At 42.9% G+C, this 121,896-nt stretch overlaps 2 protein-coding genes across 5 annotated transcripts; both read right to left on the bottom strand.

Annotated features, from left to right (window-relative positions):
- Nucleotides 1-5,212: 5,212 nt before the first annotated feature.
- On the bottom strand, nt 5,213-7,609 carry FAM170B (family with sequence similarity 170 member B). Its single transcript, XM_041731205.1, is given in 5 exon segments — nt 5,213-5,275; nt 5,277-5,473; nt 5,476-5,766; nt 5,769-5,885; nt 7,498-7,609. Coding segments are annotated over 5 exon segments (780 nt in total).
- Nucleotides 7,610-30,170: 22,561 nt separating this feature from the next.
- TMEM273 (transmembrane protein 273) lies at nt 30,171-71,044 on the bottom strand. 4 transcript variants are annotated; one of them, XM_041730465.1, is made up of 6 exons: nt 70,978-71,044; nt 44,014-44,067; nt 43,003-43,143; nt 41,756-41,786; nt 37,675-37,698; nt 30,171-32,313 (listed from the first exon to the last, which is right to left on the bottom strand). In XM_041730465.1, exons 1-6 carry the CDS (start codon nt 71,021-71,023, stop codon nt 32,289-32,291), a joined length of 321 nt encoding a protein of 106 aa, XP_041586399.1. In that variant the 5' UTR covers nt 71,024-71,044; the 3' UTR covers nt 30,171-32,288. The 4 variants fall into 4 exon arrangements, with proteins under 4 accessions (XP_041586399.1, XP_041586407.1, XP_041586396.1 ...); XM_041730473.1 differs by having other exon boundaries at nt 30,171-31,877; XM_041730462.1 differs by lacking the exon at nt 30,171-32,313 and adding an exon at nt 32,329-33,257.
- Between the last annotated feature and the right edge of the window lie 50,852 nt (nt 71,045-121,896).

The raw sequence follows: 121,896 nt of genomic DNA, 5'->3' as shown, positions 1-121,896 counted from the left end.
ATGACATATTTTATCTGATTTCAGTGGAAACACGTGCAGATTATTTTGCTACCTAGTTTAAGATACTTTATATCATATGAAGAAAATTTCTTTTCTCAGTTTTAAAAAATAACATTGGAGGGGCACCTGGGTGGCTTAGTCGGTTAAGCATCCAACTCTTGATTTCAGTTCATTTCATGATCTCAGGGTTGTGAGATGGAGCCCCAGGTCAGACTCCATGGCATGGAGCCTGCTTAAGATGATCTCCCCTTCTGCGCCTCCCCCTCTAAAATTTAAATAATAATATATAGTTGTTGTATTACATTTCTTTTTAGACGGATGTATTAATTTATAGTGATTTTCAAAAGTTGTGTAACCATCACTGCTTTCTGATTCTAGAATGTTTCCCTCACCTGAAGAGGAAGCTCCATACCCATGAGCAAGCACTTCCCAGTCTTCTCCTTCCCCCAAATCCCTGGCAGCCACTAATCTGTTTTCTGTCTCTACAATAATTTGTCTCTTTGCACATTTCATATAAATAGAATCGTGCATTATATAATGCATAGTGTACCTCATCATGTAGTATACCTTTTGTGTCTGACTCCTTTTTCTTAGCATAGTTTTCAAAGTTCATCTCACATTGTAGCATGGATCGGTACCGTGTTCCTTTATATGGCTGCAAAATATGCCATCATACGGATATACCACATTTTCTCAATTCATCATTTGATGGTCATGTAGGTTGTTTTTACTATTTTTTATTAGGAATAATGTTGCTATGAATATACATATACAAACTCGTGTGTGGACCTACATTTTCAAGTGTCAGAATTGCTAGGCCATACAGTAACTCTATTTTTTGCTTTTCGAGGAATTGCTAGAATGCTTTCTAAAGTGGCTGCACCATTTCACCTCCCTACAGACTAATGATGTTAAGCATCTTTTCATGTGCTTATTGCTCATTTATATATTTTTCTAAAGAAATATCTTTTAAATATTTTGCTTATTTTTAAATTGGAATATTTGTATTTTATTGTTGACTTATAAGAGTTCTTTATATGTTTTGGGTACTAACCCTTTCAGATATGTGTTGTGCAAGTATTCTCTTCCGTTCTGTGGATTGTTTTTCACTTTCTTGATAATGTCCTTTGAACACAAAAATTTTTAATTTTGATGAAGTTCAACTTATATTTCTCTGTTTGCTTGTGCTTTTGGTGTCATATCTAAGAGACCATTGCCTTGATCCAACATCATGGATATTTACACCTTTGTCTTCCTATAAGAGTTTTATAGTTTTAACTACTACATTTAAGTCTTTTTCATTTTAGTTTTCCCATATGGTGTGAGGTAGGGATCTAACTTCACTCTTTTGCATATAGATCTATACAGTTGTCCCAGCACTATATAAAAGATTATTCTTTCCCCTATTGAATTATCTTGGTGCCCTAATTGAAAAACTTCAATTAGTTATTATTTTCTGTTTATAAGTGATATTGATATATTCACTTTTTTAGTGCTGTCTTTGAAAGGCATTATCAGGTTTCCATAGTGTCATAAAATGATTTGCATCTTTTTCTATGGTTTGGAAAACAAAAGGTCTAAAGTGGTTCAATATCTAAAATGTTTAGGTCCCTTGAGCCTCCAGAGTGGTTCTGCTTACTCACCCTGATACTTCTCTTATTTGGTGGCAGTCCCAGGTTTCTGCAAAGTGATGAGTTTAAACCACAAGTGAATACTGTTAAGTTATATTTTAAGAACAAGTCACTATTTAAGAGTGATTTTATCTGTTCCTCCCCCCATCCATGTCAGCATTAGTTATCCTCTACATTAAGAGTTTGCTTACCCAAGGTTCCTGTCATCTTTCATTTATTCTGAATGCCCATCATTTTTTCCTGATCTCCAGCTGCTGCTACTTAATCTAAAGAAAATACAACCTGTGGAGTTGACATGTTTGCTTTTCTAAATACCTTGCATCTGTCTTTACACTAAAATTTTCTTCTCGGTGTGATGGTTACAGCATAGGCTTTGAAACTACACTGACTGGTATAAAGCCTGACTCTGCTGTACACCAGCTGTATAGCCTTGGCAAGGTCTCAGCCTACTTACCTATCAAACTAATCATAGGACCCACCTCATTAGATTGTGGAGAGCATTACATGACTTAATGTTCACAGGATATCTAGAGCAATGCTTGGTGCTTAGAATATCAAGGCAACATTCATCTTAAAGGCTGAAATTCCAGAGCCATGACTCATTTTATTTCCTTTGCACACTGATTTCTAAATAGAAATGTTCTCACTAGTGCTCTACTATTTCTGGCTCAGCTGCCTCCCCTCCTCTTAGATTGTGCCTGGATTCTCCCTACCTACTGAGCTTTCCTCAAACACCAAATAGCTTTTCTAAGAAGAGTTTAACAAGTAGGGCTATTGCCTCATTTCTTTTTCCTTTTTCTTTCTAAGATCCTCCCCCCTTTCACAATGAATTTAGAAAGTCTGTGATTCTGCTACATCTTGAAAATTGTGATAAGATGTCATCCCCATGGCTGATGTCCATTCTAAGATGATCTCATGACTTCCTGTTGCACTGAGGCTAGCAGAGAAAATGCATCCCACATGAAGTCCACCTAAAGGACCATGGCCTTAGCTAACCACATACACATTGATGACAACAAATCTATCTTCATCTCATGTAATACTCTTCCAAGCTCCAGATCTTTCTAACTCCCTTCTTGATATTTCTATAACAAATTGAGCTTTTTCAAAAGTGGACTCATTGGTATCCCAGTAAATCTTCTACTTTGGTTTTCCATCATCTGCAAATGGCACCAATATTTACTGGCCACCTATTTGAAAAACCTGGGAGTCATTCAGGACACAGTCCTCTTTACCACCCTCCTCAAATGCTTGCCAAAATCTCTCACTTCCATCTCTCAAATCTCTTAAGCTCATTCTGTCATCCTTGTTGCCAACAGTGCTTTCTCTCATCCACTCTTAGCCCTGCTCACCAGCCTAATTTTCTGCAAATGCAAACTTGACTTGCTTACAATTCCTCAAGAGCTCTTGCAGTTTTCAGTGGGGAGTGAGGGGTGGGAATTCAAGTTTTATAATTTTGTCTCCTAAGCCCTACTTGACCTAACTGCCCATCTGATGCAACAGAGAACACAAAGATGTTCTTGTCAAAGGCCCATTTCTCCATGTCTGTTCAGGATGCAGCCCTCTCTCACCTGCTTCACTGTTCTAAGATTTCCCCCAAATATGTCTTGAATGCATCCATTCACTCCCTCTTGGCATCTGACAAGCTTTATCCAAGCCACATTGTCCCTTGTCTGGACTTCTGCAATAACCTGTTAAGTGATCTCCCTACTTATTCCTTTCTTCTTTTGCTACTGTACCATTCCATATTTCACATACAACCAGGATGAGTTTGGAACATGAATCTGATCATGCTACATGCTACTTCTCTTTTTAAAACCACCTGCAAACAGAATCAGGCATACACTAAGATAGCATGATTGGAGAAGGCCCCTTTGAAAAAGTGACAAAGCTGAAACCTCAAGGATAAGTAAAGAGTTGGCCAGAAGAGTGACAGAGAAGGGTTTGCCCTCCACTTAGAGGAGAGAGTAAGTGCAAAGGCCCTGAGGTATGAAAGCTTGAAGCACATAAAGAAAGCTAATAGGGCTGGAACACGGTGAGTGAATCAATGAATGCTGTGAAATGGTGATGGAGAAGGTAGCAAAGCCTGGGCCATGGTAGCAAAGCCTGGGCTTTGGAGGCCATAAAACAGGTACTTCCATAATTATTTCTAAATCTGTATATATGGAGTCTATTTTTGCCCACCAGCTGTAAGCTCCACAGGGAACCATCCATGCCTGTTCACTGTCTGCTTCACATGCACAGTACAGTGTCTGGCACATAGCAGGTGCTAAATCTTTATAGAGTATATGAGGGGAGAAATATCTCCAGAGTTCCAACCAGGCCAAGTGGCTGGCAATTGCCCAATCGTCTTGTGGCATTCCAGCTCTCCCTGACATGAAGACAATTACTCAACCTAAAATGTCAACATCAAGAGTGAGAAGCCTGGGATCCCTGGGTGGCGCAGCGGTTTGGCGCCTGCCTTTGGCCCAGGGCGCGATCCTGGAGACCCGGGATCGAATCCCACATCAGGCTCCCGGTGCATGGAGCCTGCTTCTCCCTCCGCCTGTGTCTCTGCCTCTCTCTCTCTCTCTGTGACTATCATAAATAAATAAAAAATTTAAAAAAAAAAATTAAAAAAAAAAAAGAGAGTGAGAAGCCCGCTCTTACTAATTCTACCTGTTCTACCTCCAAAGGTTTGGAGGCAAACCTTTGTGAACATTGCCTCTTTTTGGAAAGTTTTCCTTGTCAACCAGTGTGAGTTTGGGGGGGCCTCGGCTGAGCTCCCCAAACCTCCTTTATGTGATTCACCCCCTTGCTTTGCAGCTGCCTATTCTATCTACATGTTTCATCAGCCTAACACACAGTGAGACATTCATGTATTTTCTCGAATGAATGCCACTCCCTGAGCTGGGGACAGATAGGAGTATGCAAATGAATTCTGTAACAACATTTTAAAACCTGTAGTTGACATATGAACTTATAGGTAGCAGGACTTACCCATATCCCATCTCTCTGGAAACCTGCCTGTCTCCAGGTGTCTGTGCTGGTGTGTACTCTGCAGAAATGGCAATTTCCTATGGCTCTGACCTAATAGCATAGTTCACTCCTTTAAACGTTGCCTTACATTTTCAGTTACTCAAGTTTATTTATTTTTTTTTCAGTTACTCAAGTTTAATCCCACTATAATAAGACATAGAACGAGGGCATTTGGCGGGTTCCTAACAATGAAAAATATAGGGCTGACATTTCATTTGCAGTTGGCTCTTCTGTGAGTCAGGACCTGCTTGATCCACCAACAAAAATAGAAATCCCTGTGGCCACATGCTTGCAAGCTTCAGATCTTGTGCCCATCATAAGAAACATTTGAAGCCCTCCTCTTTGGATTCAGGTTAGAAATGGATTCTGGTTGAAATGCTGTGCCCTTTGGAAGGGATCTTCCTCCCCTTCCCTTGTCACGGCCCTCCCAGCTCTAGCTCCTGCTCCCTTCCTTCCTGTCCCTCCTTCTCTGGCCCTGCCCCTAGAGTTCTGGTCCTGCTGGCTGGGGAAGGAGCAAACGAGGTGCTGGAGGTGAGGGCAGGGCTAGGCGCATCACCTCCAGCTCACTGCTTCTGCCACTGCGAGGGAAGCACCCCAGCGTGGGACCTTGAGCATTCACTGCCTTCTTGCAGGGCTCTGTTCCTCCTTGTCCAGCTCCTGCACTTGGCCCCCGGCCTGCCTTCTCTCCAGCATCTCCTCAAAAAAGATCTGACAGCTAAAGCCCTCTTGGATGCCATAATGGGCATGCTTGAGCAGAGCCTCCAATGTGGGGAAGACCCGACAGCAGGCCACGCAGCGCAGCCCGTAGTTTGTAGTGACTAGCAGTCCGGAGTGTCCCGCAGCTCCTGCAGGCAGCACTCCAGGGGGCCCAGCAGCTCCGTGTCATCCTGCTCTAGGCAGCAGTTGTTCTTGCTGGCTTCTAGTCCCCAGTGCAGGTCAGTGTTGGAAGCCATCTCAAATGAGGAGCCTTTCCTCCTCTGCCTCTTGATGAACTCGGCTTCACGAATGCGGGGCTTCCTGCTGATGGGCCCGAAGCCTGTCTCAGTCTCCCAGGCCATGGCCACTGCCTGCACCGTCTGCACGTGGGTGTAGAAGGCACACATGCTCTGCTGGGCCGTGAGGATGGAGAGCTGCTCCAGCTCAGCATCACCTGAGCCCTGCTGGCCAAGTAGATGTCCTCCTCATGGAGAATGGCCGGTCCTGGCCACAGAGAGGTCTCCTCTTTCTTTACAGCCCCTGAGAGGTAGAAGGACTTTTTCATCAGTGTCCCTGCAGGGGTCAGTACCACAACCCACCTTCAGGACCCTGAAACGGTGTAGGCTTCAGGGCCCCTGAGCAGGACTGTTCCCTCCTGTATCTGTTTCCTCATAAAATGGAGGTGACAATGCTTACCTTATGGGGTACTGATGAGGATCATATAATGCATGAATGTAATCACCAAAAACTCGACTAAGCCCCCAAAGACCATCAACTGGGGAGTAGACAGATTATGATTCATCCATACCCTGCAAGACTATTCACTGGTGAGAAGGAATGTGGATGAATCCCTAATGCATTCTGTTAAGTGAAAGCACCGTGGGTAAAGAGGCCATATAGTATAGGATTCCACCTAAATGATGTTCTAGAAAAGGTAAAGCTAGAGGGAGAGAGAAGAGATCACAGGTTCCCAGGAGCTGGGGTGGCCAGGGAACTGACTGTAAAGGGTCACAAGGAACCTTTGGTGATGATGGAAATATTCTGCATCATGATTGTGGTGGTTACACAAATGTACACTTATCAAAATTCTTCAAATTTGGGGATCCCTGGGTGGCACAGCGGTTTGGCGCCTGCCTTTGGCCCAGGGCGTGATCCTGGTGACCAGGGATCGAATCCCACCTCGGGCTCCCGATGCATGGAGCCTGCTTCTGTCTCTGCCTCTCTCTCTCTCTCTCTCTGTAACTATCATAAATAAATAAATTTTTAAAAAAATTCTTCAAATTGTATGCTTGACTCAGTTGTCTTCTTGTAGATTAGATCATGATCCCAGGGCCCTGGGATCCAGCCCCACATCAGTATCCCTGCACAGTGGGGAGCCTGCTTTTCCCTCTCCTTCCACTACTCTCCCTGCTTGTGCTCTCTCTGTGTCTCAAATAAATTAATAAAATCTTTTTAAAAATTGTACACTTAAAACTTATGATATTTCTGTATTTAAATTAATAGCTCAATAAAGCCAATTGAAAAAGCCACACACGGGACATGCTTTGGCCAGGCCATTCAGCCCCACCTTCCCCTTTGGCATTTGTGATGTATCTCTGTCTTACATGGGGAACATGTCGCCCTCTTCTTGAACATCCACTGTATCCCAAAACCATCTAAGTGCTTGCAATGTTTCAACTCTACTAATACTGAAAAAACCCGAAGGAATTGCATTGTTGTGATTCCCATTTGACAGATTAAGAAACTGAGGCACGGAGAGTTTGACGGATGAGCTGGTATCACCCTTAGGTGGCTGCCAGTGATCACTTCAGAGGAGTCTTCAAATTGATGTTCTAGATTAGGTTTAGTCAATTTAGTATAAAGGACTTTTTTATATTATTCTGAAATCATAGTATTGACATGGCCATTCTTGTTTCTCAATGCACATTAAAATATATAATGATCAACATTATTACAGTTCATCCCCGTACCTTCTGAAATCACCTCATGTCCTCACAAGGGCCCCAAGCATACCCGCCATCCATTCTTATGATCCCTGAACACTTTGGTAACAGCCCCAAGGGGTGACCCAGTGCCAGCTCCTCGCCCTCCAAGACCCCCCTCCCAGGGAACACACGTGGCAGCGACCCTGCAGCCCCTTCTTTTGACCTACCTGACCAGCATACTTCCACGCTCTCTTCTGTGGACTCTGGGCTGACCAAGCTGAGGGTGGCCCTTTCTGTTGGTGATTGTTCTCCCTTATGGTCTGTGAAGTGGCGTTTCATGATTGGACACCAGCACCCAGGGGACTCGATGCCCCAGCTGTTTGCTGAGAGTTGGCTTGGGCTGTGCTGAAGCCCTCCAATGGCCCCAGCCGGCTTCCTGCGGCTGCCAGGCACTCTGTGGTCACTAGGATCCTGGCTTTATTCTGTGACCTCATCAATGACACTAGCTTGTTCTGTGACCATGGCAAAGACTGACACCCAGCCTGAAGGCCAGGAAAGGCTTCCCATCAGGATCTCATTTCACCTTGGACCCTTTCCTGTCTTGTTTATTGTCAGGGACACAAACACAAAACACAAACACAGACACACATAAACATTTACATATGCATGAAGACACAAACACCTAAACATACCCACAAAGATGCTTATACACATATAAACAGGCATTTCCTCACACTGACATGCACATAATAATCACTTAGACACACATACACTCAAACATACATAAACACACAGATGCAGACACACACACATTCACACACATATAAACTCACATACACCCAAATTCACACACATTTTTACCTAATGATATACGTTCACACATGCATATGCAATAGTTCACACCACATTCACTTAACTACATGTGTGTATATTCACATATACACTGTCATCATCCAACATCAAAATGGGCCTCCCTCAACAGCAGATGACTGAAAGTATTACCTCCTCCTCATCCTCCTCCTCATTGTCCCACCCCTGCCTCATTTGTCTTGGCCCTCCATGGCCTAGGTCCCAGGCACAAAGGACACACCCCCTCAGGGCCTTTGCACTTGCCCTTTTACCAGGCACACCCTCCTCAAGCTCCTGTGGGCTCATTCTATCAGTCCCCTCTGCTGAAATAGTACCTGTCTGCCCTCCATCTCTCCCCCTTACCCAGCTTTAGTTTTTGCCCTCAGACGCTTTCAGGTCCATGTGCATATGCATAATGGGTTTATCTGTGTCTGTCTCTGTTCTTAAATGTAAGCTCCATGACAGGGTCCATTCAATTTTCCTCTGTCACATCCCTAGTGTCTAGAATAACGTTTGACACATTTACAAGCATTCTAGAAAATATCATCTAATCAATGAATAACTAAATACATTGGAGCTGCTGATGGTATTAGTCAAGGGCATGCCTACCTCGCAGAGTGGCCCTCTCTCCGCATCTCAGTTCTCTGCTACCCCAAGGAAGAATGGTTCCCACTCCATGACTATGGGTCCCCCCCCATGCTCCACTTGGACAAACCTCAGTCCAGACATGGTCACTCTGGCACACCTTCCTGCCTGCCACCTCTCTCTGCTCCTGGAGGTCCTAGTGTTGGAACACACTTCCTTCAAAATACTTCTCTCCATTTCCCTCCCACCTCTGCCCAGTGTCACCAACTCTATTCCTCTGCTTCCCCAAATCTAGACAGCTCAAAAAGCTAATGGATTGGAAATAATCCCTGTATTCCAAAAGTAACCCCAATGCCACTCATACACAGCCAGCACCTAGGAAAATGTACTCTGATGGAGTGATGTGAAGTCACACTTGTACCCACAAAGAGACAATGCTCCCTAGTTGAAAGAGGAAATACTGTAATTGTGTTCTCTCTTACCAGATAAATCCGGAGGTTTGCCTTATAAAAACAAGGCGGTGCCAGCACAAAAAAATTAGCAGATCAATGGAAAATAAAAGTAGTCCAGAAAAGGATCATATTATATATCTGAATCTTTAAAAGATTTTATTTATTAAACAGAGAGAGAGAGAGAGAGAATGAACAAAGGGAGGGGCAGAGGGAGGAAAGAAAAAAATCTCCAAGCTCAGACTTGAGCTCCTGAGTCAGGTGATCTCAGACTCACCCTGAGATCACGACCTGAGACGAAATTAGGAGTTGGACACTTAACAGACTGAGCCACTAGGCACTTACATATATTTGAACTTTTAAGAGATAAAGCAAATAACAAAAGTCTGGGAGTCAAATTTCAGTCAAATAGCTGAAAATTTTTATTCGCTATTCTTTTTAAACCACCATGGGTTTCACCTCATATAAAACAATTAGGAATATTTTCATATGGTACTAGGGCTGTGTTTTAATTAAAAGTGTGTAGAAAGAAAATATAAGTTAACATCCTAATTATAGGACCATTTTTCTGGACCGAAATGATCTCAATCATCACAAGCATCAGGGGTCCTTATCATCTTTTTTTAACTTCATTGCTTTAAAAAACCTTCACTGTTTCAATTTTCACTTCTCTCTGCTTTTTAGTGAAACTGCAATGAGCAGCTCAGTGAAGGAAATGAACAAGCAATTCCCAGGAGAAGGAATGCAGATGGCTGAGAAACAGAGGAGATGTTCAGCCCCACTCAACCTAACTATAATGAGGAAACTACAAATTAAAAACACATGATGTGCAGTGTATTGCATTTGCCCGGAAGACAGACAGGATTGAAAAAGATGGACCATTCTCTGGGCAAGTGAGGGCATAAGGAAGTGAAGACTTTTTATAATCTACTGGTAACAGAGAGCCTGCCTTTCTCCAAGGAAACTGGATAGCATGCACTGCAATTAAAAGTGGATGTGTTCTTTCACTCAGCCTTTTACTCTTCCATCTCTTTCCTGGGAAATGTTCATACTTCGTGCTATGTGCATGAAATAATACATAGAGAAATATTTGTTGCAGTATTATTTATAATAGGAAAAAAGGGAAACATTTCAAAGATCCATCAAAAGAAAAAAGTTACCTAAAGTACAGCACAATCAAACTACGGAATACTACACTACATTAAAAAAAGAAATCTATGCATACTAATAAATGAATTCAAGTGAAGTGCAAACAAAGCAAAATGCAAGGGAATTCCGCCTTAGTGAAAATTGAACATACTACCCTCTCCCGCAAAAGCCCCAAACCAAATCTTTGTTGTCTATGCATGCAAAACATAGGGGGGCATCTGAAGATAATCACATCCGCCCTGGGAATGGTGGTGACCTTGGGAAGAGGGAGAGACATTAGATGGGGCTATAGGAGATTATATATGCCAGAGGTGGCCACACTAGTGTATCTCCCACGCCACATGTTCTTCTTACGAGTTGACACTCCATGGAAGGATGGGATCCCTCTTCTGAAAGCAGGGTGGACTTTGTAGGCACCTCCATCAATTGAAGGCAGGAGAGTAATACTTCCAGACTTTCAAGGCTGGGTCATAAAAGATCGTAGGACCTCCTCCTCCTCCTCCCCCTCCCCCCTCCTTCTTCTCTCTCTCTCTCTCTTTTTCTCTCTCTCTCTGTTTCTCTCTTTCTGCTTTCTTTAGGACTCAGCCACCATGTTGCAAGGAAGCCCAGGCCACACGGAGGTGTTCCAACCAACAGGTCTGGCAGGGTCCCAGCCAACCAGCAGATATGCCAGTGAATGAGCCTTCAGATGATTCTGCTGTCTAGCCTTTAGGATATTCCAGCTGGGTCCCCAAACATCTCAGAGCAGAGACTAGCCATCCCCTCCAAGTCCAGCCATCTACCCTGCCTGAATTCCTGACCCTCAGAAGCCATGGGCAGAGTAAAAGATTCATCTTTTACTAGGTTTGGGGGCAACTTGTTACAGGGCCATCATAATTCAACTGATTTTGATTTTATCTGTAATGTTTAAATATGTTCTAGTTCCAATACCTCATTGACCAGCCTCGTTACCATAGTGCAGTGTCCTGGTGGAGCACCATGGTTCCCTAGGGACAACTGGGGAGCTGATGCCTACTACCCATCATCCATTCGGGTGTTTGTTTGCTTCCAGTATTCACATACAGCAGTTTCAAGGTTGTTAACCTGTATCCCTCTGGGAAACTGCTTTACTACCTACATTAGTGTTTATATGCACTTGCTTTTGTCTTTAGCCTTGCTTTTTCCACTCAAAACACTATCTTCCAGAGTCACATGACGCACCTCCTTTATTCTCCAGAATCTACATATGTTCTTTTTAATTTCCTCAGCAATCCTGCCAGATAGGGCATTATTAACAATACTTTATTGAGTGAGGTTGAAGCTCAGAGAGATTAGGTAAGGCTCAGGCAGGAGGGATGAGCTGGAGTGCTTACATCTCAGGCAGGGAGGTGGGGCTGCTTTGCCATGCTGTCCCCCTGCATTTTTTAAATAAATGCTACTGCTTGGTGTTTGGTTTTCTTTTTAAGATTTTATTTATTTATTTGGCAGAGAGAGAGAGAGCACAAGCAGGAAGAGAGGCAGGCAGAGGGAGAAGGCGAAGCAGGCTTCTCGCTGAGCAGGGAACCTGACATGGGGTTCTATCCCAGGATCTGGAATCATGACGCTTCCCCGACTGAGCCACCCAGGTGCACCTGCCATACTGCCTTAAGGCTATTTCCTGAGGGGCCACTTCTTGGCAGGTGGCTTAGAGCAAAGCCCCCCAAAGGTGTGCCAATACCCTTCACCCCCACGTGGTCTCTGGGTTGCTTCTGTCCACAGGAAGGCCCTCTTTCCCAGGCCCTCTCCTTGCTCCAGGCAGATACTTAGCTAAGTAAGGCCACCCATACAGGGTTCTTGCCCTCCCTCGGGGAAAAGAAGGGAAAAATGGTTAAGACCCAGGCCTGCCCAGCCCACTGTGTCCCAGGCCCTGAAGTTTTCCAGCTGGTTCTCCAGCCTTGCCAAGAACTTCTGTGCTCCACTGCCTGAGCCAGCAGGGATGGTGTGCAAAACCCCAAAAGGACCAACACAGCATTTTCTTGGAGCTCTGAGTCTTAGCCAACTCATTTCACACATTGCATGTAAGCCCTAAACCTCATCAAGAAGGTCTGGAGTGTTAACTTTTATTCTAAAATGTCCTCTTCCCAGCCTCGGTTTTCTCAGCCGGGAAGAGGCTGACAGGAAGTAAAGGAGCCACAGGCACGGCAGGAAGCAGGGATGCCACTTCTCCTTTCTCTTCACTTATAAGTCCAGAAACTGACTTGTGCCACAATCTCCATGATGGGGAGAGTCGGGTTATTCACCCCAGAGCCCATGAGTATCCAGAAACTGCCTGTCCACTTGGCCAACGAGCCTGACGGCCCAGCTGCTATAGGAAATGTTTTAAGCAGGCAGTGTTCTTCTCTTCACGCTAGAAAATAGGGCCCCTTGAAGCAGTACCAGCCACCTTGCTGCTGCCCCACAAAGAACTCCTGCGATCAGACTTAACACCCAAAGGAAGGGAGCAAAGCAGAGAGCTGCCCTAGATGCTGTTGGCCAGGCACAGGGTGGGCTCTACAGTGAGGAGTCTCTCCTGGTGAAGATCTATTCCAGGAATCATTGATGACTTCAGCCTTGTGCCAACGCTGCAGAGAAAGTGCCAGAAGATGTCTGACCATTTGAGGAGTAAAGAAGTACTCTCTTTTGAGTTCATTTTCTGTTGCTTCATGTAACTATTAAAAAAAAAAAAAAGGTGAGTCAGTGGACCACATAAGGAAAAACTCAGCCACAGAGAAATGTAATATAAAGAACTCTTCCTCAGGCTCCCAAGCAAGTGAGGAAGGGAGTTTTGCTTATTTTCCCTTCTTCGGCCTTAATAACAGGCTGCTGCTTCTCCGTGGTTTGTTTGGAGCTGTCTCAGGGTTTTGACCTTAACCTCAGGGCACCCACACAAATAGTCAAGGCCTTCTCTGTCATCAGGGAGCAGGGAGGGGGATACCCTTCAGACTGGGCCCCTGGGCATGTCCATGGCTGTGCTCCAGAGCCCTGCCTCCTTTCTTCCTAGCTCTGGTTCCATGGGATCTTGAATGTTCAATGAGATTTCTGGATGCAAGTGTCTTCTTCCAACATATGCTTCCTTGGAAGGGTGATTTCAGCTAGTAGGAAGGACAGCCCAGCTGGAGGCCATGTACATGATGACCCAGGAGCTCCAAGATCCTGGCAGCTGGCCACTCCCTGTGCATGTTCTTAGACAGCCACGCTGGGAGCTCTGGGGAAAGGACTGGGTCTTCCTTCTCTCTTTGTCCAAAATATGCTGGCCAGAGGTCACCCTGGACACAGGTCTCAGGCCACCAGCTGCTAACTCCTACTGAATGAACATTCTGGAAGCATGGCTCCAACTTGGAAGGTGAGATCCCAGGACCCCAAAGGCCAACAGAAAGTTTCCGTGCTTTCTAAGTGTGCTGGGCTTACTCCCATTCAGCCTTCGGCTCACCTCCAAGGCATTTGCAATGCATATGCTCACAGATAACTGGGATGCTTTATTTCCACCCCCACAATTAGAAGATCTATTGCAGACTTTCCTCTTAAGACTGGCTTCTTCCCATCCAGTCTGTGGAGGCTGAGAAAATTAAGGCCATTCCACTTTAAGTTCAGCGTTAGCACAAGTACAGCCATCCCAGGCCCCTGTGAATAAGAGCTGAACTTTACCTTACTTTAGTTACAGGAAGAAAACAGCTTACAGCTTAACCTTCTAGAAAGCCCCTATTAGAATGAGAACAGAGCTCGATGCCCTTGAAAGCCCCATATCAAAATGTAAACAGAACTTGAGGAATTGCTCCAGCCCTTCTGAAGATCCCCTAGACCAGCCTATAAAAACTAAGCTGAAACCCACCTCGGGGTCCAAGTCCCTGCTCCACTGTGTCAGGTACACTTGGACCCAAGCTCGAGCTTGTAAATAAACCCTTGTGTGTTTGCATCAGTGTCGGCTTCTCGGTGGTTTCTCGGATTTGCAATCTTGGGCACAACACAGTCCTCTAGAGAAAGTGTCTCTTCTGTGAGACGATACAGTTGCTTAAAGATGGTGAAGGTGTCCTGGGAGAGGCCAGTCACTGTTCCTTCCACAACACACCACCCAAAGCCCTATAGCTGATCCTAGGCCCTCCAGGAATGATTTCTGGCCAGGCCAAGTAGGCTGCAAGAAATTTCCCCAGAAAGGAATCTGAGTATAAGATTTAGGGACCTGAATATGAGGCCACATGGGTCCACTGCCAGCTGTACTCCATCAGGGCAGTGAGACTGGCTCCAGCCTCTCTCCACATTAGGGTGGGGTGCTTGTATTTTCCCTCTTCTTGTCCTTCCTTGATTAGATTTATGTCTAAATATTTTATTATTTTGATGCTATGTAAATGTGGAGGGCCGAGAAAATTAAGGCCATTCCACTTTAAGTTCAGCATTAGCACAAGTACAGCCATCCCAGGCCCCTGTGAATAAGAGCTGACGTTTACATTACTTCAGTTACAGAAAGAAAACAGCTTACAGCTTAACCTCCTAGAAAACCCCCTATTAGAATGAGAACAGAGCTCAATGCGCTTGAAAGCCCCATATCAGAACGTAAACAGAACTTGAGGAATTCCTCCACCCCTTCTGGAGGTCCCCGAGACCAGCCCTTATTCTAGCACCCAAGCTTGAGCTTGTAAATAAACCCTTGTGTGTTTGCTCAGTGTCGGGCTTCTCGGTGGTTTCTCGGATTTGAATCTTGGGCACAACCAGTCCTTGAGAAGTGTCTCTTCCTGTGCGACGATTCAGTTGCTTAATGATGGTGTAGGTGTCTGGGAGAGGCCAGTCACTGTTTCCTTCCACAAGCCCTTCTGAAGATCCCCTAGACCAGCCAGCTATAAAAACTAAGCTGAAACCCACCTCGGGGTCCAAGTCCCTGCTCCACTGTGTCAGGTACACTTGGACCCAAGCTCGAGCTTGTAAATAAACCCTTGTGTGTTTGCATCAGTGTCGGCTTCTCGGTGGTTTCTCGGATTTGCAATCTTGGGCACAACACAGTCCTCTAGAGAAAGTGTCTCTTCTGTGAGACGATACAGTTGCTTAAAGATGGTGAAGGTGTCCTGGGAGAGGCCAGTCACTGTTCCTTCCACAACACACCACCCAAAGCCCTATAGCTGATCCTAGGCCCTCCAGGAATGATTTCTGGCCAGGCCAAGTAGGCTGCAAGAAATTTCCCCAGAAAGGAATCTGAGTATAAGATTTAGGGACCTGAATATGAGGCCACATGGGTCCACTGCCAGCTGTACTCCATCAGGGCAGTGAGACTGGCTCCAGCCTCTCTCCACATTAGGGTGGGGTGCTTGTATTTTCCCTCTTCTTGTCCTTCCTTGATTAGATTTATGTCTAAATATTTTATTATTTTGATGCTATGTAAATGTGGAGGCCGAGAAAATTAAGGCCATTCCACTTTAAGTTCAGCATTAGCACAAGTACAGCCATCCCAGGCCCCTGTGAATAAGAGCTGACGTTTACATTACTTCAGTTACAGAAAGAAAACAGCTTACAGCTTAACCTCCTAGAAAACCCCCTATTAGAATGAGAACAGAGCTCAATGCGCTTGAAAGCCCCATATCAGAACGTAAACAGAACTTGAGGAATTCCTCCACCCCTTCTGGAGGTCCCCGAGACCAGCCCTTAAAACTAATAAGCTGGAGCCCACCTCGGGGTCCAAGTCCCTGCTCCGCTGTGTCCGGTACACTTGCACCCAAGCTTGAGCTTGTAAATAAACCCTCCTGTGTTTGCATCGGTGTCGGCTCCTCGGTGGTTTCTAGGATTCGCGATCTTGGGTACAACAGTAAATGCAACTGTTTTCTTAATATCTTTTACACAGTAAACCTTAGGTTTTTTTTTTTTTTTTAAGATTTTATTTATTTATTCATAGAGACAGAAAGAGAAAGAGAGGCAGAGGGAGAAGCAGGCTCCATGCAAGGAGCCCGACGTGGGACTCGATCCCAGGACTCCAGGATCACGCCCTGGGCTGAAGGCGGCTCTAAACCGCTGAGCCACCTGGGCTGCCCTGTTCCTTATTCTTGTACAGAAGTACAATGTTGTGCCCAAGATCGCGAATCCGAGAAACCACCAAGGAGCCGACACCGGTGCAAACACACGAGGGTTTATTTACAAACTCGAGCTTGGGTGCAAGTGTACCCGACACAGCGGAGCAGGGACTTGGACCCCGAGGTGGGTTCCAGCTTATTAGTTTTAAGGGCTGGTCTCGGGGACCTCCAGAAGGGGTGGAGGAATTCCTCAAGTTCTGTTTACGTTCTGATATGGGGCTTTCAAGCGCATTGAGCTCTGTTCTCATTCTAATATGGGGCTTCCTGCCACTGGCTTGGGCTCTGTTTTTATTCTAATATGGGGCTTTCTAGGACGTTAAGCTGTAAACTGTTTTTTTCCCTGTAACTGGAGTAACAGTAAACTTCAGCTCTTATTCCCAGGGGCCTGGGATGGCCGTACTTGTGCTAACACTGAACTTAAAGTGGAATGGCCTTAATTTTCTCGACCTCCATAACAACAGTTTGAATTCAACTTTGCTGATTTTTATTCATACTAAAGCTTTTTGTGAACTCTTCAGGATTTTCTATACATAAGATCATGTCTGCAAACACATGATCTGCAAGTACAGTCTGACTTCTTCCCTTTCAATCTGGATACCTTTTATTTCTTTCTATTTCCAGATCACCCTGGCAAGAAGTTTCGTCTATACTGAATCAAAGTGCTGAAAGCCAGCATCCTTGTCTTGTTCCTTATCTTCAGGGAAAGCTGTCAGCCTTTCACCATGGAGAATGTTGCTAGCTGTGGGCTTTATAAATGGCCTTTCTCATGTGGAAAAAGTTCCCTTTGAATTCTAGTTTCTTGAGTGCTTTTATCATGAAAGGATGTTGACTTTTGACTAATGCTTTTTCTGCATCAATTGACGTGATTATGTGGGGAGTTTTCCCTCCATTAATGTGGTGTATCAAATTTCTTGACTTTCAAAATATCGAACCACATTTTGCATCCCCAGGATCCCATCTAGCTTTGCTCACGTAGGGAGGTCCAGTTCTAACGGCCCCCGGCCCCCACTTGCTCCATATGATCATCATGCTCAGGTTGATGAAATGGGAGGAGCACACAGGGTCAGGGGGGCAGAACTGGACTCCAACACACCTGCAGTGCTTGAGGAATGAACAGAGGGTGGCTGGAACCGTGCACCTTGCGTCTGACCCCCATCACCTGAATGAGCCAGCACCAGGGGCACTGTGAGCATCCACTCCTGGGGAGGAGAGAGAAGCCCTGCCAGGGTCAGGAGGTCAGCTTCACTGGTTCACTTCAAGAGGGAAAGATAACTCTCCTCAGAAGCCATCTCAAGTCCCCCCCTGGCTTCCAGAAATTCAACAACTCTGATAAAGATCAAAGAGGAGGCTATATGAATTATATTTAGAGGAGAAGACTATAAGCATCTGCATTTAAGTTTTGCTTTATAGTTTTAAAACAATTCCCCAAAACTTGGAGATAACCCAGCAAGCGTATTATCATTTCATTAGACACAACACCTAATAGGCTATTTGCATAGCACGGATTCATAGGCAGTCGTACATCATAGATGCTGAGATATCACTGTATAGGCCAAAATTTTTTTTTTATTGTTTACCTGCCTTAGTAAAAGAGGTATGAAGGCTCATATCTGAACCATAAAATTATACACAAATGCAAATTGGCTTATTAGAAAATTCCAGGTCACAAACATTAGTAATGTGATAAGGAGCAGGCGCACTGTAGTACTCAACACCCAGCTCACAACAAATTAAATTGATCACAATAAAGCCCAACTAAGATAATTAAAAGGCAAGAATAGCAGCAATTGAAAATTGATCTCTCAAGACCTCACTGATGAGGTTCTGGAAACAAAGCATGCTTCCCCCAAATTGCCAGCTTTCTTTCTGCACAAGACACATGCAGAAGGAGCTTGGCTTCACTGCGTGAGAGCCAGATAATGTCTTCACAGGATCCCAATTTTAGTCCTTGCAAAACCTAACTAATACTGGACAATTTTCATATAGAAATGCCAAAACCAAAACAATTTATATTGCCAATATGTAGCCGTCAGTCAAATGTAAAACATGAAGTCGGCATAACCATGCATTACTCCTGCATAAAGTTGGAAAAGTGACTTGCATTTTCAACAAGTTCACGGACAAGATGGGCAACCAATGGTGGGCCAAGGCCACCTAGTTATGGCTAGTGATAGCTAATGGCTAAATCTTTCAAGAACTTTTTGCAAGCGAGTTGTTAAACACACTTCTTATCGAAATTAAACTCGTATAAACTTACAACTAAATAAATTATATTAAACACAAAAGTAATAAATACTTAAAACTCATCAATTCCTAATTATTTTACTAAATTTTATGGCACATTTGCAGCTTGCAATAGGGCTTGGAGGAAGTATTGACACAGTGGTAATTAGCATAGGGTAAAATCAAGGCCTCTCCTACCCCACCCCTTGTTGATCCTTTACTATCATACCACTGGGAGCCTCTGCAGACAACTGGTGGAACCCATAGTTCTGGCTGTGAAGACAAACCCACTAAGCAACTTTCCCCCCAGTCACTCTAACTTTCCAGAAGTTTCCACAGTACAGGCTATATCTTTAATTAACTAATTAAGTAATTATTTATTGAAATATAGTTGACATAAAATATATTAGTTTCAGGTGTACAAACTGATATGTACAACATATCGATTGAATAGTTATATACATTATACAATGCTCACCAGCAGAGATGTAGTTACTGTCTGCCACCATACAAATATTACAATTTACTGACTATATTCCCTATGCTGTATTTTTTCATCCATGTAACTTATTTATTTTATAACTAGAAGTGTACTTCTTAATCCCTTTGACCTATTTTGGCCATCCCGACTCCCTCCTCTCTGGAAACCTCCAGTTTGTTCTCTGGTTTAATGCAATATCGTTTACAATAGTGTCGATGTGAAAGGAACCTAAGCATCCACTGATGGGTAAAGAAGACGTGGTATATATATATGCAGTGGAATACTATCCAGCCATAAAAAAGAGATCTTGCTGTTTAAGATGGACAACATGGATAGACCTAGAAGGTATTATGCTAGGTGAAATAAAGTCAGACAGAGAAAGATAAATACTATTATTTCATTTTATGTATAATCTAAAAACAAATTAAAACCAGAAATAGACTCATATATATTTAGGTTGTATCTTAATCCCTCAGGAAAGTGCTCAGGACCCTCCCACCTGCACATGGATCACAATTTAGAAAGGACATTCCCATTCATCATTTTATGATTCTCACAGCAACCCAGGAATGGGGAAAAGAGTATTCGTTCCCCTCTAATAGATGAGGAACCCAAGCCTCAGAGGAGTAAGGGGGAGTTTTCTGGGTTTACACAGCCTATGGAATATGAACCGAGCTTTCTCCGCTAGATTACCTAGGTGAGAACATTTTATTTAGAAAAGGAGGAGGAGGGCAGCCCGGGTGGCTCAGCGGTTTAGCGCTGCCCTCAGTCCAGGGCCTGATCCTGGAGACCTGGGATGGAGTCCCACGTCAGGCTCCCTGCATGGAGCCTGCTTCTCCCTCTGCTCTCTCTCTGTATCTCTCATGAATCAATAAATAAAATATTAAAAAAAAGAAAAAAGAAAAGGAGGAAGAGGAGGAGGAGGAGGAGGAAAAATAAATACATACATACAAGGTAGACTGGTGGAAAAATGAAACAAATTTTCTGGCAATACATAGCAACAACTCGAAACTTGTGATACCATCTGTCTTGGAAACCCCCACTTTTAGATATTTATCCTTATGGAGGGGTGTGCCCAAATGTTGCTAGCTGGCTTTTAGTGCAGGTCATTTATACTCATAAACCCCAAAGGGACCCATGTCTCAATCAAGATTTTTGGGCTCAACTGATTGGTTTACATCAGCCTCACCTGGGAATTTGTTAGAAATACAAATTCTCGGGCTCCAATCAACTGTGGGCTGGCAATCTGTGTGTAAATAAGTCCCCCCTGTGATTGATTTGGGTGCCTAATAAATTCAGAGGACCCCTGGGTTAAATAAACTATGGGACAACTAAACAAAGAAATACAATGCCATTTATGAAGGAAGCAGAATAATATGTTCACAATAAAGTGAAAACATATGCCATATAATACTAGTTATGTAAAACACAGTCTATGTATATCTACATGTCACACACATGTAAAGTCTGGAATGACACATGCCAAAATGTGAGCAGCATTTATCTTTGAAAAGTAGGTTCCCCTATCCTCTTATTTTCTAATTTCTGTGCAATAAACACATAAGAAAACAAGCAATCAATTACTTCTAGGTTGATTTGAATACTAATGAAATAAAAATAAAATACAGGCTCACAAGCAAGATTTTGCAAGCCCCATGCCTCCTACCATCCATCCCTAGGATACTCCACACCAGGGCCAGTGGGTCCGTCCCAGGGCCTGGGGACAGCACCAGCTCCCCGGGTCAGGGGCAGCATTTAGCTAAAATGCAGCAAACAGGACTGGGATGAAGAGCAAACTCCTGCCCCTGTCTGCACAGGGTTAAAATAAACTGGCCAGAGAGAAGCCCCGTGGGAAAGACATGACATTTGTTTGTAAGGAAACATAAACAGGGGACAAATGAAGACAGAAATTCGGCTCAGTGAGAGCCTGATCAAAGCCAGCTGGGCCAGCCGGCTAGGCTGCTAGAAGGAAGAGCGCCTGCAGGGTGGGAGGCTCCCTGGGCCAGTCTGGGGGCAGGGAGGGGGCGCCTCTTGCTATGGGGGATGCCCAAGGGAGTAGGGCCTGGAACACAAACTCAGCCAGGCCAAGTTGGGTGTGATGGGCTTCAGGCGCTTTGAGACCTCAATTAGCCCTTCTAGTTGCCCAGAGGAGACTGTCCACCCAGATCTTTGTCTTCTCAGGCCTCAAGGTCGTAGAACAGAAAAGAGTCAGCATCTATTGCCAACTGTGTGCCAGGCACAGAGCAGGGAGTTTCATTTTGTCATTTAATCTTTGTGGTGGTCCTGGAGGAGACACCACCACCACCACCCAGCCCCCACCCTGCTTTCATTTTCCACGTCTAACTTGCCCAAGGTCAAATAGCTGCTAAGCAGCTGAGCAGACATCTGAACTAGGCCCACATCCATCTGCAGAGCACAGGCTTTCCCCATCATGGCAAGCCGGGCTGTCATCAGTGCCCCCCTACAGAGTCCTCCCAGGGCCCTCCCCAAGTCCCTCCCTGCTCCTCTGGACACCGTCCACAGCCCACAGTTCTTCCCCCTACTGCCGTCCACCACTCCTCTGAACACATAAGCCCCTCACAAAGCTGGTGTGAGCCTTGGGCTTGGCATTATTTCCACCCCATAAGGGTTAAGGCAATTTTGCAATGCTTATTTAAAATTGTGACAGGCAAACGCTAAGCACATATTATAAATCATCATTAATTTAAAGAGACATTTCCCATTGGAAGACAAAAGAGCCTTACAGATCTCATGAACAACAGCTGAGGCTTAGAAGTTACAATACAATGAAGTTTTCTCTCTTGGCCTTGGCCTCAGCCTAAAATACGACCTTTGGTAATTTGCCCTCATTGTTTTAAAATCATAGACCCAGGCTCCCCACTCAGAATCAGTGAGGCAGAAGGAGGGGTCACCTTCAAGCCCCAGATGGGGTCTGAGAGCAGGATCAGCAACCCCGCGGGTTCCAGGTGTGAGCCACCTCTGGCATAGCCCTGGAATCGTGTCTGTCCCTCCTCTCCTCCCTCATCATCCCTTCCCTCATCCAGGTGAGTCATTACCATTCCCATGTAGGAAGCCACTGAAAGGGGGTGATCTTAGCCCACCTGAAGGCACCTTGTGCCCATCCTGGCTAGCATCCATCTTCCTTTTTTTTCCTTCTTTTTTAAATTCAAGTATAATTAATATATAGTGTTACATTAGTTTCCAGGGTACAATATAACGAGTTGACACCTCTATACATTCCTCCGTGCTCATCAAGATAAGAGTGTTCTTAATTCCCTTTATCAGCTTCACCCCATCAACATTCCTTATAGGGACAGCAGAGGCTGAGGCTTTTCATGGCAAAACTTCTGAAATTTTGTTTTTAGACATTGTTTCCTCTCTAAAAAGTTTCATTCGTGGAAAATCTCTCTATTCTGGAGCAGATCCCCTTCTTGCTGTCCTGCTCTTCCCCCACCCCCTCTCTGGGGAAGTAGAGTCTGCTCCCTCAGCCTGGACTTGTTGCAAGGGGAGGCTCTCCCACAATTCAGGTGCACAAAACCCTCCGTGTGGTCCTCAGTGACTTTGCTCATTCTTTCAGGAGTAGGCCAGATCCATGGGAAGAACTGAGAGTGTCTGCTATCACTCCTAGAGGTTCCCATACTGATTTAAGACCCATCCCGTACCAGTTCCTCCAACTACTGGGAGTAACAGGCATCTCTCAGCTAGCTACTCCTAAGCCAGAGAAGAGGATGAGTAAGTATCACCTTGACTTCCTACTTGTTCTGCCTCTCCTGATACCCACAGGTCCCTCTGAGCCTGACTCATGCCCGTGTCTGCAGCTGCCTTCACAGCATCCCCACCTTCCACCCCACCCAGGCCCGGGCCTGTCCTGATCCTGTTTCTATCATATCATTGTCCTTCCTGTTACAGCGATCTCATAGTTCATTCTGTCTCCTTCTGGGCCTAGGGACTCTCTTGGCCAGGATCACCTGAGGACACCATCTCAGGTTGGCAAAAGCACTTTATATCTCTCTCACTCTCTACAATGGCAGCCTGGCATTGGAGGCAAAACTTGGACAAAATGATGAGAGAAGAAGGTGCTTCCATTCCAACATCAGGGTCAATCACCCAGAGATAACACTATTATATGTAAAACTATTACTCTGGCCATTTTCATGCTGGTCATCCCATAGACACACTATGATTTTAGGAGTAAAATTTCTATCTGCCCTAGAAAAACTCTGTGCCAGAAGAATATATACAAAAAAAATTCATTATGTGTGATTTATAGGAATAAAATCTTAGAAATTGCATACATTAGAAAACAGAGTAGAACACTGGAAATAAATTTAATCAATAAAAAAAATAGCAAAATACTTAAAAGGCAAAAAGCATTGGTGAGCATGTGAGGAAAGGATAGTGCTTGTATACTGTTAGTGGGAGTAAAACAATTTTTACTTTCAATCCCCCCCATGGTAACTAACCTATTCAGTTTTCCAACTTCTTTTCGAGCCAAGTATAGTCATTTAAATTGTGTGGGAAAACTGTCCATATTATCTAGATGCTCAAATTTAATACACTTATTCTATAAAAGTATTCTTTGTTGTAGTCTTTTATTATTATCAATGTCTGTAGGTCAATAACAATAAATATCTTAAGCACCTACTCTCTGCCCAGCATTGTTCTAAATTCTGGGAATGAAGCAGTGAAGAAGACAGACAAAAACCCGTGGACACAAAGATAAGAGTATAATATAATGTAAACAAGGTGGCAAATGCTGTGATGAAAAATAAAGCATGGTACCTGGAGAGACAGCTATAGAAGTGCTCTCTAGGAAATGTGTAGGCAGAGCTCTGAAGAGAGAGAACCATTTGAGTATCTTTCAGGCAGTAGAAATGGCAAGTACAAGGAGGCTAGATAGGGCATTTTTTAATTCTTGAAATTCCACGTGACTCTGTTTCAGTGCTACCATTTAACAACTAAGGATTCCTCTCTGTTCACCTATCTATTCGTTTTTTCAAAAAAAATTTTTTTTTAAAGATATCCTTGACTGCTCATTTCAACCTCAGTATTATCACAAATCCATTTCTTTTTTTTTTTTCACCTTTTTAAAAAGTTTTAATTCTAGTATAATTAACATAGAGTAATATTAGTTTCAGGTGTACAATAGAGTGATTCAACACCAGTGCTCATCAGGACAAGTGCACTCCTTAATCCCCATCATCTATTTTACCCATTCCCTTCACCTGTCTCCCTTTGAGTAACTATCAGTTTATTCTCTAGAGTTAACGATCTGTTTCTTGGTTTCTCTCTCTCTCTCTCTCTCTCTCTCTCTCTCTCTCTCTCTTCCATTTGCTCATTTATTTTGTATCACAGATCCACATCTACTGTCTTCTTGTCTTAACTAAAAGTCAGGAACTCCTGCTTCTTTGAAAATTTGGTATTGTTCTATGGAATAATGGACATGGGGGAGATTCTGGGTTCTGTTATCTTCCTCTGAAAAGTGTTGGTTTTTAGTCATTCTAATTGTGCCTTTTTAAAGAGTCTATGTTTTTCTATTTAGCATCCACTAATTACAGAGCCAAACTAACAGCCACAATTGCATATTCCTCCCCTGAAATCCAGCTTCTGTGAGAAAAGAACATCATATTATAAACATTCCAGCTAATCTGGAGTTCATTTTCTTCTTTAGCTAACTCTTACACACCAAGCTAATATTTCTCCTGCCCTAAATCAATCCAGGGCCAGAGACCACACCTATAGCCCAGAGCCCATCAACATCATTCAAACTAGCCAATCCTGAGCTGTTTTCCCTGTCTTGCTTCTCCTGTGGAAAACATTATAAAGGCTCTGGGCCATGTTTTCACCTCCCTTCTACCTTCAGACCAAATTGGTGTTCCCTGCTGTGGCCCCACATGGCATGGGATTTACATTCCTCCTTTTCTCCGGAAGAGTAAACAATAAATTTCATCTTCAATGGCACTGAACTCTTTGTGTTGCCACTTACCTTTATAAATTAAGACCTGGGAACAAATGGTTAGTCTGCCAAATTAAATTACTGCAAACCACCATGATTCCGTGGAATTTGGGTTCTGGGGTTTGTTGAGTGGGCCTATTTTGGTTCTGCCTCTAGTCCTGGTTTCCATGGAAAGCTAGATATGGTTACCAAGTGTATAAGGTAGAGTCCTCCAGAGAACTATACCAAGGTTGTGTGTGTGTGTGTGTGTGTGTGTGTGTGTGTGTATGTATACACATATATAAAGAGTTTTATTTTTTTGTAAACGATTCATACAATTATGGAGGTCGGTGAGTCCTAATCTTCAGGGTGGGCTGGCAGCCAATGTTGCAGTTCAGAACTAAAGGCTGTCTGCTGGCAAAGTGCCCTCTTGCTCAGAAAATAATCTTTTGCTCCATTTAGGCTTCCAACTGATTAGATGAGGCCCACCCACATCATGGAGAGTAATCTGCTTTTTTCAAAGTCCATCCATTTAAATGTTAATCTCATCCAAAAACACCCTCACTGGGGATCCCTGGGTGGCTCAGCGGTTTGGCGCCTGCCTTTGGCCCAGGGCGCGATCCTGGAGTCCTGGGATCGAGTCCCACGTCGGGCTCCCAGCATGGAACCTGCTTCTCTCCCTCCTCCTGTGTCTCTGCCTCCCTCTCTCTCTATGTCTATCATAAATAAATAAATAAATAAATAAATAAATAAATAAATAAATAACAAAACAAAAAAACCCCAAAACACCCTCACTGAAACATCCAGAATAACGTTTGTCCATATACCCAGACACTGTGGCCTAGCCAAGTGAACACATCAAATGAGCCATCATACCACACCCATCTGATTTGGCAGGATTTGAACTTCAAACTGCCTCTCAACTGCAGGGCAACCGCTGAAATCTCTTCTTAGTTCCTTTGAGACTTCCACTGTTGTTACCCATTGAGCCCCTTTGAATTTCACTGTGTGCGTGTCCAGTTCAGAAGCTAGTCAAGAATTTAAGGGGAATCCTAAAGCAGATTTTGGGTATCCCCCTCTAAGAATGCTTTTTTCTAGAGTTGTTTCCCAAAACTTCTAGCCACTCTGATTCCTATGACCCCAACCCTCTGTCTTCCAGGCCTAATGAGATAGCCACTCTCTACTTAAACACTCTGTGTACAATGTAAACTGGATGTGTCTTCAAGGGTAGAGCCAAATAAATGTGAACTCACCCACTTCTCTTCTTTCAAGAGTCAATTGCCCTCTGGCTTATGCCTGCCTTGAGTGGCTCATCAGTACCTCAAATAGTTGTCTTACTGTATTTTGTACTAAATTTATCATTGCTATTGGTAGGAGAGTTAGAATGATACACTACTCTATCATACCCAGTTTCAGAATCCCTTAAGAGTTGTTTTTCAAAGTATTTTAAGATTTCCAAGCTTAGAAATATTTTTGTACTAGCATTTAAAATTTTTAAAAATATGTCACTGGGGTCATTAAATGTAAAATGCATAATTTCAATCCTTGGTGATTTGAACTTAGACCAAGTTCTGCCAGAGGTGTTAAGAGTCATTAACCCAACCCAACTCCCTCCAGAAGGCTGATGGAAGGAGAGGTGGGTCAGCTACAGTAGCAGCAGGTAGTACCTTCTGGATGATGTGGTTGAGGCCACACAATATCTCCCCTTGGAGTGAGTCTACTGGTGACAGAGAGCAGAGCCCTTGCTGCCTGCCATAAATGCCCCATCTGAACATGTTAGGGGTAATCCTTAGACATCCTTTTAATTCCTTTTTGGTCAGCAGTTGTGCTTGACTCACAATTTGCTGCCAGTGCGTAAGAACCACCTTCTGATTTAAACTCAGGAATGGGGACAGCCCCAGTGGCTCAGCAGTTTAGTGCTGCCTTCAGCCCAGGGCAGGATCCCAGAGACCCAGGATCAAGTCCAACGTCAGGCTTCCTGCATGGAGCCTGCTTTTCCCCCTGCCTGTGTCTCTGCCTCTCTATCTTTTTCTATGTCTCTCATGAATAAATAAATAAAATCTTTAAATAAAATAAAATAAACTCAGGAATGGACAAAAAAATCCAAACCACAATGTATGGCTTCTTTATGGGTCTTTGTTTTTGATAGGAAAAATAATGGGCAGCTCTGAACAACATTTCTGGAGAGCTCAGGCCACAATACTAAGGGTTCCTGCTTGTCCACAGAATGAGCAAAGGTGGGCTCATCCTTTCTTGGGTATGGGAGGACAGTGGAGTCAGATCTACACTTGCCCCAAACGGGAGCCCGAGTATTCTCATGGTCTCTACTGCTGGTCTAACATGCAGAATGGTTATGAGATGCTAAACTGAGCAGCCCCATACTAACCAGAAACATCAGCTTTGTTTTATTTTAAAAAGAAAAGTTTTCCTTTTTACTGAACCTGCCAGTATAAGGTTGAGATTTTTTTTTTTTTTAAGATTTTATTTATTTATTCATGAGAAACAGAGAGACAGAAAGGCAGAGACACAGGTAGAGGGAAAAGCAGGCTCCATGAAAGGAGCCTGACATGGGACTTGATCTCGGGTCCCCAGGATCAGCCCTGGGCTGAAGGTGGCACTAAACCTCTGAGCCAGGGCAGCCCCGGGTGGCTCAGCGGTTTAGTGCCTGCCTTCGGCCCAAGGCCTGATCCTGGAGACCCAGGATCGAGTCTCACGTCGGGCTCCCTGTATGGAGCTTGCTTCTCCCTCTGCCTGTGTCTCTGCCTCTCTCTCTCTCTCTCTCTGTCATGAATAAATAAATAAAATCTTAAAAAATAAATAAATAAATAAACAAACCGCTGAGCCACTCAGGCTGCCCTAAGTGATATTTGTCAGTCATCTGGCTAACTATATATGAACAATGGTAAATATTAGTGAACACTTAGTTTATTGTATGATTATAAGCATTTTTATGTTAAAATTAGCTTAAAAGAAATTTATCTTCACGAGAAAAACGTGAAACTATCAGTTGAGGAACAGTCTGCAAAACCCCTGACCAGTGCTCCTCAAAACTGTCAAGGAGGGATCCCTGGGTGGCTCAGCGGTTTGGCGCCTGCCTTTGGCCCAGGGCGCTATCCTGGAGACCGGGGATGGAGTCCCACGTCGGGCTCCCGGTGCATGGAGCCTGCTTCTCCCTCTGCCTGTGTCTCTGCCTCTCTCTCTCTCTCTGTGTGACTATCATGAATAAATTAAAAAAAGAAAAAACTGTCAAGGCAAGTCTGAGAGGTCATCACAACCAAGATAAGCCTAAGGGAGCACAATAACTAAATGTCATGTGGCATCCTGGATGGGGTCCTAGTACAGAAAAGGGATATTAGGTAAAAACTAAGAAAATACAAAAAAAAAAACAAAAACAAAAACCTAAGAAAATACAAATAAAGGACTTTAGGTAGTGGTGTAATCAAATTGGCTCATTAATTGTGACAAATAAACCATACTAATGTAAGATATTTATTAATATCTAAGGAAGCTGGATGTGGGGCATAGGTGAACTCTCTGAAATCCCCTCACAACTTTAAGGACAATCTAAAACTGTTCTAAAATAAAACTTGGTTCAAATATATACATAAAGAAATGAATGTCTAAAAATGAAAACTTCCCTAATCTCACCTTCTCTGAATTTTATAATGAGTAAAATGTGACCAAATGTGTTTGCTGAGTGCAGACTACATGTCAGTGTTCTAAGAGCTTTACATATGTTACTTCATTTAGTGATGACGAAGATCCTATTAGGTAAGTACAACTATTAGCCCATTTTTACAGATGGGGAAACCGAGGCACAGCAAAGTTAAACAGTTTATCCAATTCACAAAGCAACATTTGGCTACAGAGCCTACAAACTCTATCATGTACCTAAACTGCACAGAGAGAGGATCACAAATGATGAGAAAATCATAAGTCAGTGGAAACTCCAGTACCATGAACACTAAGATGCAAGATATGCTGATGAGTGAGGCTGGAATGTAGGAGGCCTGAGCAACTGCCCCACTCTCTGTGTAGAGATGTACCACTCACTTGTCATCCAGTGATAACGTACATGTGAAAAATCCTATCCTTTGATGGATGATTAATTTATCTGACAAGTCTGAGATGATGACAAATGACTCCGAGGGAAAAGAACCAGTCAACAGAATGGGCCCTGAGCACAGCCCAGACCTGGCCCCTTTTAGACGTCATGTCACAGGCACCACCCCCTTTGCTTGTATCTTCAGGCTCTGCTCCTCTCAACCCCCGTTTGACTGAGCAACCCCATGCACAGAAAGAAGCCTAGAACTCCTCCAGGCTTACCCTCCCCTACTTTTCCCCCAGGATCCCGGAGCATATTCTGGAGCAATCTCCAACACATGTGTTTTTAATCCCAGTACCCAAGCATAAACACTTGCAAGCATGTGGGGTTCACTCTCCCTAAATGTATCCCACCCTTCCGTGCCCTAATGCTTGACACAGGAGACCAAAGACCAGCTGCAGAGCCTGCCCGAGGCTAGCACTCTCCGGGTCCTCCACATTCTACTCAAAGGCACCAAACTTTAGGAGCGATGCTGAGTCACATTCTCCTTCTTGATCAAATCTACCCACCAGTAATTCTTGACATCTTCGCCTCCAATCCCCATCCCAACACATCCACCCTCTGCATCCTTGCTGCCAGCACCCTAGCCCAAGCCACACTTACCTCTTACTTGGACTGGGCGAGGATACCAAGCAACACTCTTGGGACCCCAGAGTGATATTGACATGACTTATTTGAAATCACAATTACTCTCATATTTTATTTTTTTATTTTTTTAAATTTTTTTTTTTTTATTTATGATGGTCACAGAGAGAGAGAGAGAGAGGCAGAGACACAGGCAGAGGGAGAAGCAGGCTCCATGCACCGGAAGCCCGACGTGGGATTCGATCCCCGGTCTCCAGGATCGCGCCCTGGGCCAAAGGCAGGTGCCAAACCGCTGCGCCACCCAGGGATCCCTACTCTCATATTTTAATCTCCATCTGCTTGTTTGTCTACTCTCAGCTATTTCCACACTTGGATGATGAAAAGGCTTATCATTTATCAACTTATTCAAATCCCCATTTATTTCTTAAAATTCTATGATATGTATACCTTAAAACACACATAAAAGAATATATAGACACATATGCATTTGCTTTTTATGTATTGATTTTAATTTATAGGTTCAATGTAAATATATTTTACATTTATAGACATAGAAATTGATGCTCATTTTTTATTTGTTGATCTTGCCAGATATACCTCTCCCATCTGACCTTCTCCTCCTGTGGGTACCAAGTCCTGGAGGTAGAAACCACAGATATGCCCATGGACCCTGGCTGGCTGCCACTGGCTGCTGCCTGCCCCATCCATGTAGGGATGGCTCTTCCTTCAAGTGTTTGAGGATCATTGGTCCCTCTGCTGCCCCACTGGGCTGGGTGTTCGGCCTGCCAAGTTGGGCTGTTCAGGACCTGCATGTGTTCCAGGGGCCCCAGGGCCTACTAGGCTGGGAAGACAGGAGCTTCTCCAACCCTCGGCCTCTGCTACCATACTCCCAAACCACTGGGTGAGGCGGTCAGAATGGCCCTCACTCATGACACTGCATTTACACACACAGTGACCTCTTGTGGCTGTCTCCAAACACTTCCAAGTGCTCTTGCCTATTGGAACTTCCATCCCCAGGAACCAGGGAGAATATCTGTAGAGAGGGGCATCAGAGAGCTTCCAGTTGGACTTCCACAGAAGGAAGCCACTGTGCTTGAATTTGGGGTGGAAGCCAAAGGGGCCCATTATATGCGATCTCCCAGGGCATGTCAGACTTTATAACCCAAGGAGAGAACATTGGCTTCAGCATATTTCTTTGTTCTTCACCCAGGAAACTCTGTGTGAGGCTAAAACAAAACCTAAAACAGAACCCAGGAACAGTGCTAGGAAAATATATTGTGATGTGGGATGGAGGAGAGGACTCCATGGTTTTGTTGTATCTATAGAAAATGATTACTGAGAATCCTGAGGCATTCACCTTCAGTTTGTATGTGCCTTTGCCATTCAGAAACCAGAAGTCTTAATTAAAATGCTGCTAAAAGAAGCAAATCAATTAACAGATACCTTACAAGATGGTTTATTCTATATTACACACAGAAAATTGCTTATGAGTATCATGTTACCGCTTTAGGTTATCAGCTAACAAAGGCTTCTAATGAACTACGTTGTTATCAAGTCAGATAAAAGACACCCTGGGAATCCAGGCAAATTATTATAACACAGCACTTTGTTTTGAAATATTGCTCATCTTTCATCACACACAAGGAGAATAACCCAATCCAAAAAGAACCAGCCCACACAATCACCTGGATTTGTGTTTAATTGGAAAGGCAAAGAGTATTCCATAAGCAGCCCCAGAAATACAGGGTTAATAGTATAGGGGAGAGAAATGTTAACAGGGTCTATGCCACACAGCCTTAGGTTGATGACAATAATAAAAAGATGGGGGTTTCCTAAGCCTCTGCCAGTCATGTCCTCCACACGAAAGCCATTCACATTTGTACCAATAACCATAAAACTATGGTAAAAATATAAGAGTAATCCCTTACATTTGTGTAGATCCCTACCATTGGCACATCATTGGCTTTTTCAATTAATCCTTCATTGGTTCCATCATTGCAGAGCTGCAAGCCATTCTGTGGCCACTGACCCTTCCTCTCCGCCCAGCCCTCCATTTCTTCCTGTGGGAAGTTAGTCTTTCATTCATAAGCCTGGAAACTATCCCATAGTCTTCATGTCTCAAGAATCCTGAATATTCGCAGGGGAATTCTTATGGCAACAGAGAAGGTGAGGCCATCAGTTCTAGAAAATGATGCTTACCTGTTGATAGACAATAGTATTAAGGAGGTCGTGTCTTGACTTTCATCTCCATTCCATGAGCCATTTGCTATGGGTAGGTTCCATTGATATGGATACAATGCTACCACAGAATCATAAACAGCTCCACTATGGAGGACCAGGATAGACTGTGGATTTATTGGCTTCCATCCTTTCTTACTGCAGGATAAAGTGCTTGTGCCTCCATCTATGTAGTCAGCTTCTTGTGGAAGAGAATTGATATTTTCCTTTAGGACAGAAACACTGTAGACTTCATTCCATATATTACTTGCTCTGAGCATTGAGCTCCACATGAAGGTCCATCTTTGGAAGTTCAAATTCATGACATCTCTGAGACTGAAACTGTGGGAAATTGTCCCAGACTGCCCAACCTCTCCTGAAGAGGTCACTTATTTAGAGCTCAATCACTTCTGCATCTCTGGAAAGGAAGAGAACCATCAGGAAGACCTAAAGACAGAGTGATTATGCTCTAACTAATCATGGCATATCCTAATAGGCTTAATAGTGAGCAGCACACACTATTTAGTAGGTATGAAAGAATTCATTAGCTTATTTCAGCAAGGTGAGACATTTCCCCATGCAGTATAGAAAGTGTGTGAAGGCCAGTGGCTTCTAGGTTAAAGGGAGAGTTTTTAAGATAGAGCCCAAATGAGAGGTTCTTTTCTGCCTGCCAATCTCAAGCCACAAAACCTCACCCACCCTAGTGGCCAAAAGGGGAGTTTAACCCCCAAGGTTAAAAGGCACATCAGCAGGAAAATGCCACTTTATGTACTTGAAGAGATTGCACCCATCTAAGAAGATGCTACAGGTAACAAGGTAGATGGACCTTTGCAAAGGTAACTAGAAACTAGGTACATTCAAGTCTAAACTTGTGCTATTCCAGAAGAAGAGACTTGTCCACACATGGCATATCTAGCTCTATCTCTGTGTCTACCTAAAATTAGTAGCACAGAAGAAAAGATGAGGTCACCAAACCAGACCCCAATATAGTAGAGCTCAATAAAGTAGGGAACAGTGCCTGCTGTAGACACTTTCAACTAAAGGCCTCACCAACCCACCCATGCAAAGAGACTGAATTCACACCAACATCTCACTATAGTTTCTCATAACAGTTATAATTTTAACAGAATTGCATATCTATGTTTACACTGAATGTTGCATATTTGTTTATGCCATCCAATTGTGCATGCTTGATCTCAGTGTCTGGATATCTAACATGGGAGAAGGGACAGCAACAGCATAAAGATGGGGCAGAGTGAAGCAGCAGTGGGATAAGCCAAGCCAAATGCCATAAAAGAGATAGCAGCTACCTACCCGATGTATGGAGGACCAAGGACGCACATTGAGGTTGGAGTTACAGAGCTTGATGGCAGCAGAGCCAGCATGGAAGATAAGCAAGTTGGAAAAAAGCAAGGATAGTGACAGGAGTCTGAAGGGATTGCAAGAGAGTCTAAAGGCTGTCAGATTTTTGTGCTTCTCCTTTAAAACATGGTGGGTCCAAAAATCAGAGTTTAAGTTGGATGGTCTAGAGGAGCAGGGGCTCAAAAAAAAAGTTCATATCTTATATTATCTTTAACAAGTCCTGAATTCAAAGGACCCTTTCAGGGGTTATTAAGAACAGGATCCAAAGTGGCTGGGCCTATGCAGCATTTGCTCTTAAAATACTGATGTTTGCAGAAGATGGAAAAACCAGAAAGGCAGCCTCCTCCTATTCCTGATGGCCTTGAGCTGGAGAAGAGGCACCTATGACTTACTCCCTGGAAGAAGTCATTCTCTTACAGAGCAGTCACTCCCCTGCATTCAGATGTGCCACCAGTCCCTAGAGAGACAGGCACAACATGCAAGAAAAGGTAAGCTAGGCAGAGGCTGGGATAGTAGCTGCCAGCTGTACTAGCAGGTGAATCAGGTTGCAGACCTGGCCTGGGTGTCAAGAGAAAGAGAAAAAGACTTTTGAAGATTGTATCTGCACTGTTTCCACTACTATTTAATATTAGTGGTTTTAGCCAATGCAATCAGAGAGGAGAAAACAATTAGAGTCATAAGAACTGGGAAAAGCAATCTACAATTTGGCAGATGACATAATATTATGAAAACCCAAGGAAATCAAGCAAAAAACACACACAATAAAAGCATTCAGTAAGGCCATCACTATACCATTAACATACAAAAATAATCCATAAGCAGTCAATGACCAAATAAGAGGCATAATGGGAAACTCCATTCTTAAAAGCAACAAGAACAGAAAAATACTTAGGAATAAGCTTAAAAAGAAATGTGAAAAACCCATAAGGTCAAGACAAAAACTCCTTAAGACACATAAACACAGCCTTGCAAAAACATTCACCTTTCCACGAAGGACTGCTTAACATCATAATGAAGTCAGTCATCCTCAGTCTAACACATGAATGTAATGCAACCCCAACAAAAATACAAAGGTGTTTGCTCCATGAATAGATTCTGGAGTTGGTTCTGAAGCTCATACGGAAAAACAAATATGCAAGATAGCTAGAAGAGAATAGCAAGAATGTGCTCTTGAATAGGAAGCACAATGGGAGTGTGCCAGATGGCGGAGTGAACCATGAAGTCTGCACAAGTAAGAGTGTGGTACTAGCACAAGAATACTCACAAATATGATGGAAAATAATATAAAGTCCAGAAATAGCCCAAGTACACATGGGAATTTAGAATACAACAAAGATTGAAAATAAAACTGGGGAAAATAATATTTTCAATTCTGATACTGAAATAGACTGCCATTTGGGATAAAGATTAAATTGGATCCATATGTCATACTACACACCACAATAAATGTTAAATGGATCAGAGATCCAAACAATAAAACTTTGCAAGAACTAGAATATATATATATATATACATGTCCATATGTAAACATTTTTAATTTTATGGCAATTGTATATATATAATTTTAATTAGATACATTTGTGTAAAAGGAACACAGAAAGATAAAGCAAAGACTCTTGAAAATAGTGATCTCCGCACAGTGGGTGGGGACAGAATAGAGTGGGCAGGTATGGGAATGAGACTTCTCTGAGTTTACCTGTTTACATTTTAATCTACATGTTTCACAACTAAAAAAAAATAGAATTAAACTAAAAGAATTAAGAAAGGGAGCATTAATTTTTTTTAAAAAAGATTTTATTTATTTATTGATGAGAGACACACAGAGAGAGAGGGAGGCAGAGACACAGGCAGAGGGAGAAGCAGGCTCCATGCAGGGAGCCTGACGTGGGACCCGGTCTCCAGGATCACACCCTGGGCTGAAGGCGGCGCTAAACCGCTGAGCCACCTGGCCTGCCCGAAAGGGAGCATTAAAATAGCATACACATGGATACCAATCCTATATCAAATTGAGAGCATAATCACACAGAGAAAATAACTAATTCAATTTGAATATAATAGTTGGTACACACAAAAGCTAAATTCTCAGAAAAAAAAAAGAAAATTTCAAGCTACTAAGCAAGTTTGTAGTTGCAGAGTGTTGTGATTATGGAAGTATTTTGTGTAATATTAGAGAATAGAGCAAAAGGGTAAAAATATTTATATAGAACAGGGTTTTGACTTTGAAGCAGGCAAAACAAATACGGAGTGAAGAAAGCTTAAGAAGAGCCTTATGGTATTAAATTTGTGGTTTAAATATACATTTACTGATTCAGTCCTGGCCTCTCAGGCCCTAGAAGCAGTGATGTCTCAGGAGCCATGAGCACACATTGTGTCCAGATCTTGTCTTCTAAAAACTATTCCACATCAAGAAAGAAAAAAGGGAGCACCTGGGTGGGTTAGCGGTTGAGCATCTGTCTTTGGCTCAGGGAGTGATCCCAGGGTCCTGGGATTGAGTCCCACATTGGGCTCCCGGGGTGGAGCCTGCTTCTCCCTCTGCCTGTGTCTCTGCTTCTCTCTCTCTCTCTCTCTCTCTCTCTCTGTGTATCTCATGAATAAATAAATAAAATATTTGAAAAGAAGAAAGAAAGAAGAAAGAAAGAAGAAAGAAAGAAAGAAAGAAAGAAAGAAAGAAGAAAGAAAGAAAGAAAGAAAGAAAGAAAGAAAGAAAGAAAGAAAGAAAGAAAGAAAGAAAATACATTTTTAAAAAAGAAAAAACAAGGATCTAAGGGGTACATGGGTGATTCCAAGTCTGAGCAGGGACAGTACAAGATGAGCCTGGATGCCGTGTTGCCGTTCTTTTTTCCCCAATGTCAAAAGTCTTAAGAATTGGGGAAAAAAGAAATCTAGGAAATGCTCAAAAGCCACCAAGAAGTGACTGGTTCTGGATGAACCGGAGACAATTTGAGTATCACAAAGATCCGTGATGGTGATGAATTGTAATATGTTGTTTATTTCAACAAGTGAGAGAAAGAGAAAAGGGGGAAGGAAAAAGTCTTTTTTTCCAGAAGAATGCCAGCTATTAAATGCAGAAGGGATGCAAGCATTAGAAATGAAACTCAGTATTTGTAACCCCCAATGCAATAACTGATTCAAGCATGGACTGTGAACAGATGTAAAATCATTGGGTGAAGAATCACTGGAGGTCAGGATGTTCACGTGGTCTCAAAGCATCACCCTTCAGATTATCAACTAATTAGGAAGAGGAAAATTTGTCTCCCCAAAGCAGAGATCTAGTGGTCACTTCCTTAATCAGGGTAGAATTACCCACAGTGAGAGATCCTGGTGTCCTGTGCTTCCTGATGCAGTACAGTATTTCTATTGTACACACCATGTCACTCCCATGGTGTTCTTGAAAAAAGTCCCAACCTGCATCTACTCAGGAAGAAACAATCAGACCAGTCCAGAAGATGACATCATACAAATGGACTTTGAAATTGACAATGCCACGGGGAAAGAAGTTGTCCAACACAAAGAGACAGAACAGAGACAAACCCCATGGATCTGGGTTTGGAAGACTGGAGCTATAAAGATATGTTTAAAACAATCAGATTTGAATATGGGCTGTGTAATAAATGATATTACTGAATTACTGGTCATTTTCTTAGATGTAGCCACCACATTATGATTATGCTGGAGACATCTGGTTATATATTTAGGGGTGAAATATCTCTACTAACTTAGGGGTGATATTGCTACTAATTTTTAAGTGGATCAGAAAAAAATGTATGTATACAGAATAAAGTAAATGGGGGAAAATATTAACTTGGTGTATCTGGGTGAAGGATGTATTATTATTATTTTTTTGCACTATTCTTTCAATTCTTCCATGGATTTGAAGAGTTTTCAAAAAGAAGGAAGGTGAGAGCACTTGGGTGATGCATGAGGTGGAGACCAGTGGTCAAGGGAATGTGAACTGTGACCAATCCTGTATACGCAGGCCTCACTGTGAGACCCAAAAGCAACAAGGGAAACAGACACTTCAGCCAAATTGATAGCTTGATGACACAAAAGTCTTGGAATTTTTTTTTCATCATGTGGATTAAGTTGGCGAGTTCACAGTTTGAATGACCTTTCAAGGGAAAAATTTGGCAAGTAAAAGAAAGTGAACTATACTGCTTCTAAAATCCCATCTTCTCAGCTCTAATCAGGCAAAGAAGCTCCCACTGCTCCATTTTAAATCTCCCTGAAGTGCTACTAAATTAAGACTTTCTGGAAGGGAAAAAAAAACAAAAAGGAGATGTGGATTCCTGGTGTCCCAGCTGAGGCTTGAGGAGTCCTGGCTGGTGGCTAGCAATCTCCTCCCATCCTGTGTGGGGCCACCTCGGGGGAGCCACTGACTCTCTCCCTCTCAGAAGGAGTGACTGTTCTTACAACTCACCTTTCAGAGAAATGGAGCTTTGACCTGCAAAACAGAAGAATCGGATGTTCATTAAATCATTCCCTGTGACAAAAAGCGCATGAGAAGTTCTGCTCTAGGAGAACAGCTTGCCAATTCTTAGATTTTTTCTTTTCAGTCTAACTTCTTCCTGACTCAGCCTGACTCCATCTAGTGTTAGCTTTGGAAACTTGAACTGTGCCTCCCTTCTTAGCAATCCGTTTGTGGAGGAGCGCTGGTGTGATACATGCCAAGAAGGGCTCCTCTAACGTGGTAGGAGGGCTACATCCCTGGGCAGGGGAGGTGGGGGAAGGGTCCCATCCAGCTACCCGCCACACCCCTGCGCTGCATCGTTCCTTCCTTCCCTCCAGCCACCTGCTTTTCTCCTGCCCCCTGCTTGTTCCCTTTTCAGGACTTCACTTTCACCGGTGTTGTCTGCGAGTAACCACCGCAGCCACCTCATCCGGATGGACAATGGAAACTGCCTCCTCTAGCTCTGATGCTTCAAAGAATTCAGAACTTCCAAACACACAAAAAACTGGATCATGTGCTCGTATGATTGTCCATGAGAACATAAAGCTACAGCTACTGTTGCTTAAACAATGTTTTTAAAGTGGTCTGTTGTACTGCACACAGCAGCATCTTCACACGTACGCGCGCGCGCACACACACACACACACACACACACACACTTGTGGGTTGCTACGAACCATCACAGCATCTCCATCCCTCTACTCCCCACAAGCATGTACACATGCACCACGATTGGAAATTAGGAATTGTCAAAACTTCCATTTTTGTGAATTCCACGATTAAGATATCTCTGAAACAGGATCTTCAGAGACTTCCAGGGGGGCACTGGAATTCCCAAGGCAAAGTACTCTATCTAACTCAAAGTGCCCCTCTATGCGTGCAGGTAATTTTGGATAGCCAAGGTAGCAAGCCCTCCCCCATGAGTGGTGAGAAGCCACCATGACCACTCAGTTGTGACACAGAGCCATAGCTAGCCACAATAGCCACAGCTATTGTGGCCACAATAGTCTATAGCCACAGGCCCAGGGAACCTCAGCCACCCAACAGAGGGCCCCGGAGGCCAGGCTGCCAGCAGAGTCTTCACCACCGCAGATCTCATCTACCCAAAACTGATGCCCATCTTGTACTCCCCACAACAGAGGCCAGCTGGGCCCTCAAAAGGCAATGCAGGTTCCAGGCCTGGGGTTTATCTATTCATTTCCAGGTGCCCTCTTTCCCCTCATCAGGAGCTAATCCTTCTCATCCCAGAACTCAGTCCATGGCCACCCATACCCCCAAAGCCCAAAGCCCTGTTTGAACCCCTGATGGAGGTCAGTCTGCCTTGATCTTATAGTGGGAGAGCTTGAATCAGCACCCAGCCCCGAACCATGGGGGTGCTGCCCCGGGTGACCATGACAAGGATGTCCTCCTGGCAAGGGGTCTTAGCTGCACCCTCAGTGGAACCTGGCACCATGCCAATCCCCCAAGGATTGTAAGAAGCAGAGCTGCCTCAGTGAGAAGGTGACTTAGGGTAGGGCAAGGGAGGGGCCAGCCAACCTGCCATTCTACTTTTCTCTGTAAGTGGCCCCACATATTTGGTGGCACTTGAGAGCTGTTTAGCACATTTCTTCTATAAAGACAAATGTGACAATTTAGCCAGGGTGGGTCAGGGTGTGTATGTATAAGTGTGTGTTTAAGAGAGAGGACACACAGTATCGTGGCCCCCCAGCCCATAAATGTCCCCAGTTCCACCACACATTTCCAAAAGATCCCTGGGACTGTTCCCTCATCCCTCCCCTGCATGAGAACCCCAGGTGCAGAGGAGGTGACATTGCTAGCAAGAGAACCGTGTGGCCATTCCTGGGCCTGGAGAGCACTGCCTCACGGCCCCACTACACCCAGGGTGACCACACGCTCCAGTTTTCCTAGAACTATGCAGGTTTATGCACATCGTCCTAACACAGTTAGTAGCAGTGCCTCTTCACTCTCCAGAAGTCCTGATTTGTATGATAAGGTAAACAAACGGTCTCCGTAATCACACTCCTCACCCCCAGCCCAGGCCCCTGAGGGGCGGCCAAACAGCTCGGGTTGGGGGCGTAGGGGGAGAGGATGGGACAGAGAGAGAGAGAGACACTGAGAGTCAGAGAAGAAGAAGGGCAATGGTTGGAGGCCGAGTTGATGAAACACCCTCTAGGGCCTGGAAGCCAGGACATCTGAAGGAGGGGAGATCCTCAAGGAAGTGAACTTCTGGAGAAAATCCATTTCCAGCTCAGCCCCAGGGCATCTCCCTGATGACAGCATGCCGTGCATCTGTCTCATCTCTCTGTTCACTCACAAATCCATCACTCCTTCCATGCACAGGCCACAGCATTTAGTGAGTCCCAGGGAGGAAATGGAGGCGAGTCCATGCTCCAGGTCCCTTCTAAAACCCACCACCCCATTCAGCCCAGACCTCTGTCTGCATGCCAACCCTTACTGAGCACCCCCTCTACTTGGAAGTCTGCAGAAGCCTCAGATGCACTGTGTTTAAAAAAGGAGTTCCCATCTCAGTCCCACAGCCCATTGCCGATTGCCCAAACCTGCTCCACCACCTACTTCCCCCGCTGGGGCCTCCCCACTCCCACAGACGATACACTCTTCTGGATTCCTCCCTCTTGCTGGTTGCACCTTCACTCAGCTGCCAGGTCCTGAGCCCACCGCCTCCAGCAGGGCCTTGCAGCAGGTCTGAATCCCTCTAAGATCTTCCCGGCAGGCTTGCCTGTCTCCAGTGGGGTCCCCCCTTCATGCCACTACAGCATAAAAGATGTTCCATCCCTCTGCTGCCTAGAATCCATCGGTGACTGACCAGAAGTTTCAGGATAGGGTTCAGATTCCTTCACTTAGCATACAAGACCCTGACTAAAATTGCCCACCTCCCCAGCCTCCTCTGCAGATCTTCATGTGAAGCCTCTGCTCCTGTTACATGGAATGCTTGGTCCCTGGATGTGCACACGGGCACCCATCAGGGGGCCGTCTGCTTGTGTACACTTCTCTTTCTTCCCGCAGAGAACTTCTTCCCATCTGTCCACATGCAATCGCAGTGCTGCTTGCACCTCCAGACAATCCGCTTCCCAGCTGGAACATGCACCTCTCTGCATCGCCCAGGCACAAGGCAACATGGGCTTAGCTGTGTCACAGCACTCCCCTGACCCCAATCCTGTGCAATGAGCACCCAGGATGTGTCTGTCTCCCTTGCAGACTGAAAGGGAGCCTGTCTTTCTTTAATCCTCAGCACCTGCTCCATGCCATATCACCCATTCATTCATTCATTCATTCATTCAAAAGCACCCACTCTGTTCTGGGTACAGTGCTAAATGCCAGGGCTACAAAGATGAAAAGAAAGATCCCACCCTCAAGGACCTTACACTTTGGGGGAAAACCATAAAAAGAAATAAATATATCACATAATGTCAGTGATAGAAAGTAATATAAAGAAAAATAAAACTAGGTGAGGGGAAGATAATGATCAGGGGAAGGGTTTCTATTTTAAACAGGCCATGTACAATGAAATGGTGGCCTAGAAGAAGAGATATGAAGAAAATGAAGGGCAGAGCTTGCAGCTATCTGGGAGAAGAGCATTTCCTATGACAGAAAACAGCAAGTGCAAAGGTCCTGAGGCAGGATTGGCCTCAGAGGACATAGTCTTTGTGCAGAAGACCAGCATGGCTCATTGCCAGCAGGGAAGTCAGGTAGCCCAGAGCAGACCATATGGGCTTCTCAAGTGGGTCATGGCAGGGGCTAAGGACCTCATTCTGACTGCTGGGGGGAATGTACTTAGGGGTTCTGTGTGGGAGGTGGGGCAGAATGTAACTGAGGGTATGCAGAAACAGGTTCAAGCCCCCTTTGGCTAATGTGCCTTGTGGCCCCCCACTCATGACTGCTGCCTACTGAACCGAAGAAGAGAAGAGTGTGTTCTAGTCTTCTAGGAAGCATTTTGGAGTGGAGAGAAGAGCTCAGATGGCAGGCGAGGAAGCACGGTGAATAAAACAGCAGGGAAAATAATACCCCTCACTTACCACGGTAGTGACCTTACCTTGGGACTCTCTTCTTCAGGGTGACAGTGTCTACACAGAGAAAGCAGGGCATTAGAAAGGAGACACTGTGATCATGATGTGACCCGCTCAGTGCCAGCTAAGGTGCGAGTCAGACCCAACCTGACTCAATTAACTCTGAGAGCCTCCCTGGGTCGGGACCACTGGGGTGGTGGTCTTGAGTGGGTGCTCTTCATCCTTCTCCTTTGGCTCTGTTGGCGCTTCTCCATCTAGGTCCCCTCACTGAGCCCGCTTAGCTGGGCACATAAGTGGAACTGAGCCTTCCCTGGAGCCCTCTTATCCCCATCACTCCTCATCATCCCCATTCCCTTGCTGCTCCTGGGCCCTCTTGGTCTAAAGGGATCCAGCATGTCTCCCACTGTGTGATGAAGAGGCTGTTTCCTCTCCCCTCCTATTCGTAGGGAAAATAATGGTAAGCAAACTCCCATGACCAATTAAACCCTTTGCATAATTGGACATGCTGGCATCGCGGGAAGCTCTGAGGGCTACGCCTCCCCCCGCCCAACCCCAGACTATCCTTCTGCATATCTTTGCAGATAACAACCACATTTTCCAGAGACACAGTGAGGCTCCTTCCTCCTCATCCTCAGGAAAATTTCATGGAAAGCTCCATCATTATCCCATTAAGCAGGCTTCCAGGACTGGGAATGAGTTTTGCCAAGTCTCATCCCATCTTGAGGGAAAGGGGATGCAAATCAATGTCGTATTTTGCTATCAAAACTCACAAACTGACTGTGGGTTGTATTTCCCTACAGTTGCCACAGGATACCCAGAGCCAAGCCAGGGTTCATGTAAACTCTGCTTGGACCAAGAGGACATGGCACCGCTCCGAGTAGAACCTGCCTGGTTTATGACAAAAAAGCAATTCAGCCCATATAACCAGAGTTTACAACACCTCCGCCATGCACTCAGCCTCGTCACCTCTTGGGATCAATTTGATCTGGTCACATTTTTGGATACAGGAATATATCTTTCTGGCTGAAGCCAACTCACCTTCCTTCCCCACCTTTCTCCAAGAAATCTGATTCTTAGGAATGGAAAAGTACAGAGAAAGAGAGAGAGAGAGAGAAGAAAGGAGGGTGAGGGAGGGACAGAGACATAGAGAGGTCGCTGTGTTTCTTTTCAATCCTGCCTGTCCGTCTTTCTCCAGCTAAATTTCAGAGGGGCCTGAGGGGAGTCTCCTGGTCTGGGCAGGCTGCAGCCAGGCTGCGGGTCACCGCTTCCTTACCATTGAAGCCCGGGGTCGTGCTTCTCAAGTTGGAGGAGTCGATATCAAACAAATGCCTCTTGATCATGCAGACCTTCAGGGCCAGGAAGACGGCCACTATGGCTCCACCTAGAGCCGCCCCGATGACGGCGTACTTGATGTCTGTGGGGCAGGGAGAAATTGCACAATGGGTGCCCACGTCTGTCAAACCCTGCCGAGGTCTTCTACAGCTCCCTTCACATCTGGGGTGACGTTCAAAGTCACTCTGAAATTCTGCATTGCAATCCGCTGAATCCCAGGGGCACACTGGCGCCCTGCCCGCGCCCCCACCCCATCCCTCCTCTTGGAACAAGATCCTGCTTCTTGGGTTGTGGGGATCATTTCCTGGCAGCTGGTGGCTCACTTCTCCGCCTCTCATAGCCCTACCTCACTGACCTTCACATTAGTTCATTAATCGTGTATGTGCTAATTGCCTGCCTGCTCTGTGGTGAGCACAGAAGGGAAAGGGAAAGATCTGACTCCATCCTGAGGGCCCTACAGTGAGCTGGGGTGCCCAGGAGCTCACCCTAATACCAGGTAACAACGGTGCAGGCTGGGCTGCCATGGGAGCCCGGAACCTTCCCAGAGGAGAAGGGATGGAGATGTCTAGACCCCAGTCTGCAGACTGCATCATGCCTGCTGGGGTGAGCCCCTGAGGTGGAGAGAAGCTGAGGGTGCAGGTGGAAGGAGGGCCTGGAGGCACCGCAGAGTGCAGGGTGCTGTGGGCACTGGAGCCACTCTTACAGAGAGCAGACAAGGGTGGCCCTGATGACTCATGTGGCCTTTGAAGAGAGGCTCTCAAGCAGGTCCACACCCTTGGGGTCAAGCTGTGTTAGCTCCCCGGCAGGTCTCGAAGTGAGTGCGGCCCCTGCTCTGTGATGACTGGCAGGAAGCCAGCCCCACTCCCAGCACAACCCCACCTGCCCCTGCCTTCTGGAGTGCCCCCCTCCTGTTCCCTGAGTCCAGCTCACAGGAAGCTGGGCGGCCACCTACCAATTTCTGCCCCAGCAGACTTGCCCGTTGCTAATACTTGAGCTCCTCCAATATCTGCAAAGGAAGAAAACCCAGAGTCTGGTTGGAACAAAACTGGTGGCTGTGATGGGACTAGGGGTCAAGGGCCAAAGCCCCCTCCCCAACCACTATCTCCCACAAGTCTTGAAAGGCCTGGCACAGGCACCTCTCCCACCTGGCCTCCAGCCTCAGGAACGAGAGGCAGAGTGTTCTGGGGCCTCAGGGGGACCTCCTCCACACCCACACTGGGAGCAGGGTTCCATCAAGTTCAGTCTAGCCAGCTCTTTCACAGGGTCTCAGCACTCCATGGGGCATGCACAGCACAGAAGATGCAGCTGATGGATGAAGAGCTGAGAAGCTCTTAGGTTCTCTGCCCTGTGCTCTGTTACAGCAGTGCTCTGTGACATTGTTAACACGTGGAGTGCTCCACGCTCAGCATTTGACACGGCATCTGGCACGAAGGAGGTGTTAACGGACGTTTGCCAAGCAAATGGTGGTAATGGAGCATGCTGCAGGGGTGTCTCACTCTTCTGGCCAGGGCTCGAAAGCTTCTATCAGGAAATGGGGCTCAGGCTGGGACCACAGTCCCTGCAGATTGGCTGTTGAAGAACTAAGGCAGAGCTGTAGGCCTTGCAGGCAAAGGCGCCCAATAACTGGGCACTCACTTCGAGGCGATACTGGGGGCGGCACTTGCATGAATGCACTTCCCACTCGCAGTAACAGCTGTGAGAGGTAGATACTATTATCATCTCCGTGTGATGAATGAGGAACCTGAGGCACTGAAGACTTGATAATGTGCCCAAAAGCCAAGGGAAGTGGAACATGGCAGGGCCAGGGTCTGAGCCATGCCACTTGCACTGAGAACCTGTGATGCCCTGCAAACTCGAGTCCAAGGAAGCTAACAAAAGGATGCCACAAGCCGCGAGGTCAAGGGGTGGAGGGGCTTGGGCTGGAGTGGGTGGATGATGAGACTCAAGCCTGGTTCTAGGTACAAGCTTCCAGGCAAAGGCAGAAGCGGGAAGTGCCACTACCCCTGCTTCTTAAAGGGAGTGGGTGACTTCACTGAGAGGGGCCAGATCTTCCCCAGCTTAGCTCTGACACAGGCTGACCTCCCAATTCCCCACCTATTGGGGACTGAATGACAGCCCAAAACCACATCTGCTGACTACAGACAATGCTGCCTGGGTGACATGTTGGTTGACACTCTACAGAGGACATCTTGTTCTGCATGTGTTCAGTGGGAAAGGAATCATCATAACGTTTCATTCTGTGTTGGCTCCAAGCCCCGAGGCTGCTCCTGGTCCCTGGCCCCAGACAGGCACTCTGGGCTTCAGGGTCTCCCACCATGTCCTAGGCCAGGGACTGAGTGAGTGCCCTCCGTGGGATCACCTTTCCAAATGCAGGCAGACAAAATTGGGCGGTGGACACATCCTTCCCAGTAATTCCTGCTAGCCAGCCAGATGGCCACTCGGCGGCAGCCTTTCCCCTCCTTGGGGAGGGAACTCCCTCCTTGCAGCCTTCCCCCTGCACTCCTTCTCTGCCCTGTGCTCTAACAAGCCCCTGGGTGAGGATCAGTCATAAGCATGTGAGCTCAGCAGACCCCTCCCCCCCATACCAGGGTCTTGAGCTGGAGGAGTCCCTCCTGGCCCATAGACCCCCTGCGAAGCCCCAGTGCTAATTGCCCCTGGTTCTGCAAAGTAGCTGGAGGATGGATGGCCCTAGCAGCACAGCGGGGGCGGGGGCGGGGGGGGGGGGGCTCCAGTGTACTCCTGCATTCAGGTCTGTAAGAGCCCCAGGAGGAAGTCACAGGGCATGTTCCCTGCTGGGATTCTCTGAGTTCTCTTGCAAACAGAAGGCAGAAGCTTAGCAACCAGAGGACAGACTCTCCAACTCAGGGGAGAGTGGGCACAGTGCTGACCAAACCTAACTTGACTGTCAGCACTCCTCAAAGTGCCCATACGGAACCAGGCACTGGGGACAGGAGCAGAGGTCCCAGAGCCCAGCCCTGGCTGCTGCAGCACAGAGAGCAGAGGGCTGCCTCTACTTGGGTCTCCACCCTCATAGTCTCCCTGTGTGCCCAGAGAGACACCTAGGCTACACCTGTCTGGGGATGGTGCCTTTTCTTCAGGTGCACAAAGGCACCTGTAAGTACAGGATCTGAGGCTAGAGTACCTGTGTCCTCTGCATGCCCCCTTTGAACATGCTGCTGCCCAAGGGTGCTGTTCTATCCCTCCCGAAAGAGCCTGTCTCCATTAGAAACGACAAATACCCACCATTTGCTTCAACGTGGATGGAACTGGAGGGTATTATGCTGAGTGGAGTAAGTCAATCAGAGAAGGACAAACATTATATGGTCTCATTCATTTGGGGAATATAAAAAATAGTGAAAGGGAATAAAGGGGAAGGAGAAAAAATAAGTGGGAAATATCAGGAAGGGAGACAGAACATGAAAGACTCCTAACTCTGGGAAACAACTAGGGGTCGTAGAAGGGGAGGTGGGCGGGGGGTGGGGGTGACTGAGTGGCAGGCACTGAGGTGGGCACTTGACGGGATGAGCACTGGGTGTTATTCTGTATGTTGACAAATTGAACACCAATAAAAAATAAATTTATTAAAAAAATAATGGTTCTTAAAATTACAATTAAAAAAAAAAAAAAAGAGCCTGTCTCCAGCCCTCCTCTCTGCAGCCCCTCCTACCCCAGTCATGTAGAGCACAGCCTGCTTCCGCAAGTGATTTCCAAACAGGATAGAAGCCTCCTATAAGAGTAAATGGTCCTAAGACCTTGAGGCTTCCAGGGTCCCCTCCCCTGGGACATGAGACGGCAGCCCTCAGGGAAAAGCAGCAACAGGGTTGCTCCCTACAAGAGAGCTTCGGGTGCAGCATGGCCTTGCCCCATCTCAGTTGGAATCCGACTCACTGAGAGTCCATCCCTGTCGTCCATACTTCCTGTACTGTCCAGGACACCTGTTGGGCCTGCCCTCAACAGGAGCTGGAATGCTTCACCACCCTTATTTGGGCAGAATCGGGCTATGTGGTTCCAGTTGTGGGGTGGTGGGCGTGCGGGCACTCAGATGTCTTTCTATAAGTATCTGAACTAAAAATAAGGAGAAGCTGCCCTAAGTATTTGTCAATTGATGCCGGGTCATTTTCTTCTTGGAACTTAAATATTGCAGAATGGCTCCTAACTTTAGATCTCACGGATTCTAACGTTCCTAGCCAGAGGAAGGGGCTTCAAGAGTCTAGACAGGCATCCATCATCTAACACTATCAGGAAGTGCGTGCAGTATGCTCTGGATAGGGCATCCAAGAGCAACCCAAGTCCCCTGTCCCCATAAAGGAGCTCATGGAGTGACAAGGGAGACAGAAGGAAAAATCAGAGTGTCATGGATGACAGCCAGCACCTTCCTGGAAACCTCAGTCTCCACTAGATAGAGGAAGTCTGAATGGGAGCATGTAGAATGGATACTTGCCGTGTGGCCTGCACACCTCCCCTGACCCCTTGGCTGCTAGAAGTACCTTGGCTTTCCTTTGGGTCACCATCTCCATGTGATTCCCCCGAGGGCAGGCTCCCAGATGAATACATGGACCTACCGTATCTGGTAAATTAGCATATTCCATCTTCCTGTCAGCAGTGACTGGTTTGAGGGGTGGGGCAGGAGATCCATTTCAGGCCAGTAACACTCAACTCTGGGACTTCAAGGGAAATATGGGGAAACAGGAGTATCTTCCAGAATGTGGTAATTGTGGGGCTGAGAGTGGCCTACTGAAAGGAGAGACGCTGCTGGGACTGAAGCCCCCACAGATGAGGGTCAGGCTGAGACCAAGTCTTCAAAAAAGGTTTTGAGTGCCTGAATCCAGCTGTGCCTGCAACACCTCTTCATGACTTACCAGTCACCTTAGTAAGGAAACACTCTCTTTATCTTAATCTTATCCAAGCTAAGGAATGGTCATCCACAATCAGAAGAGCGCTGATGGCTTAGGTGGCAGGTCTTTCATAAAGCATTACAGAAATCAGGTGGGCAAGGCAGAGAGGGGAGCAGAGAATGCCAGCTGTGAACAAGTTGCTTACAACACAACCTCTGATAAATCCAACTAGGATCCGCAAGCGAAGCAATCATTGCACCTCTGCCTTGGCACGAGCTGTCCGAGGCAGCGCCTTTCTTGTTCCTGTGGAAAGTTCTTACTTATCCTGTAAGACTTAGCAAAAATCCACCTCTTCTGGAAGTCCCCTGCCTCAGTGTTTGGGATCACCCCTGTCACATTGTTGCACCTCTGCCCCCGCTCCCCTTATGCTGTCTGGCAGGTCATTCTGTGGCACAAAGAATATATACTTCAGGATAAGCAGTTTCTCTCTAGGACCTGGATGATACGTGAGGTTCCTTGGAACTAGTTTCTTTTCCTGCAAGATGCAGAGAGAAGCTGGGAGGATAGAACCTTGAACTAACTGGGAAGTGACCCCAAATCTCCTGAGCATAAAACCAGAAGTGGTTTCGGGTGATAAGACTGAGTATCCAGGACCGAATGATATTGAGGGCTCAAGAAGGAGGTCAAGTTTGGCCACGGAGAAATGAGTGACCATTGCTCCTGTAACTCTGAGGCGGGAAACACTCATGGGGTGCGCACAGAACACACGTGGCACACACATGACTGCCACTGCTGTGGGCGCTTCTGTCTTCCCTGCCCGAGGTCCCAGATCAAGTAGAGCACAGCGAGCATCCCACTGGGGGAAAGGATCGTATCAGGGACTGGAAGTGCAGAAGGAAAGGGAGCAGTCCGATTGTTTTTCACCCCTGGGTTGATCCTGGGCCCCACTCCTCTTATCTGAAAATGGGGACTTACGACCCTAACATGTAGAAAGGACTCGCTGAGACAGCCTCTTCTGCTCATTTGTCCCCAGCCCACCCCCACCCTGAAATGTAAGCTGATCTCATGGTCCAGCGGAACACAGGCGTGCTCCTGTGATCGAGCTGCCTGGGCGCTGTAGCCATTCGTTCTCCCTTCTTCTCCACTGGGCTTATGGACGGGGTGCACCTCTCAGAGAGACCAGGCCAGTGGCCGGGGTCCCTCTCATCCCCCAGAGGGCAGCTTGATGCTGCAAATTAAACAACATGAGGTCTGAATGCAGGTAGAGCCTTCAGTCCTCTCCTGAGTGGAACCCTGGGCCAGCCTGGGTGACCAACCCTCCCTGTGGCTGCTGGCTGTGTGTGAGGGTCTCAAGCCTTCCCCCTGGCATGGTTGTGAGGTGCAGAAACCTCTGACTCCCTATCCACCAGCCTGGGAACCTCCTGACACTGCTCAGGCTCCATCCCACCTTCCCATCTTGTTGGGCAGACTGCAGCGGTCACCTGCGAGTGCCAAGCCCAGCTCCTCTTGCAGGACCGTGGTATTCCCTGCCTCCCTGGGAAGGCCCTAGACCCAGGGGGACCCTGCACCTGCAGGAGTCGTGCAGCTTCCAGAGAGACAAAGTGAAAGGAAAACCAAGGGGCTAGGCAGCAGAGCAAAGATGTCTCAGGGGTGAGGTGGGGGCCTCCGTCCACAGCCAGAGAGCACACCGAGTCAGACCATCAGCTCCCTAAATCCAGCTCAGCACCCTTGGCTCCGCCAGCCATATGCCCTGGTGCCCCAACATGCCCACTGAGCAGGGAATTCCTCACCCAGTGTCTCTGTCATACATGGAGGTCTACAGCCATCAGCCAGCCAGGAGGACCAAGGGGTGCCCACCCTAGACTGGGGGAGTCAGAGAGGGACCCTGAGAGTAAGCAGTATTTAAACTAAAAACAAAAGGAGAAGTGAAGAGAGGGGCCATGTAATGGGCCCAGGCAGATGAAAAGGCACCAGCAAAGGCCATGAGGCCAGAGCAGGAGTCCGGGCCTGGGAAAGAAGGTGGCAGCTCAGAGAGTAGCAAGGGGGGGCGGGTAGCAAACTGAGGCTTCTCAGGGTTCTTCAGAGGATGAAGGTAGGACAGCTAGCTGGGACACAGCTGCCCTGAGCAGGAACTAGAATCCAGAGGCCACCAGAAAGAAAGAGAGGTTGACCCGAGGCTATGAAAGGCAAGGGAACATGCCTTCAGCTTCCAGAAATAGCACCATAATTAAGAGGAAAATAATCCTGGTGGCTGACCAGACTGTACCAAAACTTGTGCCCACTTTGTTTTTCCCAAGCAATCTTTGCTAATTAATTCTTAAAGATTCTCACAATGGGATTAAAACACTCAGCTACAGAAGCCAAACTGATCAATACCTTTCCAGGCTAATGGAGGGGCTGGAGGCAGGGAGCCGGCTTTGGCCCAAGGTAGAACCAAAGGCACTCCAGGAATGGGGAGTGGTCCTGAAAGGGGCAGGATCCCCCCCACACACCCCCAGGCATCCCAGACCCACACTGGCCAGCAGGTGGTGACATCACACGCTGTCACACCTAGCAGGGTTGCTGCTGGAATGTTTTGGGAGCCAGAAGTTCTGGAAGCAGAGGGAGCCCGAGGCTGCTCTGGTGGGGTGCGTGGTGGTGTCCAGGGAGGGCAGGACTGGAAGGAACACCCAGCTAACTCTACACGCACTGGTTGAGGGGGTCGGCTTATCTTCGAATGTCTCCGTAGGAGCGTGAATGCCTAATATGCCTGACTCCATGGTGAGTGGAAAGGAATGACCCTTAGACCAGAACATGTGAGTCTCCATCTGTCATTGCTTAGCCAGTGGCTCAAGACCAGACACGACATGACCCCCAGCTCAGTGGCCACTCTGCCCCGGGACTGGCCACAGGAAGCCTGCCGAATCACACTCAGAGGGCTCCGAGATGCCCTGAAGGTGTGTGGGCACAGCCCGAAGTGCAGGAGGGGACTCTCCTCCACCGGCCCTCAGCCGCTTGAGAGGGTGTCCTCAGCTTTCCTAGAGGCCGCGGGGTATGTGAGGTGCAGAGCATGCTAGGAAGCAGCTCTGGGCAGGAACTCAGGTCAGAAGGGAGATTGTCCTCCCCGTCAACATTACCAGAAGTCAGAGCTGAACGGAGGCCTCCAGAAAGCTGTGTGAGTCCAGGTGGGGGGCAGCCCACACACTCAGCCTCGGGCTTCAGACCAGGGAAGGCCCCTGTGCAAGACTGCCTTTGCAGAGAGCAGGGGAGGCTGGAAGCAATGTAGAATAACTAATTAATGATGGTAAAGTATTGTGGAAGGGGAAAGCGCTGCATAACCATTAAGTGGTGGGGTTATTATTATTCATGCAATATTCATACTGTGCTCCTCAGCCTCTGAGAAGCTCTACTCCTCTGCAGTCCTTGGAGACCAGCTGAGGGAAGCATGTGGGGGGGAGCTGTGGGATGACAGCTGGCCTGGCCCTTGGGGAAGGCCCGAGAGAGCACCAGGGCCTTGGCAATGCCACACCGTCTGCCTCCATCCACCAGGACTGAGGGTCTCTCTGAGCCCTACTGTGTGTCAGGGTCTGTGTCAGGCATTTCTTTTAAGGCAGCTGTAACATTTGCAGAGCTGAGAGCATGCCACTGTCTAAATATGTAAAAGTTAGAGACCCGCCCACGCAGGGCCCAGCCCTGTTTGTTCCCCAGAGCCCTGCAGTCCATTCCCCACGGGTCATCTTTCCGAGGGGGAAGCTCACCCTCCCAAGGGCCCAAGGCCTGGCTGATCTTCTGGGTGGAGCAGGAGGAGGCAGGGCCTGGCCTGGCCTCCCAAATGCCAGGATGCGGCAGGCTTCAGGACCTGGCCTTCTGCTCGACACCTCACTTTCCTGGCTGTACTTCTGGCCAATGCTGAGGCATGCCTCCCAGATGAGCTCACCAAGGGGAGGAAGGAAGTGAGATTTTTCTGGTTATCTGCCAAGGAATGCCTGTTGGTCACTCAAATTAGAGCAGTCCCTCTCTTGCTGTCTCGTTCCCAGGCCCCCACAAAGCTGGGTTTCCTCCCTGCACATACCACCCTCACTCCCAGCACAGACAAATCCCCCTCCCTTATGAGTGTGTGCTGCCCCTGTTCCTGAACTTTGGAAACACTTTATGACAAGATTGAAAAGAAAATTTTCTTTGCATTTGGATAAAGGTATGAATGACGTGGGGGACCCTTTAAGGCCAGAGTAGGGACAGGGGTCTTTCAGCCTCCTTTTCCCAGGAAGCCCCAGCAGGTGAGAGGCCAACTCAGGGTCACATGTCTGAATAGGAGAGTCCTGGGGTTTGAACCTGGGTCAGCCTGCCTCCAGGAAAGGGTCTCACACTGGCACACAGGTGGGACAGTGGCTCTGAGTCACCCGTAGTTTCTTAATGTTCCATGTGTGGCTCAATGACTAGGCTCATCTGCACCGTGAGAGGATCTCTGTTCTTAGCGTTCCAAGGTCAGCCCGGGGACCCTCTCTGAGTGTCTCCAGAGCCTTCCCTGGCTCATCCCCATTCAACGTTGTTTTGTTTTCTGTGGGGCCAAGCATGGGCCGACTACAAGCTATGACAGACACCAGCATATCAACCACAGCCTCTGACCTCGGGCCACATGCTGCCTCCAATGGGGAAGTGGGGATAAGGTGTGCAATGAGGCCTGCAGGCCAGCAGACCCTGCAAGTGTGGCTTTGGATAAATCCAGCCTGTCTTCTCTCCCAGACAGGCAGACGTAAAGACAGATATGCTGGTAGGATTGTGAGGACCTCTCTGAGAGAGTATCTCCCAGGGCCCTAGGGAGGTGGAGCACAAATCCCACAAGGAGCAGATGATACAAGAAAAGAAGGCTTCAAAGCTAGACAGAAACTTGACACCTATCCCACTTGGCTGGAAAGCCAAAGCACAAGAAGGAACACGTGATGGGGCTGGAGGAGAGGTACCTGTGGACACAGTAAACATTTTGGTCTCTCCTGGCAACAGTGGGAAGCTGTTAAAGGATTTTAGCCAGGCAGGGAGTAATCAACTCTCATTCAGTAGAACTCCTCCTCCAGGAAGCCCTCCTGGACACCCTAGTTTGGGTCAGGCGCTTCTCTATTTCGCTCCAGGTTTCCTTCATCTCAGCACTTAACACACCACATTGCAACTGTCCTTCCTGTAGAATGTCAATTCCTTAAGATAGGGCCTTGACTTTGTGTCATAGCAGAGCCTGATAAAAATCAATACTTGCTTAACAAAAGAGAAAGCCTAAATGTCCATGTGTCCCAGTATTGTAGGACGGCCCAAGAGCCTAGCTCCAGGCCCTTTACCTCTTCCCCTGGACAGCAAGCCCTTGACAGCATGGCCCAAAGGTTTGCATGGGTTTCTGAGGGGGTACAGCCAGGTTCCAGGCAGAAATTCCCCAGCTGCTCATCTGTTTTGTTCAGACAAGCAGGAGAGAGCAAGCCAGTTCATCTTACTGAGAACCATTAGCCCGTTATTTAATGGAATCAAATTTAATAAAAGGAGCAATTCAGGCAATTCTGGAGGATAAATGAGGGTCTGGATGTGACAGAGATGCTTACAGTGACTTTAGAGAGGAAACACAAGTGGTTTAATTTGGAAATGAGTGAAAAAGTCTGCTAATCTGTGTGACAGCCAGGTCAGCTCCCACCCAGGGTTCAAGGACCATGGGGATTTCCCAGCAGGCACTTTGCTGAGGTCACCTCTCCTGCCTTTACCACAGGGCATCTTCGTCCCCAAGGATCCCCCAGGATCAGTGCTGTGTGTCTGAGAGATGTTAAGTAACCCATACCCCTCTCCTCAAAGAGCTTCCTCCAAATCACCCATCTACCAGGTTCTTAAAAACTCATTTCAGACTTCCATTTCTTCTCACTAAATATAACTTAAAACTTAGATACTATACAAAAACAAACAAACATAAGAAGATCCTGAAAGTTGGAGAGATGAAGGCAAACTACCTGAGGACCTTGGGACCCCCCTCCCTCCACTGGATGCAGCATGTAGCCTGAGGTCGCAGCATGGTTGACACAGCTCATAAAAATATGAGTCAATAAAAAAGACTTTTATTCTTCTCTAAGATTTCTAAATCATGTTTGACAGTTTGGGGCTAAAAAATAGCATGTCTAAAGTTGTTCTCAATATATGTAGAGAAAATATTAAAGAGAAGAAAGGAGCACAGAGACACAATTTCTGCTTTTCGCTCAAAGTGTTAAAATGTTGACAACAATAGATGGTGGTGTGTTATGTATATATAATGTAACACCTACAGCAACAGTTGAAAGTACATCCAATACCACTATAGGCAAATCAAATGGAATTCTAAAAAATGTTCCAGTAATACACAGGAAGGTAGGAAAAAGAGAAATGAAAAACAGAGAAAAAGGAGAAATCAAAATATAAAGTGGCAGACTGAAAGCTCTAACATATCAAGAACTACGTTAAACATGAACTGCTTATATCCACCAATTAAAAAACATGTTTGCAAAGTCTATTAAGAAAATGATTAAACTATAAACTGTCTACAAGAAATTCACTCTGAATATGATATAGATAGCTAGAAAGTAAAAGAATGAAAAAAAATCCATGCAGACATTAACAAAAAGAAAGAAGAGGGATTATATTTAAATCAGATACATTTCAGAACAAAGAAAATCATTAGACCCAGAGATATTATGTGGTATTATATTACATTACATAATGATAAGAGTCAATCCACCAAATTGACACAGTAATCCTAAATCCCTATAATCAAACAATAGAGTTGTAAAATATATAAAGCAAAAACTGATAATACTGAAAGGAAAAATAGACAGATGCATGGTAGTTAAAGCTTCAGTAGCCCTCTCTCAACAATTGATAGGACAACTAGACAGAAAATCAGTAAGGAAATTTTAAAAATTCAACCATACTATCAAGCAACAGGATTCAACACCAGCAGAATATACAGCTCTTCAAGCACTTATGTAAGATATACCAAGATGTCTATATTCTGCATCAAATATCAACAAAATTAGAATAACTTCAATCATATAAAGTGTGATCACAATGAATCAACAATAGAAAGATAACAAGAAATTTCCCAAACACTTGGAAACTAACGATACTTCTACATAACTCATGGATCAAAGAGGAAGTCCCAAGAGAAATAAAAATATTTATTAATTAAGTGAAAATGAAAACATACATATCAGAACTTTGGGGACATAGCTAAAGCAGTGCTGAGAGGGCAATTTGTAGTACTAAATGCTTATGTTAGGAAAGAGGTAAGGTCTTTGAACAGTAATCTAATATCTCACTTGAAGAAACCAAGAGGACATCAAAATAAAGCCAGAACACACAGAAGAAAGTAAATAATAAAGACAAGAGCAGAAGTCAATGAGGTTAAAAACAGAAAAATAATAGAAAAAATGAGTGAAGCAAAAAAATCCAACTCTTTGAAAAGACTGATCAATCTGACAAACCTCTAATAAGACTGACAAGGGGGGATCCCTGGGTGGCGCAGTGGTTTGGCGCCTGCCTTTGGCCCAGGGCGCCATCCTGGAGACCCAGGATTGAGTCCCACGTCGGGCTCCCGGTGTATGGAGCCTGCTTCTCCCTCTGCCTGTGTCTCTGCCTCTCTCTCTCTCTCTCTCTCTCTCTCTCTCTGTGACTATCATAAATAAATAAAGAAAAAAAAAATTAAAAAAAAAGACTGACAAGGGAAAAAAGAGACATGACACCAATATCAGAATTGAAACAGAGATATCACTACAGATCCTATAGACATCAGAAGGGTCATAAGGGAATACTATGAACAACTCTACACATAAAAACCCGGTGACTTAGGGGCACCTGGGTGATGTAATCAGTTAAGCAACTGATTCTTGGTGTCAGCCCAGGTCATGATTTAAGGGTAGTGAGACCAAGCCCTATGAAGGGCTCCATGCTCAGTGGGGAACCTGCTTGAGATTCTCTCTTTCCCCATTTGCCCCTCCCCTCATGTATATGCACTTGTTCATGCACGCAGTGTGCTCTGTCTCTCTCTCATAAATAAAGTCTTTAAAAAAACTGGTAATTTAGATACAATGGGCCAATTCCTCAAATAATAGAAACTGTAACAACTCATACAATATGAAATAGATACTTTGAATAGCTCTATAACTATTAAGGAAATTGAATTCATAATCTACAAACCACAAAAAAGAAATTCACAGACCCAGATAGTTTCAGGGGAGAATTTTAGCAAATGTTTAAAGAAAAATTAACAAGAATTATACACAACCTCATCCAGAAAATAGAAGAGGAAACACTTCCTAATTTATTTTATGAAGTCGACATTACCATGACATTAGAACCAGAGAAAAAAGGTGCAAAAAACTACAGACCAGTGTCCCTTACGAATAAAGACTCAAAAACCCTTACCAAAATGTTATCAAGTAGAACTCAGCAAAATAAAAAAAAATTATAAATCATGACTAAATGGAGCCCGTTCAGGGATGCAAGGCTGGAGTGATATTCAAAAATCCATCAATGCAGTCCACCACATTAACAAACGACAGAAAAATAAAATCACATGATCATACGGAGTGATGCAGGAAAAGTATTTGACAAGATTCTATATCCACTTATGACAAAAATTCTCAGAAAACTGGAAAAGAGGGAAACACCTTCAACTTGATAATCTACAAAAAATCCTATAGCTAACATCATACTTAATTGTAAGAAATAAGATGATTTCCCACTACAATCAAGGACAAGTTAAAGTTGCCACTCTACCTGTTCAACATGGTACTGGAAGTTCCTGCCAGTCCAATAAGGCAAGAAAAGGAAATAAAAAACACATACCATTCAAAAAGGGAAAAATACAACCATTTGTAGATCATGGTCCATGCAGTAAATCCTAAAGGATCTTAAAAAAAAAAACTTTCAGAATTAGTAAGCTAGTTCACTAAGGTGACAAAATAGAAGATTGACATACACAAATCTATTATAATTCTATATACCAACAATGACACATAGAGAAAATTTAAATACAATTTACTATCACTTCTCAAAAAATACTTAGGTATAGATCTAATACAGGTACAGGTCTCACATATTAAAAATTCCACAATGGGGATCCCTGGGTGGCGCAGCGGTTTGGCGCCTGCCTTTGGCCCAGGGCGCGATCCTGGAGACCCGGGATCGAATCCCACGTCGGGCTCCCGGCGCATGGAGCCTGCTTCTCCCTCCGCCTGTGTCTCTGCCTCTCTCTTTCTCTCTGTATGACTATCATAAATAAATAAAATTTAAAAAAAAATTCCACAATGGTGATGAAAGAAACAAAAAAAGAATCTTAATAAATAGAAAAGCTGTCAAATCTCCCCAAATTGATCTATAAATTTAATGTAATTCCTATCAAAATCCTGGCAGGATTTTTTTTTTGTGGCTGTAGATAAGATTATTCTAAAATTTACATGGAAAGGTAAAGGAAATAGAATTGCTATAAACCTTTTTTTGAAAATGAAGAATAAAGTAGGTGGGATCACTCTACCACCTTGAAACTTACATACCTACAGAAATCAAGACTGTGTGGTATGGGCAGAGGGGCAGATACATACATTAGTAGAAAAGAAAAGATGACCCAGAAATAGTCCATACAAGTATGACTGGACAAGGGAGTAAAATTAATTAAATAGAGGAAGAATAGCTTTTTTCCACCAATGGTCCTGGAGCAATTGGATGTCTATAGGCAGCAACAACAACAATAAAGTATGCTGAGCTAAATTCACAAACAAACTCCAAGTGGATCATAAATTTAAATGTTAAATATAAAGTATACAACTCTGTAAAAGGTGAAATAGAAATGGAGTGGTTAATGTCAAGGGAACCAGGAAGCCATTAAAGGAGATGGACCTTATGCACCTTATGCACGTCCTTACTGGGTAGGCCCATGAACTTTTTAACTGGGCCAACCTGTAAATATTGCAAGGATTCAGCCCCAACACCTACAACTTACTAAGAGAAGGCTTAGTGATAACCTTAGCAACCAATTATACTCAGTCAATATTACTTTTCTGCTGCCAACACCAATCAAAATTCTTTGTAAACAACATACAGGCAATCCTGCATGTTTGTCTTTAGGAACCCTTGACTTCTGTCCCCTGGCGGGCAGGGGGTGGGGGAGGCAGCCACACTATTTGTATTGCTGCCTAAATCTTCTGTGCTTTTGAATTATAATTAGGAGGTCCCCAACCAATGCTTTTATTTTCATTTTAGCTCAGTTTTTTTTTTTAAGTTGACAACTTTTAGGAGAAAACAGAAGGTAAAATATTGGAGACTTAACAAGTGAGTGGTGAAAACTCCTCAGATGTGCTATCAAAAGTGTGATCTGTAAGAGGGAAAAAAATCAGTAAATTAGACTTAATTAAAATTAAGTACTTTTGTTTTGTGAAAAACAAAAGGAGGATGAAAACACCAACTAGAGACTGGGAGAAAATATTTTCAGATCACATATTTGACAAAGGACTCATAGCCAGAATATATTAAGAACTCTTAAAATTCCAATAGTAAAGGAAAATCCAAGCAAACCAATTAGACCCAGCAATTGCACTGCTGGGGATTTACCCCAAAGATACAGATGCAGGAAAAACCGAGACACCTGCACCCCAATGTTTATAGCAGCAATGTCCACAATAGCCAAACTGTGGAAGGAGCCTCGGTGTCCATCGAAAGATGAATGGATAAAGAAGCTGTGGTCTATGTATACAATGGAATATTACTCAGCAATTAGAAACGACAAATACCCACCATTTGCTTCAACGTGGATGGAACTGGAGGGTATTATGCTGAGTGAAGTAAGTCAATCGGAGAAGGACAAACATTATATGGTCTCATTCATTTGGGGAATATAAAAATTAGTGAAAGGGAATAGAAGGGAAGGGAGAAGAAATGTGTGGGAAATATCAGAGAGAGTGACAAACCATGAGAGACTCCTAACTCTGGGAAACGAACAAGGGGTAGTGGAAGGGGAGGTGGGTGGGGCGATGGGGTGACTGGGTGACAGGCCCTGGGGGGGGGCCATGACGGTATGAGCACTGAGTGTTATACTATATGCTGGCAAATAGAACTCCAATAAAAAATATATATACAAAAAAAAAAAAAAAAGGAAAAGGGTAAAAGTCACGGAGAGAATTCTGGCTTGAAGAGGACATTTCTCTTCCCCTTCCTGGGGTCCTCCCTTCTTCCTTTACCTTCTGCTGACTTTCTAAGTAACCCCACTGTTTATTTTCTTTTGTTACACTTGTGATAAATTGTTGCACAGCAAAAGAAAAAACTAACATGTCAAGAATTCTTTCTTCCTGGAATCTGCTCACTGCATGATTCTGAACTGTTGTCTTGGCAGGAATCTGAAACAGGGGAAAAGCTGTCAGGAAATATTTTTACAAAGATCTCAGGGACTAAGAGCCAAAGAATAAAGTGATGACTTTGACTTGTAAGATAAAAACGAATTTAATTCTCTTTACCCCGGCCTCTGCCATCTTTTCATTATAAATTAAGGGATGGGGGGAAGCCTCCATTCTCTTCAATAACTCTGGCTCTTTCAATGAAGAATGTTTTAGGCACTGGAACATAATTACAGTGATATTGTATTTCTTTTACTATCATGATTATAATAATACATAGATTTCAGCGGGTGGTTTCCAACAGAATTAAAATGGAGACAGATGGCTGAGATTTTGGTTGGAATTAAGAGTCCATAGGAATATTTTATCTGGCAGTCTTTTAAAAAGGAAGGTGCACGCACACCTCTAAGAACATGCCTAGAAATTTCACCAGATATTTTCAATAGCTATTCTTATAGCAATATGTTACCAAAATTTAACAATATTGATTGGTTGGTAGTTAAGTGGAAAATAATTTATTTAAAATTGTGACAACCATAATCCAAAATCTACCTTTAAGTCTTTTTATCATCATGTCAAAGGAACATGAGTCTTTCTCAGATAGCTATCTTCTGCTTCCAAATGTGAAGCCCTGAGAAGGACCCAAGAGCAGTTATGCATTATCTACTGCAGAATGGATAACTGAAATCATTAGAATACCAGGCAAACTTCAAAATGAGGAATTTTCTATGAAAGAAAAGGAGATGGAAGCTTCTAAAATATCATTGGCATAAAAGACAATGGCTAGGGAGACATTTCAAGGAATGAAGGCTAAAGAAACAAAGTCACCAAGTGCAGCACTTGCCCCTCTACTGGCTCCTTTGCTGAGCACAGTGAAGGCTATAAAGGGAATTGGTAAGTCCACTGAAAATATTAGACTGTGATCGATTATGTGAAAGTGTTTCGTCAATGTTAACTTTCCTGTAGTTGCTAACTGTGCTGTGGTTATGTAAGACATTGTCCTGTTTTTAAGAAATACACATTAATGTATTTAGGGGTTTAAAAAAACATGACATATACAACATAATTTCAAATGGCTCTGAAAAAAAGATATCTCTTTCTATATATAGAAGTATATATAGCCTCATTTGTTTTATATCTCTCTAGAGACATAAGATATGGTAGATTTCTTGATTAAGAAATCAGCAAATCATACAGGTGTTAAAGGACACTTATATTATTATTCTTGCAACTTTTTTTTCAAGTTTGAAACTATCCTGAAATAAAAGATTGAGAGAACAGTTTAAAAAGTCATGTCAGTTTTCCATGATGAAGCTACTTTCTATTCTTAGCTGGGAGGCAGTGTGGTATTAGAGCTAAAAATACAGCTTTACAGCATCAAACTATTTGCATTTGAATCCCAGCATTCTCACTCACCTGTTATAGTTTGATGCTGTAAAGCTGTATTTTTAGCTCTAATACCACACTGCCTCCCACCTCTGGTAGGCTACTTTATCACTCTGTGCCTCAATTTCCTCATCTGTGAAATGAGCATGATGATAAGAGCATCTGCTTTGTAGGCTATTTGTGAGAAACAAATGAGATCTACCTAGAGTGCTGGGTGAGGCACCATGCTCAGAATCAGTTCTCAGGAAGTGGGCTTTTATGATGCATTCAAGGAAAGCAATCTACACATAAGAGAGAAGGTATAGTAAGAGCCAAGATAAGTTTAATGTCAAAGAGGAAGAGAGAAGAAGGAGAAGAAGAAGGAGGAGGAGGAAGTGACGAAGAAGAAGGCAGAGGAGGGGAAGGGATTTTACCTATAAGTTATCAAATTCATAAGCTGCAGTGAATACAAGAGTGTGGCAGGACTCAACACAGACAGAAAAAGTGGCACAGAATAGAAATCCCATTAACAGTTCAAACATACATTAAATGCATATAAACTAGAAGAGGCACTGTAAAGCAGAGGAGACAGGAAAGATGGTTCAATAAATGATATTAAGACAATTGATGTTTCACATAGAAAAAAAACTGGGGGCAGGGCAAGATGGCAGAGGAATAGGGGTCCTCAACTCACCTGGCCTCATCAACTTATCTAGATAACTTTCAACAATCCTGAACACCTACAAATTTGACCTGAGATTTAAAGAGAGAACAGCTGGAAAGCTACACAGAGAAGGGTGTTCACTTATAACAAGAATCATCTAGGGTGAAATTTACTTAGGTCATGGTTGATATTCTTGACTCAGCCCACTCATACAGCTGTTCTGCACAGAGCAAAAAGACTAGAAAGAAGAACTCACCACAAAAGAAAGAATCAGAAACAGTACACTCTCCACAGAATTACAGAATTTGGATTACCATTCGATGTCAGAAAGCCATTTCAGAAGCACAATTATAAAGCTACCGGTAGCTCTGGAAAAAAACAAAAGAATTCAGGAGACTTCATGACTGCAGAATTTAGATCTAATCAGGCTGAAGTTAAAAATCAATTAAATGAGATGCAATCCAAACTGGAGGTCCTAACAACGAGTGTTAATGAGGTAGAAGAAAGAGTGAGTGATATAGAAGACAAGTTGATGGCAAGGAAGGAAGCTGAGGAAAAAAAAAGAGAAAAACAAGTAAAAGACCATGAGGAAAGGTTAAGGGAATAAATGACAGCTTCAGAAGGAAGAATCTACATATAATTGGGGTTCCAGAAAACGCTGAGAGGGCCAGAGGGCCAGAAAGCATATTGGAACAAATCATAGCTGGAAACGTCCCTAATTTGGGGAGGGAAATAGACATTCAGATCCAGGAGATAGAGAGATCCCCCCAAAAAAAACAATAAAAACCAGTCAACACCTCAACATTTAATAGTGAGACTTGCAAATTCCAAAGATAAAGAGAAAATCCTTAAAGCAGCAAGAGACAAGAGATCCTTAACTTATATGGGAAGAACTATTAGATTAACAGCAGACATCTCCACAGAGACCTGGCAGGCCAGAAAGGGCCGGCAGGATATATTCAGGGTCCTAAATGAGAAGAACATGCAGCCAAGAATACTTTACCCAGCAAGGCTCTCATTCAAAATGGAAGGAGAGATAAAGAGCTTCCAAGATAGGCAGAAACTGAAAGAATATGTGACCTCCAAACCAGCTCTGCAGGAAATATTAAGAGGGACTCTGTAAAAGAAAGAGGAAACCCAAAGAAATAATCCACAAAAACAGGGACTGAATAGGTCCTATTCGATGACACTCAATTCATATCTTTCAATAGTAACTCTGAATGTGAATGGGCTAAATGATCCCATCAAAACACACAGGGTTTTAGACTGGATAAAAAAGGAAGACCCATCTATTTGCTAGCTATAAGAGACTCATTTGAAACCTAAGGACACTTACAGCCTGAAAATGAAAGGTTGGAGAACCATTTATCATTCAAATCCTCCTGAAAAGAAAGCAGGAAAAGCAATAATATCACATAAATTAAAGTTTATCCCAAAGACTGTAGTAAGAGATGAAGAGGGACACTATATCATACTTAAAGGATCTATCCAACAAGAGGACCCAGCAATCATGAATATTTATGCCCCTAATGTGGGAGCTGCCAAGTATATCAATCAATAACCAAAGAAAAGACATACTTAGATAAAAATACACTAACACTGGGAGACTTCAACACGGCACTTTCTGCAAATGACATATATTCTAAGCACAACATCTCCAAAGAAACAAGAGCTTTAAATACCCACCATTTGCTTCAACGTGGATGGAACTGGAGGGTATTATGCTGAGTGAAGTAAGTCAATCGGAGAAGGACAAACATTATATGGTCTCATTCATTTGGGGAATATAAATAATAGTGAAAGGGAATAGAAGGGAAGGGAGAAGAAATGGGTAGGAAATATCAGAAAGGGAGACAGAATATAAAGACTCCTAACTCTGGGAAATGAACTAGAGGTGGTGTAAGGGTAGGAGGGCGGGGGTAGGGGGTGAATAGGTGATGGGCACTGAGGGGGGCACTTGACGGGATGAGCACTGGGTGTTATTCTGTATGTTGGCAAATTGAACACCAATAAAAAATAAATTTATTATTAAAAAAAACAAGAGCTTTAAATGATACACTGGACCAGATAGATTTCACAGATATTACAGAACTTTACATCCAAACGCAACTGAATACACATTCTTCTCAAGTGCACATGGAACTTTCTCCAGAATAGACCACATACTGCATCACAAATCAGGTCTTAACTGATACCAAAAGATTGGGATTGTCCCCTGCATATTTTCAGACCATAATGTTTTGAAACTTGAACTCAATCACAATAAGAAACTTGGAAGAAATTCAAACACATAGAAGTTAAAGACCATCCTGCTAAAAGATGAAAGGGTCAACCAGGAAATTCGAGAAGAATTTAAAAGATTCATGGAAACTAATGAGAATGAAGATACAACTGTTCAAAATCTTTGGGATACAGCAAAAGTAGTCCTGAGAGGGAAATACATCACAATAAAAGCATCCCTCAAAAAAAGTGGGAAAAACTCAAATATGCAAGCTAACCTTGCACCTAAAGGAACTGGAAAAAGAACAGCAAATAAAACCTACACCAAGCAGAAGAGAATTAATAAAGATTTGAGCAGAACTCAATGAAATAGAGACCAGAAGAACTGTGGAACAGATAAACAAAAGCACGAGTTGGTTCTTAGAAAGAATTCATAAGATAGATAAACCATTAGCCAGCCTTATTAAAAAGAAAAGGAAAAAAAGACTCAAATTAATAAAATCATGAATGAAAAAGAGAGATCACAACCCATATCAAGGAAATACAATCGATTTTAAAAACATATTTATGAGCAGCTATACGCCAATAAATTAGGCAATCTAGAAGAAATGGGCACATTTCTGGAAAACCACAAAACACCACATCTGGAACAGGAAGAAATAGAAAAGCTGAACAGGCCAATAACCAAGGAGGAAATTGAAGCAGTCAACAAAGACCTCCCAAGAGACTGAAGTCCAGGGCCAGATGACTCCCCAGGGGAATTCTATCCAATGTTTAAAGAAGAAACCACACCTATTTTATTAAAGCTGTTCCAAAAGATAAAAAGGGATGGAATACTTCCAAACTCCTTCTATGAGGCCAGCATCACCTTAATTCCAAAACCAGACAAAGACCCCACCAAAGAGGAGAATTATAGACCAATATCCCTTATGAACACAGATGCAAAAATTGTCAACAAGATACTAGTCAATAGGACCCAACAGAACATTAAGAAGATTATTCACCATGATCAAATGGGATTTATCCCCAGGATGCAAGGTTGGTTCAACACTCGTAAAGCAATCAATGTGGTGGATCATATCAACAAGAGAAAAAACAAGAACCATGTGATCCTCTCAATAGATGCAGAAAAAGCATTTGACAAAATACAGCATCCATTCCTGATCAAAACTCTTCAGAGTAAGGATAGAGGGAACATTCCTCAGCATCTTAAAAGTCATCTACGAAAAGCCCACAGCAAATATCATTCTCAATGGGGAGACACTGGGCGCCTTTCCCCTAAAATCAGGAACATGACAGGGATGTCCACTCTCACCACTGCTATTCAACATGGTAGTAGAAGTCCTAGCCTCAGCAATCAGGCAACAAAAAGAAATAAAAGGCATTCAAAGGGGCAAAGAAGTCAAACTCTCCCTCTTCACAGATGACATGATACTGTACGAGGAAAACCCAAAAGACTCCACCCCAAAATTGCTAGAACTCACACAGCAATTTAGCAATGTGGCAGGGTACTAAATCAATGCCCGGAAATCAGTGGAATATCTATACACTAACAATGAAACTGAAGAAAGAGAAATTAAGGAGTCAATCCCATTTACAATTGCACCCAAAAGCATAAGATACCTAGGAATAAACCTAACCAAAGAGTTAAAGGATCTACCCTAAAAACTTCAGAACACTTGAAAGAAATTGAAGAAGACAAAAAGAGATGGAAAAATATTCCATGCTCATGGATTGGAAGAATAAATATTGTGAAAATGTCAGTGCTACCCAGGGCAACTTACACATTTAATGCAAGCCCTATCAAAATACCATGGACTTTCTTCAGAGAGTTAGAACAAATAATCTCAAGATTTGTGTGGAATCAGAAAAGACACCGAATAGCCAGGGGAATATTGAAAAAGAAAAGCAGAGCCAGGGGCATCACAATGCCAGATTTCAGGTTGTACTACAAAGCTGTGGTCATCAAGACAGTGTGGTATCGGCACAAGAACAGACACATAGATTAGTGGAACAGAATAGAGAACCCAGAAATGTCCCCTCAAGGCTATGGTCAACTAATATTCGACAAAGCAGGAAAGAATATCCCCTGGAAAAAGGATAGTCTCTTCAAAAAATGGTGCTGGAAAAATTGGACAGCCACAGGCAGAAGAATGAAACTAGACCATTCTCTTACACTAGACACAAAGATAAACTCAAAGTGGATGAAAGATCTAAGTGTGAGACAAGAATCCATCAAAATCCTAGAGGTGAACACAGGCAACACCCTTTATGGACTTGGCCACAGTAACTTCTTGCAAGATACATCCATGAAGGCAAAAGAAACAAAAGCAAAAGTGAACTATTGGGACTTCATCAAGATAAAAAGTTTCTGCACAGCAAAAGAAACAGTCAACAAACCTGAAAGACAACCTACAGAATGGGAGAAGATATTTGCAAATGACCTATCAGATAAAGGGCTAGTATCCAAGATCTATAAAGAACTTATTAAACTCAACACCAAAGAAACAAACAATCCAATCATGAAATGGGCAAAAGACATGAACAGAAATCTCACAGAGGAGGACATAGACATGGCCAACATGCACATGAGAAAATGCTCCGCATCACTTGCCATCAGGGAAATACACATCAAAACCACAATGAGATACCACCTCACACCAGTGAGAATGGGGAAAATTAACAAGGTAGGAAACCACAAATGTTGGAGAGGATGTGGAGAAAGGGGAACCCTCCTTCACTGTTGGTGGGAATGTGAACTGGTGCAGCCACTCTGGACAACTGTGTGGAGGTTCCTCAAAGAGTTAAAATAGATCTGCCCTACGACTCAGCAATTGCCCTGCTGGGCATTTACCCCAAAGGTACAGATACGGTGAAACGGCAAGACACCTGCACCCCGATGTTTCTAGCAGCAATGTCCACAATAGCCAAACTGTGGAAGGAGCCTCGATGTCCACTGAAAGATGAATCAATAAAGAAGATGGTCTATGTATACAATGGAATATTACTCAGCCATTAGAAACGACAAATACCCATCATCTGCTTCGACATGAATTGAACAGAGGGTATTATGCTGAGTCAAGTAAGTCAATCGGAGAAGGACAAACATTATATGATTTCACTCATACGGGGAATATAAGAAATAGTCAAAGGGATTAAAGGGGAAAGGAGAGAAAATGAGTGGGAAAAATCAGAGAAGGTGACAAAGCATGAGAGACTCCTAACTCTGGGAAATGAACAGGGGGTAGTGGAAGGGGAGGTGCACAGGGGATGGGGTGACTGGGTGACGGACACTGAGGGGGGCAGTTGACGCGATGAGCACTGGGTGTTATACCATATGTTGGCAAATAGAACTCTAATAAAAAAATATACAAAAAAAGAGAAAAAACTATAATTAGATTCTTTGTTTAGGCCATGCAAAAATAAATTCCAAATAAATTAAAATTAAATAGTTTTAAAAATTAAAAAAAATTTACTTTAAAAAATGTTTCTTAGACAAGATGGAAAATTAAGACATAACAAAAGTCAAAGAATGATAACTTTAATTGTATCCCATTTAAGACTTCTGCAGAGCAACGGATGCCACAAAGATAAAATATAAGGAACATACTGAGACAGGATATTTGCAACACATGACAGAACCAAATAATTAATATCCATAAAAAATACATAAATGACCAATAACCAAAGAAAACTCCAGGAAATTCATAGAAAAAGAAATCTGGCTGGTTGATAAATAGAAGGAAAAAGGTTATTCTCACTAGTAATCAGGAACACACAACCTCAAAACTTGGAGATAATATTTTACATCTCTGGCAAAAAAGCAAGAAGTCTGTCACTATTTAGTATTACTTACCCTGTAGGGAGACAGATATGCCCAGACCTCGCAAACGGAGAGCAATTTGGCAATATCCAATGAAGGAAGAATTGCACATACTCATGACAGTAACACCTCTTCCAGACTCTCTCCCAGAAAACAGCTGCATGCGGGTTCTAGGAGATGGGACTTAGAAGGCTCATTACAGCATCAGTAACTATGCAGAAAGTAAGAATCTAAATTCAGTCAATACCAGAAGGTATAACTAAATTATGACTGAGTGTTTCAACAGAATTGAAAAGGTAGTTGCAACACATACATTGATCTAGGATGAGAATGGGAGATACTGTAACGTGTTGAGTATGCTGTGGTGACATTTATGTCACATGCTGGACACCTAGAAAGTAACACAGCACAGTCAAAGCAGGGGTGCTGTTACCTGCAGAAGAGAGAGGAAAAGAAGACAGCGGGGGCCCAAAGAGCATTAACTCCACTTCTGACATTCTATCTTTGATAGGTATGTTGACTTACCTATCTACATTCAAATACATGTATCTAAAAGATAAAAACAAAAAGCTAAGTTAAAATGTGTTCATTCAAGGTGTCCATGAATATTTGTTGCATTGAACTCAGTCTTAAAAATAGTTTTAGCATATTGGAAAACTGGCTTTCCCCCTAACTCTCCAACTACTCTGTGTGGGAAATAGTGGCTCATGCACTGGAATAGTTAGGCAGAAATGTCCCTCTTCCTCCCATGTCCCCAAAAGCCCTCATGCATAGCTCTCACATATGCCCTGGGGTGACTGGCCTGGTCACCTGCCCTCTATGGTATCACTAGATAATCCCCCAGGTCCCTTTCACCAGTTCATAAAGGAAAAGCTCAATTATTTCTTACAACTTCCAATGGGCTATAGTGTTATTTTTTGATGCACAGAAATGTATTTATTTGGTATTAAGAATATAGAAGATCAATATGAAAAATGCCAATACAAAGAAACTAAAATATGTCTCATAATCCTATTTCCTAGAAAAAGTAAAAAAGAAACTGTTAATGATTTGCTGTATTTCCTTCTAGTTAATTTTCGGTTAGGCAAGCAAACATATGCAAAATATAATTAACTCTAACTCTGTAATTATCACTTTGTCACTTCTCCTCTGTCCATGTCAGTTCTGAGGAAGTTAAGTCTTTCATGGAAACATATTGGATATCATTGGAAACATTGGAGTATAATTGACTTAGCCAGATTCTTTTTTTTTAACATATATTTTTTTTATTGGAGTTCGATTTGCCAACATACAGTGTAACACCCTGTGCTCATCCCCGTCAAGTGCCCCCAGATTCTGACTGAAAATAATTTGTTTCTGGTTTCTACTGGGGTCAGCAGTGCTGAGTAAGATCCTATTAAATATTTTGGGAAGCTTTTACCCTATTGTTCCATCAGGATAAGTTCCTGAAGGTGGAATTTCTGGATAAAAGTTTGTGAACAACTTACAGTTCACTACATATAGTCAAATTGCCTCCTGAGAAGATTGGGACGATCAGGGTTCCAAATATCCAATAGTGAGTGCTCACTTCATGTCAGATACTAGCTACATGCTTTAAATACAGTCACAGACTGATCTCTCTCAACAGCCCTATGAGGCTGGCTACAATCACTATCCCCAAGTTACAGATGAAAAAACTGAGCACAGAGAGGGTGGACAATCTGCCCAAGCTCCTGGCTGGTAAATTGCAGAAGAGGATCAGAGGATCAGGCTGTTTAGAGTAAAGCACACACTCCTCAACACTACTGCCTCTACTAAAGTATCTGAAAACACTAACTGGCTGTGATACCTTGGGCGACTAATTAAAACTTCATCCTTCAAATGCAGACAATGGTGGGACCTATTTCATGATGTTGTTGGGGGAAAGAATGAGCTAACGTAAAGTGTTTGTTTGTTTTTTTAAGATTTTATTTATTTATTCATCACACACACACACACACACACACACACACAGAGAGAGAGAGAGAGAGAGAGAGAGAGAGAGAGAGAGAGAGGCAGAGACAGGCAGAGGGAGAAGCAGGCTCCATGCAAGGATCCCGAAGTGGGACTGGATCCCGGGTCTCCAAGATCAGGCCCTGGGCTGAAGGTGGCACTAAACCGCTCAGCCACCCGGGCTGCGCACGTAAATTGTTTAAGAGGGAATGAAACGCATCGAATGCACTCAGAAATGTCACATGTTACTATTCCTTTTATTTGGGATCTTGAGCATTGGGATCTTGGCTTATTTTTTGTTTGTAAGTCTTCAGCAAGCTGCCTCTTTGTATCATATGCACATTTTTTCATTAGATTTCTTAAATTTAACTTCCTCCCCCACCCCCCACCCCCCACCCAACCCCAGGATAGACTGGTCTGTATATCTAGATAGGTCAAAAGCAGAAACAGATTAGGACATCTGCCAGCTTCTGCCACATTGTTGAGCACACTTTGCATTTTCTGGCCTGCGCACACTTAGTGCGCGCTGGTTCTAACCACCCCTCGCTGCCACGCCACTCACTGCACACGTCCATTTCCATGCCTAGACTGGTAGATACCTAGGCTCCCTGCCGACATGCTAACTCCCTGAAAGCCAAGGTCTTTGTTCACTCCTGGGCTGGGTGCAGGCTTCCGACAGAGTCCTGGCCACGGAAATAACACTGCCCATGTCTAGGATACAGGCTTTTGCTTCCCCCTGAAGGAAGATTAGATCTGGAGATAGACTGCCTGCTTTTGCGTCTTGGCCCAGGGCAACTTCTAAGAAACAGCATCTGTGTAAACAAGGGCCGTTTGTTGCCTTTCTAAGAAATAACAGTTATTTTCTGCAAAGCAGATTTTGCAAAGTCGCATGGCCCTTTATCTCGTCAGTCTCCGCCTTATACATATCATTCTAACCATCATTCTGTGCCTTGATCTTTATCTCTTTCGATTTTTCCTCTCTGTCTGTTTTTCTGGTCTTAATATTTCTCCCTCTATTTCTGGCCTTAGTTTTCTATTAGTCTCTGTCTTTCTCTGTTCTTCCTTCTTTTGATGCACAGAAATAAAGATGACTTCAAAAAGCCGGAATACCTTTGGGTAACCTGAGAGCCTCCTCTACTCCATAATAGGATTGATTCACCACTAACTACGGAGAAGCATCTACGTACCCACATTTTCTCATTTTATCTAATTATTTCAGTTTGACTTAATTAAATTGAACCTCATTTTCATACAATCCTAGAAGATATGCATTATTACACTCCCCCCACTTGATTGATTCAGAAACAGAAAAAGTCTAAGAAGCTTGCTGCAGTTTGTCAGCAACAGAACCACAATTTAAAGCCAGATTTGAAAAAATAAATAAATAAATCAAGCCAGATTTGTCTAGGTCCCAAACCCAAAGCTCTTTCTACCACCTGACCCTTTCCAGTTCTCCTCTTGTCCAGAAGCATTTGTAAGTTGCAGATGGAATGAAACAGACAAAATCATTGCTCAGGGTCTGTCTCAAAATGAGAAAAGCCATCTATCCGAAGGGACACATCTGTGCTTTAGGGACTGAGCCCCAGTGGGCTAATGCTCCCCTGGTTTCCCACTCACTGAGGCACCCCTGCCACAAAAGAATCATGTCCACCCCATTTCTGCATTCCTCACTTACCCAGGAGAAGGAGGAAGGCTCTCAGCATGCTGGTCCCCGAGCCCATGCTGTTCCTGGCTCGTCTCAGGCGACGTAGGCTGTGTGACCCAAGGCTGTGAGGGACAGGAGCCAAGTTCCACGTGACAGACAAGGAGGAAGCTGCCTCCATGCCCAGGGGACTGCTCAGTTCCTCTCGGCTCTGTCAAAGGGCAGCAGTAAAGGAAACCCCTGTTGTCCTGGCTCTGCCATCAGTGGAAGAGAGCTAGCCCATGATGAGGGCTCACCGAGGCTTTCTGGGGTATTAGTTATCACCCAACCTATCTCCTGTAACCTGTCCCCTTCCCCACCACCACACACATACTGCATGAGAACACCAGTGCCCCTGGGTGCAGATTCTTGCCCAAAGACCCAGGCTGATAAGTCTCAGAGAGGGATGTGGGCAAAGCTAGTCAGCATGGATGTCCAAGTCCTGCAGCAACCCCCATGGACCTGGGTCAGGGACAGGAAGTCCCCTCACCAGCTCACAGTGTACCGAGTCACTGTTTTTGTGCCATCTATGCCTCTCGGTCTGGGGAGGCTGACTCAGAATACCATTATTCTCAGAATAACAGTTTTTTAATGTCCAACATAAAGTAACTAGGATCATAAAAGAAACCAGTTATATTGAAATACAGTTATCCAAATATTTAGAAAATAGACTTAGTATTATTTTAATTAATAATTAATTAATTATTAATATTAAATTAATATTTAGAAAATGACATAGAAATATATATGCCTCTTGCTCTATAAAGTGGACAGCAAGATCTAGCACAGATGCAGTAAGTCCACAATCTTGACATGGTGACAAACATAAAGGATATTTAGAGACATCTGTAGCAGCTGGAATGTGGGTGAAAAAACCTGCAATTGCTACCAGCAATAAAGTCCCCCTTGTGGTAATATCACAGTGGCTTATTGGCTACCTTCACAGTGGAAAGATGTGTTAAGTTTTCATTTGAGGTTAGAGAACAGAGATGTGGCTTTTTTCCCATCCATGTTCACAGACCTGACATTAAGCACACCCAGTGCCAGAAGACCCTTGGTTCTCAACAGGCTCAAACCAACAGATTTGAGGCCATATGTTCCCATACTTCTCCTTGACACCTGCTTGACTGTCAAGCCACCAACTCAAATGTGCACAAAATCTCACTTTTAAAAATGTACAGCCACTTAATGACAAGTGTTGGGCCCCATCCAAATGAGCCGAGAGCAGTTAGCCTCTTTTCATTCTTGAGCTTCCTCAGCCAAATCCAGCTACCTCACTGAGCATGTTTGTCCCTCTGAGTCTCATGCAAAGGATGGACATGAACAGAGCAGCCAGTTCGTGAGAAAAGCCATTTGCTTCATTTGGTGCCTGGGATTTCATCCCTCTATCCAGAGACGCTCTTTATTTTGTACAAAACACTTTCAGTCTTCACCTACAACAGGAAATACTCCCTTTTGCTTCTCTTGAAACATGTGAACTTTCAAAACTTCTGCCCCACTTAATGGAGATGTTTGCAGAAAAAATATTTCACTTCCTGAGCAAACTGTAAGAAAATGCCAGAGCAGGCATAAGTTGCAGGCAGTGGCTGGGGATTGTGGGAAGTGCATCAGTTTTGCTGCAAGCAGGCCCAGCACTGCCAGGTGCACAAAGAAGTCCCATGTTTTGTGGAATCACATTTTTAAGTGTTGGCAATGAATTTTAAAATGATCTTACATAGGGCAGATCAAACTGGGCATCGGTATGTAACTTCTGCTCTAAAATACCTCTGGAGTTCTCTTCTAAGGCTCAATCTTTCATATATAAACACAGGAAGGGAAATTCCTACAGCAACTTCTGCTTTTCACCCTGCCACAACCTCTAAGACCAGAAAAGGCAACATCTGCCACCTACTTGAATGAAGAAAAGGGAAATATAGACATTCAAAATTGTGCCATAAGCTAGAATCTGAAAAGATGACCTGACACCTGGGCTGTGCACCTGGGCCTGAGGAGTGGTCTCAGAGTAGTGTGATGCACCCCTCACCCCTGCCAGAGTTGGTGCCCCACCCCTTGCACCTATAATAGATGCCAGGTTCTTTTTTTTTATAAATTTATTTTTTATTGGTGTTCAATTTGCCAACATATAGAATAACAACCAGTGCTCATCCCGTCAAGTGCCCACCTCAGTGCCCATCACCCAGTCACCCCCACCCCCCCGCACACCACCCCTTCCACCACCCCTAGTTCATTTCCCAGAGTTAGGAGTCTTTCATGTTCTGTCTCCCTTTCTGATATTTCCCACTCATTTTTCTCCTTTCCCCTTTATTCCCTTTCACTATTTTTTATATTCCCCAAATGAATGAGACCATATAATAGATGCCAGGTTCTTAACCTGAGTCTGCTCCTGTCACAGGGGTTGGGATGACTCCCCCTAGACTGGGAGCCTGTGAAGGCAGGGGCAAGAGCACCTGGTCCTAGCACTGGGTGTTATTCTGTATGTTGGCAAATTGAACCAATAAAAAATAAATTTATTATTAAAAAAAGAAGAGCACCTGGTCCAGTACTTGACACAGTACAAAGTCTCAGTGACAGCTGCCACATAAAGGAATCCGTTCACTTGCTTAGCTCACACCCAGGCTGAGCCACCCCAGGCTCCAGCCTGTGAGGAAGGCTGTGGACTTGGCTTGTGACCCGGAGGTAACCTGCTCTGCCAATCTGATGAGAATGAGCCCACAGCTTTGATATCCACCAGGATGGTGCCCCTCCTCTGGCAAGGTCACCATGAGGCCTCAGGAGCTCCTATACTCCTCCTCCTCACCAGCCACAGAGCTCACAGATTCATTCCCCATGTGCCTGTAGTGCAAGTCAGGGAGAACTGTCAGATCCACCATCGTTACGGGAGGTTTCTGAAAAATTAAAGATAGGGGAGATTTGAGACACACATCGATCTATTGGACTTAAAAAGAATTATGCACCCAACAGTTAGAAAATAACCATTCTTCTTGAGCATGCATGCAATGTTTACAAAAAAAAATTACCACATCTGGGCCAATGAAGTAACTCTCAAAAATTTCAAAGAATGGCTGACATACAGACCACAATTTTTACCACAACGCAGTCAAATCAGGTGATGATATCAAAAAAATACATTCAGTTTCCATATGTTTGGAAGAGTTAAAACACATTTCTAGATAACTTACAAGTCAAATAAAAAATGACAGTAAAAATTAAAAATAGCCAGAACCTAATGATAATGAAAATGTTTCATATCTGATTATGTGCATTGCAAATAAAGGAATAATTGGAAGGAAAAGATATAAATACTTAGAATAGAAGGGCTGAGAAAGGAATGAGCTAAGCAACTGATTGGAGAGGCTTGGAACGAATAAACCTAAGAAAAGGCAGAAGAAAGGCAACAGTAAATACGAGAGCAGAAATGAAAAAAACAGAAAGCAAAGATTCAATAGGGAGGGTGGACAAATCCTAAAGTTTGTCTTTAAAAATGAGCTATTGGGACTTCATCAAGATAAGAAGCTTTTGCAAAGCAAAAGATACCGTCAACAAAACTCAAAGACAACCTACAGAATGGGAGAAGATATTTGCAAATGACATATCAGATAAAGGGCTAGTTTCCAAGATCTATAAAGAACTTATTAAACTCAACAGCAAAGAAACAAACAATCCAATCATGAAATGGGCAAAAGACATGAAGAGAAATCTCACAGAGGAAGACATGGACATCGCCAACAAGCACATGAGAAAATGCTCCGCATCCCTGGCCATCAGGGAAATACAAATCAAAACCACAATGAGATACCACCTCACACCAGTGAGAATGGGGAAAATCAATAATACAGGAAACCACAAATGTTGGAGAGGATTGGAGAAAGGGGAACCCTCTTCCACTGTTGGTGGGAATGTGAACTGGTGCAGCCACTCTGGAAAACTGTGTGGAGGTTCCTCAAAGAGTTAAAAATAGACCTGCCCTATGACCCAGCAATTGCACTGCTGGGGATTCATCCCAAAGATACAGATGCAATGAAACGCCGGGACACCTGCACCCCGATGTTTCTAGCAGCAATGTCCACAATAGCCAAACTGTGGAAGGAGCCTCAGTGTCCATCGACAGATGAATGGATAAAGAAGATGTGGTCTATGTATACAATGGAATATTACTCCGCCATTAGAAATGACAAATACCCACCATCTGCTTCGACGTGGGTGGAACTGGAGGGTATTATGCTGAGTGAAAGAAGTCAATCGGAGAAGGAAAACATTATATGGTCTCATTCACTTGGGGAATATAAAAAATAGTGAAAGGGAATAAAGGGGAAAGGAGAAAAATGAGTGGGAAATATCAAAAAGGGAGACAGAACATGAAAGACTCCTAACTTTGGGAAATGAACTAGGGGTGGTGGAAGGGGAGGTGGGCGGGGGGGTGGGGGTGACTGGGTGATGGGCACTGAGGTGGGCACTTGACGGGATGAGCACTGGGTGTTATTCTATATGTTGGCAAATTGACCACCAATAGAAAAATAAATTTGTAAGTAAAAATAAAATAAAATAAAATAAAATAAAAAGCTAATAGTATGAAAAAATTAAAAAAATCAATAAAAAAATAAAAAGCTAATATGACCCAACTTCTCACAGAAGAGAAAATAAGAAAAGAGAGAAGATACAGATAATAAGAATAAAAAGGGGTGGTAAGTACCATATTGAGTTAAAATAGAAAAAACATACAATTATCTCAATTGATGTAGAAAAGTATTTAATAAAATTCATCACTCATTCATGATAAAAAAAACGAATCAACTAGAAATGAACAGAAATGTCCTTTACCTGATGAAAGGTATCTACCACAAACAAACAAACAAACAAACATTATTCTGGTGAGCCACAGAGATGCAATCCCTTTAAAATTAGGGCAGAAGAGGGATGCCCTATATCTCCACTTCTTTTCATTATTGTCTGGAGGTCTGGTTAGTGCAGATTTTTTCTTTAAAGAGGACTCTGAAGAATAAGCATGGAGAGGGAAGAAAAAACTATATTCTCCGATGATATGTTTTTCTACATAGAAAGCCTCTCAGAGTCAGATTATTTCTCAAAAATAATAATATGGCTGAATATAAGGTCATTTTTTTTAAGTTAGGCTCCACACTTGGCTTGGAGACCAACATAGGACTCGGACTCCTGACCCTGAGATCAAGACTTGAGCTAAGATCAAGATTTGGACACTTAACTGACAGAGCCACCCAGGTGCCCCAAGGCCAATATTTTAAAAATCAGCTGGATTGCTATACACCAGTAATGAACAGAAAACAAATTTTAAAAAATAAAAATTACACCACCACCAATAGTATGTATGTATATGTACAAGTATATATGGAAAATAATAAATCATACATTAAATTAATAAATATATAAATTTATATATTTATTGATATATTTATATATGTATAATATAATTATAGAAATATTTATATTTATATGATATAAATGTGTTATACTTTATATAAAATAAACCTGTAATAAGTATGTCACATATATATTATAAATCTAAGGAACGTTACTCAAGATTTACATGGAGAAAACTGTAGTTCATAGGATTAAAGAAGACCTAAAAAAGCAAATGTGTGCCATCATGTACAGGAAAACTCAAAAATCTTAAAGATATCAGTTCTTCTCAAACCAGTCTGTAGTATCAGTGAAGTCTTACAAGCTGATTAATAATCAGAAAAATGAAAATCAGGGCCACAATGTGATACCATTTTACATTTTTAAGGTTGATAAGAATAAAAATCTTGAGTAATACCTTTGGAACAACCTTTGGAACCTGGAAGATATTATGCTAAGTGAAATAAGCCAGATATAAAATGATAAATACTGCACGATCTAACTTATATGTAGCCAAACTCATAGAACCAGAGAGTAGCAGAGAGCAGTAAATTGTTTTCCTAGAGCTGGTGAAAAGGGCTGATGGAGGGATGATGGTCAAGGGGTACAAAATTTCAGTTATGCATGATGAATAAATTCTGAAGACTAACAATGTGAATGTAGTTAACAATACTGTGTTATATGTTTAAAATATGCTAAGAGGGTAAATCTTAAGTGTTCTCATCACAAGAAAAGAAAAAAAGAAAATGGTTAACCATGTGAGATGATAGGAGTGTTGATTAGCTAGATTGTGGCAATGATTTCACATATATCAAAACATTGAGTTTTATGCATAAAATGCATAAAATTTTAATTTGTCAATTATACCTCAGTAAAGATGGAGAAAACAATCTTGGGTAATGCTAAAGTTCAATTGAGATTATGGGGGGGAAATAGAGTATAACATTTTTGTAAACGATTTTCTATTCTCTGGGAAAGTTGAAGGTTTGTTTATCATAGGATTTAACAATTCTACTCCTGGAGACATAACCAGGAACACTCTTAGACTTGTACATTCAGAGATACAGAACAAAACACTCATAGAGCATGGTTTGTAATAACAAAAAAGACTTTGAAAGAACCATGAAACACATCAACAGAAGAATGAACAAATGTATACTATTATATAGTCATAAAAATGAATATACTACAGCAACACAGACAACTTGGATAAATCTTAGAAATATAATACTGTGTGAAAAATCAAATTGCAAAAGATGACAGAATGATACAATTTTCACAAGTAAAACTAAATATAGAGTCTATAGAATACATATATTTTTCATTAAGTAATATTTTTTAAATCATTAGAATGATAAACATAATTCAGGAGGGGGGATAAGGAAAGAACACAGTAGACATAGATGTTATATTCTAGTTCTTTAATTGTGAATGAGTGCATTGGTATTTGTGTTATTATGATGATTCATTAGTAGGAAGATTACATGCTGAGTTTTTCCCAGAAAAGTCCTAGTTTATGTGCATTATCTTGGTGGAGTTATAATAGTATCCTCTTTCATTCCCAAAGGTTTGACAGAGGCCAAAAAGTTTGGATCATAAATTATATAGTCTTTTTATTCATAACTCCTTATTAAAGAATCCATAATTTAAATGTAATTAAAGCAAATATAATTCTAGCAGAATTGTTTTTGATAGAAATTCAAATTATTTGAATCATTCTGGTCATAAGTTCAATAACTTTAAAAATTTACACAAGCTTTGAAACACTAATTCCACTTTAAAAAACATATTTAAGGAGTTAATTGAGCAAATGTAGAAGGATGTATGAATAAGGATGTCACCATACAATTTTTAAAAATTAAAAATCATATGACAGGAACCAACCTAAATTGGCTTATGTATGTAATGAAATAGCTAACAGGGTAGCATATATCATTAAATGTATGCTTTCACCTTCATCAACTAACTTAAGTTTCAATAAGCTAGTTGTATATATCCATTTTCAGGGAAAGAAGAAAGGTAAAGAATGTAGGCAAACATGGTCAGTGGTGCAGCTCACTTGTCCAAAACCTTTTGCAAATAAAGAACAGCATGACCTTTGACTATGGCTAGAGAAATAATAAGGTAAAGTAAGATATATGTCCATTTGGAGGTTGGCTACAAGGAATCATATACATAAATGTGATCTCATCTTATCATAAATACATACATATGTGTTGTCCTTTTCATATTATTTCCTGATTATAAAAATTATATTTATGCCTTTACATACATATGACTTCATTTTTTCCCCTATTTTTGCATAGTTATACATAGCTCTGCTGTTAACCAAAGAATAATACTGTGATTCTAAATTTTCTCAAATACGGCCAGATCATGATAAAATGTATTAAGTCCATTAAGATACTAATGCAAATTTCATTATTAAAGTAATCGATCTTGAAATTATGAAACTACAGAAACTAAAAGCAACTTTCACTTTAAATTTTTCTCTAGTGCCCCATGGGAGCCAAGTTGCTGCACATTAACCAAAGTGACTTTGGGGAATAAAGGTGAGTTCAACAGCACAAAGCCCCTTTAGCTCAAGGTCTTGTGGCCCAAGAAATCTAGGAATGGATTGCTAGGAGCCCTGCTGAAAGGGAGCTCAAGGGACAGAACATCATCTTTCTCCAGCTGGACATCCAACCTCATCCACACTCAGCCATGTACTGACTGTGGGACAATTAGGACACTATGGCATATGCAATATTTCCCACACTCTTGAAAAGAGGAAATTTTTTTCCCAGCCCATATCTCTTACAAAATTGCAAAAGTTAGCATTTATCAAGTTGAAAATCAGTAAAAATGCAAACTATCCAGATGCCCTTCTTCTTGACTTCAACCTTTAATAAAGGATTGTTTACTATCTAGACATCTCAGGTGATGATGCAGGAAACTTCGTGGGGAACACTAGCAAGCTCTGCCTCATTTTCTCAGAAAAAAAAAATTTCCTGGATTTTCTGCCTGAGAAATGAGATGTGAGTCATCCACAAAGTCTCAATTTGCAAATGGGATTCTGCCCTAGAATCACAAGGGCTTAGCATAAACACAATTTTCTTTGTATCAACAAATGTCATATAAATAAAGATCCCCAAAATGGGACCTACACAAAAAATCTCTTCTTACCAACACAACCCAAAGATCTAACTACTTGGGAAATGTTCCCACCAGGATATTACTAATGAAAGCATTAAGACTTGGGATGGATAAGAAGACAAAAATTTTGGAAAAACAGTGCTGGGATCGAGTCGGGCTTTTTTAAAAAATAATTTTAGAGGAATTTCTAAGTGACTTAGTTAGTTAAATGTCAGACTTTCGATTTTTGGCTCAGGTCATGATCTCAGGGTCATGAGATCAAGCCCCAGGTCAGGCTTTGTGCTCATCAGGGAATTGTTTGAGATTCTCTCCCTCTCCCTCTCCCTCTACCCCTCCCCACCCCACTCACATGCTCTCTCTCACTCTCACTCTCTTCTCTCTAAAAAAAAAAATAAATCTTTTAAAAATTTTTAAAAAATAAAAAGAAATTTAATGTAGTGATTAAGAGCAGAGACTCAGGGCCAGATGGCCTTGGCCTTAAATTAACTTCTCTGCATCTTGATCTCTTCATTTGTAGAAGAGAACTAAAAATGTTACAAGGGTTATTATGGGAGTGAGGGTTATTATGAGGAGTAAATATATTATTACATGTGAGCTTCCTGAAAAAATGATCATCACATTGTAAATATAAATGTAATTGGTTGATGTTATTGTCATCTTCTGTAACATTGATTTACAAAAGTAAACCCAATCGCGAATGACCTATAAAATAAATATTATAAAGCTGTACAATGGGTGACTTTAAAAAAATGGAGATTTATCACATTCCCACATAGACTAACAAAGGGTCCCTTACAGACAAGCAAAGGGCTTCTTCCAGAAAAGTGAGAAGACTGGGGAATCCCTAGAGTCTAAAGTGAAAATTGCAGGAAAAACTCATGGAGATCTTAGAAGGTCTCATGTTTGCATGTAGGAAATGGCAGTCTGGAGCTAAAAGGCCTGGGCACCCTGGACCAGGTTCAGGCTGGTGGAGGCTTTCTATTTGACCTGTCTTCACCTGAATTGCCCACATGAAACAAAAGAACAGTGGGGCTAGCTGGAGTAATGAGTTGTCATCAGGGCAGCATTGAAGGGAAGGATACCAGTGACAGTAGTGGATGCTGACTGGCCTGCCCTGAGCACATTCTAACACTACTTCCACCCCTTATTCACCCTCAATGCATGAAGGCCTTCACCATGGAGGCCACTTGATTATTAGAACTGAGAGAAAGTCCAAATTACTGAGTGGTCCAATAAGGGCTGCTAAACCTAATGTCTGTAGAGTAGTGGAAGGCATGTAAACCATGCCATAAAATCAAGTAGCCTCCACCCAACACACTCTGATTCTCTGAGTGAGGCTCATATAGAGCCGGGATCCTGCTAAAACTCTGGCTCACATCACCAGCCAGGGGCAGCCGATTATCCCAAGGTCATGAGTTTACAGAGAAAAATAGTGAGATATCTGAAGAGCATAAGCACTAACTCTGAGAAGCAGAAAGGCTAAACATATGATGACATAAGAATTAGTATTAATGGAACAGGAAAAAACACAATCACTTAACATAAGCATTAAAAAACATACCCAAAGAGATCAGAGAGGATATTAGAAACAGTAAGCAGAAGTAAGCGGTTATGAAAAAGAAGAAAAATGGAATCCCTGGGTGTGAAAGTATGTAATTAAGGAACACTAGAGAGGAGATAAGCACAAGGAAAATGCAGCGGGAAAATTAATCAGTGAGCTTTGAAAGATCAGGTTCAGGAACTGTCTCTGAAAACATCAGAAAGAGGAAAAAGAATAAGGTGAATGTTAAGAAGCCTGAAGGACAGAAGTGAGAGTGTCAATGCTGACATAATTGGAGTACCAAAAGAAGAGAAAGAACTGAGTGCAGATATTTGGAGAAATGATACATCAAATTTCTCAGATATAGAGATTAAAGATTTCAGACTGAAGTGGCTCAAGGAATGTTAAGAAAGATGTCTCAAGGGAGAAAAAAACGACCTAGGTATGTTTTATTGAAATTAAGTAACATCACAGAAAAAGAAAAAATTCTAAGAGCTTCAAGAGAAAAAAATGTACATCACTGACAAAGGAAAACAGATCAGGTTATATCCAATATCTCAACAGAAACAGTGGATGCAACCATAAAATGGGGGTACTCAAAGAAGAGGACGTCAAATCAAGAATTTTATATCCAGCTAAACTCTCATTTAAATGTGAAGATAAAATAATGATATTCTCAGTAATGTAAAAACTTCACAATCTCTCTCAAAACACTTACAAGAAATACTCCAGCAAAAAGAAATAGTTACAAAGCCAATAAAAGATATTGGAAGTTAGGGTTAAAAAACTTTAGAAGTCTATTATCCAAATGTGGAATTATCAAAAGAATGGGGTGAAATATATATCTATATCTATATATTTAAATCTGTCTTTTCTTCATTCTTCATTTTCCACCTCTTTTTATTTTTAAACTAATTCAGGATACACACACACATATGCACAGAGACAAATACATTGTTTTCCTAATTAAAATATCTGCTGATACTCATGGGGTGGGAGTGGGGGAGCAAAGATAAAGACTGGAAGGATGTCAGATGGAAGTAAGCATATACCAAAGTAATTACCTATTACAAGTAAGTCATAAGTATTGGCAAGCTCAAGGCATCGATGGGGAGAAAATCACAGGAATAATCATGAGAGGTTAGGGATAAACATCAGAATAATAAAAAACAGACTAAATTTTAAATGAACAGAAAAATTATTCCAATGGAACATGAGAGAGGAGAAAAAGAACAAATAAAAACAAAAAGTAAAGTGAAGGAAAATGGTAAAAAAAACCATGACAAAAATAAATTGTAACTTAAAATAATTACAAAATAAGTAAAATAAATGTATGTGCAAAAATAACATCATGACTTGGAATTTAAAGTTTCTATTTTTAAAAGAATCTTTTTTAAAAAAGATTTTATTTATTTTAGAGAGAGAGAGAGAGATCATAGCAAGGGGGAGGAGCAGAGGGAAAGGGAGAAGCAGATTCCCTGCTGAGCAGGGGGTCGAACCCCAGGACCCCGAGATGATGATTTGAGCCAAAGGCAGATCATTAACCAACTGAGTCACCTAGATGCCCCAACAAGGATTTCTTGAATGAGACACAAAACATAGTAGAGAAAATGATATATTATAATTTATTAAAATTAAGAACTTCCATGCACCAAAAGACATCATTTAACAGAGTGCAAATGAAACTTATAGAAAGGGAAAAGATATTGGTAATGCATATATTTCACCCAGGCCTCATTTATAGGCCTTAATATTTTTTATAAATCAATAAAACTGGACAAACAGTAGAAAAATGTACAAAAGACTTGAGAATGCACTTCATGAAAAAAAATACTAATGGCCAAGTATTATATGAAGAGCTGCTCAATTAAATTTATTAGCAGAGAAGTGCCAAGTAAAATGTCAGTATAATTCCACTATATTCTACTCAGGTAAAATGATAAAAGCAGAAAATGCCAAGAGTAGATGAAAATGCAGAGCCACCAGATCTCTCATATATTGCTGATAGGAGTGCAAATTTGTATAAATAAAAAATTCTTAGTGGTATCTACTAAGGTTAAACATATACAAACCCTATGACCCAAAAATTCTGTTTCTAGGTATATACCCAAGAGGAATATAAATACGTGTTTAATGTGTGCACCAGACGACATGCACTAGAATGTTCACAGCAGCCCAAATAATAATAGCAAAAATCAGGAAATCATCCAAATGCCCAACAACTAAGATTAATACACTGCATATTTACACAATTAAAACCTATACAGTAATTAACATGAACAATCAAAATATTTATACTATGTAGATTGATCTCTCAAACATAATATAAGCAAAAGACAGATACATTTGAGTGAAGTACAAAAACAGGTTAAATGAATCTCTGCTTTCACAAGTTAGGAGAAAGCTTTCCTCAGGGGATAATGACTGAGAGGGAGCACAGGAGAATTTCTGGGTGCTGATAATGAGCTGGGGGCTTTTTACATAGATGCCATTGCTTTTGTGAAATTCTTTGAGCTCCACATTTTGATATATACATTTTCTGTATGTCTATTGAACTTTGGTAAAAATTTAAAGTAAATTTAAACTTAAAAATGTAAATACATAAATATGAATAATTAATTATAAGATAGATACACTAACATTGTTTTTTAAAATTCTGCATGTGTTGTCCACATGTTAAACAAAGACATGTTTTAGAAAGAAATTCATAAAAGTTGAAAATAAGAAACAAAAAATACCACACAAACACTAAAAGCTGAATTGAATAAAACAGAATTTAAGGTGCCAAATAACGTGAGGAGGAAAGGTGGATATCACATATCGTGGTTAAAAAAATAAAGTAAGAAAATATAATGATGATGCACATGTAGGCACCTAAAAATATAATCTCAAAGTATACAGAACAACTGAAAGAATTACAGGGAGAAATAAACAGTTATAGTTGGAGAATGTCACATGTCTATTTTGGAAACTAAGAGATCAAGTAGACAAAAATAGGCAAGAAGTAAACAATTTGAGTAACATTACAAATAAGCTCATATTAATACATTTGTATTCTACAAAGAACCAATATAAATTTTGTGACATTTCATTTCTGCTCACATCTTATTGGCAAGATCTTAATTAAATGACCAGAACTAACAGTAAAGAGGCTGCGAAATATAGTCTTTCATGCATGGGCCCTTCATAAAATTGAGGGATTTATTACTAAGGAAAAAAAAAAGCCATAAACTACAAATGATTAACAAAACTAGCTCTTTACAAATACTAATACAATAGACCTCAAGCAAGATTTATCAAAAGGGAAAAGAGAAAAAACATAAAAATAAATAAAATACTACCACACTACGATAGTTTTTAAAAAGAATCTTATAAAGACCTACACGAGCAAAATTTAAAATCTCAAAAAATGGACAAAAATTAGCAAAAATTAAAAACGCCAAAATTAACGTAAGAAGAAAGGCATAAATTAAAGATACAAATAGCTATCAAAATATTGAAAAGGAAACCAAAGATTTTCTTCCTTTTTTTCCAAAAGATTTTATTTTTTAATTCATTATAGACATAGAGAGAGAGAGAGAGAGAGAGAGAGAGGCAGAGGGAGAAGCAGGCTCTACGCCGGGAGCCCCCGCGGGACTGGATCCCGGGACTCCAGAATCGCACCCTGGGCCAAAGGAAGGCGCTAAACCACTGAGCCACCCAGGGATCCCTGATATTTTTCCTTTTAAAAGCCCATATTTCTTTGGTATACATTTTATTTTATTTATTTTAAATAAAATTATTTATTTATTTATTTATTTATTTATTTATTTATTTATTTAATTGGAGTTCGATTTGCCAACATATAGTATAACACCCAGTGCTCATCCCCTCAAGTGCCCCCTCAGTGCCCGTCACCCAGTCACCCCATACCCCCACCCACCTTCCCTTCAACTACCCCTTGTTCATTTCCCAGAGTTAGGAGTCTCTCATGCTATGTCACCCTCTCTGATTTTTCCCCCTCATTTTCTCTCCTTTTCCCTGTAATCCCTTTGACTATTTCTTATATTCCCCATATGAGGGAAACCATATAATGTTTGTCCTTCTCCAATTGACTTACTTCACTCAGCATAATACCCTCACCTCAGTTCAATCCATGTCAAAGCAAATGGTGGGTATTCTTCGTTTCTGATGGTTGAGTAATATTCAATTGTATACATAAACCACATCTTCTTTATCCATTCATTTTTTGATGGATACCAAGGCTCCTTCCACAGTTTGGCTACGTGGACATTGCTGCTGTAAACATTGGGGTGCAGGTGTCCTGACCTTTCACTGCATCTGTATCTTTGGGGTAAATCCCCAGTAGTGCACTTGCTGGGTCGTAGGGCAGGTCTATTTTTAACTCTTTGAGGAACCTCCACACAGTTGTCCAGAGTGGCTGCACCAGTTCACATTCCCACCAGCAGTGGAAGAGGGTTCCCCTTTCTCCGCATCCTCTCCAACATTTGTGGTTTCCTGCCTTGTTAATTTTCCCCATTCTCACTGGTGTGAGGTGGTATCTCATTGTGGTTTTGATTTGTATTTCCCTGATGGCCAGTGATGCGGAGCATTTTCTCATGTGCTTGTTGGCCATGTCTATGTCTTCCTCTGTGAGATTTCTCTTCATGTCTTTTGCCCATTTCATGATTGGATTGTTTGTTTCTTTGCTGTTGAGTTTAATAAGCTCTTTATAGATCTTGGATACTAGCCCTTTATCTGATAGGTCATTTGCAAATATCTCCCATTCTGTAGGTTGTCTTTTAGTTTCGTTGACTGTTTCTTTTGCTGTGCAGAAGCTTTTGTCGTGATGAAGTCCCAATAATTCATTTTTGCTTTTGTTTCTTTTGCCTTCGTGGATGTATCTTGCAAGAAGTTACTGTGGCCGAGTTCAAAAAGGGTGTTGCCTGTGTTCTCCTCTAGCATTTTGATGGATTCTTGTCTCACATTTCGATCTTTCATCCACTTTGAGTTTATCTTTGTGTATGGTGTAAGAAAATTGTCTAGTTTCATTCTTCTGCCTGTGGCTGTCAATTTTCCCAGCACCATTTATTGAAGAGACTATCCTTTTTCCAGGGGATATTCTTTCCTGCTTTGTCAAATATTAGTTGACCATAGAACTGAGGATGCATTTCTGGGTTTTCTATTATGTTCCACTGATCTATGTGTCTGTTTTTATACCCGTACCACACCGTCTTGATGATCACAGCTTTGTAGTACAACCTGAAATCTGGCATTGTGATACCCCTGGCTCTGGGTTGTTTTTTTTCTTTTCAATATTCCCCTGGCTATTCGGGTCTTTTCTGATTCCACACAAATCTTGAGATGATTTGTTCCAACTCTCTGAAGAAAGCCCATGGTATTTTGATAGGGATTGCATTGAAAGTGTAAGTTGCCCTGGGTAGCATTAACGTTTTCACAATATTTATTCTTCCAATCCATGAGCATGGAATATTTTTCCATCTCTTTGTGTCTTCCTCAATTTCTTTCAGAAGTGTTCTGTAGTTTTTAGGGTATATATCCTTTACCTCTTTGGTTAGGTTTATTCCTAGGTATCTTATGCTTTTGGGTGCAATTGTAAATGGGATTGACTCCTTAATTTCTTCAGTTTAATTGTTAGTGTATAGAAATGCCACTGATTTCTGGGCATTGATTTTGTATCCTGCCAATCCTTGCTGAATTGCTGTATGAGTTCTAGCAATCTTGGGGTGGAGTCTTTTTGGTTTTCCTTGTACAGTATCATGTCATCTATGAAGAGGGAGAGTTTGACTTCTTCTTGCCAGTGTGAATGCCTTTTATTTCTTTTTGTTGTCTTTTTGCTGAGGCTAGGACTTCTAGTACTATGTTGAATAGCAGTGGTGACAGTGAGCATCCTGGTCCTGTTCCTGATCTTAGGGGAAAGGGTCTCAGTTTTAAAAGTCCATATTGACATGGCCTTGTAAAAGCTCCACCAAATTGTACAAGAATAAATAATTCTTATATACATTTTTACAGAAAAAAAATGAGTAACATCTACCCTATTCATTTTATTAAAAGCTCATATTACCTGGATGCTCAAATCAGATAATGGCACTACAAAAAGAGCATTTATATATAAGCATATATTTTTTACATAAAATATTCACAAATAAAATTCAACTGCTGACTTTAAAAAAATACTGATAAACTCTGACCAAACAAGGTTTTATTCAAGGAATTCAAGAATAATCGAAATCAGAAAAATCCAGCAATGTAATTCTCTGTATTTGTTGATCAAAGGTGAAAAAATTACACGATCATCTGAGTAGATACAGAAAATACATTTAATTAAGTCCAACACCTAGCTATGTTTTTTAAAAACAACAACAAAAGAAAGTGATGTTGAGCACCTAGTTGGCTCAGTGGGTTAAGTGTCTGCCTTCGGCTCAGGCCAGGATCTGAGGGTCCTAGAATAGAGCCCAGGTCAGGCTCCCTGCTTCTCTCTCTCCTCCTTAATCATGCTCTCTTGCTATCTCTGTCTCTGTCTCTCTCAAATAAATAAATAAAAATCTTAAAAAAAATAACAAGGTGGTGTTGAAAAAGAAAAACCAGAGCTGTTATTCCTTCCAAATGAAATGATTTCCTGACCAAAAACCTCAATAGAATGTACAATTGTGGAAATTAATAAAGGATCTAAGGTAGGTATTTGAATACAAAGCAATAGATGTCTTTTATAGCAGCAAAAACAATTCAAAAATGTATTTAAATATTAAGATATCATTCACAGTGGCAACATAAATTAGAGATTATCTAGCAGTCTTAATGAAGAACACACAAATCATTTATGGAGATATATATCTCTGGTAAAGGATATTTAAAAAGACCAAATAAATGCAAAGAACAGCATGGTTGTATGTAGAATAAGTTAACAATATAAATATGATGACTGCCTGCACATTAATGTATAGATTCAATAAGATGATAAACTTTTAGGAGCTTCATATACTGATTTTAAAACGTATATGGAAAAATACAAGATGAGGAATAGCTAGAGGGTTTTCAGAAAAGGACAGTATGAGGGCAGAGCAAGGATGAGGGCTGTTGGTGGAGGGAAACTCGTCCTAATAGATATTGATACCAAGTGGCAGTGATAGTGATAAAAGGATGATGATGATGATGATTTTTTTTATATATACAAACATCCTTTTCATCACCCTTTATTCCTTACTGCAGCTCTTAGTTTCTACCTGGGATCATTTTCCTTTTGGAAGAATTCCCCTTGAGTATTTTTACATGTGAGTCTGCTAATGATAAATGCTCTATTTTTTCTGAAAAGTTTTTTATGTCAGTTTCATCTTTACAGGCTACTTTTGCTAGATATTGCTGAAATTTAAGGTAAATAATTCTTTCTTTACCATTTGAAATATACTATTTTATTGACTTTTATTATTTTTGGTTAAAAGTCAGCCATCAACAGTAGAAAATCCAGGTTTTCTGTTATCTAGAGCTTATAAAACTTAGGACCTCTTATTTTAAAAAGAATACAAAGTATTAATACAAAATAAGGTTCAAAAGTGAATAGTTATTTAGAACAAGAAAAGAAATAACAAACAATTCAAATTTATAAAATCTAAAAATACTATAAGTGTAAAAAATCTGGAGAAACAAACATATCATTACTTAACTACCTGAAAAAATTCTGTAATCCTTCCCCCCTCCCCATTTTTTTTTTTTTTTTTGGCTATAAATCATTTGGTGTCTCTTCATATGTAATTATTTTATTATTTTTTTGGTAATTATTTTTTAAGAGTAAAGTTTCCTCTAGCATGCTTGAAATTTATTTTTGTTACTGAGTGTTAAGAAAAGTTTCTTTAGCATCATCCTTTATTAGTAATGCAACAAAACGGTTATGAATGTTGTCAAAAGTGGGAAAATCCACATCAAGTTTCTTTCATATATAAGCTATAAGATTTGGAAGGATTTTCTATAGACTTGCTTCTGGCTTCTGTATGTTGCAGATCTGTTTGCTTTCTTGTTTTTCTCTACTACCCTCGCACTTCCAGCATGGCCACCATAAACATGCTTATGCTAAGATGCAACCTTTAATCTTTTACCTTTGTGTCATGGCAAATCAGCCACAGCAGCAGGAAAGAGAACTACTGAAAACTGTTTATATATTAGTATATGTGAAAGTGACCATTAACCACATAATTATATTCTATTAAACCAAACTAGATTTATTCCTAACTCAACTTCTCTTTGATGTGATCTCCAAAAGTCCTGGAACAACTCTAATATTATTCATCATGGTGGCTAATAAATAGCAGGAAATTGGAGTGAAAAAAAGGCAATCAATGAACATTAAAATATCTTACTAGAATTTTTTTTATAACCTATGACCATGTAAACAGATGCCTCAGAAAGGCCCCATGTGAGTGAGGTACCTGGAATTTCAGCTTCATTGGTGTCACAGAAATCATCACTGGCAGTCTACTTCATTGCTCTTTCCTTCTTTTTCTTGCTGCTTAGAAGTTTTTCCTTTGTTTTTTTTTTTTTTTCTTTCCATCAGTTTTACTCTATCGTGTCTAAGTGTGGTTTTCTTATTTATTCTACTTGGAGTTTTTAGGACTTCTTAAATGTGTGGTTTGATGTTTTTCATTAGTTTTATAAATTCTTCAGCCAATATCTCTTCAAATATTATTCCTGTTTCTCTCTGTGCTCTCCTTCTGGTACTCTAATTATGAATATTTTAGAATATGTCCGTATCCACTGTATTTGTTACAGTATTTTCTGTGCTTTTCATCCTTTCACCTTCCCATGCTTCAATATAGATGTTTTCTTCTAAACTATCATCTGGTTCATCAATGTTCTCTTCACATATGTGTAATCTGATGAGTTAATTTTGGTTATTGTAATTTTCAGTTCTAGAATTCTTATTTGTCTCTTTTTTATAATTTCTAGTTCTCTGACAAAATTCACAATCTTATCTGTTATTTCTTTGAATGGGGTAAGTAAAGTTCTTTTGGAGTCAATATTCTGATAGCTCAATTTGGTGGATTAACTATGGATCTGTTTCTATTGTCTATTGCTTCTCTTGCTTTTTTTCTTTCCACTGTGTTGTATTATCTTTTCATATGCCCATTTATTGAGTCCTTGATATTACGAAAAATTAGAGAAAGTTAGAAGGGTACTAGGTTTCCTCTTTCTCAGTAGATTCTGAGTTCTATTCCCTCAAAGCTACTGAGAGCTTTTCCCACTTCTTGCCTCTCAGACACCTCTTCTGGAATGGAAAGATGCCTCTGGAAGAGAAACTTCTCAAATTCCAGGTTCATTTGGAGTTCCTTCTCCATATCTTGTTCTTACCTTTCTTCTTATGTTCCTACGCCTTGATAACTCCCTGATAAATTTCAATAGATGTTTAAAAATACATATTCTGCCTAGCTTTCCCACTCATTCTTAATGAGAGGAAGATCCAAGTCTATATTCCCAGAAGTTCATTCCTCCAAAGCCAAACTTGTTGCTGTGCAAGACAAAACTTATGAGTATGGAGGCATGCCCCTCAAAGCTCTCTACTCCAGAAACTAAAGACTTTGAGCAGATGGATTTCATGAAATTGCTAACCAGCTGCTGGAAACTCAAAAGATCTTATTGTTTATATTAGCATTGATTGCCTAAGTGATTGAATCCTTTTAAAACAGAAATTCAGGGCATCATTCCTAAGCAAACTTCTGGTGGAAATGTTTTCTCTTATCTACAGAAAAAATAAGCTAAGATTCTCAAAGCCAAACAGAACTTGAGATGAACATCTCACACCCTAAGCTCATCATCCAAGACTTTGACCTCCTCTTCAATGTGCAATGCTTCGGCTCCCAAGAGATCCCAGACTCTGAGCATCTCACCTCCTAGAAGGAAAATAATGCCAGTCTTCATTCATCTAATCCCAGACTTTCTTGCATAAGGGAATATCAGCCAACATTCTCTCTCTCTCTCTCTCTCTCTCTCTCTCTCTCTCTCTCTCTCTCCCCTTGACTCCCTCCCCACCTATCTACTGCAGCTCAGGATATATACATTTAATTAATTCAGCTTTACTTCCAACCTGTAAATAGTGGAAGAGGTGTCAGATTTATATGGTGGATAAATAACAAGAATTTTCCCTGGAGACTCCGTCCTGGTGAAAAAAGGTAACTGTAATTTTCAGCTGTGAGTAATTGTACATAATATAATCCTAAATGATTTTTCTTCTGTAATTTCATTAGAGTTTAGAAATTTAATTAGATTTTGAATCACTCTGAAATAAAGTAGCAAAACACTGAGAGACTGAGAGCAGTGGTTATTTTGTCCTTTGAGGCCACATTCTTGGTCTCAAATTGGCATGTCTTCATTAGGAGGAAGTTTGCAGAACTTCTTGATATATTATTGTCTTTCAGAATGGACTCTGAATAGGTCTTTGGAGAGCATTAGGAGAGTACACAATTATTATGCACACTCTTCTTGAGGTTTAAGATCATCTGCCTTGCATATACTTAATAAAAATATGTCTCTAAAGTTGTTTAAGAAACTGTGGAGATAGGAAAGATGTTCCTTGAATGCCCCAATGCTGTTCCTGGATTATTAGCAACTACCTGTACATTATGATGCAGTGAGGGGCTGTTTGCTTAACTTTAATGATTATGTAAGGTTTATGGTTATTTTTATTGCTACAACATATGAACTGTCATGGTGGCTATAATTAGAGGCAAGCTAGAGCATTACTGTTACAGTCCCCTGGGACCAGGGAGAAACTACTTCCTTCTTATCAACTTTGCCTCTGTGCCAGAATTGGGAAGAAAAAAAAAAAGGAATCAAGCTGAATGAATAGTTCTTGCCTCAAAACAGGTTATGACACACACACACACACACACACACACACACACACACACAACTGAAAAGAACATGAAAACTTCAGGCCAACAGCTTGCACCTAATGAAGCTGCAAAGAAGCAATCTTCTGTTCCCTGAAATATCCTCATTTGTTGAATTCTCTGAAGGGCTGCTGCCCACATGCCTTCCCAAAGGCCATCCAAGTGGCACACTGATGGTGCAAATGTTCTAAAGGCTTCAGCATATCTCTGCCACTCTGCTGCTGCTGCCTTAAAGCTGAGGGCTAAGAAGCTTGGGACAGATTGAAATGTATAGAGAAAACAGCCTGGAGGCTCTGGGAGTTCCTGGGCTGCAGAAAAATAAACGCAGAAGCACCAAGAGATAAAATAGGACAGATAATCTAACTGCAGTCAGTCTGAAGGAGGTGGGATGGTTTGGCTGGGAAGCTGAAGGCACAGTTATGGATTCACAGGAGCTGAGAATTCCATGGTGCAAGTAGGAGGGTCCAAGGGGCATTGGGATGAAAGCAAGAGGAGAGGGATTCTGTTGAAAGGAGAGCCATGGGAGCAGCTCCAGGGGATACTAGAGTGAGGGAATAGAAACCTAGGCCTGGTAGGAGCAGAGCTGCAGAATGGAGATAGATCAGGCCATGGCAGAAACAGGAAAGCATGTTGCCTGGTAACATGTAAACCAGGCTGGTCCATCTCCTGCCTTCTCTTCTAGATCCCCAGTTCTCTGAGCAGCAGGGATGTGTCAGATCCATTTTTTGTTTCCCTGACGCACATACAGCAATTCCTGGAATACAACAGGATTTCAATAAACATTGAATCAATGAGTGAATGAATGAATGAATGAATGAATGAATAAACAAATGAACAGGATCAGAATGTAGCAGAGAGAAGCCAAAGCCTCTGCTGTAAGTGGGATCTGATGGAGCCTCAGCGTTTGCCCTTGGATAGTAAACAGGGTAAGTGGGGGCCCTCCTTGAGAAGGTGAGTTGGTAATTCTTAGCAAAAACTTTCAAAATGGATATTCTCCTTGACATGCAAACTATACTACTGGAGTTCTTTTTGAAGAAAACAACCTCAAGGAGGGAAAATAACCCTATGCACCAATATATCTCTAACAATGAAAAATTAGAAATAACCCAAGTCCTCAAAGAGGAACACACCAAACCAGGACATATGCACTTGCTGGGATATAGTGCAACTAATAACAATAATTTTTACAAAGTAATAATATGGAAAAGCCCATTGAGGAGAAAATAGTATACAAAGTTTGTTTAAACAGCATGATTACAAAAACACACAGAAGAAAAGACTGTCACAAAACATATCAAAATGACAGGAATAGCTGTGTTTGGACTATAAGCCTATGGGAGAATCATCGTCTCCTCCTCCCAACTTTTCTGTATTTTCCAAACTTTCATTAATGCCACAGCAGTGGTCCCATTTCTAAAAGAGCCCTCAGGCCTACCCGCGTCAGTAGTCCCCAGATGCCTGCCAACTCGCAGGCCCAGCTGACTAGCAGACTTTTTGAGGGGAAAGTTTCCCAGGAGAATTTTTAGTGAGGATTTCACAGGAGAACTGTCTCCTGAGTTCAGCAGCCCCTGCCCCTTTCACCCCCATCTGGTGACCCCCTCTGCTCACAAAAACCTAAATCCACTCCTGTTGAAAATGTACAACAGTTCTAAGTCATGGAGCTGAATGAAGCTTTATGTATTTTCCCCCTGCTTTCAAGATCTTATTCCATTTTATTTTATGCAAGTCACCAAGGCTCCATTTGTGTCAAACTTCTGCCTTAGGTCCCAATTGGGACAATTATCTACCACTTATCTGTATCCTTCTGTCATTTCCACTGGAATTTAGTGTTCTCATCACATCCTGTTCTGAGCTTCGCCTGCTTCTGAGCAGTTGGAAAGAGCTTTCTCCAGTGTCAAACCTCATCTTCTCGCACAGCTCTGTGGTTCCAGGAGCGGGGTTCGTCTCACCAATTACCTGAGCTCTAAGCCATGGGACCCCTCCCCGGCTGTTTGCTCTGTGAGGAGCCAAGAGACAGAAGCAGTCAGAACTAAGGGAGCCAAGGGGGGAACAAGATCGTGAGTCAATTGTGAGCTCTAATTAAAGTTGGGGGTTGGGGGAACGCTAAGGGACAATGCAGAGCCCACAGTCAAAACTAGACAGGCAAGAGGAAGTGAGCACTGGTGATCTGGAGAAATGGCTCTCTGAAAGAAAAGAAAGGAAGCTGAGCCATGACCTAAGTGTCTGGGGCTGAGCCCCTGGGGGTTCAGGCTGCTCTTGGAGCCTAAAGAGGGATCCTGGGCTTTGAAACCACACAGTGCTGGCTCCAAGTTCTGGCTCGCTCCCTACTAGTTGTGTCTAGGTGAAGCAGGATGAATTGTCCCATAGGTTTGTCATGAGGCAGTGCCAGCCCAGAAGGGGAGGCAGCAGCATGCACAGTTAGGAGCTCCGCCCTGGAGCCAAGCTGTCTGAGGCCCAATCCCTGCATCCCCACTTACACACAGTGTCATCTAAGGTGAGTCACATAAGCTCCCTGGGCCTCAGTGTCTTTATTTGTAACATCAGGATCATGGTCACAGTTAGCTGACACACTTGCAGTTAGGATTGCACCTGCCACGCATTGATGCTCCCTCACTAAGCCAGTACAGTGCCTGACACATGGTGGGAACACCTGACCTCAGGCCTCAGAGTTCAGCTGCCTCAGAAGCAGGGTACACCTGTGCCTCTCTCTTCCTGGCTCCTTCTGGTCCCAAATCCAGCTGTGATTGGTTTGGGCCTACCCATGGGCTCCCACCTTCCCAAGCTGGGCAGCTCCAGCTCCATGATGGCACACCTGCAACTGCCTGGCCTGGCTCCCATCTCTACCCCACCTCTACCCTTCAATGGCCAGAAACAGGGGGTTCACGGGCACCCTGCCCCAGGGCTATCTCAGCCTCTTCTCCAGACACAGACAGCCAAATGCAGGTGACAAAGTCACCCTGTGTCCCTGCACATCCTCCCCTGCTTCACCCCCCGGCCAGAGCTTGTAGTCACAGCAGCATATGAGGCTTCCAGCTGGCTCTCCATGGCCACCCCCACCACCCAGAGGCACGGGAGCAGAGTTCCTCTCTGGCCTTTCCTCTCCTCCCAGAGGAGAAAAGATGGCAGGGCCCGCATGAAATCCATCTCTGTTCCTGATGTCAGCACAGGACCCCCGGCCGGACCCCTGGCACATGTTCAGGCTAGGGAGCGACACAGAATCTCATGATCATAGATAGATTCTGCCTTCAAAGAGGAGCCACAACAAAGCCATAGCCCTTCCTGTAAGAACCACTGTGGTGAAAGTGAGTATTCTGGAAAGATTTGTCTCTCAGGCCTCAAAGCTTTCACAGAAACTAACAGAGAGGATTCTCCATCCCTCAGGGCCTGGGTAACAAGAACACTTTCCCTTGGGCCCCCACATTTTCCCTGTCTTTGCTTCTCCTCAGAAACATCACTTAAAATACATATTAAGTGAGGACCCTGAACCCTGCTATCCCTTCTCCAGATAAGGAAACTGACTCTCACTGGGTTGAGCAGCTTGCCCAGGGTCAACAAGACTGGAACTTGGCCTCTGGACTCCCAAGCCCATGCTCTTTTCACAAGAAAAATCCCCAGTGCTGCTGAAGGGGAGTTTGGAGCTCATTCATGAAGTCAGATCCAGGCTCTTATAAGAGCCTTCAGCCCAGAGTGGCCACTTGGATTAATGCAGGGAATCTGGATGCTTTTTGGGGACAGGGAGTGGCTCTCATGCTGCCTGGATGCTGTTGGCCAGTCTCATCCCTAAGCTGAATGACTCTCCCAGCTTTGCAACCACACCCAAAATGGGGCCTCTCCTCTGCCCAGAGAAAACCCAGGATTTTCTCGTGCACTCCTTCCTCTTCTCACTGTACAAAACCTAGGAAGGAAATCCTCTGGTGTCCTGGATTGGAAATGCCATCCCCTGGTCTGTCATATCGGGGTTTTCCTCCTAGGCAGCTTTGATGTAAATGCCCCCTGGTGGGGCATTGAGACACTAAAAATACCTACATAAACTAAAAGATATTATATGGCCACTGCCACCAACTGGTGCTGTTTGGGGGCAGGAAGTCTCCTGGGGGCACATCCATCACCCTCCACACAGGTCTCATGGGAGAAAAGTCTCTAATCTACTCTTCCTGATCCCAAGAGCCAGGCCCTCCACAGTGGAGAGTACCCTGGAGGGGATGGTACTGGGACACATAACTCCTACAGCACTTCCTCTGGTCACCTATGCAGCTTCTGGGGCCTGAAGCCATTCACCTGCAGCACAGGTCTTGTGTTAGGAGTTTTCAGTATGGACTTTGCCATGCCCTTCTTCCCAGGCGAAGGTGTGGTACAGAAGCAGTGGCTGTGAGCCTGATTTGCTAAGGGGGGGGGGGGGATTAGTTAGCACACAGCTGTCTCAGCTATCACTTTACCCAGTGGCCTTTGAGTCAGGTCAGCAGAAACTGCTTTCCATTTCAAAGGCAGGGACAGCCTGGTAGGCTTCAAGTCAATCATCTCAGACTAGGCAGGTTGTCTGAGCAAGACAACTAGAGCCCTGAGCTCAAGTCCCTATACCAAGGGAGGTATCAGACATAGTCTCACACCCTTCCTGAGAATCAATTTTCCCAATTAGGAAAAGGAAACTGGTAACCACTCCAGAATGGATATAATACAAGTGTCTGCTTAGAATGATTTTGTTCGATTATATTGGTTTTCAGAATATACAGAATTACGCAAAAGAAAAAAAATTATCTATACATTTCCCTTGCAGCATGGGGCAGGGAAAAGCCCATGATAGGATTTAGACTGAAGAGCAAATAATCTATGATCTTTAGTGTGGCAAAGGGTTCCAGGGAGCAAATTATTTGGGGAGCACAACTGGAAAGATATTTAGCATTTTCAAAGGCAGTTCATAAAAGGAATCATCATGGTATCCACTATGTTGTTTTATCTGGACTAACATCTCTGTAGCTCTGATTTTTTGAAGAGCCACTGTCCAGAAAGAGTGACATCAAAAGCAATTGCATCTGTCAGAGTCAGCAGTTAGGAGCCAGCCTTCTGTGGACTGGTTTCTGTGAGTGCTAGTTAGAACAACACAGGAATCTGAGGGTGGCTTTCGAAGAAAACCTCATATGAAGATCCCACTACTTTAGGTTAGAGGTGACAAGGTCCCAAGACTGGGTGGGGTTAGGGAAAAGCTCTTGATTATTCATATGTGCTCTGATCTTCACCTTCAAAAGTATTTCTTGATAGGATTTGGTTTCCACCATGTCACCACACCTTAACTGTCTTCTTTGTACCACACTGCCCATAGGCTGTGTAACCCCCCAGGCAACTAATATTCATGAAAACCCTCCAAGATGAGGAGGCACAGATCAATCAGGCAGGAAGTACTTGCAGAATATCTAAGTTCACCTACCTGGAACAGGTGAGGCCTGGATGTGTGAAAGGACCCATCCATGTTAGAGTGTTGGCAGGTGGCCTGGCTCAGATCTCCCTTCTCTTGGCCCCATATCTTATCAATCCCATATCTGGGTGACTTCCCCTGCTTCTCTTCAAAGTAAGTAAATTCCAGAAGTGAATTTGATTTGGAGGAAGAGCTAACATTATCTAGGGTCAAGTCTAGAATACTAGATGAGCTGTCATGGGTGAAAGATGATGAGGTTAAATGAATCTTTCCCATGACCTCCTTATGATTGGCCTGTTTCCCACAATTTCACTCTCTAGATGTCACACCCAGAAGCTTTGAGGTATCTGAAATAACCAACGCAAAATAGCTCTCAGGTTTGCCCTTCACCATCCTAGCTGTTTTTCAGGATCCTTGTTGCAAGGTGTCCCTCTCTCTTTCTCTCCTCACTATGCATACACCTGACCCTACTTTCTGTTCATTTTCTCTCCTGAAACATTGTGAGCTTAAAGAAAGAATCAGGAACCACATGAAGATTTCTTGGCAGATGGAATTGAGGAACTAGCTTTTTTTTTCCCCACATGGCCCCATTGAAGACTTTCCAAAAGTGTTGGGAGGTACAAAGTGAAGACTTCAGGGGTGTAGTGGGAGGACTAGGAGATTGGTCACTGTTAACCCAAAGGGGAACGAGAATCCAAATCTAGGCATGTCTGGCTGCAAAACCAGTGCTTTTCACATCATGATTCTCCAAAGGAGAAACATTATTAATAAAGTCAGCAAAAGGGTTAGCCTGAGGATGACATCTGTTTCCTGGTGTTTCAGGAAGGGTGGGTGTCCTGGAATGAAGCATTATTTCTATGTTGTGTTTCCAAGCATGGCTGCTAACAATTTGGCCACTTTGAGCGGCTCTTCACATTCCCCAAAATAGCTCAAGATGTTTCTTCTATTAATTGCTGGAGAGGAAAATGAGAGCTGTAGTGTCTGCTGGATATAGAAATGAAGCCAAATGGCTATACTAAACTCTATTAGTACTGAGACAGTAAATAGCTCACACCTCTGGTCCCATGATCTCATTTGGACAAAGCAGAACTCCATTTCCTTGGAAGCATGTCATCAATATGTTTGACAAGCTAGTTTAGGAGCCTGGACTTCCACATATACTACACCCATATGGGGCCTGGAGGCTGCAGACTATTTTGCCAAATGCAGGTCACAGGGACCCCAGGGATGCTCCAGTTCTAACCTTTGCCACTGTAGGCTTCCTGTGTGGTGGTGCTGTCATTATATGTATTTACAGCCCCTACATTCATATAGCAGTGCATGCCCTGAAGACATGGACCAGCTCTCACACGTAATAAACACGGTAGGTAACAACTGCAGAGAGCTTTTGTCCCAGACACTGTTCTGATTGTTTTTGGTATTAATTTGCTTCTTCAATGGAAGATTTAAAAAAAACTGCCATGAAGTAGTACCGTTGTGAGCTGGCGCTATTAGTACCCTCTGTTTTACAGATGAAAAACTGAGGAACAGAGAAGTTACTCTCCTACAGTCACACAGCTAGTGTGAGGAAGAGTGGCAGAGCTGGGATGTAAAGTCAGGCCGTCAGGTCTAGAAGGTGGATCTTAATTGCTACTCTAGACTATCTCTAAAAAGTGGGTATCAATAAATGCCTTGAGGTGCCATATCCAAAAATCATCATACCGGCCTGAGCATGATGATGATCTGCAAGATTATTTCTCAGATCAAACTATTCACAATCTAATAAACTGTTTCCATTCTCTACTAAAACCCCAGGAGCAAGATTGAAGCTCATGGGGTGGGGGTGGTGAGGGAGGAGGGCAAGGTGGAGAAGGGGGTGATGCTGTCAGTGAAGGGTTGGCAAATACCACAAGACATGTTGCCAACAACTATCCTTCACTCTTGTTCTGGCTCAATTTCCCAACTTCTAAGGTGGAACAATAAGGATAGACTCAAAAGGGGGATTAATTTGAGCAGGATAAATACCAAGAAACCCACACCCTTGCACATCAAAGTAAAACTGTAGTAAATCAAACACAAATAGAAAATTTTTAAAGAAGCCAGAGGAAAAGACATTTCTTTCAGGGGTACAATAATAAGACGAAGTATTGACTTCTCAACAGAAATGATGAAACCAGAGGATGATGGAATAAAATCTTCAAAGTTCTGAAGGAAAAACAACTGCAGAACTAGAATTCTACATCCAGTAAAAATATTCCTCAAAAATAAAAGCAAATTGGGATGCCTGGTGGCTCAGCAGTTGAGCATCTGCCTTCAGCTCAGGGCGTGATCCCAGAGTCCCAGGATCGAGTCTCACATCCGGCTTCCTGCATGGAGCCTGCTTCTCCCTCTGCTTGTGTCTCTGCCTCTTTCTCTCTCTCTGTGTGTGTCTCTCATGAATACATAAATAAAATCTTTTAAAAAAATAAAATAAAAGCAAAATAAAGATATTTTTAGGCAAACAAAAATGGCAAATTTATCACGAGCAGACTAACCACTAAAGGAAGTATTGATAGGTTTCCTTTTGACAGAGGAAAGTGATTCCAAATAGAAGCAGAGATGTAAAAAGGAACAATGAGCAAGAGAAAGAAGAAAAATGTAAGTAAACATAAATGACGCTTGACTATGTAAAGCAATAATCCCTGCGGGATTTGAATAGGTATAGAATTGAAATGCATGACAACAAACACATAAGGCAAGAGGGGGAGATGGAATTAAAGAGTAACATCCTTCCATGATCTGAGAAGTGGTAAATATATCACTCTATAGTAGACATTAATAAATTTATGACATTAATAAAAACATTAATAAATCAGTGATGTTCCAAGTTCTAGGGTAACCATCAAGATAAGTAAAATGACATGTAATAAGCCACCTGATAAGGGATAATAGTAAAATATTTTTTAAAATACTTAATCCAAAAGAAGACAAGAAAGGAGAGAACAAAGGACATTGGAACAGACAAAACAAGTAGAAAGCAGTGGCAAAAGGATAATTGTAAACCTAAATACATTGGTAAATGCAAGAAGTGTAAACATAAGCAATATTTCAACTAAAAGACACATATCATCAGATTGGAGAAGGTGTCAGTTTTTATAAAATATACACTTCATATGATACACAACAGATGAGAGTAGAAGGATAGAGAAGGATATGTCATGCAAGCACCAACAAAAGAACATCAAGGTCGTTGTATTAGCATCGGATCTTAAGGGCAGAAGCAGTATTAGAAATAAAGAGGAACATTTCATAGGAAAAGTTTCATCAGGAAGATATAATAATCCTAAAAATTTTACATCTAACCACATAGCCTCAAAATATACACAAGGAGAATTGACAGAACTCAAGTGGAAAACAGGCAAATTCACAATCAGAGTGAGAGATCTTAAAACATCTCCCAAAGTAACTGACAAAACAAGCAGAAAATAAAATCAGTAAAAAGAAGGAGAAGATTGAATATAAGATTTAAAAAATTACTCATTTGGCTAAAATAGAATATAGCACCAGTATTTCAAGGCTGTTACCAACCATAAGCTATAAAGGAGATAACAGAGTAGTTACAAGAATCTAGAAGTAGACAGTCCTGTAGAGAAGATCACTTTGAGAGAGGAGACATGACCCTCAGTCAAGACACAAAAACCAGGGTAAGTGCAAGGAAGGATCTGGAGCAGTAAACCATCTAGCTTCACTCCCTTCCCTCTGATCTCCCAGTGCCTCCCACTGGCCAAGTGCAACTGGAGACCATCCATATAGTCTCTACAGACCGCCTTCCTGGGCAGACAGCACAAGGGACAAGGGCGAGCAGTATAGCTGGGGATGGGGATGAAAAAAGATATGCAAAAATGAAGCTTGCACTTTCTACAACTCAGTTTAATTTTTGGCTCCCTATACCAATTCTACCTTTTACAGACACGTAATCTATTTGCCTTCCTATAAACTCAGAACACACGTAATCTCTTATCACTTAAAGTTTAAAATACAGTTACATTAGCATTTTTCCCTTTTCAGGATTTCCCCTTTTCTCATGCTTTCTTGTTGCTTTAAATGTTGACGCTGGGGGCACCTGAGTGGCTCAGTCAGTTAAGTGTCTGCTTTTGGCTCAGATCATGATCTCAGGGTCCTGGGATTAATTCTCACATTGGGTTCCCTGTTCAGTGAGGAGCCTGCTTCTAACCTCTCCCTCTGCCACTCTCCTCACTTGTTCTCTCTCTCTCTCTCTCTCTCTCTCTCTCTCCCAAATAAATAAATAAAATCTTAAAAAAAAAAAAGAGCTGACACTGAACTTTAGGGTTTACAAGGGCAGTGGAGAAGAAAGGAGGAAGGTGCCCTGTGCTTGGTGTCAATCTCTATTAGGTCTGAGGTGGCCTCTTGCTTTCAATATGACACTTTGCACTTGGTCTGTGGCATAGCCAGTGAGTGATGGTCTCTTTAGTGACAGCTTGTGTGGTCTATGAGCATTGAGTCAATGCCCATGCAGCTCCCTGGAGATGGCCGACTCCTGGTCTGTCGCCATATCTCCAGCTGGTGGAGATTGTCCCAGCTACGTTATTCTGTGTGCATTCTTTAATCTCAGCCACCAGACTCTGTATAGACCCACCAAAATCTGTCCGTGTCTCTGCTTAATTCCCATGTCCCACCAAGGACCGATTGAGAAATTGAAATACTCTTCCTTACCTCTGTTTGGAGGGTCTTTGAATAGTCTTGGGGAAGGAACTAGAGAAACAGAAGACTGCATATCATCTCCTTTCAAAGATTTTTAGCTTATACTCATAGGTAGCCTTTGGACCTAGAGTCCAAGCTAGAGCAAAGATGTATAGTGTCAATCTGACAAGCCCCACTGGGGTTCAAGGCAAAACCTTATCTCATAGTCATGGGACAGAAAAAAAAGATGACGAGTACAGTTCCCCTCAGAAGTAAAGAAGCATTCTGGCTCATGGGAAGAGTCAGTCCCCTCCTAATGTTCTCACTCTCCTCCCATCTCTCCTTCTGAAGAGTTTTATTTCTTCGGCCACCCCTTTTCTCACCCACAGCATCAGTCTCTCCCTCACCACTGGATCATCCAACAGCATACAAATGCTTAGTTTAAAACCAACGAAAAATTCCCTTGACTTTCCTCCCATTCTCCAGCTACTGTCTTATTTCTCCACTCTCCTTATTAGCAAAACCTCTCAAAAAAAAAAAAAAAAGACCATCTACACTGGCTCTCTACTCCTCTTCACCTTCCCTGGACTCTTCAACTCCAGGTGTGCATCCCTATTTGTTGCTTTATTGAAATTACTCTTGTCAAGGTTACCAAAGACCAAATCCCAAGATGGCATCTCCCTCTTCTTCTTATTGATCCTGAACAACACAGCAGGCCACACCTCTCACACTTCTTCCTTGGGTACATGTGCCTACCTCGCTCTGTACGCCACACTCTCCTTGCTTTCCTGCTCTCCTCATTAGCACTCCTTCTCAGCCTCATTGGCTTCCCTCTCCATCATACCCAATCCATGGATATTTTAACCCTAAGACCTTCTTAGTCTTTCTTATATAGTTGTTCTTATATTCACCCTCCAAAGAAGTTCCCCTCCCAACCAGCAGACTCCCCTATCCAACTGCCTTCCTGACCTCTCTACTTGCATTTCCAGCTGGTATCTGAAATTGAGCAAGGTAGAAATAGAACTCTTGGCACACTCTTCCCAGCAGACTGCCTCTGAGACTCATCCATCCCCAAGACTTCTCTACCCCTTCACTCACCCATGTGGGAGGTGTACACATTGATTCCTTCTCCTTAACACACTATGTCCAAGCATCCTAACACATCCTGGAGCCATCTCTCCTCCATTGTAACAAACTGGTCTGAGTCACCTCCACCTCTTGCTGGGACTGTTTCAATACCTTCAATTGGTCTTCTGGCTCCTGCTCTTCTACAGCCAGCAACCACGTTGATACATAAACACATCACAAACATAAAACATCTCATGTTGTTTCCCACATTAAATCCTTTAATGGTGTCCACTTAGTATAAAATTCAAATTTGGTTTTTTCCCAGCTTTATTGAGAGATAACTGACATATAACACTGCATAAATGTAAAGCACAGAGCATGAGTTGACACACATATATATTGCAAAATGATTATCACAACACTATGCCAGCTCTCTTTCAAGATACCTCTTTTTCCACAGTGGTCAAATCTTAAATTTCTATTTTATCATATCAGAAAACAAAACCAAATAAATCTCAACATACTCTTGATGAACTGAGTTTAAAAAGCTTCATTGAGGGCAACCCAGGTGGCTCAGAGGTTTAGCGTGAGCTTCAGCCCAGGGCGTGATCCTGGAGACCGGGGATCGAGTCCCACATCAGGCTCCCTGCATGGAGCCTGCTTCTCTCTCTGCCTGTTTCTGCCTTTCTCTCTCTCTCTCTGTCTCTCATGAATAAATAAATAAAATCTTTTTTTAAAAAATATCATCATTGATGAGCTTGAATGAGTTCCTCCAAACGCATGAGGCAAACGTGCTTACTTTATCATTTGGATTTTAGTCAACCAAGCCTTGCCTAGTATTAACATCACATCAAGTTTCACAAAATTTAAGATAAAGGTGGTGTTTTAAACTATGTATTCAAATCATCATCATCAACTCTCCAAATTTCTCCAAAGAGAAGAATGCCTGCAGTAGGTAAGGTACTAATTAGGCAACTATTAAACGCTAGTTTATGTTGGAAAGTTGAGGCTGAGAGGGAAGATGACTTGCCCAGGGACACATGGCTAATGTGTGTTGGCAAAGCTGGGCACAATCTCAGGTCTTCTGGATTCTAAAGCCTCTTTGCCCCTTTCCATGTGACTGCCTATGAGTGTCTGAAGCCAGTAATGGAGATTGTTGCAGTCCCTGAGCTCTGCACTCCATGGCAGACAGTGCCATAGGCTTCACACCCATCATCCTGCTCAGTCCCCATGATAGGATGCTACAGTCAGTATGTACTCTAATTATACCACTTGCACACTGGAGCGCCAAGGCTCCAGATTTGCTGATCACCCAAGTCAAACAGTGGTACACAGTTGGGCCAGGATTTGAACCCAGGGCAATGTGATGCCATATGCCTCACTCAGAGTCAAGCTTCCTTCCTGCACACACACCCACACCCACACGCATAAATACAACTCTGAGACCTGAAAAACAACAAGCTTTCTTCCCTAGGTGTAAGAGAGGGTATAAGATGGGCAGAGGTACTGGTGCACTGGACATACTCCAGCCACTGTTGGTGAGGGGGTGGTTCAGGTAGCTCGAGGATGGACTGCAGCTCCCACCTGTTCACCCACCCCCATCAGAGTGGCTACAGGGAGATCCAGTGGAAAACCAGGATCAGAACTTGATGGTTCAGGGTTTCCCATCCCATAGCTACCACAAAGCACCTTATTTTGGGCGAAGCATTAAGTCATCATTTCTCAGCCCTCCCCTGAGACAAACAGTCATCATTCTGACTTGGGTCTGCCTCCCTAATGGAGCCAGCATGGGGCCTCCTGTCATTTGGTGCAGGTGACTTCTTTCTGTGACACCTGCATAGTGATACAAAATCCCTTTTGGAGCCAATACTCCATGCCCTTCCCCCAGCACAGGAATGTCTGTCTGCTCTCACATAATATCCTGGCCCAGGGGGCTGAGAGTGAGCATCAGACAGCCAGTGAGGGTGGAACCTGAGGGTCAGACCAACATGATCAAGGTCAGGGAGGAGGGTTCACTCAGAGCCCCCAGGGGACTGCAGAGCTGGAGAGGTGGGGGAGATGAGAGAGGCCAACTCAGGGCAGTCTGGAGTGGATGGGCAGGCCTTCATCATCTCCCCCACCTGGTGCCTGCCCCCCATACCTAGGGTGCTCTTTCTCCTTTCTCATGAGAAGAGTGTCCTTGTCATCAGTGCAAGGACTCCTTTTTAAAAAAATTAATTATTTATTTATTTATTCATGAGAGACACAGAGCATGAGAGAGAGAGAGAGGCAGAGACACAGGCAGAGGGAGAAGCAGGCTCCATGCAGGGAGCTAGATATGGGACTTGATCCCAGGTCTCCAGGATCACAACCTGGGCTGACGGTGGCGCTAAACCACGGAGCCACCCAGGCTGCCCAAGTGCGGTGACTCCTTGACATGCTGTGTGCCTTCTCATTGGCAAAATGGAGTAGGTGGCCAAATCACACCTCCAGACCTTCCAGCCACTCTGATATAATGTTTGCTCCTGAAGCCCTATCACTTCTCTCCTGGAAAGACATGACAAACGCCAGACCCATGAACTAAGAGCTGGGTGATGGACTGGGGTCACAGGATGCCCGACTGGAATCCAAATCCTCGCTGCCTGCTGAATGGCTCCAGGCAGATCAATGTCCCTCTCTGATCCTCATTATAATTAGGCGATTTTTAAAAGAAAGCCTTTCCAGTCTTAAGATTAAATGACCAATGAAATATTACTTTGAAAACATAGTGCTTCTATTCCTTTAGTCAAAGAGCTTTGAACACTAAACCTAAAAGCTGTAGCCTGCTTCCTTGTCCCCTTTCCTGCCCCTTATGACAAATTGGCTACAATTGAAATGTTTCCTAAGTTGGCTCCCAGACAGACATGGAGACAAATTCCAGGCAGCCCACTATGTTATTGTTGCTTTCTGATAACACTACATGGCTCTTAAAATAGTTCTCAAGTAAATGCTGTGACCTTCAAACATGTCAAGGCAAAGGGAAAAGAGAGTGACACAACTGGATAACCAGGGCCCTCCTTCAGTGTCCTGCTCTTTTGGGAAAGGATCAGCGAGGAGGAGTAGAGGCAGCAGGCCACCCCCACAGTCAGTAAGGAAAGCAGCTCCAAGGCACCACGAGGAAAAAGGAGGATACCACCCTCCCACGCCAGTACCCTTCCGTGCAGCAAATGCGGCGTACACCTGAGAGAGCCCATCTGTCTCCACCCAACTTCTCGCCAACTCAGCGTCCAGGCCTTCCTCCTCCATCGAGGCTAGGAGGGCGTCAGATCCATAGAGTCCCTTCCTGTTTATCAGCACTGAATCTCCTGTTATCTTGCTGACCAAGACACGTTCTTCCTGCTGACTATGATGTGTTTGTGGAAACCCATGGATTTCTGCTGGTTCATTACATTCTCTTTCCACTAACTGAATGTGGCATGCAAAATATTTCCAAGCATGCATGACCATGTGCAGACTACTTACAAGATTTTTTTTTTCTGGGTGTATTCTTTAACCTAACAAGGTCACTCTCTTTCTCTGATAGTGTAGGATGCCACCTTCTTGGTGACATTCTGCCTCCCACCCCTGGTCTGCAGAAGAAAGTTTGTGGGGCTTCGACCTGGCAGCTCGCAGCTCCATACAGTAAGGTTAAGGTAACTATAGTAGGGTTTCATGACACTCTGTGGGTTAAGGGAGACATATGGAGCCCACTTCACAGGTCAGTGAGCAGAGGCTCAGCAACTGGCCCGGGGAAGCAATGGGTCAGTTCCTGAGTCCAGGCCTTTACAACAATCTCAGTCCTTTTTCATCATGTGAGATTGTCTAGACTCTTATTCTTAGAAGACACCTTGCAGAGTGTTTAGGGTGATGTGATTAGCATTAAAATGCTTATTTTCAACACAGGGGGTAAAATATATATATGTATGTAAATCAAGGAATCTGAGAAAGATGTGAACAACTCGGACTCAGAAGGCAAGAACCTGGGCGATAGCAGTATCCATGACCTCAACAGAATCTCATTGACCTTCCCTCTGGAGCCTGGCTATGGATGAAACACCAGCCTCCTCCCTTCTCTGAGTGTCTAGAAAAAATATGATTAGGCATACTTGGTCAGGTGCCTACTCATGGGCCACAGAGGTAAGCTTGCCCTGGGGTATCAGCTCTGTGTTCCTAGAGAAGGAGGAGTTGTAGTAGGTTTGGCAATCATGCCTACCTCAGCTCCCAAGAAGGGTCTGCTCTAGTCAAAGGAAATAAATTCTAAAGGGTAATAGCAAGAGAAGGCAAAAAGTACGGGTCAGGGATAGACTTCTGGGATACACCAAGCAAAGGCAGTTGGACCTTTCCTGTGTACAGTGAAGAGCCATGTGGGTCTGGATGAAGGAGAGACTTGACATGCTAATGTGGTCATGACTGTTCCCCCGACGGTGCAGAGGCGCTTCCAGCGGGTCCCCAAAGGGTCAGACCTGAGGGCAGCCTCATGACCTAGCCCTCCACTCCCCCAAAATACCTGTGTTGTGGGACCCCAACCATTTGCCCACAACGGCTGATATGCTAATCTGCCACTAGCTCCCACAACCAGATTGAGGTTCTGCTGTTTGAATGAAAGAAGCCTACCTAATTCAACCAAGTGCTCCCCACTTCCCACCCCCTGGGGCCACTTGGAGCCTCACCCCGGGAAGCCACCTCCTCATGGGGGAACTGCATCTGGCCTGTGAGGTCTCAATTCTGCCCTTTCCTCAAGGTCTTCCTGAGCTTCCCAAATGGATACGAGGCCTCCCTAGGACCCTTCTACCTAGCATAGGGCACTTCCCTCATTTGGCCTGGTGGTCTTAGGAAATTACCTCTTACCAATTCTCTCAACTAGCATTGTGGATCTCTGTAGGTGGAATCGGGGCTTCCTCTCTGAGTCTGCCACTGGACTTCAGCAGGACCCTCACAGCAGATGCACAGTATTGGTGTAACAGAGTGGGGGGTACATGAGACAGAATGGGACCTGGGGAGGGGAATTGGATCTGAGGTTGTCAAGTGCCCTGGCCAACCCTGGCCAGTGCCAGGCAAAGGTGTGGAGGCAGAATCAAGGTCCCATGGGGGATGGCTCGGGTCCATATGTAGCTCTTCACAGGGGCCCCTGTGGCCCCAGTAGAGGCTTTGGGCCATCTCTGCACTCCAGAGAAAATCCCCATGGAGGGGACCATAGAGACTGAGCAGCCGTGCCTCCCAGAATTAGAGGGACTTACGGCCCCATCTGTCAAGAGTGACTAGAGCTCTGGCCCCGGGACTGGGAGCTGTCCTGCAGGACACACACACACCGCCCCGCCTGTCACGTGGACTTCCCCTGTGCCGTGTGCAGGTGCTCAGTCTACTAGGGTACATTCAACAAGGCACAGGGGAAGTCCTGGGTAGAGGCAGCATTAAGAACCTGAGAAAGTTTTCGGCAAACAAGCCTCAGTTAAGGACCCTCTGCCCTGGGAGAAAGTGCTAGAAACCCAGCTGCTAAAGTCTGAGGTAAAGAAGTAGGGTGTGCAGCCACTGGCTGTCAGGGAAAACTACAATGTGGAAAGGAAGGGAGAAGATTTGCCCAGACTGCTGCCTTGGAGGGCCAGCCTGGTCATCTGCAGCCAGGCCAGTCTCTGGCACCTGCTCCTGACCCAGAGGTCTCGCCCCAGGCCCTCTGCTGGGCCTTCCCACCTTTCTCTCAGGAAATGCCTTTCCAGGAGGCCAAGGAGTCATTTTCCAAAAGGCATGAAGTACCAGGTAGTATGGAGTGGCCCGCGGGGCTTCTAAGGGAACAGCTCCTTCAGTTATGGGAGCAAAGCCATTTGGTTTAAAATCCCCATAAAAGCAGCAATGCTCATTTCCTATATTGGGTCGTATTTCCTAATTACTGTCCCAGAGGAAAACCTAGCAAAGAGAGAGAAGCAGCCAGCCCCACGGCCTTCATTTGTACATTTAAATAAAGTGTGATTAAAAAGCATATCCTGCACATTTCCCTGAAACACACCTTCCTTTGGTGGACATTTCTGATGAACACAAAATGGAATCACTTGAAAAAATTATTAGTTCAGCTTGAAAGTAATTGCCACTTATTTTGTTTATAAGGCAAAGCTCTGTTGGTGACATCAGATTAGACTTAACTGCATCCTGTTTTGATGCTAACTAATATTTGCCCTAATACTAAGCATAAATAAGTAGGAATTTCTCCTGAGACACCGCAGATATTACATCTTTAATGGGACCTAATAGTCAGAGGCAAGCCAATTGCCCTGCTGTGGGATCATAATTATGTGCTCTCTTTTTCCCCCTTTTAAATTTCACGATCTGAGAGGAGCACTAGAAGCCATTAGGCTTTCTCTAGAAATGTGGGGTAAAAATAAAACCACCCATGTGCAAACTCCACATTGTCCATTCCGGAAGGTGATGGTGTTCCTGATGCTCCCTTAAATGCACTTGCTTTCCAAGGCTTCTCAGTAAGTGCCTGATGCCATTGGCTGCTGGCAGGAGGCTGGGCCACTGGAAGGAGACCCAGCCACACTGGGGCTGGGAGCCTGATCTTCAGGTGGCCTCTGGCCTCCAAGACAGGCTCCTGCCACCTCCTTGGGTGTCTCTGGTTTTGGCCCCCTGGACGTACACAGGGAAAATATCCTCTGGCTTTATGTAGGAAATCATGCTGTTGCTTTTTTCTGGGAGGATGTTTGGTGGTGAGAACTCAGAGCCCTGCCTTAAATGAAACGGACATGTGGACAAATAAAGCCCTAAATAAGAGCTATTTCAGACTGTGAGCACAAGACCTGTCCCCAGCCCCTGCCCTACCTCATTGTTGAGAGTCCAGAAGTCTGAGACAAGGAACATGGCTAGCACTCTGAGGAAAGGACTGGAGATCACTCTGTGATACTAAAGGCAGAAGGGGGGCTGTAGATGATGTAGAAAGAGAATGTTGCAAACTGCACAGGTGGGAGCCTCATCTATAGGAGCTTTGAACAGTATCCTGAGAAGCAGTGCCCCTGCGGTACAGGAAGCTACAGGGACAGACTCTGAGCTAGGGGCAGGAGAGGGCGGCCAGGTTACAGGGTGCTTTGCTTTTCAGGACCTGCCCTGTGGAGAGGAAAGTGGAGAGAGAGTTGGGGCAATGCTGGCATCTGTCCCTTTCTCCCTGTTGGTGGAGTCCTGGACCCTCTGTGGGTCAGCATGGACGTGGATGTTAAGAGAGCCATTTGACAGCCACTGGCCATATCCCAAACTGCCCCCTCCCAGACATCAGAAAGGGACTTCTTCCTGAATTCCCCCCTTGGCTTCCCCTGTGGTCTCAAGTCAACTCTCTTCTGTGTGGCTCTTTGGGGCCCAAGGAATTCCACGGGCCAAGGAAGCCCATCTTTAGCCATCGCTTGCTTGATGCCTGGGAAACTGCCAACCCTCTTCTTGCTTCTCATATCCCTGGTCCTCCATCAAACTAATGGCTTTGGTTAATAACTCCTTCTGCACCTGCCACTGAGGTACTCAATCAGCAGTAGCTACTACTTTATTATTATTTTATAGTAGATATGGAATAAATGCATGGGGCCTGGATAATACATGATGCAGGAATTCAGAGGAGAGACAGATTACCAAGCATGAGGGGGTGCTCACAGAGAAGCTGACTGGAGTCCAGAGAGCGGGGAAGGCATTCCAGGCCATGGTCGCCCCCAACAAAGACTCAAAGAGGGGAAGTAGCTTTGAGAAACACTGTGTAGACTATTTGGCCCCAGCAAAAGTTTCTTGTTGGGAGATGAATGAGGAGCAAGACAAGGAAGGACGGGATAGGGAGGGGGCAAAGGCAAGAGAATTGGGCTCAGTTTCCAGAAAGAATGGCAAATATTTGGCTAAGCTATTTTGATTTTGTCCCACCCTCAGTAAGTCACCACAGGGAATTTTTATACCTAGGGATGACAGATATGCAGTAGCATTTAGGAAGGCCATCTGGAATCCTATACACCATGGATTAGAGGGAGAGCCAGAGTAGGGGTGGGGGCCAACCATGAGGAGAGATGACATCACAGCACACAGGCATGTCTGCCTCTGGAGAACGGGGTAGAAGAAAAAGGAATCGGGAGGATCTAAGGCTTTGCCACTGACAAAAAGGCAAACAGGTTGTATCAGGAGAGGGGCTCAAGATAGTCTCAGACTGCAGGAACCCATTAGGGCCCCAGGAGACGCCCCCTTCCCAGGGCTGGCGCCCACTCTGGTAAAAGCTGCCAGTTAGGACACAGCCTTCATGATGCAGTGAGTCCACATTTCTCAAGAGACTACTGCACATGTCTCTTGAGACAAGTTTTTGCTGCTACTGAGCAAGGTCTTGCCCTTCTGCTTAATTTTGGGAATAAAAAAATAAATGTATATACAGAAAAATACAAAGAAAAGAACAATGAAATATGATATCTCAGACCCTTAAAATTATTGTTTAAATAATTACTTTGGTATATTTCCTGTCCATCTTTTTCTATATTGAAATATTGTTTAAAAAATTGGGCAAGTATGGAAAAAAATTGGGCAAGTCCTAAAAAAAATTGCACAAGTACTATATTAATCCTTTTTTTTTAAACCAATGTTAACATGAAGACCCTTTACCCATACCCCAACCCAGGGGTCACCTCTGTGTAGAAGTTCATGTTGCTTTTAGCTCGTTTTTACAGTTTTATATAGATAGGTACTATATATATATATATATATAATCTTTTATAGATATATACATCCATAAAGATAATTTTGTTTGGCATGTTTCTATTTGGTAACTGACATGAACATGGATTTTTCTGTACTTGATTCTTAAAAAAATCAACATTAGGTCTTTAAGATTTGTTGCATTAATTCAGGTAGCTGAAATCCATGACTTTGTGTGCTGTGCCATGTTCTCACATTTGACAGGTTACATTTAATTCGCTCTTTCCCCCACTCACACTACGCTTAAGTTGTTGTGGTTTGTTATTACTGTAGACATTGGTGCAATGGATACCCTTGTGAAACTCTCCTGGATTCTACCTTTAAACTGACACACCAAATCTCTTGTCTTCAAGGCTATTAAAACCATTACCCCAAGAAAGACTATTATTTCACTGAGGCTCACACCAAAGTGGAATTATCGAGTGATAGAGGATGTGCATTTCAATTCCCTTCTTTTCTATGAAGGGATTTAACTGGCCACATACATTCCCAAAATAAACTCATCAGCCTTTGGAAACTTTAGCGTGCTCTCAAGAGGAAGAGTAAAGAGGCTCTCTGGGAAACTAGATTAAAAATCTTTCACATGGATGCCATTTGGCCTCAGCTTACTGCTGATGTTGGTATCAACTTTTGTTTTTATGTATTTATTTTTAATTACAAGTATAACATTACATCAAGTGTGGGAGGAGATAAAGTGTCATTCACATAGATTTAGAAATCACAGTTTTGTCATTCCAAGACAAGGAACCTAGGCAATACTCATCAATGACTGCAAGTCCATTAGGTGGACAGGGAACTTTATAATAGTAGAAGCTGACGTCACCCATCAGTGGGAACTGATCAACAACACCCAGTGATTTCAGATACAATGCTCCCTAAATGATATATGTTGCAATAGGGAGAACACAACATCATCTAGCAAGGGTTCCTTCTGAAACCAAAAAAAACCCCAACCTGGACATGAGCAAGTGTCTAGGTGTAATTGCTGATTAAAGGAAATTTGGAGGCTAGACAAACATGTTAAATGACATCTTTAGGATAAAATCAGCCAAATCCACAATGTGGAAGATTCACAGGATGGATGATCAGTTCTCCCACAAATAAAGGACATGAAAAGGAGATACTATTAAGGATTATCTAAATAACTTTAAGAGACTTATCACCAAACAAAAAGTGTGAAATTTATCTAGATCCCGATCAGAACAAGTCAACTGTAAAAGACACTTTACAGAAAATTGGGGGAAATTGAACACAAACAGTGTATTAGAGAATGTTAATAAATTGTCACTGGTAGCCAAGATGATGGTGATGACTAAATCCAAGTCTTCCAACATAACCTGCAAAAGGAAGGAAAGAAGGGAGGAAGGAAGGGAAAGAGGAGGGAAAAATAAAACTTCACAAAACCCATACTGTCCATGTAATTAAAAGACAGAAACTTTGAATTACTGGATTGAACAATAAGCAAATATATTGTAGGCAATGAGAGCTAAGTAGATTATTATGGTCAGAGACAAGAGTTAAAATATGGAAAGTGAGAGAGATAAATGAAATCTATAGTGTTGGACTGAAATTAGAGGTGTCAGTGGAATCTTCTATACAGGTGCATGTGTGTATGTGTGTGTGTGTGATAGCTATGTAGATATATAGACATGCATGTTTGGTGGGTGTATGTGTGGATGTAGGTGTGTGTACATACATATATTTTGTAGCTGGGCCACTGAGAGCCTGGAAGGATGACACCCTAAAAACAATGAGCACAGATCCTAGTGTCTAAATACCATCTCTAATAAAAGGAGCCACCTCTCCTTGGTAAAGTAGTTGATTCCAGGGCTGGATTATGAAAAGCAAAAGATCAAACTGGAATATACTCTTATGTTAGAAAGTGCTCAAAATACTGTGGATATGTCAAAAGGACACAGAATTTAGCATGAGTGGCTAAATATGGAACAATCAGAACATCAAAATAAGGGACACTGGAGAGGCTCAGTTGGTTAAGTGCACCTGACTCTTGATTTCAGCTCAGGTCATGATCTCAGGTCATGAGATAGAGCACTACATTTGACTCCATGCTGAGTGCCAAGCCTGCTTAAGATTCTCTCTCTTCCTGTTCCTCAATTCTTCCCCCTTCAAAAAAATCAAAATAATGATATAATGGATAATAACCCACTGAATAAAGTAAGAATCTACAATTTTATGCTGATGTCAATTAATAGAAAGAAAATGATCTTCCTTACAGCAAAAAGCCAACTAATAAATGGAGAAGAAAAATTTAGACAAGTTACCACTGGGCATTCATTGCACAGATCACATACCCATGATTGTGTTTAAATTCCCTGGTTGTAATCTGTGGACTCCAGTTATTCAAGACAATGTCTTTGTTTTTAACAAGTATAGTCTGTAGTAGTTAGGGATAAAGGAGAATCGTATCTGCAATTAATTCTCAAATGGTGCCATAGACTGAATGTGTCCCCCAAATTCATATGTTGAAGCTTCATCCCCAATGTGATGGTATGAGGAGGTGGGGCTTTTGGTGAGCAGCTCATGAGTGTAGTGTGGTAAATGGGATGAGTGCCTTTATGAAAAAGACCCAACATTGCTCCCTTATTCCTTCCACCATGTAAGGAGATAGCAAGAACAGAATTGTCTATGAACCAGAAAAAGGGTCCTCACCAGACACTGAATCTGCCAGCATCTTGATCTTGGACCTCCCAACATCCAGAACTGTGCTAAGTAATTGTTGTTTAAGTCACCAGTCTATGGAATTTTTGTCATAGCAGATTGAATAGACTTAGGTCAATGAATTAGGGGGAAAAGTGTGTGTGTGTGTGTGTGTGTGTTTGTGTATGAAGGGGAAGGATAATAAGAACAAATGAAGTGTAACATTGACATTTGGAGACGCTGGAATAAGAGTCTATAGAAATTCTTTGAATTATTCTTCCAACTTTTCTAGAAGTCTAACACTACATCAAAAATTTTAAAAACAGGGGATCCCTGGGTGGCGCAGCGGTTTGGCGCCTGCCTTTGGCCCAGAGCACGATCCTGGAGACCCGGGATCGAATCCCACATCGGGCTCCCGGTGCATGGAGCCTGCTTCTCCCTCTGCCTGTGTCTCTGCCTCTCTCTCTCTCTCTCTCTCTGTGACTATCATAAATAAATAAAAATTTTAAAAAAATTTAAAAAAAATTTTAAAAACACATACACACAAAAAAAATCATTTATTTTGGTGGTTGTGACAATGGTGTTTTTGTTATGCTTTTTTAAAAAAACATTGTCTATTAGAAATTTTTAAATGTATATGAAGCAAATATTACAAAATGTTAGTAACTGTGAAATCAGTGGGTTTATGAGAGCTTATTACCTTCTATGCCTCCATGTGTTTGAAATTTTTCATGATATAAATGTTTTTTAAGTCATTCTTAATTCCATTGTGCATAATTCCATATACTGGAAAGGAATACTAGTTTTTAGTATTCCTATCTAGTGGTGCATATATTTTATCATGCAAATGATTCAAACACTGCCCATTTTCTCAATGGGGAAAAACTGAGAGCCTTTCCCCTACAGGCATGTCCACTCTTACCAGTTACTCAACATAGTACTGGAAGTCCTAGCCTCAGCAGACAACAAAAAGAAATAAAAGGCATTAAAACTGGCCAAGAAGAAGTCAAACTCTCCCTCTTTGAGATGATATGATACTATACATAGAAAATCCAAAAGACTCCACCCCAAGATTGTTAGAACTCCTACAGTAGTTCAGCAATGTGGCAGGATACAAAATCAATGCCCAGAAATCAGTGGCATTTCCATACACTAACAATGAAATTGAAGAAAGAGAAATTAAGAAGTCAATCCCATTTACAATTGCACCCAAAAGCATAAGATACCTAGGAATAAATATATAATGGAATACTATTCAGCCATCAAAAAAGATGAATATCCACCATTTGCTTCAATGTGGATGAACTAGAGAGTATTAAGCTGAGTGAAATAAGTCAATCAGAGGACAATCATCATTTGGTTTCACTCATATGTGGAATATAAGAAATAATGAAAGGGATTACAAGGGAAAGGAGGGGAACTGAGTGGGGAAAATTAGAGAGGGAGACAAACCATGAGAGGCTCTTAACTCTGGGAAACAAAGGGTTATGGAAGGGGAGGTAGGGGGAATGGGGTAACTGGGTGACAGACACCGAGGAGGGCACTTGGTGGAATGAGCACCGGGTGTTATACTGTATGTTGGCAATTTGAATTTAAATTAAAAAAAGTAATCAAAACAAAACAAAACAAATCCTGCCCATTTTGTTTTTCACATTACCATGTTATTCCCAATTGACTCTTCAGTGGCTGCATGTTTACCAGCCAGATAATTTTTCAATCTTCCCTGTTGCTGAACTTGCAGCTTGCTTATATGGTAGACTCAAATATGTGAGGCTTTTCCACACATGGGATCCTTTCTTAGGAGAGATTTCCAGAAATGGAATTTCTGGATCTTAGACATGATTATGTTTACAAATCTTGAAGCATTTTGCCAGATTGCTTTCCAAAAAGTAGTACCAACTTACACTATATGAGACTAAACATAGGGAATTGACATTAATTTTCTAACTAGTGCTAGGCTTGTGTTACTTGCATCTTCCTATTTCCTCTTTTGTGAGCTGTTCTGTCTCCAGGCCTCTGTTGGGGCCTTAATGTTCTTCAAACTCTGCATGAGCTCTTTGAGTAATAAAGATATTACCTTTCATATCATGTTTTTCCTGAAAACTCACTTTAAATGAGAGGATAATGTCTTAGACATTAGACAGCCATGATGCATCCCACCTCTTCTCTGTAAGAAGAGCTCCACGTCCTGGCAAGGCAGCCAACTGTTTAGAAAACAAGATTGTTATATTTATCCAGAACATAAAATATTATGAAAGACTGTCTCCTGAAATAATTCTCCAAAGACTACAAAACAGACCAAAGGTCCCAGCTATGTCTTCATGATCAAAATAACCAATTTTAAAAATAGCTGATGTAATGTTTGTCCTGTTTTCTTAACAACTAAATTAACAGTCTTATGACTAATAAAAGTAGGACATAATGGTAGCCAGATAAGTGTAACCCATCAAAAAAAAAAGTGACACAACTTCTATTTCCACAGGAAAAAAGAAGATCTATTTCTCTAGGGGTGGATTTCTACATAAATCAACCTGATCCTATGACAGGAAAGGGCACCAGGGTCTGACACCCACACTGTCCAATAATCTATCCATCTTGAAGCACCTGGGTGACCCAGTTGGTTAAAGCATCTGACTCTTGGTTTCAGCTCAAGTCATGATCTCAGAGTTGTGAGATAGAGCCCCACATCTGACTCCTCACTGAGCTGGGAGCCTGCTTAAAACTCTCTCTCCCTCTCTCTCTGCCCCTCCCCCTCTCAAATAAATAAATAAATATTTTAAAAATATCAGTCCATGTTGTTCAAGTAAGTGATGTATGGTTAGACTGTACCACCATCCAGGGGGTGCCCCTCCCTTCCCTGGCACTCAGGCCTCCCACTCCAGGGGCCATTGGTTCACTTTTCTTCTCCATTTCTCATCTCTCCAATACGTGCTAGGCAATCACGTCCTAACGTATAACGGTCAGTGCCGATAGGGAGAGCAGAGCTTTCCTCTGAAAGGGTGTCTCTGGTGGGCTCCTGTGATGAGTATGCAGAGGAAACTTTGTGACTTAAACAACTTCTCCGGCAACAACAGGGCCTTCCAGAGACTGAGGCAGACGTCCACCATTTGGATAAGGGTTGGTTGGCTCAGGGTCAGCTGAACATTACCCTGAGAGTCTCCTGAGCACAGGGACCTTAGGTAGGCCCCACTTTCTGCTAGCAGCACTTATGTTGGCTGCCCTAGGTACAGCTTCTGGGTTCATCCTTAACCAACTCCGAAGCAATATCCAGCAATTTCTGGCTTTCCTTATAAGGACTCTTTCCACACCAGAAGCTTTTTGTAAGGTGCAGGGAGCCACAGTTGAAGACTTTCTCTTAGTCATGCCTCTTCTCTTCAGAGTGACATTTCAATCGTTAGTCAGTTTGTGCACATGTGCTCTCTCTCTCACTTTCTCTGCCCCCCATCCTATCCTTTCATAACTCCCAAGGCCCAGCAAACTACAGCGATCTGCTCTATTGAAAGAGCCAAGCCCACTCATTTGCCTCCTCATCTAGGACTGCTGTTGACCTACAGTAGCAGAGTTGAGTAGCTGGGACACACTGGCCACAAAGCCTAAAATACTTACTTAAGAAAAAGTGTGCCAACCTCTGCTCTAAATCTCTTTTATCACTACCTACAATTCCTATATTTTCCTTAGGACTGCTCAATTTGCCACTCCTTCCTTAGTAAGGAGAGCCATTTACTATTCTCTGGTTTTTGCCTCGAAACTTAACATACCCAAATCAATACTGTACTCAAGCCTATGGAAGCCATTACACAGAGCACGATAACTGTTTGCACTCAGCAAACAAAAAAGCTTCGAGCTAGCACATCCATGCTTCTTAGGAGGCACCAAGGGGATATATATAAGAAAAGAGCACTTCGGTTTGCTGCAACATACATTATTACATATAATCTGTTTATAGGCACACTAAGCCCTTACTAGAATAACCTTTATGACCCAGCACAATGGAATTGGACCTTCTGACATCAGCCAATGGGCTCCAGCCATTCCAAAGTATCCAAGGAGGCCTGGGAAGACTAGACTCGGGTGCAGATGAAAAAGTCCGAAGCAGATAGAGGAGGGCACTGCGGGAAAGAGCTGGGCCAGGAGCCCCTGCAGAGTCAGAGAGTGCCAGCTCTACCCAGCCAGCTGACTTGAGGTTCTAGATGAATGATCTCTATGGAAAAAACAATGGAAGGAAAAGTCTCAGCTAAGCCCACCCTCCAATTCCAGGCACTACCTCTACTCTTGACTTTTCTAGCAAATTGAAGCAGAATTTAGCTGCAGCCAAATACTCCAGCCCAGAGTTTATTGGCAACAGGCATGAAAATATGTTTGACATCATTAGTTTTCACAGAAATGCAAATCAAAACCACAATGAGATATTTGCTTCATACTCAATAGGACGGCAACAAACAATAACAGTTGCCAAGGATGTGAAGATATTGGAACCTTTATACACTGCCGATGAGAATGTAAAATGGTACAGCCACCTTGGAAAGCAGACAGGCAGTTCTTCAAATGATTAAACACAGAATTACTACATGAGTCAGCAATTCCACCTCTAGGGGTATACCCAGGAGAAATAAAAACATGTCCACACAAACATTTGTACATAAATGCTCATAGCAGCATATTCATAATAGCTAAAAAGTGGAAACAACCCAAATGCTCATTAACTGATCAATCAATAAATAAAATCTGACACATCCATATGATAGAATATTACTCAGCCCTGAAAGTGAATGAAGTACTGATATGTGCCACAACGCGTAAGAACCCTGAAAACATTTTGCTAAGTGAAATGAGCTGGTCACAAAAGAGCACACAAAATTATTCCATTTTTATGAAAGTCCAAAATAGAGAATTCTAGCAAGATAGAAAGGAAATTTATGGTTGCTTAGGATAGAGAATGCAGAAGGGAAATAAAGGAGTAATAGCTAAAGAATATGAGGGGTTTTTTGAGGTGATGAAAATGTTCTAAAACTGAGTGTCATGATGGTGCACACATCTGTGACTACACCCTTTAAATGGGTGAGTCATATGGTACATGTATTATATCCAAAGCTGTTTAACCAAAATAAACAGAGACAAGTTCAGATATAGATGTGATCAGGAAAGAGGAGAGAGAAGAGAGCATCTGCTGTTTAATGATATAAAAGGCTATGAACCATCTGTAATTGTTCCCTCTAGGAAATTATACAGAGAAGGGGCTTGTTTCATTTTTATACCACCTTGCTTTCATTCCCCCAAATTTGTGACTGTGGACAAAAGCTGGAGATGAGATGTGTGAAGGGTCCCATGTTGTGAAAAGTCACCAGGACTTGTAAAGGAGTAGTTAGCAACTGGGAACAGACTGCTCCAGTCAGAGGTAATTAAAAGGAAGAAATACACCCAATTATCCTGCGTTGGTTAATTTTATGTGTCAACCTGACTTGGCCACAGTGCCTACATATTGGTCAAACATTATTCTGGATGTATCTGTAAGGGTGTTTCTGAATGAGATTGATATTTAAACAAGTGGATTTGGGGGCAGCCCAGGTGGCCCAGCGGTTTAGAGCCGCCTTTGGCCCAGGGCCTGATCCTGGAGACCCAGGATCGAATCCCACGTCAGGCTCCCTGCATGGAGCCTGCTTCTCCCTCTGCCTGTGTCTCTGCCTCTCTCTCTTTCTCTGAGGTCTCTCTCTCTCTCTCTCTCTCTCTCTGTCCTTTGTGAATAAATAAATAACAACTTTAAAAAATTTTTTAAAAATAAAAAAAAATAAACAAGTGGACTTTGAGTAACACAGATAGTGTGGGTGGGGCTCATCAAATCAGTTGAAGGCCTAAACAGAACAAAAGACTGGCTTTCCCTCAGCAAGAGGGAATTCTGCCAGCAGATAGCTTCTAGAATTGAACTGCACCACTGGCTTTTCTTAGGTATCCAGCCTAACAGCCTTCAAACTTTAACATCAGCATCAGCTCTTCCGTGGGCCCCTAGCCTACCAGCCCACCCTTGTAGACTGTGGACTTGTCATTTACCATAATCATATAAGCCAATCTCTTAGAATAAACAAACACACATATACATATGTATATATACACACACACATATCTTATTGGTTCTGGAGAATCCTATTGAATATACCCTCACTCCAGCCTACCTTAACTCCATTAAAGTCTACGTAAGCAGAAGACAAGGACTAGGGAGGAGAAAGACATGAATCATTGGTCTTCAGAGGAATCTCCTAGAGGCCAAGTGAATTGTCCAAGTGAATGAGGTGATCTCCTAGGGATTTAGGTGCCTACAAAGAGGGAAGATAAACCTCTCATTCCTCATTCACTTGGGATTGCTCATCTACCCTAACACCTCCCTAAACCAGAGAAAATGGAATGAGAGGAAGGTATAATGGACAAGACTTAAGCAGTCTTGATGGATGCACCACCCAATAACTTGGCCACCATGAGGTTGGCTGCCCACAGCAAGAGGCAACTGGGGGCCATGGAGGAAACCATAGTTGCAGAGGCTGAAAGAGAAGGATGAAGGAGGCTATCCCAGACTTGGGGTTCCTATCTCAGGAAAGGCTCTGCAGAGAAAGACCCCCAAAAAATTCACACACAGAAGCATGCAGACATGGATGCATCAACAGTGATTCAACACTAGCCAGAGAAGCAAGGGCAATGCCCAACAGAGAGCACACTACCCATCACTTACATGGAAAAGCTTCACGCTTTCTCTCAGCTATCCTTCCTTTCCCCAATCTTAGAGGGTTGGGGGGGGGGTGGAGTGACAAAGAGCACACCATCCCCTCATACTAAGATGGAATCTGTCCATGTGGTGGGTTCATGTGGCTTCATCGAAGCAGGGCAGAGAGGACCTTGGGCCCAGGCTGAGTCCTCATTGACTCCTGTTGCAACCTGGCTGTTGGGTCTCTACCCTACCTCTTACCCTCTTTTCCTTCTTCAGCCCACTGAAGTGGAAGGGGTGAGTTTTTGCTTCCTTTGACTATGTAGCAGAGCCTGTGGTTATGTTATTTTATGGGTTTCCATACCTCATGTATTTTTGTTACCTCTATTTTCATGTTGATCCAGCCTGGATGATAACATGTCAATGGTAGCTTCGAGGATTTGTGAGAAGCTTGCTTTCTTTCTCTACAAATCCTGGATTTTTAAGACTACTGTTCTATTAGAGACTTTAAGAAAAGCATTTAATCTGAAAAGCCATAGCTGAGTACTGACTAATGGTATTTCCCCTGATATCTGCCTCCTGTGGAAAGCATTGAAACTTATTGCTCCAATGGAGCAACCCAGCCAACTCCCTTCTCAGAGAATTCCTGTTCTGTAGAATCCATGGGCTAGACACTACATTTCCAGATAGAGTTCCATACATGACCTAGCATCTTCCGAGCTGACATGCTACTCAAGATTTGGAAAATGAAGTGAGCAACAAGAGGCTCTAGACACACAATAAGACATAGTATCTTCCAGAAAATTTGATT

Source organism: Vulpes lagopus, chromosome 2 (genome assembly GCF_018345385.1).
Source record: "Vulpes lagopus strain Blue_001 chromosome 2, ASM1834538v1, whole genome shotgun sequence".
Lineage (NCBI taxonomy): Eukaryota > Metazoa > Chordata > Mammalia > Carnivora > Canidae > Vulpes > Vulpes lagopus.
The sequence above is the reverse complement of the archived record's forward strand: the minus strand, read 5'-3'. Positions and strand labels throughout refer to the sequence as shown.

Bases quoted from the DNA above. Each gene is read 5' to 3' on its own strand.
- TMEM273 (XM_041730462.1), bottom strand. From the start codon at position 71,023: ATGGGCTCGGGGACCAGCATGCTGAGAGCCTTCCTCCTTCTCCTGG. The intron at 37,699-41,755 runs GTAAGGTCACTA...TCTGTTTTGCAG, and splicing joins CTGAAGAAGAGAGTCCCAAG to GTCAAAGCTCCATTTCTCTG. The intron at 33,258-37,674 runs GTGAGTTGTAAG...GCTGCCATCAAG, and splicing joins AAGCTCCATTTCTCTGAAAG to CTCTGTAACTCCAACCTCAA.